The 121,896-nt window shown below is 43.4% G+C and overlaps 4 protein-coding genes across 4 annotated transcripts; 1 reads left to right on the forward strand and 3 right to left on the reverse strand.

Annotated features, from left to right (window-relative positions):
* Positions 1-66,505: 66,505 nt before the first annotated feature.
* LOC306747406 (actin-related protein 3-like) lies at positions 66,506-81,764 on the reverse strand. The gene is made up of 12 exons (XM_079230466.1): positions 81,628-81,764; positions 77,675-77,730; positions 77,276-77,400; positions 75,915-76,025; positions 75,453-75,548; positions 75,186-75,293; positions 74,147-74,290; positions 70,697-70,870; positions 70,464-70,556; positions 69,736-69,861; positions 68,712-68,795; positions 66,506-67,678 (listed from the first exon to the last, which is right to left on the reverse strand). Exons 1-12 carry the CDS (start codon positions 81,669-81,671, stop codon positions 67,583-67,585), a joined length of 1,257 nt encoding a protein of 418 aa, XP_079086592.1. The 5' UTR covers positions 81,672-81,764; the 3' UTR covers positions 66,506-67,582.
* A 4,835-nt stretch (positions 81,765-86,599) lies between these two features.
* On the forward strand, positions 86,600-91,588 carry ddx18 (DEAD (Asp-Glu-Ala-Asp) box polypeptide 18). The gene is made up of 14 exons (XM_079231217.1): positions 86,600-86,732; positions 87,161-87,304; positions 87,438-87,638; positions 88,234-88,369; positions 88,491-88,591; positions 89,008-89,207; positions 89,403-89,517; positions 89,781-89,920; positions 90,000-90,161; positions 90,248-90,400; positions 90,500-90,613; positions 90,732-90,788; positions 90,890-91,067; positions 91,205-91,588. Exons 1-14 carry the CDS (start codon positions 86,627-86,629, stop codon positions 91,348-91,350), a joined length of 1,953 nt encoding a protein of 650 aa, XP_079087343.1. The 5' UTR covers positions 86,600-86,626; the 3' UTR covers positions 91,351-91,588.
* Positions 91,589-92,148: 560 nt separating this feature from the next.
* On the reverse strand, positions 92,149-109,471 carry LOC306748270 (glycerol kinase-like; the record flags this gene model as incomplete). The annotated part of the gene is made up of 20 exons (XM_079231419.1): positions 92,149-92,427; positions 93,709-93,767; positions 93,870-93,956; positions 94,354-94,497; positions 95,782-95,902; positions 96,037-96,121; positions 96,704-96,800; positions 96,913-96,991; positions 97,076-97,156; positions 97,254-97,296; positions 98,007-98,074; positions 98,495-98,530; positions 99,695-99,761; positions 99,954-100,063; positions 100,396-100,533; positions 100,738-100,817; positions 103,419-103,496; positions 103,588-103,694; positions 106,079-106,152; positions 109,418-109,471. The coding sequence occupies 19 exons, from the start codon at positions 109,469-109,471 to the stop codon at positions 93,739-93,741; spliced, it is 1,578 nt and encodes a 525-aa protein (XP_079087545.1). The 3' UTR covers positions 92,149-92,427; positions 93,709-93,738.
* A 1,319-nt stretch (positions 109,472-110,790) lies between these two features.
* On the reverse strand, positions 110,791-121,680 carry LOC306747881 (high affinity cGMP-specific 3',5'-cyclic phosphodiesterase 9A; the record flags this gene model as incomplete). The annotated part of the gene is made up of 16 exons (XM_079230981.1): positions 110,791-110,832; positions 112,005-112,283; positions 114,232-114,354; positions 114,502-114,648; positions 114,780-114,884; positions 116,299-116,401; positions 116,478-116,545; positions 116,635-116,727; positions 117,331-117,453; positions 117,788-117,965; positions 119,088-119,147; positions 119,254-119,396; positions 119,938-120,040; positions 120,250-120,301; positions 120,389-120,550; positions 121,593-121,680. 16 exons carry the CDS (start codon positions 121,678-121,680, stop codon positions 110,791-110,793), a joined length of 1,869 nt encoding a protein of 622 aa, XP_079087107.1.
* Positions 121,681-121,896: the final 216 nt, after the last annotated feature.

Consider the following 121,896-nt stretch of genomic DNA (forward strand, 5'->3'; position numbering starts at 1 on the left):
GCAGCCCTGATGAGCTGTAACTCTGTTACGTTGTTCTTTCTGGCCACATGACATCTATTGCTTCTGTCCATCCGGGGAGAGGGATCCTCCTCTGTTGCTCTCCTGAAGGTTTCTTCATTTTATCAGTTTTTTGGGAGAGTTTTCTCCTCAAATGTGAGGTCCTGGGACAGGGGTGTCGTATGTGTACAGACTGTAAAGCCATCCGAGGCTATACAAAATAAACTGAACTGAATTGAATTGCCATGAGCACTCCTGCATTGCAGATATGATGTGTAAACATCTGACATGTAAAAAAAAAAAAGCTAAAATGCTCATATTTCAGCCAGTGAAGTCATATATATGCATTGTGCATTGGCATTCAAGTTTAGTAAGCCTGCATAATGAGTCGTATCAATAAAGCCAAATGCCATTTGTGGATGTAAATCACGATGCACGACCAAAAGTGGGGGATAAAGGAGAAAAGGATGAAAAATGCTATTTATGAACTCAGTGGTAATCAATGTGATTAATCATTAGCTTTAGTGGGAAATTGGACTTATCCAAACATGCCCGGAGGATTTGATTGAACAAACTAATTGTCTTTTTAGTGGAGCGAGTGAACTGCATGTTCATTGGATTACACACACAACACAGGGGGGATTTGATTTGCTTCAGTAAGATGACACCGGTTCCGAGGCCTCGGAGAAACATTCTCTTTGAAGCTGCGCTCTCGCAGAGGACGGGACGGAATCAATTCTGTTCAATTGGCTTTGAAGGGGAAATTGCTTCCTCATCTCGCGGAGTCCATCGCAGCTCAGCGGGACACAAAGACTTGTCCCTATTTACTCTATTGTTGTGAAACCAAAAGCCGACAATTTGCATTTCTTTTAAGCCGGCTCGCTGTCTTACGCTATCTTAATTACCTGGCTTTTTGTGTGCGTGTAGAGACTTCACACTTGGTGAAGACCCCTGACCATGTCCGGTTGTCTCTGTCCTGCATGTCCCAGGATGCTTCTCCTCAGAGCGGCCGTGACCCTGACAACCCCGATGAGGATGGCGCCCTGCAGGCAGTTGTCCACACCCCGACTTCATGGGTCATCCCTTCCCACCTTGCCTGTGCGACGTACTCCAAATGAGGTTTTGGTCTCCTCATCCTTTCATCGTCGGCACCAGCAGAGAAACTGGAGGACCGGTCCAAATCTGCATTGCGACCGTGCACATGTCTCAGACAACGATCTGCACTCGGTGTGGAACGGCTTTAGACCCCACTGGTAACCATTTCAGATAATTTACATCACTCAGTAAAACTGCAAAAGAATGCCATTCCACGTAATGTATCCTCTCTTCTCTCTGACAGCATCACTGCTGTCAGGGCGGCTCTCCAACATGCTGGATGGCTCACAATAACGCTCCCATGGCGCACAATATATATATATATATATATATATATATATATATATATATATATAAGCGTCAGAAAGGTTTAATAACAACAACACAAGGCCACTGTTTAAAGAACACGTTTATTAGAGCACTCACTCACTGCAGGACTCACATCCTTTAAAATCAGCTGGGGAGAGCTGCAAACAGCTGTTTGCAGTTTGCAGCTCTCAAGGGACACAGCCTCTTTCAGCCTATTTGTTCTCCATAGACTAAATACACTTTGAATACACATTTAATAAAAGAGCAACACAGTACTGGATATGAGTCACATGAACACACATGCAGCTCATCGCCTCGTAGCCAATGGACTGACCGAACAAAGGGATGAAGGACAAACATAGAGAAGTAAAAATGCTAAAATAATACAAAGTAAAAGCATCATTCCAAATGTCAAAAGTTGTATGCACAAGCTAAGCTAACTGCAGGCAGCTGCTTTTTGTAAGATAGAGGACTTTATGGGATGGCAAGCCTCCATTCAGAAGTGGTGTCTCGTTCAATAGGCTACAAATATGCACCTTCAACAGTCCATGATTTTCCTAATGACTTTTGATTTTTCACTTTTTTCAGAGGATTGTGTCAAAATGATACAATGCATCATTTCGCCCCAAAAAACAAAGTGTGGCGTTGTTTTTATCTGTATCCCCCAACCAATAACAGCTCAGGTGAGGGCGGGGTTTATAAAATGGCGGTGACTCTGTCGCTTTTCTCTGCTCTGCGTCATGGATGTGAAAAGAGCTGCAGGTTTCGACCCAGAGCGGGGAGACACACTCACAACGCCGAGGTGAGAACGGGTTTATTTGTGCTTTAGAACGTCTGGGGCTCAATCCCAATCTCCACCTCACGGACTCTCAGACTTAAAGTGCAGTCTGTGAGGGTTTAATTTAGTTTAAGTCACGAGTGTTTGAGGATTCTCTCGTAGACATTGCACTTCTGTAGCAAACCTTTGGGAATAATTACATTATGACATGAAAACATGCAATTGAAAAATGGCAATTTGAAAAAATGAAAAGGAAATAGCGATATCTAAAAATGTGCTGTTGTTATGAAAAAGAATAATGAAAATATGTTTCATAATAATGATTTTAAATAAATAAAACTAAAAATATTAATATTTCACACAGGTATTTGTTCTTTATTTCTATATTCTATATGTATATTTTACTTTTTTCTCATTAATGAAAATATTAATGAAATATTGAACACTTTGTGGTTCCCGAAGTTAAAGCCCAGTTATGAGCTAATGCACCAGATTCCATTAGTGAGGCGTTATGATTCAGTCAGTGTCATTCATGTGTTTTAATCACACCAATGTCTTTCAAGTGACTCTCGCCCACACAAGATTAATCGGTTCATGCAGTGAACTGAATTACTATTATTATGCTATATTACCATCGTTCTTCAGACTTGATGGCTTTCACTGCTACAGGTGACGATTAGTCCATAATAAACTAATGACAGATATGAGCTTCCATTCTTTCCAGTAGAACCTGGGTCTGTCTCCAATAATACTTCCAGGCCAACATCCCACGACCCGTTATCTAATGACTAATTCACCAACCCTTCAGCTCTGATGGATAATTTCATTAACATTTTAGATTTAAGGCATTTAGCTTGAAAATCCAATGCAACTTCCAAACAGCTGAGATTACAAAGACCTGAGGCTGTAGATGTGAGAATATCCACACATTACTGATACTAAGCAGAACTGATTTCAGTTATATTGGCAAGAAGGTTGATTCTGGACCTCAGCAATAGTTTCACCAAACAACCCTGACTCAAGGTCCACTTACTAGCTTTCAACTTCACTTCAGTCTTCATCGATGGATGCAGCTGTGATATGACTGAAAGATTTAGAAAAATCAAGAAAGTAGACCGAGTTTGGAGTTTTGATTGTTTACTAATTGTAATAAAAATACCATTTTGAATGGTATTTTTATACCATTACTGTTTACAATTGTATTTGTCATACTGTAGATGAATGAAATGTTAAAGGTTCTCTATAATCTAGCAGTAAAAAGCTAGTCTCTATAAGTAAAGATATAGTGGAGTAATGTCCACCTGAGGAGGCTAGAGCATGAAGTCCCTCTCCCTCTGTGTATGTTGTAATGCAGGGATTTTTCGTTCTTTTAGTGCATGCTAGTGCTTAGTTAACGTGCTTAGCTAACGTGCTTAGCGCCCGGCCACCGCTCGTAACGTGGCTACAGCTGATGACGGCGTCCAGACTGACGGAGTCATCGTGTTGCACCTCAGGTAAACACCGTTAGCCCTGTCAGCACTGTTGCTGTCGTTTGCACTGTTAGTCGCTAGCTGCTGGCTTGACGACTGTGGCTAAGTGGTTAGCATGCCTGTCTTTCAATCAGAGGGTTGGTGGTTCGCGCCCTGGCCCCGGCTCTGCTAGTCCATGTTGATGTGTCCTTGAGCAAGACACTTAACCCCTGATTGCTCCCCGCTGCTGTGTCTACGGTGTGTAGAGCAAAAATGTAAGTTGCTTTGGATAAAAGCGTCAGCTAAATGTATGTAGAGATGCTCTGACTTTTGAATGGAGCACCCGTAAGGACCTTTAGCACCTGAGGCCATAGGATAGAACTGTTGCAGAACGGGCCTGTCAAGCCTTTGATTTGCCTTTTGAGATGTAGAAACAGTAGCTAAGCAAACAATCGTTTCACTCAGAGGAAGCACATTTATCAAGCGTGTAATTGTTGCTTGTAACTTTTCGCAAATCCAGACACAACCTCTTACATCACCCCACATCGCCGCATCGCTCAACACCGACTGGGCCCCTTGCAGCTCGTTCATAGCCATGTCGTTTTTGACAGATAAATTGCATTTTCAGCTCATCCAGCAGGTCATCAACACTGTGACTCCAACAAGTGCATGGAGGCCCACTCCCCATTCCCCTAATTACAATAATACCCCACAGTACTGTCATTTCACAAAGCTCAGAATTTGCTACAACGGTCTGACAGTCTCTCCAAAACAAAATATTTGCACATGATGAATCCATGTGGTGTTGGGCCTCTGAGGGTTGATGGGAGAGATGAGCAATCAGGTGTGGCAATTAGACCGAGAGCCAACAGGACTCTCTTGACATTAACACAACCACAGAAACATACTTTCACATAATTAGTATGAGTGGATATGAAATGATAAAGGAAAGTGAAATGATTTTGATGAGATGCACAACTGCTGTAGGTCATGCAGACTGTAAAAAGTAAACATGATATGCATCTTCTGCGTGGAAAAGAATGGATTGGATTCAATGCACACAAACAAAACCAAAAGGGTTTGGTTTGAAAATAAGACACAAGCTGAGGTACAAAGCAGCAACAACAAGACAAGATGACAAACTTCACAATAAAAGATTAATGGAAAATAACTCAGTCATTATACAGCTATCTCCCTGTCAGCTTATAAACTGGGGTAGCGATGTTTGGGAAGAGGCAGGAATAATTACTGAAGGATTCCAGACGCCCATAAAGACAATCATGAAGCACAGCTGCACACACTCTCCCCGAGTGTCAGACGGGAGAACTAAAGCCTTTCAAATATACAGCAGAAGATGAAAGCCAAACAAACCACATACCTGTGTTGTTTTGGAGGCTTATGGATATTTTGTTTGTATTTGTCGCTAATCAGTCCCTCAGTCTGCAGCATTAGCTTAGCATCCCTCGAGTATTGGATCTGATATTCAGCAGTGCTGAAATGTGCTAAATTCCGACCAGTAAAACTCTGAGTGGTAGCAAGTGGCCCATACATAATAAAATACTATAATACTAAAGTATTCTGGCATTAACTAGGATTTCATATTTAGTAGAATGTGTGATAAGGCTGATATATGTATGACATAATGTACTTATACCGTGGATTATAATTGTGGTGGTTTTAAAGTATTGTGTTTCAAAGATGTTACATCCAAGATAGCAACCCTGCTGATGTCCCTCTCTCTCTGCTGTTCTTCTTTCTGACCTTTCCCGGGTCTCTTTTCTGCTCCCAGATTAACTTCCAGGTCTTCTTTTCTTCCGAGCACAAGCCGTCAGAGTGTGGTTGTGTCTGCTGCGGTTCATGTACAGGTTAGAACTGGACTCAAGCCCACGGTACACTGAGCACATGAAACCACTGTTACATTAAAGCCAGGGCTGGAAGGACTGAATCACTTTTACAAGCAAGTCTGTTTCGTGTAAATCTTTGAGTTGGGCATGTTTAAAAATCTGTAATTTAAAGTTTAAAATTGCATTCGTTACAAAGTAAAAAGAATCTGAGAACTGAGCCAGAATGGAACAAAAGAAAGAAGATGAGTCAGCAGCTGCAGCAGTGAAGACGCTTCTGCAGTCACGTTTACTCAGAGTACATTTAAAGGATCAATGTTTTATACATTAAATCCTAAAATGACCATGATGTTACCAGAGATTAAGAACTAAATACTTGCTTCTCCAACAACCATGCCACAAACCAGTATGTTCTCTTTTTGGAAAGAGAATTGGAACACCTGTTTTGGCTTTGGCCTGTCGGCTCTGCCTGTTTGGACAGCAGATATAAACAAACTGGCACAACTGCAGCCGTTAAAACAACCAAACCAACTGGATCGAAGCGATAACGTTTGACCCGCCCTAAAAGGTCCCAGCATCTTTCTACACAGGTACCTGACCAGAGTAGAAAATAAATATGGGTAAATATCGTAGATATTTGGACTTCACTAATTTTACTAATACCTAATTTATCACAGCTACTCGTAGGGATACTTTATTTGCCGCTTTTCAACCAACTCTGTCAGCGCCATGTGGGCAGATGAACGCCCCTCTCTGGTGTCGCTGTGAGCTGGAGCTACCCGATCATTTGCCAGTGATTAAGTCGGGTCAACAGGCGGACTTTAGCTGGCGGAAAGGCAGGGAGCTCCAGCCGCTCGGCTTACCAGGAAGTCGGCCACACTGCGGCAACACAGAGGAGATTCAAAATGCCACGGAACTGCAATTCCACAGTGTGTATTTTTGGTGCAATGATCTTTTGTTTTTTGGGCTAGCAACTTAGATTAAACATTGACAGAGTTATTATAACTTAAGGTTTATATAAGGTTTTTGTATCTTCCCTGCCATTCAAAACATCTTCCATAAAATTAGTAATTTGCAGGTCTCAAAATGTACAATTTTGTTTTCAGCTCAGAGCAGCGAGGTAATGAGGTAAAGATTCTGAGCTTGAGGTGTGGCAGATTGCTTATATGAGTCATATATAGCATCAACCATGATCATACTTTGTTATTTGAGAGCTGGTTGGATGTTTCACAACAAACCATGCACTTGTGTAACAATATTAAATGTAAAATAAACACAAAAATGTATTTGATAGATCTTCGGTTGTTTTGAAACCCACGATCTTTGGGTGAGGGTTAACACTGGAATGGACATTCGGCTTTTTTCCACAACCAGTGGACGTTAACGGCTAATATGCATTAATGATACTAACATTAATAAAGCTGCTATGTCAACGCCGTGCAGGTTTTAATAAATAATGCATTGACTTTGGCCAATTACAAAAGAGTATTCTCCATGGCCGGCAATATAAAGATACGTCTTTGGACACACTCATATCTACAACATATTTAATTAATAACTCACAACCTCTGGAGTATTTTCCATATCATGGTATATACTGTGCAACATCTTTAGTAGTTATTCTATGTTATGCATCTTAATTAACAACATCCCTCACGGAAACATTTATATATTTAAAATATTGAATATTTTCTTTCCTAAATAATTAACTATTGTGTGCAAGCGGGCAAAGTTCATGAGTCGTTGTCGGTCTGATTAATAGATGTTGTCATCTGTTTTGTAAAGTGTGCAAAGACTGTAACAATATAAATAGAACCTGCAGTTGATCAAAAGTAGTTCAGCGAGAATGAATCTTCACCTTTGATGAAGACAAGGATATAATCAACTTTTTGCTTCCGAACATAGATTCCCATCAGAACTTTGCTTTATTTAATTAATAAAGCAAAGTTCTTGTGAAGTGTTTAAAACAGAAGTCATCATGACGTGAAGTAAACAGCCAAGATCCCTAAAGTCGCTTATATGCACTCGGGTGCATTTAGTAATTTTTTTAAATATCATTTTTAAAGGGCAGTCAGATTAGGCTAATCTTTATGATCTCCATGAAAGGTATTTAATTATTCAGTGCCTTTGATGAACTGCCTGATGTCTCTAAGGGTGGCAGAAATGAAGCTTTAAAGGGGCACTTCATCAAAAATAAATGATCTTTTTTTAAGTGATTTTAGTGAGTATCTTTAATCTCTTACAGAGAAGTCGCAAGTCAGTAGTCATTGAAAAAAGAAAACATTGACTCAAATACAATATAATGTATTCCACTCAATAGGTACTGGTCCAATTAGGTATGTAAAAATATATCAAAATGTGATCTGAAAAATGCAGAGATCTGAGAGCAGAGTGTGTCCAGCGTCAGCTGTGGTGTTTGCTCATGCATGTGCTGCAATCACAGAGGCCGTAAATATCAGTGACTCCAGAAAGAATCACCTCGACTCAGACTCAGAGTTTGGTAAATGTTGGGATCTGATATCTGCACAGTTGAACTTTTCACTTTGATGAGCTCATAAATCCTCAATGTGATGGTTCAACACATAAAGGCTGATTATTTTCAAATATTTATCTCAAATTCAAAGAAGCTTTCCAAAATGGAATAGCTGGTATCCCGGTGTTTGTAGAGGGAAAACAAAATGTCCATTTTATTTTAAAGAAGAAGCCTGATTCATGGCAGGATGGTATCAGACATTCCTTTAGTTCCTAACGGTAAGTGAAGCTGCACGCATTCTGATGGCTGAACATAGTTTGTGATACAAAGCCTGCACAGTGGTAACAAGGCATGATGGATCCATGTTCTCATTCTGGTTACGCCAAATTCTGACTCAACCATCTGAATGTCTCAACAGAAATCGAGACTCATCAGACCAGGCAACATTTTTCCAGTCTTCAACTGTCCAATTTTGGTGAGCTATTGCAAATTGTAGCCTCTTTTTCCTATTTGTAGTGGAGATGAGTGGTACCCGGTGGGGTCTTCTGCTGTTGTAGCCCATCCGCCTCAAGGTTGTGCGCGTTGTGGCTTCACAAATGCTTTGCTGCACACCTCGGTTGTAACGAGTGGTTATTTCAGTCAACGTTGCTCTTCTATCAGCTTGAATCAGTCGGCCCATTCTCCTCTGACCTCTAGCATCAACAAGGCATTTTCGCCCACAGGACTGCCGCATACTGGATGTTTTTCCCTTTTCACACCATTCTTTGTAAACCCTAGAAATGGTTGTGCGTGAAAATCCCAGTAACTGAGCAGATTGTGAAATACTCAGACCGGCCCGTCTGGCACCAACAACCATGCCACGCTCAAAATTGCTTAAATCACCTTTCTTTCCCACTCTGACATTCAGTTTAGAGTTCAGGAGATTGTCTTGACCAGGACCACGCCCCGAAATGCATTGAAGCAACTGCCATGGGATTGGTTGATTAGATAATTGCATTAATGAGAAATTGAACAGATGTTCCTAATAATCCTTTAGGTGAGTGTATATATGTTATATATATATATATATATATATATATATATATATATATATATATATATATATATATATATATAAAATCACATCAGAGGAAACTTGGCCTTTTCCAAGCTCCAGTAGAAGGGAGAGAAGCTGAGGCTGATGCTGGTGATGCTCTTTGCCTTGCAGGGTCTTGTTCAGTGTGAGATGATAAGATCAACTAGAGACCAGGTCTGCCAACCATAGTGTGTCACTCAGCTCATGAAGAGGTCGTCCTTCTCTTTCAAAAACTGGTCAGTGGTGCAGTGGTTTTATTCCCTGAGGTCAGACGTAGGGAATAAACCCTGAGAGGTCAGGCTCAGGGAATAAAACCCTGAGAGGTCAGACGCAGGGAATAAAACCCTGAGAGGTCAGGCTCAGGGAATAAAACCCTGAGAGGTCAGGCTCAGGGAATAAAACCCTGAGAGGTCAGATGCAGGGAATAAACCCTGAGAGGTCAGGTTTAGGGAATAAAACGCTGCATTGCTGAGCTGCGCCGGAGCAGCAGCGCACCTCAGAGAGAGAGGAGGTCCGTGTTCAGCTCTGCTTTAAGTTACTGACAAGTCTTCTGTTCTGTGTTATGAAGTCTCGTCTGAGAGGTTTCAGTGTCGCTGTGAGCTGAGCGACCTCGTAGCTGTTATGAGGCATTTTCTCGTGTTTTGTTCGGACGGAAAAAATGCGATTGTTGAGGCTAGCTGCTGTTTGCTTGACTTTCTCTCCATTATATTTTTAGAATCTACCGCGGGCCAATAAAAAAGAGACCCCTGATCCAACGTACGTAGAGTCCAACATCCTCGTGAGGGCGTGATCAAGTACACAGCATCTCTTATGTTGGCCTTTACAGTTCAACTTCACAGGAACGGTGTGGTACTAAAATCCTCACTCTGACTCTTGGTGCGAGAGTACCTAGTGCCCAAAGTCCGGAGCAGAGAGTCAGAGTCCCCTCTTCTACCAGGACATTTAATAGCCTCAATTCCAAAGTATCTGAAGTGTTGGGCTTCAGTAAAGTGGACCGCTACTGGCCTTGATGCATCGTAATAACAAATAGTACTCAGGGGTTCAGTTTTAAGGGCTCTTGTTTTTCCAATGTATGCAGGACCACAGGAACATTTCAGCATATATATTGGGTTTCTCAAGATGTGATGCCCTGAATGTCAAACTTCTTCCCTAAATGTGAGGTGGGTTAAATGTATGGGTTTTATATGTAAAACTGCATTCTTGACAGTTCCTGCATCTGTATGAGGAAGTGTGAGCTGCTCTCAGCAGCATATTGCAAAGATCACACTCAATGTAGCGCTCTGCCTCCACTGCTGCACGGAGCGCTAGCACTTGTTTATTCAAACATATTCATATTTAGCATGACGCATGTCAAACTGCACCTGCTTTGATACTGCAGTCCAGCAATACAGTGTTCAGTAGATTAAATGGACGGTTCTTGAGATGATTTAAAGACACACAAACATAGAGAGATGCCTTGAGTCATGGTTGGATATGTGTTTCTTAATATGCATTTGAAAGTAACTTAACTTGTTGTTCGCTGTGGGTTTTATGTTTCAGTGCAATTACATGTCACTTTCATGTGAGCAGAGTGGGTATTTAAAGATGGCGTCACTGTGTAACGCTGAAGAAAAGCATTAGCTTGAAAGGTCACTTGTGGACGTGCCAATACATTACCCTCAAGGGAGCGACGGTGTGGGCCTGTTCACGGTTTCACTGCTGTCTTCTATTGGTCCAGAACCGCCTTTAACAGTGTACTGTATGAGCACCCCAGATATTTATTTTAGAGGCAATGCACTACTATTTATTATTGTATAAAGCTCAACTTATTTCATACAATAACGGTAAAATATGCATTTACTATTAGTTTCCTTGTATCATAAATCATGACAATAGACCTTTAAAGAGTATTGATCTCTTATTTAAATCTCTGCTGTTGCTGCCCTGAAGACACGTTTACAGCTTTTACCTGTCATCATTATTTTGTCTTAGAAGCAAAATAGAAAACATTATTGCAAAAATATCAAATTTAACTTAATAACTGCATCATAATGCCACTCAAAACCATTTCTGTGTTTCATTTTTGAAGCAACATAATGATAAATGCAGCACACACACACACACACACACACACACACACACACACACACACACACACACACACACACACCCTCACACACACACACACACACACACACACACACACACACACACACACACACGTCTTAGAGCACTGGAGTGTTTATTTCTTCAGGGATTCCTTCTGAGCCAGATCTAATCTGTGTAAAAGGATGGATTAGGTTATAGATTATTAATCTAAAGATGGATGGGGGTGATGGGCTGTTCGAGCCTCTGGGTGTTGGCTCTGCCACTGTGAATGCTGGGAACTGTATCTGCAGGGTGCTGCTTGGTTCACCCTGGTCTGCCATGGTAGGGACAACCAGGGAGCTTCACTCATGTCCCGGAGAGAGGAACATGTAACGTCTTTGCTGCGGCCTGCAGAGAGTTAAACACCAACTTCTAATTGTCCCAGAATGAAAGATGAGGCACCATGCGCTGATCTAGTTTTCCTCTTGTTAGTCTGCATCGCACAGAAAGAAACTTTATTGCCTCTTCAACTCTCTTCACCTTCGTAGCAACGGAGCCACTTGAAATGTGTTTTTCATGAGTAGTCCTCGCCTTTATTCTAAGCACTAAGCACTCATTGTGGCAGCTTTATTGTCTGCAGTCAAGGGAGGAAGAGAGCGGTTTAATTTACAGGCAACCCCAGGTTGAGTGAAGGCAGAGGGAACAATGAACCAGGACCTTGCACCTGTGCTGATGTTTGTTTCAGGCAAGGTCGTTATTTTCAGATGAAAAGGTAAAAGCACAGCGTACACAATGCATATGGGTTTTAATGTATTTTTAAGAAAATGGATTTTGTATCATAATTCTACATTCCTGAGTTATGTGCTACTCATATCATGACATTATAATTATATGGTTATATCTGTCTTCTGTGTCAGAAATGAGTTGTTACACAATGCTGATCCATACTAGAATCCTTTCAAATAGATTTTTAAAACGTGCGAGGCCATGGACAGAACAACAGATTTATTGTTTTTTTAATAGTATTTTAATCATCAAGAGGCAGGAGCATGACTGAACAGAGAGACCGACAAACATGAGGACGGACAGACAGAAGGACAGACCGACAAACATGAGGACGGACAGACTGAAGGACAGACCCACAAACATGATTCCTCCGGCCGGGGCTGCAGGTGCGGAGGCATAAAAGTCACGACTAAGAAGACAGTGTCAGTATTGCTTGAATGCAGCGGTTTGATGAAGGTCAGAAGCTTGATCTCAGTTCGTCAAAAGAGAAATGGATTACTTCATGAACATATAAATCTCAACATGTTCACATTAGACAGACATCTTTGGAGAGTTTTTGAACTGCATGTCCTTAACTTTTGAGGCTGAGATTACTGCCCGGCTTCAAAACAGCATCACTGAGTTTGTCTGACTGTAGGCGGATAAATAAAAAGTCACAGTCAGGTTTCCCGACAACAGGTGGCAAGCTTGTATTTATTTATTGTTTCACATATTCCCTCCTTGAGGGACGGGGGCATATTTGCATCTGCATCTGCTGTGATCACACATGTGTGTTAACAACCGCTTGAGGGTGTGTCCGGTGACAGCCTGTGGCACCCTGCTCACGTCCCCCACGTCGCTGGGCTGTTAATGCATTGTTCAGCAGTATTCAAGTAAAAAGGCTGCCTCCTATCATTTGGGCACTTTATGTGGAGGCCTCTGCATTATTAATCAAGCTGCAGTCCAAACCACTGGAAAGCTAGAGCGGGGATTAAAAGGTGGCTGCTGGCTGAGCATTCAGAGAGTCAATGGTCCACTTTCATCCTGATTGATTCGGTCTGTTCCAGTCACCAACTCAATCTGTGTGTTCTTTCTTTCAGACTGGGTACGTCATTTTGAGGATTCTATTTTGATTGTCCCTTACACCCTGGTCTGATTAAATAATGTGATAAGAAATAGAGACCGTGACAGCAGCATAACATAGAGTGCTGCTGTCACGGTCTCTAGGGGCGGTGGAGCAGAGACTCAGGAGACGAGGCGAGGCCAAAGGAAAGTTTGTATGAGGCAGGAGGTCAAACACTGGGGGTCAGTCTGGGAAGGCAAACACATCACACAGGGTTTGGCGAAGGAAAAGGAATGACCAATCAGGAAACACATGGAACTAACAGGATGTTACAGCTGCAGGGATGATGAATTTGTGTGGTACTTGTATAGAGCAAACGACATCATTCACCCATTCATACCCTGATGGGGGGAGCTACCATGAAGGTACCACCTGCCATCAGGATTAACTCATTCATAGCATTCATACATCAGGAGCAAAGGGGTTAAGTGTCTAAAGGTTAGAATCTCTTCAGCTTGTGTTAACCACAGACCTTATTTCAGGCACCTAACCAAAAAACATTTAAAAAAACATTGACTTCGACGAGGAACCAAAAGGGCAGACATAATGAACCCATTCCTGCTTTTAGGACTCGTTCCGGCACCTCTCTATTCATCCAAACTTCACTTTTTCTCCACAGTGTTACAAAGTGCATTATACAAGAAAATAACTGCAGACAAGGTAGACCCAATGAGCATAAGGTGAAAGGAAATGAGAAAAGATCAGATCAATAGAAATAAAATAGCATAAATAAAAGTATACATCAAACTTTTGCAAAAGCTTTCACAAATAGAAAAGTTCTCAGACGAGATTTAAAACGAGCGAGAGACTATTGGTTGCAAGGGCAGCAGGTCAATAATTCAGATGTATTTAGGAGCATTGCAGCTTCAGGCCTTAATTGTGAGCTAATAAAATCATAGAATCAATTTGAAAAACTAACAGGGAGCCAGTGTTGATTCAAGCACAGAGGTGACGTCTCTTTGTCACAGCAATGAGTGGAACAGCAGCGTGTCTGACTCATCCCTCAGTACACAGCGGTAAAACGATCAAGCTGGGAATGAAGAAAAATCATGTGCAACCTTTTGTGGGTCAGCGGTTGATAAAAATGATCTTGAGCTGGAACAAACATGACATCAGATTAAGAAAAATACTTGTGCAACATAAGTGTTGTCCTTGAGGGCAAGGACGTCTTTTAGGGTGTAAATCTATACGTACACCTTGAATAAGGAAAGCACTTAAATGTCTCTTACTGATAGCACTTTGTAGTTTAACTTTATTGAAGAAATTGTACTTTCTTGATTCTTGTTGTTCTGAGTTTGTACTCATGTGAATGCACTTATCGTAAGTCACTTTGGATAAAAGCGTCAGCTAAATGAAATGTAATGTAAAAGTGCCTTAGACTTAAGACCAGAGCCGTGCATGCGTCTCTACGTCACTCTGCAGTCTAAATATGGTCACTTTTGCAGGTCCAAAAAGCCAAGCTTGGGACATCCAAAATCCAAGATGGCGATGACCAAAATGCCGAACTCAAGCCTTCAAAACGTCAGTCTGCAAACCAATGAGTGACGTCACGATGTACAGTGTACGGGTAAAACTCAAGGACGAGAGAGTTTGATCCCAGGCGTCTCACACATGTATAAACTGGCCCTTTGTTTGGAGGGAAGCCGTTTTTAGATGTTTAATTTAGCTCGTGGTAGTTCCAGATGTGTGGCACACACACTGCTGCCAAGGGGAGAGAAACAGCTCTAACACGTTAAGCGTCTAGGCAACTTCTTCTTCTTTCTTTCGTTTTATGAGATCTGTTATGAGCAGTATTTGGACATCCAGATCCATGAATGTACACCTGACATCAGTCAATAATTTTTAATAAAAAAGCAGATATCATTTTTCAAAAGCTTTACCTCCAACACTGCGTCCTCTGAGACGATATCTGTCTTGTTTTGCACAGCATTTGATTTGAGTCAGCGGTCTCCTTAACTTTGATCTGATATTCTCATTGAACTTAAATGCGGCGTGTAAAAACTTTCACAGGTATCTTTCCATCTGTTGCTTTTTGACAGGTCCAAATCCCTGGGAACACTTCAGAGTGACCTGGTTACTGAAAACCTCTCCAGAAAAGGTTTTAGTGTGCACTATAAGAGCAATACTAAGTACATATTCAGGAAGTGTAATGTGTCAACTGACTAAGGCTAGATTTTGCAGTCAGAGAGTAAGACACGTCGACTCATTTTTGGTTTGAAATTCACACCGTTCACTTGGAAAAGGAAGAGAATGCAGCTGAAAGCTACTCGTGAAATCGCTGTCCCTCTTGTATCACCTCTGTGGACGCCTAATAAAAACGATTCATCATTCAGATGAATCCTCCCTGCAGTCCAGACACAGAGGCTCTTATTTCAGCTGTGGCCATCGACAGCGGTGGCCCCTCGCTCTACACAGATCTGCCATGATTTATTCAAGGTAGCCCGCCGCGAGCAGCGCGTATGCTGGCAGCTCTCACTGAGCCGGGCTGATAAATAGACCGTATCCAGAGTTCCATCTCGACACCAGGTGAGAACATCCACCTGCAATTCTCAATGGGAGACCCCAACGCCACAGAACAAGCAGTATTTTATGAAGAGGTCCTGAGGGTCTGGAACAGATATCCCTCCATCTTTTAACTTGAGCTACACAATGGAGGTCCTGGTCCAAAACTATGAAGTGGATCAGATTTAAATTATTGCAATGAATGAGATGAAAGTTTAACCAGATAATGTGAAATTGACGCTACATAATCCACGAGATGGAAGCTGTTTGTGGATGTTGGAGTTGTTGGGACTACAAATACACTCAGTCTACTTGTAGTCACAGAGTTGTTTTGCAGTGTGAAGCTTCTCTTACCTCATAAAATATCTTTACCAAGTGAAGCCAATGCACAAGTGTCTTACAGCGTGCATTCTCTCAACTGACAACCAGGGGATGACTCCTCTGGTTGTATAGAAGTCTATATAAATGACTCTACTTCTCTTGATTTATTCCCTTAGTAAACATTGTAAACATGAGTTTATGTCTCAATCTCTAGTTTCAAGTCTTCTTCAATACAGCATGATGTTCATTTAGTAAATTATGATCATTTAAAGTAAAACAGATCATAAAGCAGGGGACGCTTTAGGGCGGGGCTTACTGTGATTGACAGGTCGCTACCTCTCCACGCGACGTATACGGTGTCTCTACGTTGCTGGGTTGGCATTTAATGCTCTAAAAAAGAAGGTTAAAATAAGGGCGTCTCATAATGCCTTTCGGCCATTTAAAATGATGGGTATATTTCAAACTGCTCACGTTGGACCCCAACTGTAGTTAAAGGCCTAGTGTATGTGCTTTTGAAATGTATAATAATGGGAGTTTTCATGATGAAACGGTACGTTTCCGTGTCTAAACGCTGCCCGTGTCTTCCAATTGATGAATGTGTTTTCTCCGCTTGTGTTCTGTCTGTTTGCGTTTCCTTAAGCTGCCGCGCGTCCAGCCTTCAGGATCAATGTGTGGATTTCATAAGCTCTGCTATGATCAGAGCTCCAGTTCTTAGTCACCGCTCCCTGAACGCCACTGACACTCATGTTCTCCCCGAGGGTCTCCGACACGGCGCCTCGCTGCCGCGCTCCGTCACGGACGGCCACGTGGAACGAGTCCTTTAGCGTTCCTCGATTTAGATTCTGTCCTGAATGCCAAAAAATTAAATTTTGGATGAGAACAACTATTCCAGTAACTTGTAAGACCCTCAGACGAAGTGATGCATCCCCTGAAATGCATCACCCTTTTCCCATCATAGTATGATAATACCATGTGAGGTGGTGAGGTTTAATGAAAGCAGAGACACATTATCAGGAAAGCATGAAGCCATTACAGCGCTGCATTAAAGCCATACACATTTTAATAACACACATTGATCGTTATGAGGTCCACTTCATGACTGGTTTGCTCCAGGGTTGATCTCATGCCTAAACGTCAAACGCTGACGCTCAGCCTCTTCTCCTCCTCAAGGCCACAGCTAGTGTCAGCGTCTGTGGTGAGCTACGGCCTGCTGCACTTACTACAACCAGTTATTAATGTGTAAACTCCAACTCAGATCAATGCCGCATCATAAAAAACACAGGGGCGAGGAAATATAGGACACCTCGATAGCAGCGCCACGGCCGGGTCAATCTGTTTAAACGGGCTTGAACCCTGCATGTTTTGAGTTTAGGTTCAAATGTACGTCTGTGAAGATCAACATGCAGCAGTGCACACGTTCAGCTACATGACCTGAACACTTCAATCACAATGTTACACACAGAGGAGGAAGAAATACTCTGATCTCTACCCAAAGAAGAGTAGTAATACACTGGATGAAAAGGAACAATCCTGCATTCAAAATAATATTGCTCATGTAAAAGTAGAAAAAGTGGCATCATCAAAATGTAAAAGTAAAAGTACTCCATGAATAACTTCATTGATGCGTACATGTGTTTAGTTACTTTATGTTCTTTATTATGTTATATACTACAGGGTAGTTTATATTAATACACCATCATTCTCAGCAGTTGAAAAGTACTCTGTTTCTACTCATAGTTGATAAATAATCTGAAACGTAATAGTTTTGAGGTACACGCTTCATTTTTTCAGTGATTAAAAGATTTATTGTGTGTTGACCATATGGCATTAAATGGAGTGGCAGCATCATATCTAGCTCTATTAATAAATCCATGGGCGGCAACCAAACATTGCTTTATGTTTTGCTAATGTCCTCAAGGATGTCAAAAGTAATAACCAACATGGGGGGATTGTTTTATATGCTACATTTACTGTGTCTGTTTGTAATGATTAAATCTGTTTTCTTGGTAAAATGGCGATGAATATTAAGTCTGTCCGAGGGAAGGATGTGTTTTAATATCTGCTGCTACCTCAGCATCGCATGCTGATTCTGTAAGAAAAGAGGAGCTCAGGCTTTAAGTATCTAGGAGCCTGGAGCAGAATGCTTTCTCAGTCTGTTCATGGCTTCTTGGTTTTACTACACAGAAGCGTCCCTGCTCATATGAGTGAGCGGGTCAGTGAGACCATGAGGGCGTGTTGATGGACAGGCTGTGCATAAGGTCCAGCATATTTAGTGCTGTGACCATCTACCCATGAAGCATTGCTCCCTCTTCCCTGCTGCTTGTGCAAGATGCAGTTCAGCTGATATGAACACTTGTAAATCCATCCGCCTGCAAATGGATTAATGACAGGTGTCGGTGTTGGGTTGTGTGCATGTGGAGCTGTAGCTTCATTTAAAAAGGCAATTTATCCGTTTTATTTTATTTTCTGAAAATCAGTTACCAAGTTAATGAATTGACTTGAAGCTATAAATACTCTATGGAGGTGAAGTGCATTCAGTCTGTGTTGTCCAAACATTAAAAGAGTCCATTTGAAACCTTTAAGTCCCCATATCTAGTATGTATAAGCCTTATACACATGTAAAACATGCACACTGGTGTTAAATGTGTTTTTAAGTGAATCAGTCAGTGATAATCTATTTGTCAACAAAATGTTGTATTATTACAAAAAGTTGATTTCCTCTATTGTCATTTGTTTATCCTTTTAAGCCCCGCGGGACCTATATAGGTCCTTTTTTATACAATTTTAATTAAACTGTGTAAAACATTACAATAATCATGAACAAATATATTGGTGCTACACATAAAATTAAACAAGAGAACCTGGGCTACAATAGTTAGTCAGCCATTTCAACACAACTCAAACACCAACTAAAATAATTATTAAAATAAAATAGTTATAATTTTGTAACGAGTCAGCCCACTCTGCATGTTTCCGGAACTAGCAGCCCGCAGCTTGGTGCTATCAGAAAAAGACAAATAGCAAAAAGCAAGACAATTCCACACAGATTCCAAATCTATTCACCAAATCCATCTGCTGCAAAGCATCACTGAGATATGAACCAAAGAACACAGCAACATAAATCGCTGAGTCAGCAAATTTTGAAAAAAATTGAGAAAATAGTAAATATAAGAAAAAATGCAGTTCCCTCAGTAAATCCCCACTAATACAAGTTTATTGAACACCATAAGTCATATGAAAGTGAAATATAAGGTTTGCTACATGAAAAAATTTAAATGTCACAGATGCGCGAAATATGCGCAAATGTGCCGAAATGCAAATTTTGCATTCTCGCCTGAATTCTCTCTGTACTTTACCCAATCTGACTTTTTTCTGCTTCACTTTTTCAAGTGAAAACAGTGCAGAGAGACTGTTCACATATTGTGCTATGATTTGGAGAGCCTCAGGGCTTAATGAAGCATCAAGGATATTATACAATAAACATATCTGCTTATAACTGCATTATAGTGTGTTATTTACAAGGTGTTATATGTTTATATACTGCTTATAAATGATAAATACTTGTACTGTCAGTTCTCAAAGATCAAAGTATATTTTAGGGAATGTCAATGCTCGGTTTGGAAATCCTCTTCAAAAAATGTTAAATGTAAATTTAAAAAAATTGTTGAAATTGCCATTACATTAGAAAAAAGGAATCCTGTATCTGTGGCTGTCACAGGACTGTAAGAATCTGATGGCTCTCTGCCGGGGCGCTCATTGCTCGTCACCGGATTCTTCAACAGCTGTGAGAACCAACAATAGCCATCTTTGATGTCTATGTTCATAATGATAATCTTTGGGGGCGTGACTTTTGGAGGGAGGACGAAAGGGACCGGCAGTTAGTGTTAAAGACTTGGCGCATTCCTCAATAAATGTAGTCACTTTTGGAGCTCGTGCTGCTTGCTACTTTCATTTGAAACATTTTTTTTTACATTTTATTTTAAATCTCAAGATTTCCAACCCTAGCTTGAACTAATTTTCCAGATAATTCAAGCCTCTAATTATATCTGGCAAAGGTCAGAGCAGAAGTATGGAGCTGGCTGTTTTTATGGTACGAGTTATTGCTGCTTTGTGCTAAAACCCCGTTATGTATGTGTATGAGCATCTATAAAGCCAGTGGTATTGTGACGGACATGACTCATGAGCTCAATAAAGGACGGGGAAGTTGTATAGCTATTGACACTGAGTGGGGTGAAGATGACGGATACTTCTGCGTTGTCACATCAATAATTGTGATTCAATGAGAAGTGGCCGTGGAGCAGAATTCCTGCATTTAATTATGGTAAAGTTACGCCATAAAATGCACAAGAGTAATAATCAAGGAGCCACACTCGAGACATTCAAGGATTTAAAATCACAGCATCCATGAAAGCTCAAGAGAAACAGTGTTATAGATGCTGCTGCATATTTCACATACAGCATGCGTGGACATGTACTCCTTTGCCCAGGGCGAAGATTCCTCTACAGCATATCATTTCAGAATTACAGAAATTTATTTACAGAGTGCAGAAAGGTTCACTAAGTCTACAAGTATACCCTGAAAGCCACGTTACAGCGATGGAAAAGATGGCTCCTGTGATGAAATATCAGCCGTGTCAGACTCATTTCTATGTCCTCTTCTAAGCAAGGCTTCTTTCCACAATAAATATCTATACCAAGTGGATACAAGCGGGATTAAAAATGTGCATCCACCATTAATACATTAATATTCAGATGTATTACAGATTCCTCCTCGGTCCATTAGGGGCTCCTTCGTTTGAGGCAACTCAAAGTGTTGAATCATGTGCGCCATTGTTGGAGAATGTGTGTGTGTGTGTGTGTGTGTGTGTGTGTGTGTGTGTGTGTGTGTGTGTGTGTGTGTGTGTGTGTGTGTGTGTGTGTGTGTGTGTGTGTGTGGGGGAGGCAAGAAGCCCAAGAGAAAAATTGTGTTAAAGGGAGGCGAATGGGCGATCTGACAAATGGTAGAGGCCAACTATTTCTCCCCTTACACCCGGAGGCAAGTCTTACGTCAGTTAAGAGAGGGTATGGCCCTTCTCTCCCTGGGTCTCTCTCTCACTCTCACACACGCACACGCACACGCACACACACACACACACACACACACACACACACACACACACACACACACACTGTTCCTGTTTATCTCTCCTTGCTACAGTAGCCTGCCTCTCACACATACCCAGTATAAGTGTTATTATTAGGAGTGTGAGATTACACTGTGAAGGCAGCACTCCGGGGCCGATCTCTGGCATCAGCCTACTCACTTAGGTAAAATAGAACCGCTTTGGTGAAGCAGAAATCCCAGTTAGCACCTTTCTGTACAAGTGTGTGTGTGTGTGTGTGTGTGTGTGTGTGACCGAGGTGTGATTTATTTGTGTGTCGGCTTGTAATTTGTAGCTAGGGCATTTATATGTAGACCGCATACGCTCTTTAATCGTCCACTTTTGTATTATTTATATCTTTCTGTGGTCTGCTCATAAACCAGAGATGCAAATGTTTGTGTGGAAATACACTTGGTCCTGTGTATTCACCAGCTTCTGTCAGCGACTACTGAAGGCTGAAGCCATTGAGGAAGTGCAATGTCACTGACAGCAGCCAGATGCTACACAGCCTCCCTGGCTCCAGTTGTCTCCCATTCAAAAAGCTTCAGCTCAGTCATTGTCCAAGCCCTAAATGTAGGCCTGTAATGGGATGGAGGTCATTTCGGAAATGATTGGTTAATTAATAAGATTTACAAAGCTTTAATGTGAGCTACTATCGACAGCAGTGATTGACAGTTTGCTTGCCTGCCAATGCCCCCACTCTGACAGGGCCTCTGTTTGAAGAACAAGCAGCTCAGTCATTATCTTCCAGTTCTGCTATGTTTGTGGTTAAGGAGTTCACCACACGGATCACACCGAGACGCCACGCGACAGGTGTGGTCATTCAGAAAACGCCATGGAAAAGCAGGTCAGGCCATCGACTGTATATGACCAGTCATCGTGACTTCACCCGTGAGTTTGTGGACTGCCGTTTTGAAGCCTTGAGTTTGGCGATCTTGGAATACGGCCGTCGCCATGTTGTTGGAAGTTGTTGGAAGTGATGATTGGAAGTTACCACGGCTCTGGTAGCAGCAACTTACGTTCATTGGCAGCACAAAAACATAATCACGATGGCAAAATCGCCAAACTCAAGACTTCATAACGGCAGTCCACAAACCAATGGGTGATGTCACGATGACTACTTACCTTAATGTAAGTGATTGTTATTGTAGTTTGTCCCAATTACACATACAGCTAAACCCTTAATGTTATACTTTCACCGTTTGCCCTAATTCACACTCCTTCTCAAGAGTCATAACTCAACCTCTATCAGTCAAATCTGAGAACACATATTCAGATTCACTTCACGAAGATATCATTATTGCAGATGTCCATCATGAATAAACATCCATAAAGTCGCTTATAAATCTCATCATGAAACTATAGAACATGCCAGAGAACCATCATGTTTCCCTCTAGTCGTCCAGTGGTAGTTGTCTTTATCTATCCGCGGGAACACTGTAGACACATATGGGTTAAATACAATGCAGGGCTCACGTTGTTACTCACAGAATAACTCACTGAATCCACATCAACTAATGCCCTCAGCTATCTCTGTTGGTTGGACCATCAGGCTCTTATAGCTGTAAGCCAGAGTCCTGCTTACACATCCAGACACAGCAGCCTCCCATTGGAGTCATGTTTCGGTCCACATGATTAATGTAAGTATTTATATTTACTTACCTATTCATTTGAGACTGCATATTAATCAACATTAATTAAAATGTAAATGTGTCAACACTGACTCATTTTCATTTGCAGTCTATTAATATTACCCTGCACCTGCGGAGACAAGACTAATTACAGGGGATGCACTTAGATTTTCCATTTCCCAGATGTTATGAACCTTTAAAATACAACCTAGCTTGAAAAGGTTCAGTAAAAACAAACTATAGAAGAAGTGTCCGTAGTCATCGTGACGCCATCCACTGGTTTGTGGACGGACGTTATGAAGCCTTAAGTTCGGCAATTTGCCCGTCGGCATCTTGACTTTGGCTACCAATGAACGGAAGTTGCCACATTTGGAATGAATGGCATTCCAAATCAAACCTGTCAATCACAGTAGCCCCGCCCTAAAGCATACCCTGCTTTATGGTCTGTTTGACTCTAAATGGACCATCATTTACAAAATGAGAAAGAAGACTTGAAACTAGAGACTGAGACCATAAACTCATGTTTACAATGTTGGTTGAGGGAATAGATCAAGAGAAGTAGAGTCATTTTCTCATAGACTTCTATATAGCTAGATGTCTTATTGCAACCAAAGCAGTCGCCCCCTGATGGCCATTAGAGAGAATGCAAGTTTTAAGACACTTACGCATTGGCTTCACTCAGCCGAACCAAAGGTTTCGGGTCACGTTGAATTATTACCAAATATGGCAGGGTTGGTGATCTGCTTCAAAAACATTGCCGTCACTCATAAGCAGACCAGGTTTTCCCCAGAAAGTCTGCCAATTATCTACGAAGCCCACATTGTTTGCTGGACATCGCCTCGACAACCTCGGTGGAATGATGACATGCAGCTATACGTCTCATCACCGACCAAATTTGGGAGAGGGCCAGAGAAAACTACGGAGTCCGACATTGTTTTGGCGTAAGCACACACCGATTCCACATTAACTTTAGTGACCTCCGAGTGGCGAAGTCAGGAGTCAATACCACCGACGTGTATTACAATCTTACTGTATTTACGTTTATCGCTAGACAGCCTTTTTAAATAGGATTCAGCGTCGCCCGCTCTGGCCCCAGAATGCATGAGACTGGTCCCTGACTTTGCTTGTTTCTGACTATGGAGCTGCCAATAACCAGAGATGGTTTCTAAGTGATAGACTGATATGTGTAAATATTTTTTTTAAGTATTAAACTATAGCAAACTGTGTCTGTGGGTTTTTTATGTGTTTTAGATAACAATCTATAGTAGTAATAATACTAATAATGGTACAAAATGATTGAATGAAATTGCATTTTTAAGTCAGACATGTTGAACCCCAATGGTTGTACAGCAAATCCGTCTGAACACCTTGTTCTCATTAGTAGAATGAGATTTGTTGATGCAGTAAATTATTTCTGTTTGTGATCTTTAATTAATTTATAGTCATTGCCAAGAATCACGTTATCTACGAGGATGGAAGTGAACTTCTTCCGTATTTTCAGACATAAATTGGTCTGTTTAATAATCAAACTTAAGATGAGGGTGAGTCTCAGTATTGTAGCTTAGACAGAAATGTGCTGGCGCTGCAGCACACACCACATTATAGAATACATTATTGCTACATAAGATTCATGGATGTGGAAAGTACGAGGCCTCATTCATACTCAATGACCATGACATTTTCTATCAAGTCCCACTCTGAATCAAGGCAAAGTACCCAACTCTGCAACATAAAGCACACTCGCCTCTCCGTCTCTGAACAATGTGAGCCTGCCTCTTATAAAAAAATGCAATTTTCAGCTGAGTTCTGAACAGTGGACACTCCAGTCAAGGCCAGCTGATGTCATTTTTGACCGTTCATTGCCTTGCCACTCTGGTTAATTGAAAAATGCCACTGAATGCGAAGGCAAATGAGCGTTAACACACGTTAGAGTTCACCGCCACTAAGATAAACATTACTTGGACAACTGACATTCAAAGGAAGTCACAGGAAGTGACTGTGTGAGGGAAGAAGAAGCAAACCTATGGCACAGCTTTCCATCGTTGACCCTCTTACCAAGAGTGAGTTAATATAACTACAGTCCAGTAGAGCCTGAATAGGTTATTCTGAGTATGCACCAGGAAGCTAGCATTGTTTCTGCAGCTGAATTACTGCGCTACGTTAGCATGAGTCACCGCATATTACAATGCATCCAGAAATCCTGCAGACATTTTAAATGCTGTGGTCAACTGCAAATGGACAGTGTTGCTATATATTTTCATGTTCCAACTTTCATGCAGTTTATTTTAATTTAAGGAGAAGGGGAAAAGAGATCCACTGGTGTTGTAGACTCATAATGACAGAACCAAAACAAACGGCATTCCTGCATTCCGAGGCTCAGAAATGGACCCAAATGCAGATGTGCAGTGAAAAAATAATAATTTATTCTAAACATAACACAAAACAAGGCTTCAAAAAACACTATAATCTAACCGAAAGGAGGAACACAGAGGAACACACAGTACGATCAGACAAGGGAACAGAAGACACACAGGGTTTAAGTACACGGGGAAGGTGTGGGTGATTAGACACAGGAGGAAACAGTCAGCAGACAATCAACAGACAGGAAGTGCAGGGGAACAGGACACACGAGACAGGACTCCAGAATAAAACCGGAACACAGAAAAACCCAAACCGGGACAAAGTGATTACCGCCCTGATAATGTATTGAATCAGAAAGCATTCCAGGAATAAGCAGATACATTGTGAGAGGAAGGGCTACTTTGCTGAGTGTGAAGCATGAAGATGAATTACCAATCAGCCGAATGCATCCATATGTTAAACAAGCATGTCTTTGATCCTCCATGGGCTGTTTGCGGCAGTTAATAAAGTGTTTATTAAGTATGGTCCCAGGTGACTAGACATTTATCAGTGTGTTAATGCTTCTCCAGTAACAGACTTGTCGATGCAAAGCGGTGCAGAGATTTCTCCAGGGAGCCGCCTGATTGTAAAGCCACGGTGCTGCTGTCCCCACTGGATCAATAGTAGAAGTGTCCCTTCCTCTTCAGCTGCCTCTACTGCTGGTGTTACTTCTACTGCTAACGCTGCTCCTGCTGGTCTTCTACTTGGCTCGTGCTACAGAGAGCTGAAGTATGAGGTCACGTACCTCTGTGATAGCCACTGCTGCAAAAGCTTGTGTCTCCATTTAATCTCTCCCTGAAAAAGTTCTAATCTGTTTCTGCTGGTTTACTTTTTATTTGCTGAAAAATAATATTTCTCAAGCCAAACCCTCATGATATATATAAACACATTCATTTATCATCATAAAAATGTAGCGTGAATGCATTAATTTATAACATGTATTTGCTTCTCCTAACAAGGTTGGAAAGATGTTTTATTTAAAAAAATTACCGAATACATCCACATGTCAAGAGGTCACGTGATACGTTATCCCAAAAATGAAACTTAAAAATATGTTTCAACTCTGCCGTTGTTCTGGATTAAAATTAAAGCAGAATAGATCGCCAAAAAGCTCTGAACACCTGCCTCCATTTTAACATCCTGTCTTTGTGAAGCGGGGTTTAAGTTAAGCAGTAGACTGGACTAAAGGTTTAAGTTAAGCAGTAGACTGGACTAAAGGTTTAAGTTAAGCAGTAGACTGGACTAAAGGTTTAAGTTAAGCAGTAGACTGGACTAAAGGTTTAAGTTAAGCAGTAGACTGGACTAAAGGTTTAAGTTACAGAGTAGACTGGACTAAAGGTTTAAGTTAAGCAGTAGACTGGACTAAAGGTTTAAGTTAAGCAGTAGACTGGACTAAAGGTTTAAGTTAAGCAGTAGACTGGACTAAAGGTTTAAGTTACAGAGTAGACTGGACTAAAGGTTTAAGTTAAGCAGTAGACTGGACTAAAGGTTTAAGTTAAGCAGTAGACTGGACTAAAGGTTTAAGTTACAGAGTAGACTGGACTAAAGGTTTAAGTTAAGCAGTAGACTGGACTAAAGGTTTAAGTTACAGCGTAGACTGGACTAAAGGTTTAAGTTACAGAGTAGACTGGACTAAAGGTTTAAGTTACAGAGTAGACTGGACTAAAGGTTTAAGTTACAGAGTAGACTGGACTAAAGGTTTAAGTTACAGCGTAGACTGGACTAAAGGTTTAAGTTACATAGTAGACTGGACTAAAGGTTTAAGTTACGGAGTAGACTGGACTAAAGGTTTAAGTTACGGAGTAGACTGGACTAAAGGGTTAAGTTACAGAGTAGACTGGACTAAAGGTTTAAGTTACAGCGTAGACTGGACTAAAGGTTTAAGTTACAGAGTAGACTGGACTAAAGGTTTAAGTTACAGAGTAGACTGGACTAAAGGTTTAAGTTACGGAGTAGACTGGACTAAAGGTTTAAGTTAAGCAGTAGACTGGACTAAAGGTTTAGTTACAGAGTAGACTGGACTAAAGGTTTAAGTTAAGCAGTAGACTGGACTAAAGGTTTAAGTTACGGAGTAGACTGGACTAAAGGTTTAAGTTAAGCAGTAGACTGGACTAAAGGTTTAAGTTACAGAGTAGACTGGACTAAAGGTTTAAGTTACGGAGTAGACTGGACTAAAGGTTTAAGTTACAGAGTAGACTGGACTAAAGGTTTAAGTTACAGAGTAGACTGGACTAAAGGTTTAAGTTACAGAGTAGACTGGACTAAAGGTTTAAGTTACGGAGTAGACTGGACTAAAGGTTTAAGTTAAGCAGTAGACTGGACTAAAGGTTTAGTTACAGAGTAGACTGGACTAAAGGTTTAAGTTAAGCAGTAGACTGGACTAAAGGTTTAAGTTACGGAGTAGACTGGACTAAAGGTTTAAGTTAAGCAGTAGACTGGACTAAAGGTTTAAGTTAAGCAGTAGACTGGACTAAAGGTTTAAGTTAAGCAGTAGACTGGACTAAAGGTTTAAGTTAAGCAGTAGACTGGACTAAAGGTTTAAGTTACAGAGTAGACTGGACTAAAGGTTTAAGTTACAGAGTAGACTGGACTAAAGGTTTAAGTTACAGAGTAGACTGGACTAAAGGTTTAAGTTACGGAGTAGACTGGACTAAAGGTTTAAGTTAAGCAGTAGACTGGACTAAAGGTTTAAGTTACAGAGTAGACTGGACTAAAGGTTTAAGTTACAGAGTAGACTGGACTAAAGGTTTAAGTTAAGCAGTAGACTGGACTAAAGGTTTAAGTTACAGAGTAGACTGGACTAAAGGTTTAAGTTAAGCAGTAGACTGGACTAAAGGTTTAAGTTACAGAGTAGACTGGACTAAAGGTTTAAGTTACGGAGTAGACTGGACTAAAGGTTTAAGTTACGGAGTAGACTGGACATACAGAATCCACGTCGGGGGTCGGTGTCTCCCGTCACCCCGAGGTGGGACCGGCTCGTAGCAGAGAAACCAGCTCAGGGCTCCACTAATTCGGCGTAATGCTGAGTTGTATTTTTATGCACTTTATAATTGTCTTTATGCCGGTCGTATCATTTTATGACGCCATATTTATCGCCCACACCTGAAGGCCGGTCCGTGAAAATATTGTCTTTGACGAAACCGGTCCGTGTCGCAAAAAAGGTTGTGGATCGCTGCTCTAGCCGGTTTGACGCTGCCAGACGTCGGCTGTGCAGGGTGTTGGTTCTCATGGCCTCTGTGGGCATCACAACCCCAAAATGGTCTTAAGGTGCAGAAACAAGAATAGGAGACCTGGTGTTCATTGTCTGAAAGGAACATGTGCTGCAGAGCTTTCATTGTGTCGCTTAGCAAACGTTTCTCTCTTTTCATCTTCTCTTGAGTGACAGTTGGCTTTCTTCCTGTTGTCATACGGTTGACGTCGTCGCAAAGAAGAAGAAAGCCTTTCTTTGGTAATCCGTTGCTCGCCTTCCTTTTAAAGCTCATGAACCCTCCATCTGGTCTCTGGCCTTCTTCTTTGAAAAGCCCAGAGTCACCTGTGCAGCCCTGTGCTGCCTGTATTTCTTTATACGTTTTCCAATTGTTATTTTTGCAATCATGCATTTCTCCTGTTCCTTCTTGGTGTTTTTGAATTTATTTCATATGTCCTCAATTCTAATGCCGTGTTCACACCAAAACAGTTGCGAAAATTCGCAACGCTTTTTCGCTTCTATCGCGCCGCTGGTGTTTTTTAGTTTTTCGCAACCATCGCTGGGGAAAGGGGGCGGGGCTTCAGTCCCTTTTCGCCGCGAAAATCTCCTTCTTCATTTCCGTTACTCGACCATGGAAGGAGTAAAAAGTTTGTGTTGTAAAGCACCGGGTGACCGCAGACGGCAACTATAAGTTGGTCCTCCATTTTGCTGATGCAACATAGACGACCGGACGGCGGTGACGAGCGGAGCTTCTCAACGCTGATTGGCTTTCGCAACTCCGCGTCATGCGAATTATTCGCTGGAGTTGAAATATTTGAACGCCAGCGAAACAGCGAAAAAGCGGCGTTGCGACGCCGTTTCGCTTCTATCGCGACGCTCGGCGAAAAATTCGCTTTAACGCAGCTGTGCATTGACTTAACATGTAATCTGGACGCGCGAATATTTCGCAACTGTTTTGGTGTGAACACGGCATAACAATCTTCTCCTGATGGTGTTGTTAACTGTTTGATTGTGCAGCAGTCCATCCAGCTGGTACTCTCCTTGTATTCTTCTTTCTTATTGTCCTTCTCCAACAAGACCTTCATCCTGCAGCTCCTTCTCCCCCGCCTGACATTCCTCAAACGCAATTGCCTAAACCACAGTAAGCATATTGTCATAATTTACAATCAATCCAACAGATATTCTGATTCCGTATACAACCGCTCTAGAACAGGCGTGTCTACCTGTAATTGTAAAACCATCCCTTTCTTAAAATAAAACCATTTTCTGACCAAAACCTCTAGAGGAAAACTTCCTCCATGTCCTAAAAGATATTGGTTGTGGTGCTGTGCCATCCATCCAGAGAAACATATAGCTGAGTCCCTCCAGAGTCGTGTCACAGGCCAGAGCCCTCGTCACCGCTGCTCGGGTCACTTCTCGTGAGATTTCAGAACGAGACTTCTCCTTGAGGAAGACTCAATAACGAACAGACGGGATCAAGCGGAAGGTAAAAATAAAAGCTTTTTTGTTTCCTTTCCATGTTGTCAGACACTTAAAATAACAATCTGAGCCCACCAGTGGCAACAATAATCACTTTTAGTCTTCAAAGCTGCTTGTATTGAATACAGAGAGTTTGCTGTGTGCTTCCCCCTATTGGACTTTTCAAGGCATCACAAATCCATCTTTGCAGCAATGAGCTCGACGAGATCTCATTGGAAACCAGATGGATGGAAACCCATCTGATTGGAAAATAATACTGTGTTCAGTAAAAGTCAGATATCAGTGTTGGTCTGAATTCTATCCATCACATGATCAGGCACAGTCATGCTTTGAGCCAAATGGACTTGGATATCTCTTCTCTAGTCTTTTACCCTACATGCCATCATTCAGCCATTCAAACTCTGAAGACAGAAGGCTAGCATGCAAGGTGCCACCATTCACACCCTTTCATCACTTTAGTGTTGCGTGTTAGCAGGCTAACATGTTAAAGTCAACAGAAAGTACAGCTGAAGCTGATAAGCATGTCATTCACTTTTCTGTTTCAGTTTTGGTCATAAAGTAGTGAACGTATTCCAACTTTAAGCTGAAGAATAGTCATGGGATCCCCAACATTAGTGTAATTCCTCCTTAAAAGAATGAAGGACCTTTGAGATGTTTCACGTTTCATACTTACACACAATAACATGAGGAACAGGTTCCCTACCTTTTAAGCCCCATGGCAGTTTTTAGGTTTTCTGCTCGAAATAGCATACCCAAACTAAAAAGGGTGTATCTCTGCAACCACAAGGGCTATTTAAATGATTTTGGTGTTATAATTAAGGCAACCCTTGTGAGCTTTTGGTCAGATGTGTAAATATTAGTATATATGTTGCTGGCTAAGAGTAAATAAAGATTGAAAAATAGAAGTTTCAGGTCCGCCTATAGAAAAAAGGACTTTCAGGATGATTATCTCCTTGAAATGATGCTTCACTAAGCCCTGAGGCTCTCCAAATCATAGCACAATATGTGAACAGTCTCTCTGCAATGTTTTCACTTGAAAAAGTGAAGCAGAACAAAGTCAGAGAGGTAAAGTACAGAGAGAACTCAGGCGAGGTTTCCAAAATTTGCATTTCGGCACATTTGCGCATATTTTCGCGCATCTGTGACATTTGAATTTTTCATGTAGCAAACCTTATATTTCACTTGCATATGACTTATGATGTTCAATAAACTTGCATCAATGTGGATTTACTGGGGGAAATGCATTTTTTCAACAACAACAAAAATAAAGTTTCAAAATGTGCTGACTCCGCGATTTATGTTGCTGTGTTCTTTGGTTCGTATCTCGTGATGCTTTGCAGCAGAGGGATTTGGTGAATATATTTGGAATCTGTGTGGAATTGTCTTGCTTTTTGCTATTTGTCTTTTTCTGATGGCACCAAGCTACGGGCTGCTAGTTCCGGAAACATGCAGAGTGGGCTGACTCGTGACAAAATTATAACTATTTTATTTTAATAATTATTTTAGTTGGTGTTTGAGTTGTGTTGAAATGGCTAGCTAATTATTGTAGCCCAGGTTCTCTTGTTTAATTTGATGTGTAGCATCAATATATTTGTTCATGATTATTGTAATGTTTTACACAGTTTAACTAAAAAAAATTTAAAAAGCACCTATATAGGTCCATGCGGGGCTTAACTGTTTGACCAAACAGTTCTACATCATTTCTAAGTTCCACGTTTCTACAACAGCCTGGGGTCAATATGGAAATAGGACTCACTTATTGATTTGGAGAAGCCGAGCTCTCCAATTATTATTATAATAGGAACTCCAAACTTATCATGCAAAAGGCATATTTTCATTTAATGAATGCAAGTGGTAGAGAAAAAGGGACATATTTCAGGAGGAAAATGAATCCGTGATGCCACAACTAATGGATGTGTTTGCTGTTTATGTATTCCAACCATATTTCAGTTCCACGTTGAAAGGAGGAAAAGTGAAGGAGTGAACAAAATGCAATAATATGGCCTAAGATGTGATGTGATGAGAGGTAAGGAAAATAAACTACAATACGCTGTACACTCTAATGATCAATAGAAGTACCCTGAAGCTGCCATGTTTGTGGCTTTTTCTGCAAGTGTTGATTCTCAGAAAAAACATTCTGGGACTGCAAGAAATGTATGAGTGGAGAAATGTAATGTCCTTGACAGGTCAGCCTCCTCTAAAGCAAGTTAGTCCAGTTTATTAATAAATCCTTTTGATTTGACAACCAACAAGTCTCCAGCGGCCCCTCTTCATCAATCATTCATACTGTAATCCCTTCGTTATCGTTGTGACCTTCACCTCTGTTCTGTACATAGATACAGAGTCGTCTCCAGCCGACGAGCACAGTATTAACTCACTGAAGAATTTCAATACTCTCATCTGAATTTCGTCTTCGATATCAAATATTTTTAAAAAAGCTTCCGCTATCAGAGAAATAATGAATTGTGGTCTGCAGGGTCATCACTGAAAGCACCCATTACTGAGGAATCGGCTGCATTCATCTTCACAATATTACTTACCACATCAAAATACCTAGGATTGTCCATGAAGAATACCATAAAATGTGAAGTTCTTTGCAGAGATGAGTACTCCCACTCAATAAAGATGTTGCACGACTCGTCGGCTTCATCTGTGGCGTTTGGAGAAGTTATGCAGCACTTTGGGGAGTCAGGAAACAAGACAGTGAAGTACTACAGCATGAAGGCTCATGCTGACAGATCATCCCTTGGAACTGAGCAGATGTGGAACATCCATTGGAACGCTGTAAAAACAAACCATGTGACTGACACACTGGGTTTACAGTAGAGTCTGTGTGGAACAGACCAGTGACGAGCACACGTGGGCTTCCATAGGGAGCAACATCTGCACTTTACCATCTGCGAGTTCACATCCCATCCCACGATCCCTGGAGGAGGTTATTACCCGAGTGCCGAGGCATAGGTCTCATCATCATCATCACCCTCCCTTCATCTATACCGCGGGCTCTCAACCACGCCGGAGATATTTAATTCATAAAGTAGGCCATATCGCTGCTGCAAATGGAAGCGCTATCTCAACCCCACCCCCTCTCCCCCGCGCCCAACCCATATTGAAATGTATGCAAATTCATAATAAATCTCAGAAAGCGCCATCAGTGCCGCTGACAGTCTCTCCGCGTTGGTAAGTCCCCGGGGATCCCGCGCTCGGTAACTCTGAAGGGGTTCAGGAATCCCTCAGGGCTGCTTGGCGATTGTGACTCACAGGAAGAGCCACAGTGACCGGGCTGAGGACGGAGGGAGGTGCTGGTGATCAGGAAGTGCTGCTTCACGTGAGGTCATTTTAGCCTCAGTGAGAAAGAGACACCCAGGTTTTACCATGGTCTGTTTTGGTCAAATAATGAGTGACTTGGGGATGCATAGAGGAATGCTAAGCATCCGCTTACAGGACTCCACACCGCATTGTAACCACAACAGTTGCATCACCATTGTTTTCTACAACAAAGATGCAATCTTACTGGAGAAATCAGAAATCAATACTAATTAAAATTGCTTTGCCCTCTTTGTCAGGCTTTGGAGACAACTGTAAACACTTCATAATGGAGCAATCATTCCGATTATTGATCATCAAAATATGTCAGTTCTTTCTTGATAGTTGATCTTAAATCATCAAAGCATGCAAAATAAAAGTTGACTCACGTGTTGCTTCTCCTAGATTCCACAGCTCACACAAGCTGCTTAGCTCCTGGATGTTTCACCAGTTCTCACCTGTGAAGCTAAACATGTTTGACCTCTAGATGAGCAAAATGTATCAAACCACTGAAAGCAATTATTGTGTTTAATATGCAAACATATCCTTAATTTTATGGATATGGATTTGTTTTTAGTCGATACCAATCACCCATAACTACCCACAACTCATGGCTAATACTGATAACATTGTTGTATTAAGAAAGGCTGAGATTTAGTGAGTAAAAATGAATGCTTTAATATTTCTTAGCAGGCTCCTAGCCACATTTTCCTCATAGGTTCATTTACTAATAAAAATAAAACCCATTAAGGGCTTAAGTATTCTGACAGTTATATTTGTTTACCTCAGATGTTGTATTTAATTCAACTTAAATACCACCACCTTGATAAAAACAACATTGTAAATTATAGAACGAACCTGTACTTCTCCCCTTTGTCAAACATGCAGGATGCCAGACAGACCTGACGATGGACGATCTTGAGAAGATGGAATATTTTCTGAATCAAGCATCAGTGGAGCTGAGTGAACTCATGACTAAAGCCTTGGACACACGATTGAGCCCAGAGGCTTTTCAGAACAATGAAGACAGGTTCTAGACAGGTTCGCCCGATTTCTTAGTTTTTTAACAGTTCATTTTGGTTTTACTTTGGTTGACGCCAAATCTTTAACTCTAAGATTTGGCTTTCGGGTCCAATATTTCCTGTTCCACCGTTTCTCAAATTTTTTACTTGGCGTACTTCATCAAAGACTGGAGTTTGTAACAGCGTACTCATACAAATACAATGCCAATGTCACTCAGGCAAGTTTGCAGTGATAGGCCTGTTTTGAACGTGTCATTGAAAGGCCTTCTAATTAGCTAAAGCACAAACCTGGCCTAATTATGAACGACGAAACACAGTTAAGGTGTTGCTCCTCAAGGACACGTCACCTACATGTCTCGTGCTTGGGAGGAAGAGTTAGTGACGAGCAGCTTAGTGAAGAGCAGCTTAGTGAAGAGCAGCTTAGTGAAGAGCGTGACCTTCAGAAGAATTGGTTTCCTGGAGCCATTGTTATGGCAGACCGTGGTTTTAAGGTAGGACATTATCGTGCTTCACTGAAGATGGCCGCTTTCACAAAAGGGAAGAGCCAGCTATTTACATTTGATGTTGAGCAAACAAGAAAACTTGCTAATGTGCATATTCATGTGAAAAGGGTCACATGATTGGGAAGGAGAAAGTACCACATGCTGCAGAGTGGGACCACGCCCATTGAACACATGGCAGTAATTAGGGGATCCACTGGCGTTGATTGTAAGACCTTTGCTTTGCTTTATCTGCCTCTGTTATCCCACCGGAGTAAACACGTATTCTCAGCTCGAGGACAGACAACTTCCAAAAGACAAAAGGCAACGGTTGATTCACGGTCTTTAATTGTGTAAAAGCTGTGAATCAACCAGTGGGCTCCAGTCCCTTTTGTCCTCTGCAGGTTGGCTGTCCTCGAGCTGAGGAGCGCCTGATTCAGCTGCATTATGTTGGGAGATGTGAAAAGAACCTTGTTTCATTCTATACTTTGACTCTGTGTTCAGAAGTGTAACCACCGAGGCACAAATGTATGTTTGTGTATTGTTTTAACTACATAATCTTCATAAATAAACATACAATAGACATAAACATGTCCGTTGGGTCCATCCATCCATCCATTTTCAACCGCTAATCCGGGGTCGGGTCGCGGTGGCAGCAGGTTCAGCAGGCCGACCCAGGCTTCCCTCTCACCTGCAACACTTTCCAGCTCATTCTGGGGGACCCCGAGGCGTTCCAAGGCCAGCCGGGAGATATAATCCCTCCAGCGTGTCCTTGGTCTTCCCCGTGGCCTCCTACCAGTTGGACGTGCCTGGAAAACCTCTAATGGGAGGCGTCCAGGAGGCATCCTGACTAGATGCCCAAACCACCTCAGCTGACTCCTTTCGACACGGAGAAGTAGCCACTCGACTCCAACCTCCCTCCTGATGTCCGAGCTCCTTACCCTAGCTCTAAGGCTGAGCCCGGCCACCCTACGGAGGAAGCTCATTTCGGCCGCTTGTATCCGAGACCTCGTTCTTTCGGTCACGACCCAGAGTTCGTGACCATAGGTGAGGGTTGGAACGTAGACCGACCAGTAAATGGAGAGCTTTGCCTTCTGGCTCAGCTCCTCTTCACCAGGACGGACCGGTACAGCGCCTGTTTTACAGCTGCAGCCGCACCGATCCGCCTGTCCATCTCCCGCTCCACCTTACCCTCACTTGTGAACAAGACCCCGAGATACTTGAACTCCTTCGCTTGGGGTAGGCAGTTTGTCCCCACCTGGAGGGAGTAATCCACCGGTTTCCGGCAGAGCACCATGGCCTCAGATTTGGAGGCGCTAACTCTCATCCCTGCCGCTTCACACTCGGCTGCAAAACGCCCCAGTGAATACTGGAGGTCACGGTCCGAGGAGGCAAACAGGACCACATCATCCGCGAACAGCAGAGAGGCAATCCCGAGATTCCCAAACCGGATCCTCTCCGCCCCCTAGCTGCGCCTAGATATCCTGTCCATGAAAGTCACGAACAGGACCGGTGATAAAGGGCAGCCCTGGCGGAGGCCAACACTCACCGGGAACGTGTCTGACTTATTACCGAGGATACGAACACAGCTCCTACTGCAGGCGTACAGAGACCGGATGGCCCGTGCCAACGGCCCGGCACCCCATACACCCGCAGCACCCCCCACAAAGACCCCTGAGGGACCCGGTCGAAAGCCTTCTCCAGGTCTACAAAGCACATGTAGACTGGTTGGCCGAACTCCCAGGACCCCTCCAGTAGTCTTGCGAGGGTAAAGAGCTGGTCCACTGTTCCACGGCCGGGACGGAATCCGCACTGTTCGTCTTGAATCTGAAGTTCGACAATCGGTCGGAGCCTCCTTTCCATGTCCGTTGGGTGTTTGTTCATATTCATGTGAAAATGTATGTAAGCCCCATGAAAACTCTCTTCTTGCTCCACATTTTTGAACATATGCACACTTGATATTCATGTAAACACCTTTTGGAGGTGATATACAGTAGTTAAACAAGTTATGGTTAAAAGGACTTGCAATTTTCTTGTGGAAAATGAAGCACACCGCTGTCTACAGCCCTACTTCATGAGGCCATACGTTGGTATTGGATGCATCAAATGAAGCCGAAATAAATTCAACGATTGAGACACGATTTGGTCATCACTTTGTAAGTTGCTGTCCCAACACTTCAGGAAAAACAGTGTCTGAAGACATCCTGAACTTTGGGAATGACGTTGTCCCCGTGTTCCATATCAGGCAAAATTATTTTCATAAAGATGTCATTTTTGTTCCACACTACGGAGTCACACTAGTGAGTGGGCATCCTGTCCAGTTCCACACGTCCCTGTCATTGATGAGACAGAAGTCAATATGAATGCTAAATGAGTAGCACATGTACATGTATATTTGTTGGCGAAAAAGAATGACATCTTTACAGAGAATATTTATTTTTCGCCTTGTTAATCGAACAATGTTGCCAAGCACAATAATGCAACTATTGCCAGTTAGCACAACACAAACAACTGACAGACTGCTTTATGAACCTGCATAGCTCATGGGAGCATTGTGTTTCATTTACCTTTTACGTATTCTGATTGTGGATCTCAGTTAACTTGCCGAGGTCCAGCAATGCCAGTCTGATCTGCTTCTCTGGACTTTAACCTTTCCTCTCGTAGACGCTACGTTTTTTTTAACTTCTCACCTTTGTGTACAACTATTTTCAAGATTAAAAAGTAGCCGTGGTGTTGTTTTTGTTATCGGTTGGAACACAAAGCACAGGCATTATTGCTGCAGTATTGAACCGGCCACCAGTTGCCTGCCCTCCATCTGGAAAGCGTGCCGATGAGTTACGTCATGTGCAAAGAACCTATAGTAGACACAGAATCATGTGTTTAAATATACTGTATATTCAATTCCATCACCATTGCAACAAATCCTGGTGCCGAAGGTGTTGGACTGGACTGATTCCATGTGAATGCAGCAGTAGACACCCACAAAGCCCTGAGGCAAGACGACACTTATCAGCCTCTAGTGTCCTGTGGTTGGTGCTGCACACCCCTCTGTTCACATAATGTGTGGCTGATTGACATTGTTCAGCCTCAGCACCAAGCTTGAGCATTGTTGTGTTTACCAGCAATCTAATTCCCATTCCCTCTAACGCAGCTCACATTACAAATGCAGTTGATATAGCCTGGGGAAAAAAAGCATCACCCTGCATTAGCTGCTTTCTGAAGACATTTTGTGACAAATGTAATTTGCACTTATGTCTCTACTTAGCATCCCCTTTAAACTGAGGAAGCCTCTCATCACTCTGCTCTGCCACAGACACAGATGGGCACCGTAGGGGAGATTTCCAACGGCGAGGCAGCGAGCTCGACAGACCAGGTGTGACACGAGCGCCACAACCTCTCTGCCTTCAGGCCGCGTCTCCGATTAAAACCACCTCTTGTTGTGGGTGAGACGCCGACGCCGCTTAGCCTTGAAAAATTAGTGCCATCAGCGTCTCAGCATCCGGATTAATGAGAACCCGCGGTGCTGAGCCAGGCGGAGGCTGCTCATTTGTTTGGGTACCCATCTCCATTAAACAGCAATAAGGGGAATTCATGGACTCCATCAGAGCGTGGGGGTGCGCAGGAGAAGCCCGCGTGGAGGGATCCGTAGCACGACTAAGCTCATCACGCTCAGTGATCTCAGATGAAATTAAAAAGCCGTGGACGGCTGCAGGAAGAAGAAAAAACTCTCTCGCGCTCTCTTTTTTCTTTCTTTGTTCCTCCCTCCTCTTTTCCCACTTTACTTGCTGCTCTCATCTTGCGAGCATTGTTTGGAGGCACTGCTTCTTGGCACCGCTCCTGTCTTGTGTCGGCGCCAACAAGCCGAGTAATAAAGGATAACGTCTCTCGCTGCACTGTGCATAAGATATGGAAAAGTTACAATGTGCCATACGGAGCCGGGTTGTAATTATAATCATAAACAAAGCAAACAACTGTTACTGCGTTTTATGTTCAGCGCCGTTCGCCGTCTTCCGCTTGAAGTGCCGTTGCGGAGGAAGAAACCACTAACCAGGCCTTCTGTTCCAAACGGCGTTGTCAGCACTGTAAGCCGCACAGGGAGGAGGGGCGTTGGTGCTGGACTGGACGGAGCACATCGCAGCACTAGTGTTCAAAACGTTTCCTCGATCTGTTTCACGTCGACGCTGGAAAAGAGAAAGAGAAAGAGAAAGCCCCGCGGCCCCTCGATACCCCTGCAAATGTATTTAGATGTATCGATTCGAACGTCTGAACAGCCTCTTGAGTGAATTTTTGGTTGTTCATGGTCCAGCGGATATAATAGAGTTGAAGGGAGAGAAGGTGCACCAGCACACAAAAAAAACATTTAAAAACAATTAGCATGTATCATTAGGCAGGATGAGAGGAAAACACCTGAACGAGCAGCAGGGAGAGGAGAGGGATGGAGAGACGTCGGATAATCATCAGGGCCAAGGACGTTGGAGTCAAGGAGGAGTCCAGGTCCCCTGCTGATCTGCTGATCTCTGTAATGCAGCGACACCAATCATCCCTGCTCTTCATATCATAATGGTTGTAAATTATATCATGATCCACTGTCATTACTGAGATACTCTAATCGCTACCACTTCATTACCGTCCTGGGTGGTATTAAAGAAAATGACATTTGATGAGGCATATTACAGCCCTTTCACAGTCGAAAATAAAACGGTGTAATTTGAAAATATTAAAATAATTGCATTGCACCATTGTCCTTCAAAAACGCCGTCATCCCAAACACACCTGGCTGCGACCAGCTTAGAGCTGCAGCAAGTATCTGTCACCTGCAAGCTAAAGGCACGAGGAGTTCAGTGCCAAGAGGTAATTAGTTCTCAGTAAACTGCACATCACTCATGTTTCCCAAGCCAGGTCCACGCAGGACCATCTTCAGGTGGTCACCGAGGACGCCGCCAGATGAAGGAGGTTCCAAAACCAATGATGGCTCACACTGCACTGAACACCTGATGCTGGGAAGAGTACCGAGCCATGCTGGAGATTATTTTCTGACTCTGATGCTCATTTGCTCACACTGCTACAACCCAATCATATATAAATAACATGGTTTACTGTGTTTTTATGCAACTGTCATAATACCGGATAAACCGCACCAAGACGGGAATCCTAACCAGGACCGGCTGGGCCCTGAACTCCAGTCATGAGTCAAAGATCACACATTGAAATGAGAATGAACGTGACGGTGACCCGAGGCGATCCACAGGATCTGAATCAGGAACAATAAATCCATTTGGATTCATAGTATTCTGGTATTCTGTCCAAAGGGCCCCTCTGTGTGCTCCGTTAAAACACGGGTTGCACAGCATTTTGGACACAAAACCTATAAAAACAGGGGTCAGAGGTTTTATTCCATGACAGCGAGCAGCAGTGAACGGTGAGGACCAGACGACCCCTTCGTGAGCTTTTCAGTGATGTCTTGCAGGTGAACAACGATTTCTATCTCAGAACTCATCGTCTGTCGGCCACGACGAGCCTCTGGGTCAGGGGGCTAAATTACTGTTGCTCTGGCGTCGCCAGCAAGACTTCCTCCTCTGTGCACTGCTCGCTGTTTACAGTCCGGTTAGAAACTTGAGATAATAAGATTGGATTGTGGATTGTTTCACAAGCTCATTTTAAACCAATTCAAAGCTAAAACACAGATTGCATTTCTGCCTCTTTTGTTTTTTCCTAGCGGTTTACCCAAAGCCTGCTCACCACAAAATGGAAACCAGGACGCAGAATCTGTGAGAGTGTTGTGTTGTTAATGCTGAGGTGAGTGTTTGAATAGAGTCCTGCCACAGAGCCCTCCCTCTATAGAAATGTAAAATACACGATAGGCAGGCCTACATTTTCTCCACGCACAGCCATTCCATTATTCACTCAAACATACATATATTGCTTTATAAAAATATATTGCATGTCAGTACAAAAAAACAAGAGAATTAGATGATGAGACACAGCTGATCAGTCAGCATCTACAGAGACATCTATAATCAGTTCATGTTCCACAGCATATCTCAAACATGACTAAAACATAACAGTCTAGTGTGTGAATGCAGAGATAGGAGTAAACAGACATGATAGTGGAATATAGTGACATTTTAAATAATAAAGTGTCATCATACGAAATGGTGGCGTTGGTCAGACTGAGATGCTGTACAGCAGGTAATACCAATGAAATATAGATAAAAGAGAAAAATATTACTCTTATGACAAAACCAGAAAATGCCATAATCAAGACTCATTAAATGATTATTGTGAATACATTTCTCCCTCATAATTACTACTGTACAGGAGAACCTGTCCGTGACAGGCATTTAAATGAGTCAGTCCTGTGTTGTGCTCACTGACATGGCTGAGTCTCTCATAATTAAAATGAAGCTCACTATCCATGTGGGTTCTCATAATTACCACAGAGCACTGGATCACTTTTACTGTTCACTATCTGTCTAATTGGATACAGAACTTTAACTTTCTACTTACAATATGCTCTGTTCGGATTTTCATCGCAAAACAAACCTTTGGAAATTATGTTAATATCTAGAGAAATAAATGTTGTAATCAGTGAGCAGCACTTAACAGTATCTCTGAAACATAGACATTAGAATCAGGAAAGTAGAAACATGAAAAGAGTTTCAGATTAAGCACAGCAGTGTGTTCCTGGTTCAAAGAGAATCACATCGTATAAACTGTATGTGTGACATACACATAGGGTTATTATGAATTATTGTATAGTTTTGAATGAAGTGCTTCACTTTGCAAACTATATGAGGCGTTATTGTGTGTGTGGTTGTGTTCTTGTGTGGAGTGTCTTGACAAAATGAGCCTTGGTGCTTAAGCAATTGTAAACAATCATTCAGGCTTCTTTGAAAGATTGTTCCAGTCCAGTACATCTACTCACATTTCAATGAATATATATATATATATACATATTTAATTAATTTATTTTATTTTGCCATTGCAGGTTTTTACAATAATCACATTTCAATGATTGCTAAAAATAAATTTTCATATATATATATATATATTGCCATTGCAGGTTTTTACAATAACAAAACAATGGAAAGCAGCATTACAGTACAATAAGCAGTATACTGTACTGAAAACTGAAAAAAAAAATATTACACTAAAATTGCATAGCAGCAGTAAATAATAGACACTATTGTCAGGATGGAGGATGGTTTATGAACCCAGCCTTTTGTTCGACTCATCTACATCACAAGCAATGTCCTTTGTTAGTTGGCCTCTTCCTCTTCCTCCTCCTCCTCCTCCTCCTCACAAAAGAGGTGAGCTTACCTGAGCTTCATTTGTTTGGTTTTTTACTTATTGTTGTTCAATAAATGTTCAATTTCCATGTGTGTGGGTGTTGCCTATTCATGTTTTGAATTTTATTTTCATTGTTTTCCCAATGATTGCAAAAGATTTCATTCTGGAACGTAGAAAGTAATGTGTGTAGCAGAGTTGCAAAGGGAAAAATACTGCTCCAGTGATGCTACACTGGTGACAGAATCGACTGTGATTTTGATGGGAATATCCTTTCTACGTTTCAACCTCCAGCTCTCTCCTGAGAGAAGCCAATGCGGAAGGTTCTTGCATTTTTTTCAAATGGCCATCAGAAGTGTAAAGCATCCCCAGCTTTATGGTCTAGTCTAATGTTACTAAATGAACATCATGCTGTATTGAAGAAGACTTGAAACTAGAGATTGAGACATAAACTCATGTTTACAATGTTTACTGGCATCTACCACCACCATAAGGAATCTCAGAGTTATTTTTGACCAGAACCTGTCCTTTGGCTCTCACGTGAAACAGATCTGAAGGACTGCCTTTTTTCACCTACGGAACATCTCAAAGATCCGGTACATCCTGTCTCAACGCGATGCAGAAACATTGATTCACGCATATGTTACCTCAAGACTGGATTACTGTAACTCCGTATTATCAGGCTGCTCCGGTAAATCCCTTGGATCTCTCCAACTGATCCAGAATGCTGCAGCTCGTGTACTAACGAGGACGCGGAAGAGAGATCACATTACTCCTGTTCTAGCTGCTCTCCACTGGCTTCCTGTAAGATCGAGAATCATATTTAAAATCCTTCTCCTTACCTACACACCACATGACATCTATTGCTTCTGTCCATCCGGGAAGAGGGATCCTCCTCTGTTGCTCTCCCTCAGGTTTCTTCCCCTTTTTTCCCTGTGAAAGGGTTTTTACTATCTTTATTGGGGGAGTTTTCCTGATCCGATGTGATGTCCCAGGGTAGGGATGTCATGTGTACAGATTGTAAAGCCCTCCGAGGCAAACTTGTATTTGTGATGTTGGGCTAAATAAAATAAACTGAACTGAATTGAATACTGAGGGAATCAATCAAGAGAGAAGTAGAGTCATTTATATAGACTTCTATACAACCAGAGGAGTCGCCCCCTGGTGGTCAGGAGAGAGAATGCAGCTTTAACACATGAAGCATATACTTCTATACAACCAGACGAGTAGTAGAGAGAATGCAGGTTTAAAGCACCTCAATATTGGCTTCTTTGTTCAGAATCGGAGGTTTAGCAATAAAATAATTGATGTTAAATGTTCATTTCGAGATGCGAGAAGGGGAAGTGAGTGCACATAGAGTGCCATTGAATAGAAGATTACCTATTTTGGAAATAGTATAACGGACACACACACACACATGCACACACATGCACACACATGCACACGCGCTATGATTAATTATGATTCTTTAATGAGAAGTTAACCGGGACACACACCACTGGAGTGTCAAATTAAACTTATAATGAACAGCCATTTCTTGTGGATTTATGAAATTCTGAACCTTGATAAGGTCAATTCTGATACACTACACTAAATTGGCATTTTCACCTGTCAAGTCATTACACCCGAGCTCATTCCTCCAAAGCCCGCCAGAGACACGAGTCCACAGAACCCCATTAGACCTCACGCTTATCGAAAGCAGGAAATAATCTATCGTTTATAATTAACCCCGAACGGAATGGTATACGGTTATTTTGTAGGGCGACCGGCAGTCAGGAAATAATGATGCCAAATATATGCAAACAAACACGGTGGTAGGTATTCAGTCCATGGTTTCACACACACACACAGATAAAGCACACGGAGACACACACACCTTACTATTAGCAGGAAAGCACCAGGGGAGCTGGAGGTAATAGCATTGAGGCAATAACCGTGTTTGCTAATGTAATCAGCATTCTTTATGGTGTTTTCAGCATGTGTGGGGTCTTGAGAACAAAATCATTTTCTCTTCAGGGTCTTTGGGTAAAAACGGTTGCTAAATGGAATTCTGTAAAGTGTGTGTGGTGTGTAGCGTGTTATCAGATCAACGGGTCAGCGTCTGCTGCTGTAAATATGCAGTATGGGTGTTGCATTAGTGCTTCATAAGGTGTCCCGAGGGAAAGGTTAGCATCAGCCCTTGTCAAAAAAACAGGACGCGGTCCTGTGAGTTTATTTTTGTTCAGCACACCAGACACACAAAGTCACACTCCGGCCTTCACTGACACGCTGAGCTTCAGCTCAAACGACTGCACTAATGTTCGCATTCATTACACTTTGGTGCAGGCGGGAATATTGCCTTACAAATAATCAGTGTTGTGTTAAATGAAGTACAGAGTTTTTTCCGAGCCGATAGCCCTTAATATGGTAAATTAAATATGTTACATATATCCAAAATGACTTCAGCGGTGCTCACATGCGTTAATATTAACTGCTGGAAAATCGCGTGGAGTCGGGGATCTTTGAGAGGAAAACGTCCATCAGTATGGTCCAAAACTGCATAGTCATGAGTTCATTCAGTTGTACACTGTACAAATAGAAATAAAGCAGGCTGGTCTCATCCTACGAAAAATAATGCAGCATAGTTTGTATAGATCCCACGAAAGGTTTTCTTATGTTATCATGAATCATGAATGAAGACGTATAAAGATAGTTTAGTTGTTGATGAAGACATGTACTGATACCTTAAATGTGTCATTAGGAGGACTCATCAGGAACACCCAATCACAAGTCGCCTTATTTTTCCCCACATGAAACAGATTAATTGTTGCAATTTCCTTCTGTTGATTTTCTGCCGCACGTTGTGATTGACCTAAATCCATGCTCTTGATCTCAAAGGCTGCCGTGTGGTCGTTGTCCGCTCTTGGTCTGCTGCACAGATTCTCTTTATCAGCTTAAGGTTAATGTTTTGAACGGGCTTGAGGTATTAATTGTCCTTTTGTCAAATGGTCTAAATCAGCGGTCCACAACCTTTTTTGCGCCGCGTCCGGATTCATGTAAGACAATATTTTCACGGATCGGCCTTCAGGGTGTGGCCGATAAATATCACGTCATAAAATGATACGACCGGCATAAGGCCGTTATAAAACCATTATAAAGTGCATAACTATGCTCACCATTACGCCAAATTAGTGGGAGCCCTGAGCTTGTTTCTCTGCTACGAGCCGGTCCCATCTCGGGGTGATGGGAGACAACGACACCAGACGTGTGTTCTTTACGTCCAGTCTACTCCGTAACTTATAACCCGCTTCCCAAAAGCAGGATGCTGGAAAGGGAGGCAGGTTTTCAGAGCTTTTTGGCGATCTCAGGGTAACGTATCACGTAACATCTTGATGTATCCGGTCATTTTTCAAAATAAAACATCTTTCCGACCGTGATTTTTTGCCATTCATTCTTTCTGTGCGGCTCGGTAACCAAGGGACCCACGGACCGGTACCCATTTTTATTTTTACATTTCTGATGTCAGTAGTTACTGTTTGGTCCTCGGCTGTGGCTTTGCTTGTCCAGCCAGCCTGGCCCTCATATCCGCAGACTGGACCTATCTAGTACCTTTAATATTGAGGGGGGATACAAGAAGCCCTCCCAGTTTGGAATGATCCTCGTTTTTGTTGAAATCTAATTGGCCTGGCTGGAAAATGAAAGTGTCTTCAGCAAATTCAGAAACTACAAAAATTCACTTCAACACTTTAATAACGTAGCTGATAACTGCGGCAGGCCTTTGAAAGATCAAATCATTTCCAGAGTTGAAGACATCTCATCGTATGCTAAACTGCTCAGTATCTTGGTGTTTCATGATCCTTTGAAGCTCACGGATCCATTACACAAACCGGCGTTTCCTGGATTCTGTTCCCTCCTCAGTACCTGAAACAACACAAGCCTCGCTTTTTCTCACTTAGTTCTGACAGCCTGGTGCTGAAGCAACAGCTGCTGAAGCAGCGTGTGAGCAGCTCAACAGCAGCAGCTTCAGTCCTCCGTCACTGTCGCTCTTGATGTGGTAATCCACAGTATTGCTGTGCAATCACAAGTGTCTTGCCGCTGCCTTGCAGCCCGATACAAGATCGATGAAACTCAGTGCGTAAGTTGGAAGAAAATAGCCTAAAAAGATGCTTTGGCTTGCAGTAGTCGGCTTAAAATCTGAGCCTATACGTGAATGGTGTAACCAGCCATGTTGATTCAAATTGAAGCACATCTGCAATGCACATGATGGATGACTGAAAAACAGAAAAAGAAAAAGTGTCCAGTCCACTGGACACAGCATGTCCTGGCAGCACTGTGGCTCCGTCACGTCATCATAGAAGTGTCCTCTGTCTCTCATCACATTTCATTTAGCTGATGCTTTTATCCAAAAACGACTTACAATAAGTGCATTCAGCCATAAGTACAAACTCAGAACAACAAGAATCAAGAAAGTACAATTTCTTCAATGAAGTTAAACTACTAAGTAATATCAGTAAGAGACATTTAAATGCTACTAAAGTGCTACTTTCTTTATTCAAGGTGTAGTCGGAAAATATGTGTTTTTAGTTAGCTGTGGAAGATGTAGAGACTTCCTGCTGTCCTGATGTCAGTGGGGAGATCAGAAGAGTTTTGGGGGGTTATAAAAAGAGGATTCAATTCTGGATTGGTGGAACAGGCGTTTGGCTGCAGGGATAGAGGCAGAGAAAGAGGAGAGAAGGGAGCGATAGGCGAGTAGGTCGTCGGCGTGTTTGGATTTATGCCATTTCCTTTCCGATGCTCATCGTGGCTCTCTGGGCACGCACCGAGTCAGACAGCCACGGAGAGGAGAGGAGAGGAGTTGTGGACCTTTCGTGTCGTAAGAGGACAGAGAGAATCAAGAGAGGAAGACAGAGTAGAGCGGATCATGTCTGTGGCAGAGGTAGGATGCATGAGTGAGAAAGAGTCAGTTGAAGGAAGGGCTGACAGAACAGACGAGGCCAGAGAGGAGGGAGAGAGGAGGGAGAGGGAGAGAGGGAGAGAGGGAGAGAGGGAGAGAGGAGGGAAAGAGGGAGGGAGAGATGGAGAGAGGGAGAGAGGAGGGAGAGGGAGAGAGGAGGAAGAGGGAGAGAGGAGGGAGAGAGGAGGGAAGAGAGGGAGAGATGGAGAGAGGAGGGACAGAGGGAGAGAGGAGGGAGAGAGGAGGGAAGAGAGGGAGAGAGGGAGAGAGGAGGGAAGATAGGGAGAGATGGAGAGAGGAGGGACAGAGGGAGAGAGGAGGGAGAGAGGAGGGAGAGAGGAGGGAAGAGAGGGAGAGAGGGAGAGAGGAGGGAAGATAGGGAGAGATGGAGAGAGGAGGGACAGAGGGAGAGAGGAGGGAGAGAGGAGGGAAGAGAGGGAGAGAGGGAGAGAGGAGGGAAGAGAGGGAGAGATGGAGAGAGGAGGGACAGAGGGAGAGAGGAGGGAGAGAGGAGGGAAGAGAGGGAGAGAGGAGGGAAGATAGGGAGAGATGGAGAGAGGAGGGACAGAGGGAGAGAGGAGGGAGAGAGGAGGGAAGAGAGGGAGAGAGGGAGAGAGGAGGGACAGAGGGAGAGAGGAGGGAGAGAGGAGGGAAGAGAGGGAGAGAGGGAGAGAGGAGGGAAGATAGGGAGAGGGAGAGAGGAGGGAGAGAAGAGGGAGAGGGAGAGAGGAGGGAAGAGGGAGAGAGGAGGGAGAGAGGAGGGAAGAGAGGGAGAGATGGAGAGAGGAGGGAGAGAGGAGGGAAGAGAGGGAGAGAGGAGGGAAGATAGGGAGAGGGAGAGAGGAGGGAGAGAAGAGGGAGAGGGAGAGAGGAGGGAAGAGGGAGAGAGGAGGGAGAGAGGAGGGAAGAGAGGGAGAGATGGAGAGAGGAGGGAGAGAGGAGGGAAGAGAGGGAGAGAGGAGGGAAGATAGGGAGAGATGGAGAGAGGAGGGAGAGAGGAGGGAGAGAGGAGGAAAGAGAGGGAGAGAGGAGGGAAGAGAGGGAGAGAGGAGGAAAGAGAGGGAGAGAGGAGGGAAGAGAGGGAGAGAGGGAGAGAGGAGGGACAGAGGGAGAGAGGAGGGAGAGAGGAGGGAAGAGAGGGAGAGAGGGAGAGAGGAGGGACAGAGGGAGAGAGGAGGGAGAGAGGAGGGAAGAGAGGGAGAGAGGGAGAGAGGAGGGAAGATAGGGAGAGGGAGAGAGGAGGGAGAGAAGAGGGAGAGGGAGAGAGGAGGGAAGAGGGAGAGAGGAGGGAGAGAGGAGGGAAGAGAGGGAGAGATGGAGAGAGGAGGGAGAGAGGAGGGAAGAGAGGGAGAGAGGAGGGAAGATAGGGAGAGGGAGAGAGGAGGGAGAGAAGAGGGAGAGGGAGAGAGGAGGGAAGAGGGAGAGAGGAGGGAGAGAGGAGGGAAGAGAGGGAGAGATGGAGAGAGGAGGGAGAGAGGAGGGAAGAGAGGGAGAGAGGAGGGAAGATAGGGAGAGATGGAGAGAGGAGGGAGAGAGGAGGGAGAGAGGAGGAAAGAGAGGGAGAGAGGAGGGAAGAGAGGGAGAGAGGAGGAAAGAGAGGGAGAGAGGAGGGAAGAGAGGGAGAGAGGGAGAGAGGAGGGAAGAGAGGAAGTGAATGTTGCGACGGACAGGTGCAGAATCTGTTGATGCGCGTTCGTCTGGCACAACGTACGTGAGCCAGACGAACGAGCCGTTAGCTTGGCTAGCGAGCTAACACGAGCGCGCCTTTAGCTTGGCTAGCGAGCTAGCCGGGTGTCGTATCTTTATCCACACACACAGGTAGCCTCGTCTTTCCTGATGGCTTTTCCAGCAACTCTTTATCAGCCGGAAAGAGCGAAACAACGAGCACGACCCGTTGTTGGAGCCACTTTTGGGTGTGTCGACCGTCTGATTGCTATTTCCTTCCCTATTTCCTATTTTTCTTTCTTGACATGCAAGTTTATGTAATTTAGGGCACGATTCAACCGGGACTTTGCCTCAATATTAATGACACACGTTTGCTGGAAAGAGGACTCTTTCAACCTCCTGCTGAGTTTATATTCCAGATGTATTCAACTTGTGAATTGAACGTGGATGTAAAGGTGCTTTTCATGGGGAGTCACACCCGAGCAGCTGGGACCACTGCTTTACAGAACATGACTATAGGCTTTAATGTAATATTATTTATCAAATAAATCAAGGCGAGTTCCCTGAGTTTAGAGACACATGCTACTACATTCAATATACTCAGCAAAGGCTCTCTTGCTTTTCGCTCTTATTGAGAATCAAGTGATTGCATTCAGACACAGAATGGATTGATTCTAGTAAAGCTGCTTTTGGCAGCTGGAGCAGAATCGACGGAGACGCGCTCGACTATTGTTAGAAGTGGTTGGCAAGACAGTCTCAGTTATTGTGGAGAATTCTTTTCTTTCCTAAAAATAAAGAAAGGAAGGAGGATTTTTTTAAGTGGGTTATTATTTTACCTTGCAAACACAGAAGTTTGAAAAGGGGCCCTGCATGACACGGCCCCTTGATGTGTGCAGGAGATGTGACACATGTGATATATGATCTATTATAACCTCTATCATATGACCCATCCACTGTCTGCTTATCTTTGCTGTCCACACTGTCTAGTAGTGAGCGCCCCATAGTTCAGTTATTAAAAGATAAAAGACGAGGGATGTTATTTTGACTTCCAGACATGTGTGACTCTACTATTATATATACTCTTTCACCCTTTGTGATACAGAATTAATTGTATTTTGTGAAATGTCTTTGCCAAGTGACTGTAGACCGCAGACACTCTTCAAAGAACCTCAACATCACACATTAGTTCTATTCCATCAGCTCCTCAATCTCAAAAGTGGCCTTTAAAATCAGGGCCTTGTCTCTGGCAGCACAGAGATCATTAGAAGAAGCACTGCATATTCTATCTTCACAAGCGTGTGTGTGTGTGTGTGTGTGTGTGTGTGTGTGTGTGTGTGTGTGTGTGTGTGTGTGTGTGTGTGCGTGTGCTCTCTTTAAGTTTTCACGGTTGAACTTCAAAAGGATTGCAACAGTCAGGCCTCTAAGATTCTGGCTTGATTTCAGAGTAATGCAAAGCTCGAGAGCGAATCAAGACTTTCTTTAACTGGACGAAACTGGTTCTTCTTCTCTTCTGACTATGCAGACGAAAAGCTTTTTTGGTCTTATCATTAACTAATTTACTAACAAGTTGTCATGTTTCTGTATTTACACAGTATGTATTTATGTGTGGTGCAGAATTGGTAAATGCATTTCTCAATTTACTTGTTTTTATTAATATGTACAGCTTTTTGTAAATGTGACATTTGTGTTCAACGTGTTGTAGATCTTCTCTTAAGCGTGAACATTGCTGATTCAGTGATGTAAGATAATAAAAGCTAACATTAGCTCGAGTCAGAAGGGTTTCTTTTGTTTGGTATGGTACGTGCGGTTATAATGTAGTCAATGATATTGTTATCTATCATTACTATTGTAAATAGTATCAATGTAATATGAATAATAACGATACATTTTATTTGGATGGTGCTTTCAAATTTACTCAAAGACACTTTATGAGGTAAAAACTAACATTGAAAGTATCATTATAACAGTAAAAAACTAAAACAATCATAACATAACAAGCATCACATGTTAAAAGCAGATTTCTGGGTGAATAATGTTAATAATTAAATATATAAATAATTAAATAAATGAAGGTATAATCAAAGCACTAATATGGTTTATCATGGAGAGCACATGAGATACTTGTCTCTATACCTTGCAATAATTATTGTACAGTTCTGCAAAAACCCTCAATAACATGCAATGTTACTTAAAAAAAGACAATGGACATAAATCAGAATGTGCAGAATCACCAATACAGACACAACTTCTCGGTGCTGTGCTGTGTGTCGTGGTTGGGTGATCTTTACTGAGTTTGTTACCCTGAATCTTTAATCTACCATCAAAGGACCTGCAGTTATACATCAAAGCACATCGATGACGCCTATACTGAATGAGTGAGGATGACATGTTCAGCATAAAGGCTGTGAATGGCCTTTCAAGGCCCAGAGGTGTTAAGAGTCTGAAAGAGTGCTCTAACCCTGGAGCCCACACTGTAACTAACTGCACTGCCTGAATAAATAGGATTGAATATTTTGTAAAAACAACAAAGAAGCAGAGAAAATCTGACAGGAGGGTCAACGTGTGTTTCAAGGATATGTTCATGATGTCAAACTGATTCAGCAGTGAAAACAGGTTAAACACATAAAGATAGAAGCTGCAGATCAGCTGGTGATGGAGACAGAAGAAGAAAAAGAGCTCTATGAGTTCACTTCCCTTTGTACGCATTACTTTGGCCCTTAACTTTAAATCAGCATGAGAGTGGATGCAGGAGATGACTGATCTAAGAGACTCCCAGTGGAATGGTAGGACACTGAATGCTTTATAGTGTGTGAGGAGACTTTTTGCAGGACTTATATTGGTCAGTGGAAATATGGAGTTAATTTCACTGCTTAGAAAAATCTTTGTTTTAGCGAGCCGGCTTCCAATTGGACTGCTGGCCCTTTGCTGCTTTTCGTCCCTTCTCTCTTAATTCAGTTACATTTATTTTGTATAGCCTAAAATCACTAATTTGCCTCAGAGGGCTTTACAATCTGTACAACATGCTCTGTCCCAGGACTTCTCCTCATGTCCTCTCTATCTTTAGCTGTCCTCTAATAAATAATACAATAAATCTGGAATATCATCCTTGTGGCCTCTATCAACCAGTCAAGATGCCGTTTAGCTTGAAAGGCGTGGCAACAGTAACTAACCAGCTTGGCCATCAGTCAGTCCCATCTTATTACAAAAAGTGAATTATGTTATGCTCTGTGCTCTCTCCACTTCTCTCCGGCTCCAGTTACTCCAGGGAATTCTATCTATGGACTTGTGTGAAAGTCTACGTTTTAGCGTTTGAAACAAGCTTCTTTTCTCATGAGAGCCGGTATCAGCGCTGCTGCTCACGGGACACATCATTACATAACTGATCAAATAAAACTCCATGCCCATAACTGTTGCTGTGTTTTACCTCGGGTGTTTGGGTTTCTCCTTGCTTGTGTACGTTTAGTCACAGTGCTGGGAGCATTAAATCTAGAAGTGCACAAATATTTAAAATTAGTCCAATTATGGCACATCCATTTAGGCTGTCTATGAGCGGAGTGGGGAAATAATGCGATGCCAACTATTTTTGTGTAAACCTACCTGATATAATCATCTAATAAATATGTTGTGTCATCATCATTTTCACCCCTGTTGGCCCATCTGTAATAAGTTATAGTTATATTGCACCCATGATATTTCTATCGCTCCCATTTGATTTTTCCGTAAGCTCCCAACAGCCAAGATGATACTGAGAAATGAGGAAAAGCTTCATTTTTACAGCAATAACCGTTTCACACAGGCAATAATAGTCCCACTGCAAGCTTGCCATATTTGCATATGTACTTTTATTGACTCCCACTGTCTTTATTTGCTTCATTTTTTTATTTTACCACAGCAATAGGATTGATCAACCATTTCTTTGCTATTAAGCAATTTTGCATATCTGTTTTTTACTTTCCCCCTGAGAGTTTTGAGTCTTCTTTCACTGAGAATGCTTTCCCATGGAAATGTGATCCACAGTTACATAAACCGGAATCTTAAGGCTGTGTAATTTAAAAAAGTGTCAAAGTTTCATCATCAACATATTGTTCACTTCCCATATTAAATTTGCCTCGATGCATTTAAATGAAAATCTGAATCCAATTTTACCTGATTAGATTCAAGGTGATTACTTCTGCATGTCGTGAATAATTGCATCGCTCTCGCCCTCACAGGACCTGTTCATGAGCATGCAGGCAGGTAAATGCCCATGACAATAAATTATCTGGAAAGGAAACAAGACGCTATGAGACCAAGTAAACACTGCAGCCGGCCATAACCTGCCGGCTTCAGAGGGAACACTCAGGATGATCACAAGCTGCAGGACATGTTGGTTGGTGTGTGTCTGTGAGAACTCCGTGCCAGAGAGAGGGTACAACACTTCTAAAGCTGTTATCATTGTTAGAAAAAGTCAAACGTCTCTCTGAATGAACTTGTACTATTATATTTATAACAGCATTTTTGTATTTTGGTTACAGGAAACGTGTCCCTTGCTGTGTTTCCCAGATCCATAAATGATGGGCTGGCAGGTCGCTGAACAGTATAACCGGACACCGGTCCGTTTTTCTAATTTAATGTGTGTGCTACGGATGGATAGTAACGACAAAGTATTAGTAGAGAGAGCTGAAAACATTCTGAGCGCTACTCATGCATGAGGCAACATTTGAGAGCACACAGGCATTGTGCGATCAATTCAAAAGAAACAAAACCAGAACATTTCCCAACAAATTGAATGTGATTTGAGTCATTTTTATGTTGCTGCATTTTGATAAAGATAACGTGGACATCGATATACTGTATACTGCTACTTATCTCTATCTGGTGGTTAAAAAGTCTTAGATTTTATTTTGAAAATAGAGCAAAGGATCAAATCAACCTTTTTTTGGACCACGGTCCGGTTTCGTGTAAGACAATAAATATTTCCACGGACCGGCCTTCACGGTGTGGGAGATAAATATGAGGTAATAAAATATGAGGTAATAAAATCTGACGCGATAAAATGATACTACCGGCATAAAGACCATTATAAAGTGCATAAAAATACAACTCACCATTACGACGACTTAGTAGGAGCCCCGAGCTTGTTTCTCTGCTACGAGCCGGTCCCACCTCAGGGTGACGGGAGACATGTGTCAAGAGGTTACGTCGGAGGTTACGCACAGAACCTTCATGGACTGTAATACACCGTACAGTACGTATTACATGTGTTCTCTAAGGTAATAAATAAAAACAAAATCCTGCTCTCTAATCTTATTAGTATTATTATTAGTATCTGGTCATTTTTCAAAATAAAAACCTCTTTCCGACTGCCTCGTGGTTGGGGACCGCTGGTCTAACAGGATGACCTTCACTTCCAGGTCAAATTGAACAGGTGGCGCTTTGTTCAGTTTGAGTTTCCACTTTGGGGATTCAGACTCCCAAATATGAGCAACTTTGATCCTAAACAATTAGAAACATGTTGTTTTGTTCTCTCTCAAATCTCTTATTGACAATATGCGTCCACGATGCGCCAGAGAGGCTTAGCTAAAGCTTGGGTTATTTATGTAACCAATTCATAAAATAGATACGGGGCTGAATGACATTTGTGTGAATCTGGATTTCCACATCAAACAATGCCCTCCATTACAATTATAACTTACACATTGTGTGGTATTATACCTTACAGATTGATAGATTAATATGAAGCCATTTGAGAACTGCCTTTGTTGAAGTCAATGTGTAAGATGAGAAAGTCACATTGCAGAGTCGGGTAAAAGCCACTGGCTTAAAGTCTTTCTCTGGAAAGAGGTTCCACGCATGGAAATGTGGGTAAAATCTGATTACCTCACAGTGTTGTGTGTCTCCTCCAGCCTATCTTATCCCCCCTCTCTCTGAATAAACAGCCCAAATCTTTGGCTAGAAGCCACAATTGATTGTCCCTTCTTTCTCAAACCGCTGTGTCTTCCAGCTCTGCCCCCTGTGACGAGATTCAATCCACCCCCGTCGCCCATAACTCATTCACATTTCGCTGACAGACCATGAGAAAATTGGATGATGAGATGAAGACTCTGTCTTTTTTGTTTTAAAACTGCTAAATGACCAGCAGTTTAAACAAGATTACTGAGGTCACTCAGGATCAATTACTATGAAACGGCAGCTGTTGGGAAATCATTTCTCCACTTACGGGTATTGGAAGAAACAATCAGAGGTGCCCTTCTAATGAATTTAGTAAATATATTTCTAGTTCTACACAATTTGGGTATAATCAGAGAAAGAGACAGCTTCTGTATGCTTTGAGTTAACGAATCTATTCGAATAGTAGTTTGTTCTCTGGTGTCTCCAAGGTAAAAACCCTAATATGTAATATTAGACAGGTGGAAAGAACAAGTCCTCACACGATCTATCAAGGATTTTCAAATAAGTCGAGGCACAGATAACTGGCAGGAGGATGTATGAAGCTCAGGCCCTGTGTGGATGTGTCTCATGTATACTTCATAGGTGGTGTTGCTTTTGGAGAAGTGAAAGGTTTTAATAAACCTGGCAGCATTATACGTTAGATCTTATTTGTTCAGTGTAGAAAAGTAGGAGTGCAATCATACTTTTGTCATCCTCAGATTACCTGGCCGGTGGACATATTGTCGCAAAATCAATTTGTCATCTTCTCGAGATATATTGAATGAATGAATATATACTTTATTAATCCTCAAGGGGAAATTTGGTGTCGAGTAGCAGCCATTTACACAGAAAATAAGATAAGATATAAAAACAACAGGGATGAAAGATATATACAATAATAATACTATTAAAAATAAAGATAAAAATGTAAATAAAAATAGCTGGATGAAAGAAAAAAGAACAGAGTATTAATTTAGGAATTAAATTAACTTAAACAGTAGAAGTGCAAGAGTGCAAGTATTCCCCTTTGCATTATTTTTGTATTTGTTTCTGTGAAGGAAATTTGATTTAAAGTGGTAGTAATTGATTTATTTGGTCACTTGTGGCCAATTGAACAATTGTTGTAAACTTAACTTTAGCATGTTATCGCCACATAAAGTTGTTATAGCTAACTTCATATAGCTGCCTATTTACGCATCCAGCCGACACAGCTGCATTAGCACTGATTAAAAGCTACTGGCCAAAATCACTTTTATCTCTGTTTTGGTCCTCACCTCTATAACACATTCAAAAGTATATGTATAGCATAGTCAGTTCCTTGGAATTCTGGCATTGAAATGACATCACTTCTCTCAAAAAGCAATCCTTCAAACTGGGAGCAATCTCTTTTTATGTGAACACGACTCGGCCTTTGTTCGATGTTCTCAGGTGGAGGAAAGTTGAGATGAGACCCGAATGGGAAGAGGGCAGTCCAGCCTGACCTGTTTGGATGGAACAAGGCGGGAGAATTGTTCAATTTCCCATGACTTTCAAGATATGGGTTACTGGCGGTAACACGTTTAACACTTACATCAATCACACTCTTCATGTTCCATTAATGACATTCCTGCGTGTGTGCCTGCTGTCAACCAAGCAGAGCATGATGTGTGTCAGCATGTGTGCAAGTTCCTCCACATTGGCTTTCTCTGATTAAATTCCACTGTGTGTGCATAATACACATTTGCTGTTTCTATCATCAAGCCGTTGCTTCCATCCAGAATAGCATCAGCACACAGCAAGTGTACGATATCTACCCACAGTGGTCCAGTGGATGCGTGCTGTCCAACCAAGTTTCTATGAACTTTCTCTAATTGCTTCAGCAATCAGATAAAAAGCGTCCAGCTCTCAAGTTATATGATTGTGACAAAGACAGAGAGATAATGCTGTTTCTCAAACACACTCTGAAGCTTAAATTACTCTTTTTGTACTGAGATAAGCAAAAAGCTTGACAGTCCTGTAGAAATCCAAATATTGACGTGTTTTAGACCAGCATTTTACACTTAGAATGAGTCAAATTGTTCTCTTGGAATAGAAAAGTTCTGTATGAAAACTCAATGAGCCTAAAAGTGAAAATGCAACATGTACACATAGCTATGGCTGTACAGCCCAGTCTCCCACAAATTACATTTATGTCCCACTAAATGACTTTGACGAATACGATTTTGGGGAAACATAATTGCTGCAAGGATTCTTTTCAATCAGGAATGGTGGTGAATTGACCAATCGCTTCAGCCCTGAACACAGCTGCGCAGCTTTCCTTCCTCACCCAAGCACACATCAACCACTCACAATCCCTCGGGCAGCCTCCTCAGAGAAGATTGCTCATCAGGCCGGCTGTCTTGCTCTCGTCTCTCTGGTCACAATGCAAGCCTTTGAACCGTTGACACTTGTTTCACAACCCCGCACCAGCCTGTGAGGCGCACCGGGCTTTAGAGTCCTGCTGCCCTGCCAGCATCACTGCAGCTGGCCTCACACCTTATTAGCTGTAAGCAGCGTCCTCAAAGGAATCCCCAGGGTCACGGGCAGGGTTATTTATCACACCTGTCACCTGGGTCAAAGGCTTCTGTTGTTGTTGCAACGACTTTGATCTGCCAGATGCAACAATAGAGCAGCAACATGCGTCTGCCAGGCCGAGCCAGGTTTCACTAGACTGTACTTCTAGAGCCCCTTTAGTTCTAGATATACGTGAGATCAAATCAGTCAATGCATCGCCAGAGAAAACATTACTGCAAAGGTGATTCTCCAGAGAGAAAAACCCTCTGTACAGTATATGGTATGTGTTGTTCATGTGTCACCGAGGCTTTTGAGATAGTTAGCCTTAACATTTTTAATTTGGCCAATGATCAATGAGCCCTGTGGACAGATGATTGGGCCTAATTGGAGCAGTGTGAGCTTATCTGATGTGACTTTAAAACATTGCATATCAAAGTGCTGACTGCCCGACCTCTTCATTTCTGAAAAATGATGCTTATTAACACTCAACCTGTTATGACCCACTTTTGGAGCAGTATGGTATTTCAGACAAACGTTTTTTTATGTTTTTTTTCCAAAACTATTTGAAAAGAAGAAATTGGATACTATATATTTGTGACAGTATGTCGGTTTCATCACTGACAGCAGTTGCCGCATTAGGCTTCAACACGTTTTTGCAATGCTGGAATAAACGATGCTGGAATAAGCACACACAGGTTTGGGGTTGGGCACACACACGCTGGAGTTGTACACAACAACACCCTGATGAACCTTGTTGAACCATACGGTCTGGCTAGGGTTGAATACAGGCTACACCTACATGAACTGCTGCATGCTGCACACTGAACAGATCATTTTCTCTTTTAGCTGAGGTAAAAATAGGCAACACGCAGAATAGTCAACTCTTTACACTCATTCCTGTCAACTCGGGCGAGTGGGCGGATTCAAAGCTCTGGACCCAGGCAACTAATCTCTCTGAGTGGTGTTTCCCCGGTCCAGGTCTTACCATACTGGTCCAAAAGAGTGTTGTTTTCTTCATGTGGGTTAAGATGTATAAGGTTTTATCAGCACGAAAGCATGACACGAAAGAAGTTAAATTTATAAGTATAAAATTCAGATGTGAAAATCTTCCGGTGATCTTCCGCATTACACCCAAAGTGCCACAGTAGGAAAAGATGGAAAGTACAAAGAAACGGGCGAACGCATGGCTTGTTTTGGTCTTTTTATGTGACAATAAAATAAAACATTGAATAACACCAGCTCTGCCTAGTAATGTTACATTACACATTATATTAGAGTCAGATGATGCTTATTTCTGTGACAAATAATCCTATTTGGCAGGGTACTGTCAAGATGTCATATCCCATAATGTCCTGTGTTTGAGAAACACAGCTTCAGCTTTTGGAATTGCTCACTAAGGTCAGCTGGACCATCTGCTCATATGTCCTAAATGTGTCCATTTGCCAGCTGAGCGGACGCTCTACCTCCTGGAGACATTCAGAAAGCACCTCCGCCCAATCTACCACCGCTAGCCAGACATTTTAACGTCCTTATGCTAATGCCTCTCACTGCCAAGGGTATTACCTTGCCGATTGCACACAGGTTGTGGAGAACAATTAAGCGTTAGGAGTAATAGTGCAAACCATGAAGAGCTACAGTATCATTAGATCCAGATTCACCATTACGTTTACATTCACAGTATTACTCTCTTTTTAATGCTCTTTGGGGTTGTTCGCACCGCAGCAGTCACATTAGGGGTCACATTAAGATTAATTATGCCAACTTGAATCTGTGCTTATCTTGTTTTTCTATGGCGCCCCGCATCAGCATTATCTGCGACTTTCACAAGGAGATAATCTTGACAGAGATGAAAGAGGCAACCATGTAGAGAAAATGACAGACTCCCTCTAAGCTATCTCTTTTCTTCCTGTCTCCTGATTGCTCTCAAAAGGAGAGGATCCATCCCTCCTTCAAACTCCTATCACCCTCCACATCTCTGCCTGTCTCCTTGATACGTCCTCCTGGACTCTATCTTATCCACTTCTATACAACCCTCAGACTTCCGCCGCTTTTATCTCCACTCTTCTACCCTGACTCTATCTTTCCTGACTCATCCAAGTTCAACCCCCAAATGATAAAAAAAAGAGAAAGAAAGAAAATCCAACAACCTTGATGTCCTTCCACTCTTCGGTTGACCGTGCCCTTTGTAGTTACTGAAGGGAAATCGACGTGAAGTAAGATCAGACAAAAGCCTTTCTGGTGTGACAACATTCATTTTGACAGATACCATTCCTGCAACGCCCTTGAAATCTAAATAAGGACACTCTGCTGTCTGTAGTTAATGTAAAGTCAATGTGTAATTATGATTCCCGCATTCACAACTAACAGTAAAATATATTACACCAATGGGTCAAAGCCAAAGAGTGCAAAGGATTTGCCACAAGCATTGCGCTTTAAAGCAAATCTATCAAGGCTCCAAAATAAAATCTCATTATTTATGCCGTGTTTCAGAATAAAAGAATGGATGGCAATTTAACTATTAATGAAAAACGTTGGATTGATGGATATATGAAGGCTTGTCAACCCAAGAGAGAGAGAGAGAGAGAGAGAGAGAGAGAGAGAGAGAGAGAGAGAGAGAGAGAGAGAGAGAGAGAGAGAGAATATCTATTCTATTCTCATATTCACAAATCTATCTCAAGGATAGATTATTTTTTGATAAGCAGGGATCTGGTGAAGAGTGGAAATTAGCACTGATGATCACGCAGTGCAGCAAGTACAGCCAGACAGAGTAAAGAAAAACAGCCGGAGGTTCAACATATCATGTTTCAGGAAATAACTGTTTAATCGAAGAGGAACTTGACAAGTCCTTCTTGTTGAACAGTGGTTCCACAGATAACGTTGGGAAGCCTAGGCTCACATAAGGGGGAAATGTTGGCTTATTCCAATAAGAAGAAAGAGAATAAATACAAACAATAAGTGATCTTGAATCTCAGCTTCGTCTCAGCAGACAAATATTAGATTTTAAGGAAGATGATTAAGGAAGATGGATGGCAGGAGATGGATGCTGGGCTACATGGGCTGCAAGAAGCAAGTTCATACTATCACACAATTGTAAAAGGGCATTATTGTACACCCCTGAAGCTGTTAAAAATGGTCTTAATGCAGGAAACGGGACAAATAAATGGGCACATTTCTCCATGCTCTGTGAGACTGTTCCAATGTACTGCCTTGTTAGAAGGCGGTACTGAAGAAGCTAGAAGGGTGGTTTGAACGGCTTTCACCAGAATCCCCACAATTAAGTCCTCTAGTAATGACGGTCTTCTGCAGCAGCACTGAGGGATCTCTGTACAAAAGGGGCTGCTGAGAGATCGTCTCGAGGGAAAGAAAGTGGAATCAACTGCATCTTGGCAGCCAATTACTAAAAGGGGTCCATTCATGATACTTTCTCATTCCTTCATTTAAATACTTCATATACAATGTTATCATGCTAGATGATAAACAGAAGGCTTCCAACAGAACCTGCGATCGCCACTTCCAGCTGTCGGCGATCCATCCAGCACCCTTTTCTACCAGCTTTAAAATGTAGCACACAAAAGACACAGATGATGAACACAATGAAGGCGCTGATACATTCTGCCTGTTCATTAATAGGATATTTGTATAAAAAAATATATATACATCATTTTGACTAACAGCCAGCGCCATGGAACAGCATCTGGACAAACAGACTTCCTCCAGAATCTGGGCCTGTAAAGTTAAGCATTATCCAATAACAAGATAACAAGTAAGCATAGCATGTGTCGTAGCAGAGGCCAAGAATGTTGGTTCTGATTTATGGAATTTAATGTTGAAAATGTACTGGGGAAAAAAAAATCAGCTTACACTTGATTTAGTGGTGAGCATCATTAGATTCACTGCACATATTGAGGAATTGGCTCACAAGCAAGATACTGAAGCTTTGTCGCTGTTCCTTTTTCTTCCAAATGAATTGACCTTTCCAGTTACACTCGCACCTTGGCTGCCTTTGTTTTACACCAAACTAATTGGGTTTTTTAATATGAAATACAAAAACAGTATGCTATTCATTGCCACACATGCATCGTATAAAAAGTAACAAACATAAAACACATCCGTTGCAAGATATATGGCACATCTTCCGTGTTTCTGCAGACACATCAGCTAAAAGAAAAGAGCAGTAACAACCAGCTGTCTGTAGCTTGATGTACGCCTCGATATTACAGCGGCCAACATCCACAAAGCGCGGCAGCCTTCATCCTGTGATTGGCGCTCACTCAAGTGAGCCAACATCTGATTCCTAGTCTGTTATTGAAGATAAAAATGTAATACTTTCTCCTATGGTGCACAATGACCAGCAATCACCGCATTAAATGTGTCATTAGCCCCCTAATGAATGTGGACATTGGCTGTGTGGAGTGAAAGCGATGGCAATTTAGCTTCCAAAAGGAAATGCCCCGTCCAATTGATCGGACCACTCCGACATATAAGTATTTAACCTCCTCTTTGGACGGTGCCTGCACATCATTTTGCACACGGCCCCGGTGGTCCGGGGGCATTAATTCCTCCCCTCCTGAGACCTTTCACCCACATGAAAGTGTATGAAGACGCTCAGTGGAGGCCTTGGCAGTCACTGAGCCGTGTGAGCATCTCGCTGCTTAGCATGTGGCTTAAAGACCCACATGACCTGTGTGCAGAGGTACAGAAGTCATGAGGGAAGAGAGATGCAGAGAGAGTGACACCTGTTGAACAAAATAAGAACTTCACGCATGGAGTTTTCTGAGAATAGAAATATAAGGGATATTAAAATGTAGAAAACATCACAACTATGTTATGGTGTGATGTGGTAATATATAAACTAGAGTGGAACTTATTTAATCCTCCTGAACATGGAACAATCACCTTTTAAAAGAGACGATTCAAAAGAAAAGTTTAACCTGGAACGTTTCATTAAAATGTACAAACCTGTCACGTTAAAGGAAGGTGTGAAACGCTTGGTTCATCCTTGGCTGCTGAAAACAATGTCACACAAAAACAATTGCCAGCTTTTTTTTCGTTCTTTCTCAAATGGACTTCCTGACCCTGTTTAAATGCAGCTTTCTATTTGGTGTGGTGCCGTACTGTTTGACTTTCAGTCAGAGGCGATTACCTGCAGTCCCCCTCCATTTAGATGAGGCTGTCGCCTACAAGGTAATTTATCATTCATACCTCAGAGATCAAAATATTGAAAACAAGACTTTGTTTAGCTGTGGTTAGCATACTGAACGTTAATATCGCAGCGAACAACGATCATTCATGTAAAGATACAGTGGAGTCATGTCTTTCTGAGCAGAGCATGTGTGTGTTGTCCTCTTTGCACCGGTTGAACATTATTTCCATATGGGGATGATGAATATTTTATTCTCAGTCCATGGGTATTAATCTGCCGCCATAACAGGCTCCATTAATCTGGCAAGACTTTCCACACAAATTTGGAACCTGGCCAATTTGCTCCCATTTAGACAGCAGCTTCTATGTGTATATATATATATATATATATATATATATATATATATATATATATATATATATATATATATATATAGATAGATATAGATAGATATATAGATATAGATATAGAGAGAGAGATCTGTAGGGTTGTTTTACTCTTATATCACAAGTTCAAACTGATAGAAAAGATATCTGCTCTTTGTTTGTCAGGCTGGAGGACCTTCATCAGAGCAATACAGGGGTCAGCAGGTGAACAAACAAACCACATTCCAATCAGTGGATGGCACCTGTGCACATCCTGGTGATGCAGGCTCCGCCTCCAAGGGGTGCTGTAAGGGGTACTGAGAGAGCCAATCCCTGAACCCTCAGGGACTTACTGACGTCACCTGGTAAATGGTCGATTGAGAGAGACGGCTTGAAAATGTTATGCCAACGTAAAAAGATGTACAATTGTTTTTACTCCCTGGTTTGTACGTCTTTCTTGCTTCCACTAGTAACCCGAGTTTGATGTCAGATTTCTATGAATTGTGGGTAATTCCCTTGGGAAAAGTCTGCATCCAATGCTGACTTATGTAAATTCTTCATAAAGGGCTCAACATGTCTGCCAGAGAATCCTCAAACACTCGATGATTTGACCGTTGGACAGAACTAAACCCTCACAGACTTTACAGGAGCGCGCCTCAAAGTCCGTGAGTCTGGAGACTGCATTTGGGCCAGAGGCTTACAAATGGAGACAACTACTAGCATGACACCAAAAGGGGGTGGAGCACATTGTATATAGACAAAAAAAACACACAATCACAGAGCACCCTATAATAATATCCTATAATAAATGTGATCAGTCTTGAGCCCAGATCTATAAGAGAAAAACATCTCAAAGCAAGTATAGAACAGGAATAGAACAAGGGGCTATGGATGGCCGTCATACACCATAGATCTCATATTCTACATTAAATATCTTGGATTACAGCATAACATCCAGATCAAAATCCTTGTTGAGGCCCATCGGCTGAAGTGTATCTAAAGTGTGGATCCTGTGGATCCGTCTGACAGCGGTTGCTCTTGAGTATTGCAACACTTTGCAATACATTCTCTCCTCCTTGTTTTTCTCTGGGCTTCTTCCACATACTATCTCACCGGCACAACTTCACATTTAAAATTCTACATGTACCACGAGGACATGGAGTCTCGTAAACAACAAGTTTGACAGTGGTTGTGCAAGAGTTTTCTCAAAACACTAAGTTGGCAATGATATGTGGCAGGAACTTATTTGGAGTTCACCATTGAAGGTTTTTTTCTTCCTCTTTATGTGTTCTCTTACGGATCACACTTCCATTAACGTTATCCCACAGAGCCAGGAAATAGTAACTACCGAGTCAAAACTGAGCTTGATGACCCTCTTGACATCTGTGTTGCCATATATAAACATTATGTAGACATGATGATAGAATGTACTATGAAGCATTATGAAGTGTGGCTAAAACCACAGATGAACTGCACTACCGATAACTGCAGAGCTCTGGCGGGGACTCTTTCACCCTTACTGTCTTTAATGCTACAGACAAACTAGCTAGCGTTAGGCAAGAGGCTCAAGTTAGAGCAAGATACATTTTCTCGCTATAATTTTGCACATCCAGGTTTTTTCTGTAACTTCTGTGTTCAGGAGTAACGTGAGGTGAGTGCAGAACAATCATGAGCCACAGAGAAACGGGAATGAGCTTCCCTTCCAAATTCCATGCTACATTTAGCTACAACGTAGCTAAGTGTAGAAGGGCGAAGTGCCTGCCTCTTCCTTCTTCTATTTCGGTCTATTCAAAGATCATTTTGCAAGTCAGGAAAGTTTCAGTGTGTCTTAGTTTTGTTGTAAAATATAATTATGTTGTGTGTTTGTTCCTGAGCTAAAGAGCATGTCAGCTTCTCCTCTTGTTGTATCTCCAGGTCTCAGCCCATCCTGATTAGGGTGACCGCATCCATAACACCAAAAAGGAGGACACTATGCGGTATTTTGTGAGGCTGTGAATAATTGCGTAGGAGCGGTGCAGTTTGATTTTATTAAGTGTGAAGAAAGGGGATGTGAGCCCTTTTTTTACTGTAATTAATCTCATTGGAGCATACCCTGCTTTATCAATTAATTCATATATATCTTATATATACAGCATATATATTATATATTATTATGTAATTATTAATTGTAATTAACAATGAATGAATATGCATTTTTTATGTATTTGATATATATACTTATGTATTGATATAGATACACACATAATTGCAAACAATTCGGTCAAAAGTAAAAAGACACCGCTGTAGTTCAAAGTAAAAGTTCAATCTTAAGTTATGAATCTTAACCTTTCCCTCAGTCAAACTGATGTAACGTTACTGTGAATAAATAATAAATAATAAAGATTGCTCGTTAGATCCTCAAAACTGAATAACTCATGTTTAATCACTACGGAGACATCGGAGCCAGCGGATCATTTCAAAAAGTCCAGCCGGGATCAGTCTGCTCTCGGCGGGCAGCACAGCGCTGACGGCCCGGTGCCGACGGGACTCACCGGTCTGTGAGCAGGACCTCAACTCGTCGGCGTATCTTTTTAAGTCGGCTGATTCTTGAATAACCGACCACAGATTTGATGCTTAAACAACTAAATTCTCGCCTGAAAACATCCTAAAAGTATATGTTGTGACTCAACAACAGTAGTATTCAGAGAATGTCAACTTTCAGTTATGTGTTTTCTCATCAAGTACAGAGAAGAACTCGTATTGCAAAACGGCCGCTGTAGACATCTTAACGCTGATTGGCCGAGACTCGACACGTCACATCAAAGATGTAATATTTGCAAAGACCACAACCTCAGCTTTTCTCCGCGTCTCAGTCCAATCTCAGAAACGCTGGCCGGCCAGTTCACATATTTTGATTTAAAAACGGCAAAAAAAAATTTCGCCGAAAAGGTGACAAGTTTGCAGGTATGCAAAAAGGAAGACAAATACGCGTCCGGCTTGATGCTGCGCCGGACGCCGGACGCCGGACAGGGCCTTGGAAATCCGGACTGTCCGGCCTAAATCCAGACTTCTGGTCATCCTAATGTCTGCCTTTGATCATATTAGTCCTAGTGTTGCACCACGACACTAATGGGACCACTGCCGACAGTTTAGGGCAGAATTAAAAAATAAAAATAACACTGTGGCACAAACACAATGTTCAGTAATTTCCGATAAACAACGCTGTTAGCACCTTGAAGAGCTGCGTGGCTGTAGGACACCAAGCTTCGTCCTCTTGGTTGGTTTGGAAATGTCAAGACAAAACTCTGCCTCGGAATTTAAATTCACTTATTGTGGATTTTGGAGAGCGCTTGTATTTTATGAACCTATTTTCAGAGGACAGGTTAATGTCCTTTTCCATTCGGGCAATTCTGTGATCACTGTTGTTCAGATGGGAAGCTACATGTCGTTATTTTTAGTGTTTGTGTTCATTTCCCCTCAAGGTTGACCAGAACATGGGCTGAATTGCCTTCACAGATTTGTCCCTCTTTTAATGGTTCAGATAAACAAAACAAAAAGAAAGGTCTGCAAACCTCCGAGTGACTCGGCTGAACCAGATCTGAGAGAAGAAGTGTTCCTGAACTGGGACTAAACCAGGCTGAATTGCCTTCACAGATTTGCCCCTCTTTTAATGGTTCAGATAAACAAAAACCGTCCCGGGACTAAACCAGGTGACACCTGAGTGGGAGATTACATCCCTGTGCTTGTGCATGAGTTTCAGAGAGAAAAGCTTGAAACTCCCAGAGATTAAACACTCATGATGGGATGAATAGCATTCTCCCCGGTGCTGTGGCTGATGGCCCGTGTGGTGATAGCGACATCTAGCAGTCACAATAGGAACTGCATGTTAATATCTTCTGTACGCCAAACGTAATGTGATTGTTAAAACTGGAAGGGCACTCTTCCACTGGTGAGTAATAAAGAGTGTAATGGCTGCTCCTGGTTCGGCTACAGTCCTCCACCCCGGGTCGTGTAAATAGGGCTAGTAGTTTTTTCCGTCAACCAGCTGACAAACAAACTGGACCAAACTCATAACCTGCTTTTTTTTTCCTGAAGTGAATTAAATGCGTGACCGTCCACATTGTTAACTGTTCAGACTTCCCTCATATTGTATATATCCCCAACAGAATGATGAAACTGTGACATCCATCAGTGAATGCATTCCTAATAACAAGCATCATCAGATCAGAGATTAAGGACCAAGACTCCAGTACTTAGAAACAAATTAGAGCCTTTATTTGAATGTTGCAAGGCATTAAATACACAAATCCCATTCTTTTAATAATTTGGTATTTAATTATATATATAAAAAAAAAAAAAAAAAAACTTCTAGTCTAACAATACTGGTCTGACAGTCGTTCTCATTCAGTTCCATCTTAATAACCTCAGTAAGTCCTCTCTCGTTTCTTTCCCTGCATCAGAGGTGGCATCCTGACATTAAATGTACTGTACGGAGAATTAAAGGGGAGACGCCAATGACACACATGGGGAATACTAGGAGAACACCTACTCACACTAAAGAAAATACTGCGTATCAAAGCTGCATCGTGGGTTAAAACAGTCTCTTGATGATACTGGCATCTATTCTTTTTTTCTTTATTTTTTTTACCCCTGATTTCCCAAGTTTAACATATAAAAACTTTTTGTATGAAATATAAACAAGCTCTTACCGTGATACACAGATGTGTGCATATGAAGCTGGAGAATAATATGCGGAAAATAAAGGAAACAATAATATGTTCTAAACTTGTCAATGATCTCAAGAGTCATCGGATCTCGTCTGGACTCGTGTTTTATAAACATAAATAATATGCTCTGGTGTCAGGAATTCGTGTTTTTCTCACCAACACCATCTTCTTTAATCGTCATCGTCGCTCACTGCATGTTGCGCAACAGACCCAGATATGTTCTTAAAACTGTTTTGGCTTACAAACCATTTTCCCCTCATTTTGACAAAATATTTTAACAAATCTTAATAAAAACTAATTTGAAAAAGGAACATTCACAATACATTTCCAGCCCGTCTGCGTTCGGTCTGGTCTCTTTTGTTTTTCCTTTCTATATTCTTGATCGCCTTCCCGTCCCACACATCCATAGCTGACCAAGTATTGAAAAAGCACAGAAGTACCACCGTCCCCAACCTCCTGAGCCCGTCCTCTACACCTCCTCCTGAGCCCGTCCTCTACACCTCCTCCTGAGCCCGTCCTCTACACCTCCTCCTGAGCCCGTCCTCTACACCTCCACAGCCTCTCCCCTCCTCCCTCCCGCCGCGACCCTTTCGAGGTCCAGGTTAAGACATGACTCCAAACACAGGGTTGTGGCGGCAGATGCTCGGCCCGATCTCTTCGTAGTCTTTCTTGGTGTGGCAGACCTGGTAGAACTCCGGCTGTGGAAACACCGACGGAAAATTAAGGTGAAAACACACAAAACACATCATTAAAAAAAGTTGCATATATTTGCATATCTATTTCCTGCAGGTGGTGGTGTTTTCTTTGTTTTAACAAACTGCTGCTGCCAGGAAGAGGCGCTCATCTTCTCAGAGTGACCTTCCAGCAGATAGAGAAGCTCTCAAGTCAAACTGAAATGTAACTTCATGTTTCTTTCCTCCTTCACGACCACCATGTTGTGAAGGGTCCAGAAATGCTCTGAATTTATATTATAGCACTGTTATAACACCTAGATAATGGCACGATCCTGTCGCTTTGTGTTGTGCATTTCAGTGTTTGTTGAAATAGGGTTTGGCCACTGTTGCCATGGAGAACACAGAGGCAGATAGCGTTTCATTTTCTTCACTTCATAATCTTTAGCGCTTGCATGCTGTTAGTGGTACACGGAAAATTATTTTAAGCTGTGTGACCAAATAATGGACTTTACTAAAACAACTGTCTAATACAGAGCTGCAAATAACAATGATTGTTCATTTGTACTAAAATGTCACGAATGACCACACCAGGCTCTTAAATATTTACTGCCAATGTACATTCTTGGTGGAATAGTGTTCAAATGAAACCATTCGCAGGATGATGAACCAGAAGAACTACACAGAATACTATTTGATATCTAGAGCATAAAGTCTCCCTTAACAGAAACACGAGAACAAGAATCTCCAACAGGGACCGATTAGCCTCTTGTGAATCACCCGTCAGAAACCTTTGCTCAGTCATATTTCATGCTGGTAAAATGATCCGCTTCGCTCACACAAATAGCTCATCAAGGCGGGAGAAGAGAAGAAATGGCACCGCCACCCACAGCATTCATTTCCACACAGTGAAAACTTATTGCACAGCAAATAAGGACGGAGTAAAAGCAGCGCATGATGGCCGCCATCACACCAGATGGCGGCCATCATGTCCGTGCATCTGAAAGCAGATATAATCCTCCTGTCGTGAGTAGTGCTGGTGCATGTTTGAAATACTCACAGTGGATGCCAGCATTGATCCACCGAACCACACGGCATATCTCTGCATGTGATGAGTGATGACTTGGACATCGATTGGTTTGGGCTGCGGAGGCGAGACACAGAAGAGCTGGGGTCAGTGATCAGAGGCTTCTGAAGGCATTAGGGAAGTGTGCATGTGTCACAGACATCATCAGTGTTCTATACAGCAGAGCACAATCTGTCTGCACGATACATAATTCACAATTACAACAAGAATGTAGTTCAAGGACTCATTCTGCAACACAACAGATGCAGCTGGAGCCATGTCGTCATTGTAATTGAGAACTGGTTCTCATTTAATTTATCTGGTTAAATAATAATTCTATGGGCAAATCAATTCAACATCAGGGAACACTGTCCATCATTGCAAATCTCTACTGGAACCACTTGGACATTCTGAAATGACTCCTCGTCATAAAATGACACACACACACACACACACACACACACACACACACACACACACACACACACACACACACACACACACACACACACACACACACACACACACACACACACACACACACAGTGTGTTTCCGCCCATGTCTCGGAGGTTTATCTGTTCTTTGGTGTAGACTAAACCTGCTGGCATTACAGCGTGTTTCTCTGCTGGACTGGGATTAGCTACAGTCACCAGCTGCTTCTTCATGCCGGAGGAGGACTCACAGATGCCAGTCAACTCCGCTTCAGGCTGGCTGACATTCTCACTGAGATGAGTCACAGGTAACGCCTTCACAGCTTGACCAAGTAAGGAGGAGGCGGGAGAGACTAACTTCTTCCCTGAAGGTGAAACAATTCAACTGCATTCCATTTGAAGAACCCCCTGGGTTTGTACTTAATACATTTGCAATTGAAATAAACTAATCTACATTCAATACACATCTGCGCCAACAATAATTGTAAGGACAGACTTTTTTTTCTTCCCTCAGGTTCACTCCTCACGCAGTAATTGTGTTGTGTCGGGTCGTATCGATCTCTGTGGCGTAGCAATCAAGCCTCACCTTGAGCTTGCCTCCACTCAGCTCCTCGCTCATCTTCAGCCGGGCGTCAACCGATCTCTTCAGGTCTCTCTGCAGACGGCGCCCGAAGTCCCTGAACATGGTGGAGCCTCCCGACAGGACGACGTTCTGTGGGAGAGAGGGCGGAGGGGATGACGGCGCTGTGGGATAAGGAGCACAGCCTGCAGCCGGCTGGCGGACAGCCGGTCTAAGCCGCTGAGGAACAGTGACGTGGGAACCGTCACTAGCCTCTACTCAGCCAGGAAGAAAGTACGACATATCATTGGTATGAGTCAAGACTTGGACACAAAGCCCCGAACCATCATTTGAATACAAGCTAAAATGATTAAGTAAAGCTCCTTTCCCACTGGACAGAAAACCCACTAACATCTGGCTTTTTACTTCAGTGGGAAAGGTTACAAACAGCATTCAATTGTTGGACGAACGGCTTGAACATCTTCGCATTTACTAAAACTGTGTCCAGTGAAGTCGAAGGTCAAACACATGGGTGAAAAGAAAAAGAAAAGAAAGGCCATTGCAACTGCACACCATACTCTGGATGGAGAAGAAGTCCATTGCCTATTATTAGCAGGGGTTCCCTTGTTTAAAAAAAAAATCCCTGGATATGAAAAAGTTACAAATCTTACAGACCTCTGAATCAGGTCACTGATGGGTCTGACTGTCACGTAAGAAATGATGTCATCACTTCAGGGGAAGTCAAAGCAGCGTACCTTGTAGAGAGGACGTCTGACGTCAATGGGGCAGTTCTGAATGACCTCGTCCACCACCTCAGAGATGGGCTGGGTGAAGTCGGGGTTGGCGAACTGGGACGATGAGAAAACAATGAAGACGTGTTATGCTGTGCAGCACCTGAGACTGTGTGTGTGCGCGTGTGCGTGTGTGTGTGTGTGTGTGTATAAACTGCTGCAGTGTAACACACACATTGTGATGGTTCTGCACTGACCTCTGGGTGGAAGAAGATCTCGGGCCCCAGGAAGCGCTCGTAGCCCACGTCGATGGTGAACTCCTTCTTGCTGACGGAGTTGATGCCGGTGTACTGCTTGATCCACTTGGAGCTGTCCGTGTCGTACTTGTTGAACTCTTTGACTAGATCTGGGCACACGTAGCTGAACCGCTCCTGGTGAGGTAAAGTTGTATCATCAGCATCGCAACAACACAAATAAAGTTAAATTGGTGCTAATAATTCTCTTTAATTATCGCCGACTGTGTTCTAGTAAAGCTGGTTAAAAAGATAGAGGTGGCATTATCTCCTCCATTCTAATCCTTGTTTTCTTCTCCGTGTATAAACGGGTTTCCAAGCAACATCAGAGAGATGCGCGGGGGGTTGACACAAGTTGTTTATTTATGTTTCTTCTTCTTAAACTGCAGCCAGTAATGAGTGGAAAAAGGAAAGAGGACGCTCGGATTGGATAATGAGCAACCAGCTGCACTGATCTGAGTCCTGGTGTTTAAGAAAGAGATGGATGGAAGAAACTAATGAAGAGCACCAACGTTAGTCAGTTGGATGTGTGTTTACAGGTCCAGTGTGGGGATTCGGTGGCGGCTGGTCGAGGAGGCGGATCGATGGCTTTGGATAAAAAAACCTGCAAAGAGTGCTCTGCACCGACATAAACACATCTGGTAGCATCTGCTATATTTTGAGGATCTGGCAGGTGTTCTATATGTATATATTTCCTCTGTGCTTTCAACCAGAGCTACCAGTTGATGGATCTGGACACAGATCTCCCACTACTTGCAGAGCCATATTAGTGGTCTGTGTGAGCGCCAGTGCAGCCACCAGCTGCTGGAATGCGTGTCGTTTTAGTTCCATAGAGCAAACAGACGGCTATCAAAGTTAGCATGAGGTCGGAAAAAAAGTTGCATGCAGATTCACCTCTTTGCAGCAAGTTGCTTTATTTCTAAATAGTGAAAATGTTCATCTATAAGCTATGGCGTACACATCTTTAATTGTTTTTAAAACATCTACATCATCACTTTGAATCATCCAGCTAAATCATACGATGTATTCTACTGCCATTTGTTGAAGGTATAAACTTTGCAGTGTAATTGATTTTGCATGTGTAATAGTGACTATAAATGAGCAGAACACAACAGTACACAGTGTTGGAGATGCCATTGGTTTGATTAGCAGGGAAAGTGGTCTATATTGAGAGCCAGACAGCAGTGGAGTGAACGTTTCCAGACATCATTGTCAATATGCACGACTTGCATTCCCCTCGATACTAATGCTAATTATTTGAATTGACATTACTTCTTGTTTGTCTGTCTCGGGGTAATGAATGATGCTCTTTGACACCGAGGACAACGTCTTGGATAGCAAGCTATTTAATAAACATGGAGGAATTGAGGTGAATCAATAAAATGTGGTGACTGAGGGAAAGAGCAACAATAAGAGAAGGCAAACAGAATTAACATCAAGTCATATCTATCCGTGATCCGTGCCAATGGCGAACAAACTCATCTAGAGCCGTGGTAGAAGTCAGTTTGTGAAACAGGGTTCATTATCAGAAAGTAAACAAACAAACTGAACAAGAAAAGCGTGCAGGTTTGAAGGACAGCAGCTGCATTAACAGGCAGACCGATGGTGCCACCTGGTGTCCTCAAGCAGAAAAACAAGGACATTCCAAATGCCCATCTCTTTTTTCAAAACAAAAAGTACAGAAATCCATAGTTCCTGACTATCTCTACGGTGTAAACAAGACTAAAAGACCAAAACAATCATGTCAGCTGCATATCTTATGGACCTCGGCAGTCAAACAGCCTCATCTGTAATCTCACTGCAGTCCTCAGCCTCCAGACAAACACGCCTTCACAGAAAGCTATGGAAGCCTGGTGCTGCAATGTGATGGAAGATAAAGATCCTGGAAGTCATTATAGAAAACGCTCTCAAACTTGGTATCACGAAAATGACCTTGTAATCTCAAAGATAATGAGAAACCGTCTCAAAATATTGACTTATAATCTCAAAATGTTGAGAAACTTTCTCAAGAGTATGACCAAGTCATTATTTTAAGTATGCGTGTCGTTACTACGAGACACTAAGTCGTTACTACGAGACACTAAGTCGTTACTACGAGACACTAAGTCGTTACTACGAGACACTAAGTCATTTTTATGAGACACTAAGTCATTATGAGACACTAAGTCATTATTATGAGATACTAAGTCATTACTATGAGACACTAAGTCATTATTATGAGATACTAAGTCATTACTATGAGACACTAAGTCATTATTATGAGATACTAAGTCATTACTATGAGACACTAAGTCATTATTATGAGATACTAAGTCATTTTTATGAGACACTAAGTCATTATGAGACACTAAGTCGTTACTACGAGACACTAAGTCATTACTACGAGACACTAAGTCATTATGAGACACTAAGTCGTTACTACGAGACACTAAGTCGTTACTACGAGACACTAAGTCATTACTACGAGACACTAAGTCATTTTTATGAGACACTAAGTCATTACTATGAGACACTAAGTCATTATTATGAGATACTAAGTCATTACTATGAGACACTAAGTCATTATTATGAGATACTAAGTCATTACTATGAGACACTAAGTCATTATTATGAGATACTAAGTCAGTACTATGAGACACTAAGTCATTATTATGAGACACTAAGTCATTACTATGAGACACTAAGTCATTTTTATGAGACACTAAGTCATTACTATGAGACACTAAGTCATTATTATGAGATACTAAGTCATTACTATGAGACACTAAGTCATTATTATGAGATACTAAGTCATTACTATGAGACACTAAGTCATTACTATGAGATACCAAGTCATTACTATGAGACACTAAGTCATTTTTATGAGACACTAAGTCCTTATTATGAGATACTAAGTCCTTATTATGAGATACTAAGTCATTATTTTAAGGTTTGCCACTGTAATTACTTTCTTTCATCTTTTTTACTTTTTCAAAATCTAACAGCTTTAAACATAAAGGTAATGAGTCTCCTATGCCATCCAATTATATCCAATACATGGATATATATAAATAAAGAAGTATGAATGTTATGTGAAGCAGAATGTCTAGCTGGTACCATCAGCTATAAGAACAGGAGGATTTAGGGAGGATTGCTGACGACGTTCATTTCATGTTTTATTGTTCATTAAATTATGATTTCAGGAATAAGCTTCTTTCTCCCACTTATTCCTCTGTTACCAGTATTGCATATTGTTTTATTCTCCACTTTGGGTATGAAACATATCCTGTCAGATAGTAACCAATGCTCTGTTGTACCTAATGATGTTCCTCTCATATGAGATCAGTATGATATTACAGGTCTGTGCGTCCGGTCCAGAGGCTCCAGACAACAGAGCAGCCATGGGATGATGAAGAAGTGTAGCTGAGGACCAACCTTGACCGCCTTGGCCGTCTCCAGCGACTGCTCCGGTGGGATGCCCACCTCCCGCTCCCTCAGCAGCTGCTGGGTGAAGTAGGTGATGTCTCGCCCGGCGATGGGGATGTGCTTTATACAGCTGCCGATTACATAGCCTTCAGCCTGAGAGAGAGACAGGGGAGTAAATAAAGACAGAGGCGAGGGAACGGAAGCCATCCGCCCTGCGTGTCCCCGTAGTGTTGTGTTTGGCTGGCTTTTTAAGCATGTTCAGCAGTGGCTGCAGACATGCTGACTCAGTCACCCAGACTCTGAATGTATTCCGCAAGCACATTTCCTAAAACAGTTATTCCTTCCAGCCGCTGAAACACTTTGGCCTACTTTTCAACATCAACACTATCCTGTTACTGGGCAAGTCCATGGGTGGAAAATGTCTCAGTGTCGTCCACATAGTGCATGAAACCTCCAGATACACTGCTGCCCCTCAGCCTGCTGGTTAACAGTGAGTTGTCGGGGGTTTCTAAAAGTAAAACATTACGGGAATGATCACAAAATTAGAAAAACGCTCTTCTGAACTGGACCTTATTTTTATATAGCGTTTGCAATTATAATTTTTTTTAAATCAAATCGTCAATGGGAGTATCACAAGCATGCTCGGTTGTACTTGTCGCAGTGTGTGCGCTGTGCGCTGTGCGTGGCGGCTTAAAACAAACTTCACTCAAACGCGACAGAAACAAAATAAAACTCACCATCTTTGAATAATGATGGAATACTTCCCAGTGATTGTAGAGTGGTATTTTTGGTTGAAATGTCAATCAACATTCTGAACAGAGCGAAATAAATGACCACGACTCCCTCAGAGATCCACACAGTAAGGCCACCTCAGGAATGTACAAAAGACCCATTTAGCCTTTGTGACTTTTGTTTTTACATAAGATGAATAACTTCTATGAAGATTAAATGGTTGTGGGGACATACGAGCCATACGTCTGGCCATACATGAGAGAGCGATGGAGCCGTGTCTTTTGGAGAGAGAGTGTGTGTCGATCCTGACACTCACCACAGGGATGACGTGGGTGACGCCGTCTCCACTGTCGATGACGGTGCCCGTCAGCGTCCTCTCGCCCACCTGTCTGGACGTCCAGGAGGCTGCTAGAGCAAGCACAGCCTGGCACATACACACACACACACACACACACACAGTCAGTTTGTACACATCCCTGTGTGCTACTACACTCCACCGTCATGGTCATATAAGGAAGCAGAACAAGTGCATTAGCTGAACAGAATGATAAATCAGAAGAGAGAAGTGTGTCTCATAGCTCACCTGCACAGCGATGTACAGCCCCGGCACATTGAAGGACTCAAACATGATCTCGGCTGTGTACTCTCGGTTTTCTGGTGTGTTCAGGGGAGGCTCTGTCTGCAGACGGAGAAGAAAGCACACACACACACACACACACACACACACACACACACACACACACACACACACACACACACACACACAACAGTTATTCTGTTACAAAGGGTGTTTTAAAAGCGGGGTTTGATTCACCATTACAAGTGTAATATAGAACTATAAAAGCCTGGATGCAACCAGCATACTGGAGTAGCATTAAGTTGAGATAAAGTTGTATTTGTCATGTGATGGCAAGAAGCTAACGCGAACACAAAAAAGTGCAATTTTGGCTGCAAAGAACGGTTATTTGTGTCAACAGTTTGTCGTTTACAGGCCACAGCCCACATCTGACAAATGTCCATGGAGCACACGCCTTAAGCCTCTTACCAGGAGGAAGTAGTGGTCCTCAGGCTCCGCCCTCAGGTACTTGAAGATGATCTGCTCCATGAAGCGCTCCATCAGGTCCCAGTCCTCCACAATCCCATGACGGATGGGCCACTGTTGGTAGAAGAGTCCAGCTAATTAGGACACTGTGTTGAGACACGATGGCAGCCGCCATAACAAAAGGAAGCCCAAATATAAAGATGCAACGCACACACATTGCAGCACACAAACAGTAAAATGTGGGCGCTTCAATGGCAAACTGTGCTTCGAAGAAAAAGTTAGATTGTCCAGCACTACATAATGTATGTATTGTGGATAACACCGCTTGTCTCTGATTTCTCTAGCCAGCTGTGTTTCACTGCTCAGTTGACCTGTGAAGTCAAATCTCTGCGCTGCACTCTGACATGTAGGTTTGGTTCACTTATCCTGAATGTGAGCAGCTACTCTGATTGGAAGACTTTAACTCTGCATTTCTGGTGACATAACAGCACTTTCATAATGAAACAGGTCCGACAACACAGGACAGTGTCTTCTGTCATCAAAAGGCCAACAAAATGTTCTTCACCATGTCAAATTAGACGTAGTCCAGATGTGATCTCTGTTCCTTTGTATGATGAAGGCGAATAGTGCAAATGTGTGCACATATGAATACTTTATTTTGTCGTTGCAAACTGAAAAACCAGCTCAGAATTGGAATGTGGTCCAGAAGTGGGCCACCGTGCCGGTGAAGTGCATGCTGGGTCCCTGGGACACGGAACGGGAGCAGCGCCATCGCTGATGATTTTTGCTGCTACGATGAGTCTACTGTGAGAGGCCGGCTGCCTGCACGACTTCTGAACAAATGTGTGTGGATGCTGTGCGTTTCACATGATGCACGTGGGGTTCTCAGAAAACTAGATCAAATCAGACGGTTTCTGCAAAGTCATAGAAAATGTACTAAATTTGGTCAAATAAAGCATCATCTTGATCTGATCTGTTATTTTATACAGTTGTGTATGCAGCAGCTCCAACTCACTCGGCTGGGCCTACAAATGTCATTTCACACATACATGCTGATCAACATCCTGCCAGAGGCCCCATTGTCGGAGAAACACAGGTCGTCATTAGTCATTCCACACTCAAAGTATAGCGCAGACGTTTAAAGGAGTTTACAGAGTGGGTTCCCACGCTGTGTTTGACCCGGTGAAAGACTCTGGTTCGGGGAAAAGGAGAACATTTCCACAAAATGGCGGGAAAGTCTCTCTTTTAAACTGCTATTTACGAATCACTAAAAGCATCGCAGGGACGATGAATACATGGGTCTCTGAAGAAACTGTAAAACGTTGAACGTTTGCTTTCTTGTGGGCGTGCTGAGCTGTGTGTACCTTAGTGGAATATGAGGGCTTGTCTACTGCTTCATCTCCGATGTAGAAATCCAAGTCATCCACCCCCTTCATCATCCTCCGCTGGGCCTGGTCCCCGACCTTGGCCGACTCTTTGATGGCGATACCTGACAGGAAAAATGGAGAATTCAACAGAGAGGACAGGCGCTCTTACAGAGGTGTGTACATTTGATTGATATGCAAGTTAAAATGCTCTAGAATGATCAAACACTTCAAATCAGCGGTGAACGTAAAAGAGATTTTCAACCATGACAGGTGTTACAGGGACAACCCTCAGCAAACAGGAAGAGAAGGCCAACGTGTTCCTCTTTTAAAACGTGCATCACGGTCATAGTTAGTGTCAGAGTGTGAGGGCAACTCAACGCTCGGTGAAATACTCACATGATGGAACGATGAACTGCGGCTCCGTGTTCCCTGCATACCCCAGTTTGGTGTAACTGCAGGAGGAAAGCATCACGTTTCATTAGAGAGGCTGCATGTTCCGGACAAACCAAACCACCTTCTAACACTGCTGCCACCACATTTGTATGCGTGAAAGTTTACTACACTAAAAGACTATTTTTGGCCCCCCGTCTCCTCGTCCTGTGCTATCGTTTTGATCAATGCCATCACTGTCCTTTGGCGGGTTGGTGGGTGGCCAAAAACAGCAGAGGCCCTGGAGTTTGCTAATGGGAAGCCATTAAAAGAGCCATTCATGTAGTATCGGGAAACTGAACACTATTCATATTTGTTCAGAGAGAAATGGGGGGGGGGTTAGTTAACTTCTGCGCAAACTGACTATCCTTAATATAAACTGGCTGTGACCTCAACACTGCTACTGTCGTTGCCTACTTCTCTTTGAGATAAAAAAAAAGAAGCAAAGTCTTGAGCAAAGAGGGAAGTTGCATGAATAAAATAATGATGAAAGATGTTTCTAAAAACCATTAGTAAGTCAATGTGTATGCTCATTCAGTTCAGACACCTTCTGCCTTTGCATCAAAGACTCTAGACTTCACAGCCTTTTATGTCTCCAATCTTTGCAACTGGTTGTTTTTTGGTGGGGCACATGTGAACCAGATGTAGTCCTGACTGGGTGAGGCCCAGACAGGACTCCCATACTTCCTGCACACGGGGCCCAAGGGACTGATAGAGGACACTGGAGAGTCCTGACGCCCGCCAAAGCTCTGTGGGCATGAAAGGCCACATCCTGGTCATAATAGGGGCTCCTTGGAATTCAACTTTCAAAAAAGGGCCACATCAGCAGTCTTTAGAAGAAATCACCTGGGAATGTTATGAGCAAACGCTGGTCTCAAATAGGCTCTAATGGGACTTAACTATGTCTTTGGTTTGTTCCCCCACATAAGTACCAACATTGAACAAGTTTATGAAATCTGTTAATTTCCTGTCCTGGACACAGACTCTTGTTCCTGGGTGAAACCCTTCTTATTGCACAGGAAGTGGTGCATCTCGTATATATTAGCAACAACACACATGTGTGTAGAATAACTGCAGACAGGAAGTAGAAATATGAGATTAAGACCCAGCACTCACAATGAGCGTCTTTAATGGTGCGCTACCACTTACGAGCTAAACACCAAACAAAGAAACGCCCTACCTGCCAACTGAAGAATTTCCAAAAGAATACGTGCTGACCCACATGACCGCTAATGAACATACCCCCATAGCACATAAGTGGTGCTAAATTAACAAGACATTATGCAACAATCATGCCATTTTAATGTCAAACGTTTGAATGATACAGGAGCCTTGATACTACCTCAGAACAAAACCCTCCTTCGACATGAACCGACACTACCTAACAGGTGATAGTGGGCAACATGAGTTTTTTCAGGAGCTGAAAAGTGTGTGAATAAAGTTATATAATCTTATCTGGCAACTTTATCTATCTGAAAAACCAACAGCGCTGCCAATGTTGATTTTCCAAGGTAGAGCCAGGAGACCCAACACAATGGGAGCATGCAAGAGATTGAGTTCAAATACAGTAGAACACTGTCAGCTCCGCTGTGTGCAGTATTTCTAGAGTTAAAAGGCACAATGTATTTCAGTCTCTCATTCTCTGAGCTCTAAGTTCATACTGACAATATGGAGAAGCTTCTCTAGTCACTAGTGACTTACTGGATCTTCTCATGGCTCTGGGCTTGACAGAGGCCTGTGTACAGGGGTTTGGTCACGCCCACTACTTTGCTCTTTGACAAAAAGCCTGTACCACTTTGACATACTGTTTGGACCAGCCTCTTAAGTCACTTTGTCACTTTAATCCCAGTAAAGAAAAAGGCAGTCGACACAACAACAGCCTCATGAGAGTAGCAGCAACCTGGGGCTGACGCCAGCCGAATGCAGCAGCAGCAGCGTTCTGATCGCCTTCATACCACAGAGCGGTCCCAGCTTGTCTCCCTCGACCTGCCCCGACAGGCTCACGGTGCACCGCGTGTCTGACGGGGGACATCATCGCACAGCCCAGCTGGAGCGGAGCACTTTGTTACCTTTAGCTCAGTGAAGCAGCTACTTGTTGGCATCTGTCCTCTATCACTTCACCTTAAAATGTCATTCAGAACAATGCTGAATGAGGCTCATTAATGCCTGTAGCCTCATATTGGGAACTTTCAAGTGTTTGCTGAGGAACTACTCCACCCGAACCTTTTGACTGCACTGAGCTGCAACACCTGCAATGTCGGTGTCTATGGAGGCCTTGAGACAAACTAAAGACTACCTAACCGACACCGAGTCTTGATGTGACTGTGGCTATTTCACCGCGTGGCCAAGTCGTCTCCTCTAATAATAGCAGCCAGGCTGCTGAGAAGATCAATCTGTAATAGGAAGGGGAGTGGTCACTGGTTTGGGCATCATGAGCATGACTCAGAGACAGCTGTTGAACTCCCTCAGCATTTCTAGAACATCTGCCCACAGCTGGCACACTTTGGCTAAGCTGCAGAGCCATAGCATGGCAACGTGTCCCTTTAAAAACAACTCATCACGAGGCAAGCTCAACCCAAACTGACTAAAAGAGCATGTGTTATTTAATTTTAAAAAAAAAGGTAAATTGTGTACTAGTCATTGATATTGGAACATATGCGTTATGACTATAAGCTTTGGCCAGTGAGTGGAGGCCATCTGCTCGATGAGTAGAAACTAGCAGAGGCCAAGCAAGATCCTCAGCTGCACTTTCTTATGCTGTCCCAGTGCAGATGGGAGGCAGCACACTGGTTCACAGCCTGGAGGAGGAGGCGTGGGTGAGTGGAGAGGTATGCAACGTGAAGTGTGGAGAGTTCAAGCCTCTACATGCAAAGCCACGCAGAACCACTGCTGGACCCCCAAAACTGACTGAAGGCTGGTATTTGGACACATCTGCATGTCACCAGTAGTCACAAGACATGTATCCTCCTCACTGAGAGAATGTAGGTGCATGTGGATACCATAACAAAAACGATTAAGAATCAAGAATATACTTCACATACATTTAAACCGTCATCAAAAAAGGGGCGAATACAATCAGAAGTGTGGAGCTGCACACGGATCACTAGGAGCTGCAGGAGAACCGAGGAGAACATCTAGTCCCGGATTATTATGTTCATCCTTAAAGCAACATCTGCTGCTAAAGCGGATTCTTATTATTAGGTCAGTGCAGTTGAGACAATGCGTTCAGGAAAACAGTCGCTAGCCTGGCAAAGAAGAGAAATTAGAGAAGTTAATCAAAACAGCATGCTCGGATGCCCAGAAACCACCATATATGGACTAAACGGCGTGAATGAGGAAGTGTAGGCTGAATAGGAAGTAGTATCGCGCTGCTCAATACCAAGCAAAAACATTTCTGCCATTGCACTGGCTAAAGGCACGTATCTTCCAGCGACACGTCCTGTGGTAACATGTTGCAAATTAAACAGAGATATAGACTACATCGGTTATAATGCAGAGCAAGGCCCGCCAGCTCCAAATGAATGAACCCATCTGGGAGGGAAGCCTCCCTCGGTCGTCATTTAACGTTTCACGAGCTGGCAGCTCAATCTCTTCGCCGGGGAGAAAACACAGCCGAGTGATGAATCTCAGCTAGTGATGAGAGGAGGAAACCAACATGCAAACTAAAACAGCGGCAGCACGTCAGAGCAGCCCGAGCGACCTGACTGGGTTTGTCTCGGAACGCAACCGCGAGAGTCACTACCAGTTCACCGCTCGCTGTTCGGTAGCATGTTAGCTCGCTGGCTAGCTGCCTGCATACACTCCGATACAGACGGACACACACCCAGTCGCCGCCGCTGACACTGACAGTCCCCTGGCCGCGCTCAGCCTCTCCGTGACACCCGTTGGTGACACCCGTTGGTTCGGTTTGAGCAGCTTACCCTGTGCCGCAGTCGACAACACACGCCGGTAACCGTCCAGCCATCTCTCCCCGGGTCTCTGTCGTCTAAAAACGGTGAAAATGTGATGGATAGCTGTGTCGGCTGGAGGATATAGTGAGCCGTCCACAGGCGGAACCCTGAGCCCGCACAGTGCCGTTTCCACTTCCGCACTTGGCTTCTGGCAGGCAGGGAGCGAGGCAAGATGGCGGAGGTCGGTGTTACGGGTTAATAAGCGACCGTGTTAACTGGCGACTTTTCATCCGAACGCGTCCGTTGTTGTCGTAGTTACAGACAGCTGTCTGAAAATATGAAGAAAACACGTCGCTGCTCTCGTGAATGCCGCATTATTTTATTTGCATATGATATATTAGTATGTATATGAGAGGGTTTGACACTGTATTAAAAAACAAATAAAGCGGCAACGGACGCGTTCGGCTGAAAAGTCACCAGTTAGCACGGTCTCCTGTTAAACCGTAACACCGGGTAGCTAGAGCGACGCAGGCAGGGCTGTGCAGCTGTCAATCACCGAGAGAGGACGGCGTCCGTGTTTTATTACGACCCTCTCTGATTCGTTTGCTTCCATGTTTAATGTGCACATTAAGAAGTGTGTATGCGGCCTTTATTTAAGTTTCCACAGTGTTCGTGTTCATGAGTGTTCCATATTATGTTTTGTGGTTTATTTATTATTAAGAAGTCCTCCTCCTTTTCTAACATGGAAACGTGTATGTGTACGTGTTGTTTTCAAACTTCAATAAAGATCGAAGAGAAAATGAAATAATAATAATTTATGATATTTCAAGGATACATATTCACTTTAAATGGACATTAAAACTGATATTATCATTATTATTGTAGTATTAATCATTACAATGTAAGCCTTCTCTCGCTCTCTCATCACTGACTGTGGAAACGTGGATTGTGTGTCTCTTCCTCCAGACTCTGGGACCCTGGAGGAAGAGAGGAGAGACACACAATCCACGATGCTGTATAGTTTCCACAGTCAGTGATGGTTTGGGGTGCCATGTCATCTGCTGGTGTTGGTCCACTGTGTTTTCTGAGGTCCAAGGTCAACGCAGCCGTATACCAGGACGTTTTAGAGCACCTTTGGAGATGCAGATTTCATTTTCCAACAGGACTTGGCACCTGCACACAGTGCCAAAGCAACCAGTACCTGGTTTAAGGACCATGGTATCCTGTTCTTAATTGTCCAGCAAACTCGCCTGACCTCAACCCCATAGAAAATCTATGGGGTTGAGGTCAGGCGAGTTTGTATTGTGAAGCGGATGATGCGAAATGCCAGACCCAACAATGCAGAAGAGCTGAAGGCCACTATCAGAGCAACCTGGGCTCTCATAACACCTGAGCAGTGCCACAGACTGATGGACTCCATGCCACGCCGCATTGCTGCAGTAAATCAGGCAAAAGGAGCCTCAACAATTGAGGTGCTCATACGTTTCATGTTCAGACTTTTTCAGTTGGCCAAGATTTCTAAAAATCCTTTCTTTGTATTGATCTTAAGTAATATCCTAATTTTCTAACATACTGAATTTGGGATTTCCCTTAGTTGTCAGTTATAATCATCAAAATTAAAGAAATAAACATTTGAAATATATCAGTCTGTGTGTAATGAATGAATATAATAGACAAATTTCGCTTTTTGAATGGAATTAGTGAAATAAATCAACTTTTTGATGATATTCTAATTATATGACCAGCACCTGTATGTGTATATTATGACGACACATTTCCGCGGTCAGATCCGGGGGCCAAGCTGTGGACCGAGTTCGCGACGTCGGTCGGGAAGCCAGGTGAGCGGGACCAGGGTGCAACACGATGAGAGTTACAGGAGAGCGCAGTAGTGTGCATACAACCTGATCCAACATGCACAGCTGGAGTATGAAGTGCACCCGGCTGCACTTTATTCAAGTTTGTCTTTATGTAATGGAAGCTGGCTGACATGATGTTTAAAGACCCCATGATGCTCTTTTTATATTTATATATTTATATTGGTCTCAAATATGTGTTGACGTGCACTCTGGCACGATTCTGTGTCTGTAGCTTTAAATATGCAAATGAGCTGCCGCTCAGTCACGCCCCCTCGCATTTGAGCTCTTCCTTTACTGACTAAATTATAGTTTATGCCCCTCTTCACAAATGTCTGGTGGTTTTGATCAGCTCTTTTTTACACAGGTTTCAGATAGATGAAGCAGGAGAAAAAGAGAGGGGGAGTTCCTTTCTGACACTTTGTTTTTTTATTTTTTATTCTAACGGTTGCGCACGCAAAAGTGCAATATGGCGCACTCTTATTTTGTTATTTTATTGTAATTTTGTGTGTTAGGAGGACCCAGCAAAACAAGCTTTTCATTGTACATAGTAACTATGTTATCTGTGCATATGACAATAAAAATATATTGAATCTTTGGGGATCTGTAGACACACTGGGGTCACATAGTTAAGTAACAAAGACAAGAAAAGGTGAATTTTGCATAATTGGGGACCTTCAACATTTATCTTAATTTTGGGGTAAAGTCTACTTCCTTGACTGCAGCTTCTAACCCAGGCAGCAACCAGCCACGTGTCTTTAAACGTGATGTTCATTTAGTAAATAATGGTCCATTTAGAGTCAAAGAAACCATGGAGCAGAGTATTCTTTACCACTACCAGAGTCTCTACGTCACTCCTCCACCATGTGGGTTTACCCGACAGTGTTCTAGTTTATCCTTACTTCTTCCTACTAATTTTACTACTGTTACTATTACTATTCAGCACATTTCCTCCTTGCAGTGTCTGACGTTGAGAGAAGATCCAGATCTCTCCGGACTCAGTACGAGAGGATGCTGTGGCATCCAGAGAACCTCAGCACCGCCCAGCAGACGATGCTGCGGGAGAAACTGGACATCTTGAGGCCTTATATAGTTCGCAGGCGAGGCGATTCCTACCTGGTAAATTGAAACTAATGCGGAAACTAATCTGCTTTCCCTGCAGATCTTGATTGCACACGTTTCTTTTATGTACGTGCTTGCACTTTTTTTGCAGGAGGACAAGTTTGATGACCGGCATGAGGAGGAGCTGGAGACCGAAGGAAGTATGGACCAGGAGATGGGAGGCTCGTTTGGGAGCCCACTGGACGAGGATGTGACTGTGCACGATCCGGCTGAAGAGCCCCACCTGTCCTGAAGAGACCCATGCCTGCCGGGGCTCTTCCAGGCCCCGGCAGGCATCCTCATGGACGCACCACTCGTGGAGGCAGATGCTTTTGAAGAGAAAGAACAAGGGCTGTGAGGTCGGAAGGGGGACGCAGAGATGGGAGGAGATGAGGCACCTGAGGAGGATGTCCAGTCTTGCAGTCTGTCCAGCAAGTCCGAGCAGCGGAGGAGAAGAGTGGAAACGACTGCCTGGTTTTCATCCAGGCTGCTGAGAACAAGAGAGAGACAGAGCAACACACGGTTCAGGTCAAGGAGGACATGTACTATATCTTCTGATTAGTCATCTCAATCAGTAAGTGTAGGTTAGAAAGCTTCTTGAGAATTGGAACACTTAAATGCCTTACAGAAGACTTGATATGTGTGACGTGTCAGCACTTAGTAGCACTTTGTAGAGGATACCAACGATTATCCATAGTGATGCCACATCCAAAATCAAAGCCGAGAGACTTTTCTGGTTTTTCAAAACACAAGATGTAGTTTCTAGTGAATGTACAGCTCAGCTTTATAATTAAAGAATTCAAATTATTTTTGTATTGTATTTTTTCAATGTGCTGTTTCACAAGTCTCATACAAGTATTATTTTCTTTCTTTCTTCTTCTTACTATAATGCCATGTTTTCAAAAATGAATACATGCTTTAGTGTAGTTAGTAGCAATCTGATATAACCTGCCGTCTTACTTTGAAAATGTAGACTACTGTAGTTTGAAAACAGCACATGCTTTTAGTGTAGACATGAAAACACACAATATAGCACAATAACAGCTGTCAGTTACAGTGGAAGGCATCTGCTAAATAAAATCTAAAACACAAAAGTAATATGAGGACACCGAAACAGGTTGTTTTATTCGAGCAACAGGTCTCAACATTATTTTCCATTTAGATATATTCGTTATGCGTGTCAGTGCTGTGATAACCTGTAGGTCATGACCTCCACTCCAATTGTTCATCGATTGCCAGTTAAAGGTCTCAACTTCCTGTTCCAGTCAATGTTAAATGTATGCATACTTTCCAAGATATTGACGCATCCTGGATTTATTTGTGGAAATTATTAATCTACAGTTAAATAGTTTGATGACAAAATTGCCATGTAGTCATCAAACAATTGAACGATCATCATATTACAAGACAGGCTTATGTTATGTTTATATATACATTATGTTGTCAGTTAACAGGCATCACTACAGGCACCCTGTGAGCTGCGAATGACCCCATAAAACAAACATTACTGGAAAGGTTCATGTTTGAGCAATGCATTGTTTTACTAATGTTTTGGGTCTGTAGAGGTGCATTCTATGGAAACACAATAGCTAAACCTAACACCTTCACCAGAAATATGTTGATACGAGCCATACAGTGCTAATTACAGTATAAAAAACATATATATTAGTATGGAGCTGTACTTTTAAAATACACTACTGACAGCGACCATTACATCTAGTATGACATCGAAAAGAAGCTTAAAACTCTACCATTAGTCAGTGTCACACTATGTTTTATATATTTTTATCAAATACAGTTAACGTTAAACCCCATGTTTCATTTAGTTAAATGTGTTATAACATTTTTGAAGGCTAGCTGAGCAGACTCAGGTTGCAGCTACATGCTAAACAAGCGTTTTAGTTGCAAAATATAGCTTAAAACTGCCATCGTTTCTGTATTTTAATAATCCTCGCCGTTGATAAATGCCTGTTCGACGAGCGAGGTCCTTAATCTTTTCACTCAGGCACGCAGACGGGAGCTCTGAAGGGTCCTCAGCGCCACTCTCGTACACACGTGTGCAGTGCGCTGTTGCCATGGCGGACCTACAGATGAAGCTGCTCCGCAAGAAAATTCAGAAAAGAACAGATAAGAACAAGGAGCGCAAACTGCTCCAGACGCAGGCAGATGAGGAGGAGGCCGGTAAGTGAGGAGGATGGACGGAGGGTTCGCGTGTTGTTGTTGTTGTTGTTTCCTGTGTTTCTGAAGCCGGGACGACCTCTCATGCTAAGCTAGCTCCGTTAGCATGGTTTTCATTAGACACTCTCGTCAAACGTAGAAACGTAAAATAACGTTAGCTGACGTTAATTTGTGACATTACATACTCGTGTGTTTTTGTCACCGTAATGTGTCGCATATTATTATCCATAAGCGTCGCTACAATGTGGTTAGCTAGCGTTAGCATGGTAACTAAAGTTGTGCTACACGGATGTTAACGTTACCCAGTAACGGAAGTAACCCGAAGGCCTACCAGTACCAACTCTAAACTGACTTCTTCCTAACAGTTTCCTTCACGTGACTGATCGGCTGAGTAACGTTGAGTGTGTGTGTTGTCGCGATGTGTTTGACAGTAAACGCAAACGGACTGGAGGAGAAGTCTAAGAAGAAGCAGAAACGGGTCGTGGTTCCGCTGGAAGAGGCCCCGGCAGAGGAAACCCCTCTGAAGAAGAAGACGAAGAAGAAACGGAAGCTGGCTGATGCTGCAGAGTCACCAGGTAACAGCTGGAGGAATGTACCTTCCTGATATTGATGAACTGCATCGTGTGTGTGTGTGTGTGTGTGTGTGTGTGTGTGTGTGTGTGTGTGTGTCTGTGTGTGATGACTAACATGTGGTACTCCTCATCCCAGTTGAGAAGAAGACCAAAACATTGGAGGAAGAGGAGGAAGATACAACAGAAGATGGAGAAAAGGAAAGCCATAAACCAGAGGAAGCTGCAGATGACAAAAAGGAGGGAGATGAGGAGGAGGACGAAGACGGAGATGATGATGATGATGATGATGATGATGATGATGATGAAGAACAGCCGGCGTTACCATCTGGTTTAACAGGTACTGAAGGACTGTAGACCGGACCGGGTCCTCAGTGGTTATATGTCCATTAGCTGCGTCCAGAATCTAATACGGGCCTGCAGCAGCTGGACCGGCTCTGTGGTGTGAAAGCACATCATTAATATGTACTTAACATTTGTCAGTTATGTATACACATAACCTACATTATTAACCAGGTTCTTCATGTGTATATAACTGTATTTAGTTAACCAGGTACTGTGGTACTCTGTGGGCTTCAGGGATCGGCTGCATCGAACTGTAAAGCTCTTTACTGTTCAACACACACACACACACACACACACGTTCTCCGGTAGTGACAATCAGAAATTCAGAGCGTTGCCTTTATGTGTTGCCCGCTCAGCGTTCCCATCCTGAAACGGGTGTCAACTAAGGCATACAGAAACTGTTGTGGTTGTCTGTGGGAGGAGCCTCCAGTGGCCCTCCTGACCAGAAGAACCGCTAGGACACCTGGATTTGTTTTAGTTTCTCACTACCGATCCTCCCGTTTTCTTTCCCTTTTGTCGTGGCCTTCTTCTTGAAATGGAGTCTGCCTTTGGGAGAGCGTTTCACTCATGTAGTGTCTCTGGTATTTCAGGAGCATTTGAAGACACGTCCTTCTCCTCTCTTGCTGAGCTGGTGAGTGACAGCACGCTGAAAGCCGTGAAGGAGATGGGCTTTGAACACATGACCGAGATCCAGCACAAAAGCATACGGCCCCTGCTGGAGGGAAGGTAAGCAGCTGATGTTTCATGTCTTTTGGCCTTCAGAGGTCGGCTCATTTCAGAGAAAAAACAAACATATTACCGTTAGACCAGAACTTAAACGGTGTTTGTCTGCTTTGCTTCTCTTTAGGGATGTTCTGGCTGCGGCCAAGACAGGCAGTGGTAAAACCTTGGCCTTCCTCATCCCGTCTATAGAGCTCATCTATAAACTCAAGTTCATGCCCAGAAACGGTAAGACTCCTGTTAACTTTAGAGAAACCAGCAACAGAAAAACTCCAACTGTGTTGCTAATGAAAGTAGCTTGCATCACTAGCTTCTAAAGTGACTGAATCTAGTAAGAACTTATGAGGATGAACGTAAGCATCGAGCGTAGCTATTGTTACCACTCGCAGCTGTTTAGGTATCAGCTCATGATGTGTAATGACAGGCCAAATCAAATGTTTGGCTTATTATTCCTGCAGCGGCCACAGTTGGCGGACCGTCGTTTCTCTTTATCAGCATTTCATTTATTGATTGCTGTGGGATGTAAAAATAATTTTACATAACGCAAAGCTTTCTAGAACGCATCCCTTCCTGTTGCTTTGAACGCTGCCACGCAAGAAGGAAACGACTTTCACCTCCACTAACCCTCTCCCCCTTCCTCTCAGGCACCGGCGTGGTGGTCCTTTCACCCACACGCGAGTTGGCCATGCAGACGTACGGCGTGCTGAAAGAGCTGATGGCGCACCACGTGCACACCTTCGGTCTGACCATGGGAGGCAGCAACCGCTCGGCGGAGGCCCAGAGACTGGCCAACGGGGTCAACATCCTGGTGGCCACGCCCGGCCGTCTGCTGGACCACCTCCAGGTGAGCAGGGTCCCGGGGAGAACCGGGACACAAACAGAGTACCGTATCAAAGTGGCCGTTGTCTACACAGACTATTAGTAGTCACCGATCTTCATAGAAACCGGGTCATTAAATAGGAGATTGTTGTTGTGTTGATCTGTTCCTCCTATACATGTCGTTGCTTTGATTATAAAACTTATCTTTTTGTGTCTTCAGAATACGTCTGGGTTCATGTACAAGAACCTACAGTGTCTGATTATCGACGAGGCCGACCGAATCTTGGAGGTGGGCTTCGAGGAGGAGCTGAAGCAGATCATCAAGCTGCTGCCAAGTACGTATTGTTGCAGATGGGACGGTGTAGTTAAAGGAGTACTTTGGCATATTAGGACTGCACTTTCATCAAGTTGGGTGGATTTGGAATATTTAAAACCGGTCAAAATCCATACAGCATAGAGATATACTGTGAGTCCATAAAAATAACTCCACCAGGCTTTCACAGGCTGCTTGTACTCTTCAAGATCTCTTTAAACAATGTCCACCCTGATGACCTGCTCCCTCTGAGTCCCTCTTTAACGTCTCTGCCTCGTTCTCCAGAGAAGAGACAGACCATGCTGTTCTCGGCCACTCAGACCCGTAAGGTGGAGGACCTGGCTCGCATCTCCCTGAAGAAAGAGCCGCTCTACGTGGGCGTGGACGACAACAAGGACAACGCCACCGTCGACGGCCTGGAGCAGGTACTGTCCCCCCCCGCCCATGTAGCGGTGAGGCCGCGCTCCTCTGCCGCGTTGTAACCAGACCCGTCTGGTGTTTCAGGGTTACGTGGTGTGTCCGTCGGAGAAGCGCTTCCTGCTGCTCTTCACCTTCCTGAAGAAGAACCGCAAGAAGAAGATCATGGTCTTCTTCGCCTCCTGTATGTCTGTGAAGTACCACTACGAGCTCCTCAACTACATCGACCTGCCCGTCATGGCCATCCATGTAAGACGCGTCGCCGACCCCCTGGCATCAGAGTCGTGTTCAGACGCCTCGGCCTCACCCGTCTCTCCTCATTCTGTTTCCTCCAGGGCAAACAGAAGCAGACCAAGCGCACCACCACCTTCTTCCAGTTCTGCAACGCCGACACGGGCATCCTGCTGTGTACTGACGTGGCAGCCCGAGGCCTGGACATCCCCGAGGTGGACTGGATCGTCCAGTACGATCCCCCAGATGACCCCAAGGTACTGGAGCTACAACTACATTTAACACCATAATTAAAACAATAGTTTGGTCATAGTTTTAGACTAGGACTCCTTTTAAGCTGGGTTCTGTGTCCGCAGGAGTACATCCACAGGGTGGGCAGGACGGCCAGAGGCATCAACGGCCGAGGCCACGCGCTCCTCATCCTCCGGCCAGAGGAGCTCGGCTTCCTGCGCTTCCTGAAGCAGGCCAAGGTAACCAGCGGAAACCCTCGTGGTCATTTAGCTCCTTCAGCTTTGTCCCAGCAGGTGGACATGTGCCAGGTCTTCATCCGGGACACGCCTCTTTACTCTGCTCCTTCTCTTTGTTCAGGTTCCACTGAGTGAGTTTGACTTTTCTTGGAGTAAAATCTCTGATATCCAGTCCCAGGTAAGACATGTACTTCTTAATAGCAGCTTCTACATGTCTGTAGTTTTCTAAAGATATAAAAGTGTTGTAGTCTAACAATACATCCACCTCTTGTTCCTAAGATGGAGAAGCTGATTGAGAAGAACTACTATCTCCACAAGTCGGCCCAAGAGGCCTACAAGTCGTATGTGAGGGCGTACGACTCCCACTCGCTCAAACAGATCTACAACGTCAACACCCTCAACCTCCCCATGGTGGCGCTGTCGTTCGGCTTCAAAGTGCCTCCTTACGTCGACCTGAGTATCCTTTGCTGCTGTTTGTTTGTTTGTTTGTTTTTGTTTGTTGTTGTCTTTATTTGTAATTGTTTCCTCGTGTCAAGTAGGTATGATTTGTGTATTAAAATAAAAGTAGTTCTCCTTAACTCTGCTGTTCTCCAGGTGTTCACGCTAGTAGAGGTGGGAAGATGGGGAAGAGAACCGGGGGAACAGGATTTGGATACCAGAAGTCCAATTTCGGGCAGAAATCCCGAGTCTTTAAGCACGTGAACAAAGGAAAGGGGGAGCGGAGGCAGTTCTCCCGCTGAACCCCTTCACGGGAACGCTCCCTGGACTGATCCCTCTCCTGTCTATCTGAAGACCTGCCCTTTTATCTGAACTTCCTGCTTTGAACAGAGGGCGGGGCTCCCGTCTAACATGTAGAGTATTTTGTAAATGTACACATCGTGGATGTAGGCCGCTGCATTCCTCCTGTGCTCCGCTGTGGACTCACTTTTCCAACATGACTTCATGTTACCTGTCTGGAATATTAAATGTCGACTTTCATTACGTTTGCTTCATTCATGCTACGTGGACACTTTGTGATTCTACATCACATTGTTACAGCACGTACACACTGCTGAAGTAAATCAGTCCTCACATGGATACAGTAACCACATGTTCCCTTTAAATGATGGAAAATCTCAATTGTTAAATTTGAAGAAAAACAACGCAGTCTTGAGGCGTCTCATCAGTGGATGTGTGTGATGGCTCAGATCTAAAGAGTTTCATCAGAGCGTGTCGTGTTGCTTTGACTTATTTTAATGGTTGTACGTCTCAGCACTGAGGTGCGTAATGATCTTTAGATCTGGTTAACATCACTTCCCAGTCCTCTCCAGACACGAGGGCTTTCTAAAGTGTTGGGAGGCAGAAACATGAGAAACCCCAAAACAAGTTCTAGCTCATTGTGAAAAATTACATTTTATTTATTTTCATCTCACTAGAACTAACAAGATTTAAGTTATGCAGTCTTTTTTTTTTTTTCTTTACAAAAACTGAATTAGTCTCATACCAAAGTTAAGAAAGAGGTACAACTCTCTGTACAAAACTATTAAAATACACTGCAGACTCTGCTTTAGTTCCAGTGATGAGGTGCAGCAGTAGTACAATACAGCCGAGTCTCACTGAACTTTACTGATCAAGTGGAAGAAGGCAAATCCAGTTTCTCTGTAAGAAAATGTGCTCAAGTGGTTCCAGAGCTGCTCGATTAGCTTTTCTGTGTCTGGTCCCAGCCGTCGGGTTCAACTACTGACAGGCTGCCCGTCGAGTCCTTCATGCACCGAGTCCCTTGCTCCGCAGCAGGTCTCCCTATTCCCATGACTGTAGAAGCGGTTACGCCTGGTGATCTGGGAGGAGAGAGAAGACCACTCAGAACTCTGCAGATGTTTTTGTCCGGTTGAGTACGAGGTCGGAGTCAAAGCGGTGAGTTTGGGTTAATGGTTTGAACCGAACACGCTGCTCTCTCACTGAGCGTCAACTAATTCCTCTTGATTAATGCAATTCATTCATGCAGGGGAGAGATCATCATCTCAACACCCTGTACCTGCAGAGAGGCGCCTCAGCTCAGACCAACAAGTGCTGTTCAAAAGGTTCATGATAGAACGAGTCAGTGGATTCAGGTTGTTTAAGTCCTGTGGTCATGTGACTTATTGGTGTTAGAGAATTGTAATGGATTCAGACTAAACCACAGTCCAACCTTAAACTGCAGCTACACTGTTCCAGAGCCACGGCCAGCTTAGTCAGCGGTAAACCATTTACATGCAGAAACATGACACCCAGGCCACAGAGATACAAGAGCTGCACCCATAGTGGATTCATTTGACTAAAGTGTTTCAAATGTATCTTTCATTTACTCACTTGTTCAATTATTTTTATTTAACAGAGTTCTTTAAAAGACAATTATTTACCACCCAGCAGCTGAGATGGACCACTACGATGGATTATTGGGGTCATTGTGGGTTACAAAGAGAAATTAGGGAGTCAAAGGAAATGAGTAATACTCGGAAAGAAAAATATTATTTACAAATTTATGAGAAGAAAACTTTTGTTATTTCCCCCTGAATAGACCCAATTCACAGCAGAAGTATTTCCTTATTTCTTAGTATATTGATGAGGTCATCCAGTGCAGGAGTAAAGCAGCAGCATCAGTGTCTGGTGGGAGGAGTGAAGCTTCCACAAATATACAACTTATTATCTCAAAGAATATTAAACTTGTTTTCTCATGAATATACAACTTTCATTTGGGAATTTCTGGACTCTAAATTGCCCGTAGGCGTGAATGGTTGTCTGTCTATGTGTGCCCTGAGATACACTGGCGACTTGTCCAGGTGAACCCTGCCTTCGCCCAATGACAGCTGGGATCGGATAATGGAGGGAATTTCTGATATTTGTTTCTTAAAATATTACCCCCTCTTTTTAAAAATCTACAATGGCCCTTCTACGCTGTGGTAGGATGACTCTTCCGTCCTGTTTTAACGCTTGGTGTCCAGTGACGGTTGATAAAGACACGTGTACTGCGTATGAACATGAACATGCGTATGAATGTGCACATGCTGTTAGTGGAGCCCAGTGGATCCCCGTCACAGCATGACCACGTTAGCATGTTAACACTGTCACACACGGCAGACCTTAGGGGCGGTTCTGGTGGGCGGAGCCCCTCAGGGGCCGCTCATCATCTTCCCTACACCTGTCAGTGAGATTCAGGAAAGATTATGTTGAAAAACAATTCCTGTATGTCACAGATTTATACAACTTACAGTCATACTTTTCATAAATAGACAAATATTACCGTTGGCATTGCAGCAAGGCTCTGTGGTCTCCCAGTTCATGGATCTCTGGACGGCCTTCTTCCAACGAGCAAAGCGGAACTCACTCTCTGTGAGGACAGACAGACAGAGAGAGAGAGAGACAGACAGAGAGAGAGACAGACAGAGAGAGAGAGAGAAAGAGAGAGAGAGAGAGAGACAGACAGACAGACAGACAGACAGAGAGAGAGAGACAGAGAGAGAGAGAGAGAGAGACAGACAGAGAGACAGACAGACAGACAGAGAGACAGAGAGACGGACAGACAGACGGGTTAGCGGGGGATACAGTGCCCCTTCTTCCCAGCACTTTTCCCCAGCAGATTTCTCAAAGACCCAGTGTCATGCATGTATCCTCCACTAGATGGCAGCAGAGGAGGCGTTACAGTGTCAGCGCTCAGAGTCTCATGCTGAGTATGAGCCGCTTCAAGAGGCTCAGAGGGCGTCACACATCCCGTGTGCTTCTTTCACCTTCAGAGTTGATCTGCGGCTGGAAGGTCTCAGACGTGACGTGCAGTAGGTGACTGGGGCTCAGGCTCCACACGCCCACGCCCTCTGCTGCCCCCGCTGCCATGGCTGCACCCAGAGCCGTGGTCTCTGACATGGTAGGTAGCACTGGACACAAACACACACACTAGGTGCAGTAAAAACGTTAAACTGTGAGTTTAAAGCCACTGGAATGCAAACATGTTGTGTAATGTGACGGATAATCAGGGAGTTCATGTATTTTTACTTGGCAGGTCACACAGTCTTCCACCGAGGAATTGAAATCATCAGACAAGATTGTAAAAGTGTTGGAAGAACAAGATGCATCCAGAAGGACTGCACGTTGTGGTGTGAGCTCAGTCCCTACTGGAGTTCATGGTACACATGGAGATGTCCATGAGGACCCAGTATGTACATAGCAGTACATTTTATCTACTGTAAATCAAGGTCGACGTCTGTCCTCCTGACCTTTGGCCCATTTAAAAAGAAACAACACGGACACAGGTTTAAAGTCCAGGTTTAGTCAATGCTTACTCAATCTGACAATAACAGATTTGAGTAGGAGAGACGACTTCACTGGAGCTGCAATTTTGCAACAATGTTTCACTTCAAAGGGCTCCACCCATGTAGCTTTGCACATTGCAGACAGCTAAGAAAAGGAGCAGCAACTTCTAAGACTTCTTCATGAACTCTATAGTGAGGATGAGGAGACTGTTCTCACTCAAGTGAACTCAGCAGCTCATCTTCTCTGCATCACATGACTGCATTGAACCGGTCAGAGCTAAGTTACAGTGTTACAGATGTAAATCAACATTCTCTAGCACTCAATTTCATATTTCCAGATGGATTTTAGGCAATTTAAATGATTGATTATCTTTACTGTTCCTTTACGTCACTCGACGTAACTTGTAGTTAGCCTCCCAGTCTACCGTTGGACAGTCTGAAGAGCCCCAATGCATTGTGGGGCAGTTGAGTCTGTCTGGTAAGCTCGCTTCTCATACTCACACAGAAGTTCTTGCTAACCCAGTAACCATCAGAATGTTCCAAAATCCACACATCACATAAGGAGTGGGAAGAGTATGTTAGCATGTGATCTCAAGCACAAGCCTCTCTCTTTGTCATCCACACCTCGTCCTCCTTGTCAAACCCTGGCGCCTACATTACCCACGATGCAAGTCGACCGTCTCCAGGTCAGAGACTCAGGTGTGCTAGTAGCGACTAATGTCCCCGAGCCGCCGGCCTGTGACACACAGCGGGCTGCAGAGGTCTGGGGTCGTCTTCAAACCCGACCGAGGCCGGACTCACACATGCAGAAGACCCAACACCGGGGGAGACTCACACACGTTTGGAGTCACATCTCCAAAATAACGGGCATGTGTTGCATGTGTAAGCTCGAGTGTAGAGGCCTCCTACCTACGGGGATGCAGAGGATGTCGGCCTGCAGCTGCATCAGTAACCTGTTGGAGGTCATGCCTCCATCCACCTGCAGCTCCGTCAGAGGGACGCCGCTGTCCTGGTTCATCGCATCAAGGATCTGACACACACACACACACACACACACACACACACACACACACACACAGTATTTATACCACTATCACAGGACAGTATGCCTTTGTTGTGACGAACAACAAGAAGAAGTCAACAAGCGGTGAAGGAGCTGCTCACCTCTCTGGTCTGAAAGCAGACGGCCTCCAGGGCAGCGAAGGCCAAGTGGTTCCTGTTGGTGAACTGAGTGAGTCCACAGATGATGCTGGAAGGCAGACGGAGGTAACAGTGTTGTTATTAGGGCACTTTGAAGCCATTCATTTTCATGCTTTCACGTTGCTGACGAAATCATTCAAGAAATCTAACGTTCTACAATCAAACAAACTACTATGGCCCTGAAACCCTGAGAGGGAAGTGAGAAAAATAAAGTCAGATCTAAATTGCTTTCTCACCTTTGTTCATCGTTCAAGAAATCGTTTTTGTGAAACAGGTGAAAATAAACAAGTTTCCCATCCCTGACAATAGGTGTGGAAAATGTTTTTAGCAGGTGCATAAAAATATCAAGTGTTTGTTGTTGTAAGACTCATTCTGGCCACAAGAGGCATCTCAACTCATGTTCTTACTAAAGGTGGCAAAATCTAGCCAAAAGACACACTAACCCATTTTTAACAATGCTTCAATATATTTGACACCACTATGTTGTGTTCAGAGTGAAGGGAGAAATTAAACTGCCTGTAAGAAAACAACAAAAACTGAAATGTTATTGCCTGCCAGAGCTCTTCTCCTCTTTTTGTGTCAAACTACAGCTGCTGGTTCAGATGTGTGTTTGAACAGCTGACTGGCTCACCCTCTGGCACTGGGCTCCCAGTACGGGGCATAGAGGCCGGAGAAGGCCGGCACGAAGTAGCAGCCGTGAGACGAGCCGGCTGCAGCTGCTAGCTTCTCTGAGAGAGAACAGGAGGACCAGTTATTAGTCAAACTCAAATATGTCTTTTCTACGTGATATAATCAAAAAGCGTTACGATTTCACGTAAGATCAGATCAGATGCTACGCACCGATCTCTGAGGAAGACTGCACGATGCCCAGGTTGTCCTTCAGCCAGCGCACCACGGCTCCGGCGATGGCCACGGAACCCTGGAGACAGAAAAACACGGGAGCGCGTCACAGAGTATTCACAGCGGAGGACACGGCTGCACCGAGGAGGGAGCGCTCACACACCTCCAGGGCGTAGCAGGCCGGCTCGTCCTTCCCCAGCTTGTAGGCGACCGTGGTCAGCAGGCCGTGGTCTGACACCAGAGGCTAGTGGGGTCACAAGGAAGCACGGTGAGGGAGGTAGCGCCCGAGCAGAGGGTCCTTCTAAATGTCAGACCAGAGTCACATGTTGCTCTCATCCTACCTTGGTCCCTGTGTTTCTGAGCAGGAAGCAGCCGGTGCCGTACCTTTACATAACAAGGTGGGAAAAAGAGTAAGTCAGGTGAACTGGGAAAGAAACATCACTTATTTATAAGTGACTGTGTCTGAATGATGGAGATACTCACAAGTCTGTGTCTTTGCATAATCAGTTTGAAGCGGATTAAAGAAGTGTGTCTCACTGTATTCTATTTCTTTTATGTTGTTATATGAAAAGAGAAAACACTAAATATCCTGACTTGATCCCATGATATATTATTCTGGTTTAGGCTGTTTACATACACACTAGACCTTAAAACTTGTAGTTATCTTTATTCCACAAAATTGGCCTTTCTATAACATGTTTCATGTTAGATTTGTAAACTTGGGCAGACATAAGCTCTCAGGTCAATTCTAACTTGACTTTTTAGTTTTTAGGGTTTTCTTTTCAAATAAACATAGTTTACAAGAGTTTATTTTAGGTTCTGGGTCCTCTCTTCATGATACTCCATTTCAACAGTCTTCGTACAAACTGGTGAGTCACTTCAGTTCACCTTGATTTCATTATAAAAAGTATTGTATATGCCAATAGTTACGTCATGACATGCATGAAGAATAGCTCAAGCTAAGCTGCTTCCCCCTGAAACAGTTGTTTCCCAGGCTCCAGACTGCCTTTAACGTTACGTCATGCTGGCACCTCCTTTCAACCACGATGGACACAGAGAACCAAGAGGTCAAAGAAGAAAGGCTGAGGGCTCACGTGTTTTTGGCCTGACCTTCCTGGAGGCACATCTGACCCACCAGAGCAGCCGACTGGTCGCCGAGACACTGATGGAGCAAGGCTGTGTTAGAGGGCATGTGTGAATTTACACACACACACACACACACACACACACACACACGTTTGATAAGAATGCCTTAAATTAGGTTGACCAAGATATTAACTAAAGGGACATTTCACATTAAATCACAGCAGCAACTATAAACAAAACATACCACAAAACATATGAGAATACGATTCAAATATATAAACATGCGGCCATACTACATAATAAGAGACACTACAGTAAATAGTAAATGACGTAGTGTGCTGTGAGCATCAAACCAATGCTCAGATGGGCCAAAGCCCAGTTTGTTGACGGGCTCATACTGGAGGAAGGCCTTTGGAGCTTCACCACCACACTGAACACACACACACACACACACACACACTGTTCTGAACACACAACGCCACACGCTCAGACTCACCCCAGAGATTGGAACTCCTGCAAAAAAGCTGGATTTCTGCGTGGAAAACAGACACAGAAACACACAATGACTGCAGGGTCATGAGGACTGTAACTGAGCTACAAAACACTGTTTGCATTGACAACATGTGAATCAAGCGAGAAGTGGCGACAGGACATTGTAGGGAACATGTGAAACAGGAAAATACCTCGATGGCACAGCCATCTACATGAATAACGTCTCCTTCCTATAATAACGGCCTCCTCGTGACGCCAGCCACCTCTGGTAAACTCACCTCCATCCTCAGTTGAACAGATCATGTGATTCTACCCCTGTAGTATAACGACCATGTCAAGAGAGTGACTTTAGGCCGTTTTATTGTTTTCTGAAAAACCTGAAAATGACGTAGTCCTAATTTTAGGAAGGTGACGATAATGAAATGCTCACTACTAAAGAATAAAGGAATAACACGGCTACAGTAATCCCAACCAGACTTTTATGATTCAGTACGTTATCAGTGCTCATCATTTCCAGTTCATTGCAATAAACTCCTTTTATGAGCTACACAATAAGGAACATCACAATCAGGACTGAGCTTCTTTTATTAAACTATCGTGTGAAGCAAGAGTCCTCACAGACAAATTACCTGTTCCCTTCCTTGTGAGGGCATCTCTTCTAGTACTGCTTTAAAGGTTCAGAGGAAAACAATAAGTAACTATGTTCTGAGGAAAAATAAAAATCAGACCCATAAAATGGAGGAAACAAACAGAGCTGCCACGTTGCTGACCTCTGACCTGCGGGGCAAGGTGCAGGTTTATCACAACGCAAACAGACCAGAGGGACAAAGCTACAGGGATCTTATCAGGTCATTAATCACAATAAAAGACTCCTGGATCCAGAATCACCTCGCAGTGATCTGCGCTCAGTCAAATCACATCATCCGTGACAAAACATACAAAGGGCAGAAATCTGTCCCTTCTTCACAAGTGAAGCCTTACACAAGCAAGCTGTGCAGAGGCCTTATGACCTCTGTAGTACAAACAGGGTGTTGTGTGTGTACACGCTGCCTCCTCTGATACCAGCCCATCAATGCTAATGATCTACACCATTCTTCAGGGATCATGATGTCAAATCAAATCATATTCTGAGGGGCAGAATGCATGCTGGGCCGGTGGAACACACGTCCTCACTGAAACACTGAGAACTTCAAAGTGAGCTCACCATCCAGCCGTATATCTCAGAGGAGCTTCTGACTTCGGGGAGGATTTCCATCGGGACGTCAAAGTACCTAGAAGCAGCACAACATGTCACGTTGGTGCCGGGTCATCGTGAACAGACGGGTGTGCGCTGTGTGTGTGGACAGTGATGTGAATTGACATGGGGTCACCTGAAAGTGTGTAAAGTCACACTGTGATACATTCAGTATTTGTCAGTAGAAGTCAGAGTGTGTCCCAGGCTTGTTGACTTGGTGTTTGTTTACCTGCAGAGCTCAGGATCCCAGTCCAAGCTGTGAATGTTGAAGAGCATGGTGCGACTGGCGTTTGACACGTCCGTGCAGTGGACGCCCCCGTTCTTGCCCCCCGTCAGGCACTGAGGGGAGAAAACACTGCGTCAAAAAAGGGGGTGTGGCTTCAGAGAAAGTGGAAACGTATTCATTCATTCTCTAGATCGTGATCTGAAAACAGCCTCCGTTGCAACATTTTCCAGACTGTGAATAAACATCAACAAGTGCAGCTAACAAACTAAGTCTAACTAACTAAAGTCTGAAATTCATGATTTATACTTTTAGTGAGGTGTCACAATTAATCAAAAATTGTAATCAAATTCGCAGTATGTCCAAATGCAGTTTTCAAAGTGCAGGTGGAGCAACACTAGTAAAGGTGTGCTATGCTGGGAGTCATTTTTTACATGCAAGCCCCTACCCAGATGATCCAGGAGTCCACCGTGCCGAACATGGCCCTCCCGCTCTGCACTGCCTGTTGCACCTCCTCCACGTTGTCCAGCAGCCAGCGCAGCTTCACTGCACTGAAGTAGGTGCTGATGGGGAGGCCCGTCTTGTGCTGCAGACACAGAGGAGGAGGAGGAGGAGGAGGAGAGACAGATGTGAGCTCTTGTTGGTGTTAAGAGCGTCGCCCTCTGGGTTAGAAGAAGATGAAGATACACAAATCAGAGAGAAGACCACTCCCACTGCTGAGCTCTCTTCTGAGGAGAAGCACTAGACCGTCTGCACCTGCTTCCTGATCTCATCCATGTGCGTCTCTCACCTTGAGGTGGTTCTTGTTTTGACCCGGAGCTTTGTTGATGAGCCTCTCCACTGTGGACTGTGTGCGCAGGTCCAGCCAAACTACAGACCAAGCAGAGGAGGATTACACTTAAGACACGTCCGCCTTCTGCCATCCTCAACATTTCAGCAAAATGGTTTCCAAACGTTTTGTGCTTATAAACCCATACAACATAGATGCCACCTCTCATCAGAAGTTGAGCGTCTAATACACAATAAATGCATCTCCTCAAAATATTTCAGCGGAATCATTTTTAAAAAGGTAGATTTCACGAAGGTGCAAAGATGAAAGAAGATAAACCTGTTTGTGTTCATTTCTATCTCCTTTTTTATCACAACTTGTCATTTTCAGACTTTATCTGATCACCGTATCTGAATGACTGCACTAGACACAAGAGCCATGAGGACAGGAACACACCAACACACTCGTCTTGGAGTCACCTGAGGTGTGTGTGTCTGGTGGAGTTAAAGACTCCACAAATGATGAACAAAGCAAGAAATCATTTACTGCCTGGCGACATACAGGAAACGTTCTCAGACAGACGCGAGTTATAATCTAAGGAGAACATTTTATTACAGAAATACATTGAAAAGCATGTGCATATGTGTTTAGATGAAGAAATGAAGCAAAGTACAAGCATAAATCAAGTTAAGGAAAAGCATTAAAGATGAAAACAAATACAATAATACAATACTATTAAAACATGAAGTTGCAGAAAGGTCGTTTATTCATCGTTTATTTCTGCTGACTCATTTTCTCTTTATTTATTTAGTTTGTTTAGAATTCACTGCATGTGATTACTGTTCTTCTTATTGGTTATTCCTGTTTGTTTCCATATTATTTAATCATATGAAGTTATCAGATAATAATTTTACTTGAATCTCAATACTAAATCTGTGCTACTATAGTAATCACTTCCGTTCTTCAAGGCCTGGATGAAAAGAACCCATCATGAGCTCGTCATCTGCAGCTGCCATCAGAATACCTCCACAGATGTATTTATCACTCACATGAACATGAGGTCTGACACTACGCAGGGTTGTAACCAGAGAAGCTGCAGCCAAGGGAATCTTTACACAAATAGACTGGTTGAATTGAGGGATGGTGTTCAAATTGGGTTTATGCGTGTCTATACAACTAAAGGAGAGCTACGCCCGTTTTCTCATTTCATACATTATTATTCCTACCGTTTTACGCCGAGTTCACACTGGAATCGAGAAGGTGGGAAAGTTAAACTCAGCCATCATAGATCAGAGACCATTTAAGTATCACATTTATTATATATCCAAAACCCATAGACGATGAGTAGTGAAAGATGTTCTCGTGACACAGAGCACAGAGGTTTGCTCAGAGTTTATGATGCATTTTCTGTTTCACACCTGAAAGCACTACTATAAAAGAAGCTAATTTGGGTATAAAAAAGAAAAACATTCCTGAAAAGTTTTGAAAAATGTTTATCTTAAAATAAAGTACTAATTTTACAAAAATAAATGTAACTTAATTGTCTTTGCCCTGTAGCTTTAAATTCAGTTAATTCAGGTGTTTAGTGATGTCAACAAAAAAAGCCACAATATTATATTATTCTCTTATAGAATGTGTGTGAGGGACTTTATCTGTTATTGAAACCACTTGTTTCACCTCTATTCTCTCTGTTGACATTATTAATGGACAGTGAATGAATATGTTAGGATGCTGATTATATTGGGCTTAGATTCTGTTCCTTCATTTCGGATGTGAGTCGATACGTTTGCTCAAACGAGTTGTGCTTTGTCTCGTAGCAAAGCTTCACATTGCGCTTTGAATAATCGTCTGAACACGTGAGACATACTAGTTTTTAACTGCCTTTGGGAAGAATGAACATAGAAGACTCTGGTTAAAGACTCTGGATAAAGACTCTGGATAAAGACTCTGGTTAAAGACTCTGGTTAAAGACTCTGGTTAAAGACTCTGGTTAAAGACTCTGGTTAAAGACTCTGGATAAAGACACTGGATAAAGACTCTGGATAAAGACTCTGGTTAAAGACTCTGGTTAAAGACTCTGGATAAAGACTCTGGATAAAGACTCTGTTTAAAGACTCTGGATAAAGACTCTGGATAAAGACTCTGGATAAAGACTCTGGATAAAGTCTCTGGATAAAGACTCTGGATAAAGACTCTGGATAAAGACTCTGGATAAAGACTTCTCTCTTTTTGGAGAACGCCATGTAAAGTACCTTCTCTCACTGTTCAGCCTCTCGTCCAGTCTCTCACTCAAGCCCCGATGCTTATCCGAATATGCACATGTGATTGGCCGAGTAGCATCACTTGATGTGATTTACATGCGTGTGATTGGTCGGTGTGTTTCCTGGGCCGCTGAACAAGTGCCGTAAAGGCTGGAAAAGCTGCGCCGGTTAAAATATAAGCGCTCTGTCAACTTTGAATAATTCTCAATCATCGATGGGTCGTAGGTCCAGGGTCCAGATACAACGGCGTCCGGGTCCGCCTGTTAGTGACCCGTGATCTAGGCGGTGTTCCCCTTTAAATTCTTTAAACTTTAAATTAAGTTTGAACATGTGAAGTAACTTTGCTATTCATCTTCATTGTAAAAATGGAATCATACAGAATTGATATTGTAAGCTTATTTGTCAGCGGTACTTGTTCTCTCAGATGTAGAATGCACCCACTAATGGCGTTGTAGAGTGGCTCCCCGGTCTCTTTGTCCCAAACCAGGGTCGTCTCTCTCTGATTGGTGACCCCCACCGCTGAGAAAACAGAAACATGGATGTGAATGAAACCCTGTTAGGTGTGGTTGGCTCTTTGTTTCTGTCACCCTCAGTTAGGCCTCGTCCTCACCTTTGATGTTGGCGACGTCGATGTTGAGCTGACAGAGTTTCTCACAGGTCCTCTCCATGCACTCGTACACTGACCGCATTATCTCTTTGGGGTCCGCCTCCACCCAGCTGATGGAAACACAAATACAGCCATGGAAACACACCGACACTCGTCTGTTTTGTAGGTTATACACTGATGCAACAAAACCATCAACGTGCAGAGTAGTTGTGTGTTGCCACCCGTTACCTGCTACCTATTACAAGGCTGTACTGGGTAAATGGGGTCGGGGCAATGGGGTGAAATGTCTTCTGCGTTCACCGTACAAAGAAGTGACCGTCGACTGGCGGCCCACGGGCCACATGCAGCCCGCGGACTACATGCAGCCACATGCAGCCCGCGGACTACATGCAGCCATATGCGGCCCGCGGGCCACATGCAGCCACATGCAGCCACCGGGCCACATGCAGCCCACATGCAGCCCACATGCAGCCCACATGCAGCCACATGCAGCCACATGCAGCCACATGCAGCCACATGCAGCCACCGGGCCACATGCAGCCACATGCAGCCACATGCAGCCCACATGCAGCCCACATGCAGCCCACATGCAGCCACATGCAGCCACATGCAGCCCACATGCAGCCACATGCAGCCCACATGCAGCCCACATGCAGCCCACATGCAGCCCACATGCAGCCCACATGCAGCCACATGCAGCCACATGCAGCCCACATGCAGCCACATGCAGCCCACATGCAGCCACATGCAGCCACATGCAGCCCGTGGGCCACATGCAGCCCACATGCAGCCACATGCAGCCCACAGGCCACATGCAGCCCACATGCAGCCACATGCAGCCCACGGGCCGCATGCAGCCCACATGCAGCCACATGCTGCCCACGGGCCACATGCAGCCCACATGCAGCCACATGCAGCCACATGCAGCCCGCGGGCCACATGCAGCCCGCGGGCCACATGCAGCCCGCGGGCCACATGCAGCCACATGCAGCCACATGCGGCCCGCGGGCCACATGCAGCCCACATGCAGCCACATGCAGCCCACATGCAGCCCACAGGCCACATGCAGCCACATGCAGCCCACGGGCCACATGCAGCCACATGCAGCCCGCATGCAGCCACATGCGGCCCGCGGGCCACATGCAGCCCACAGGCCACATGCAGCCACATGCAGCCCACGGGCCACATGCAGCCACATGCAGCCCACGGGTCGCATGCAGCCCGCCAAAGCCTCCCATCGGGCCCTCTGACTATTAATGTCCTCAAAAGGTGAGGAAGATAGAAATGTGTTCAGGTTCTTCAATATCAAATACTTGACTTTCCCTTCCCAAACTTAATGGTAATCATTGCAGTTCTTAAGAAATGTGATGCAGTTTGTGTCGTATGTATATGTAGTTGCATGCCCTGAGTACTGGTGAGGTCTACCGTTACAGGTTGAGCGTTATGAATAGCTAGGTGCCCATCAGTCCATTCTTCATTAAAGCTGTGGTTTTCCATGTCAACTCTCTGCTTGACTTTACCTGACCAACCATTCAACAGCCTTTTCTTCTTGCAGGCGTTTTCCACCAATAAGGACACCACATAGTTGAACCAAAACCAATCAGGACTCAATTCTGCAATAATGTTTCCTAAATACTTTTCAACCATCGGCCCTCAATGAACTGCCTCCCTGGTGGAGAACCGAGAGCATTTGAACTGACTGATTTGATCTGACTATCATGTCTTAAAGGAGTCTATTCACACTGACACAGGCTGATAAAATAACATTAAAATATGAAACAGTGTATTCTTTGAATGTAAAAGTACGGCCTGTACAAGGGTCCTGGACCTTGGAGAAATGGAGTTGCTGACCCCTGATATAGAGGAAGTGGTTATGATGGTTTTCTGTGAATCATCGTAAGTAAACAGCTGCTCCTCTGGCTGATGTAACCTTTAACACGACCTGAACTGATCACTGGCTTCAGGACATGTGGCATTAAGGCAACAGTAAGCAGGATTTACACTTAGCCATTGTTTATGTTAGAAAAACATAGAGCATAAGGTAGAATTTGCTAAATTGTAAGGTTCCTAATCTAATTTATCATGTATACATCTACCATAATGTTCCTGACCTGGCCTAAAGCAGGCTTCACTAAATACATGGCCTTTAGGACTTTGTTCATCCACCAGATGTAATTGACAGTGACCATTCAGATGAAACAATAAGAGCTGGACCTTAGACTCATTATGATGAGACATCAAATAGAGGAAGAGATTAGTCTCAAAAGCTCTTCCACTGAACCTCAGTCACCTGAGAACATTGATAGCAAACATCTGTCTACAACTCGACTGTTTCTAGCTTCTCAAATGTGAGGATTTGATGCTTTTTCTTTGTCATGTGTAATACACTGAATGTCTATGGGGTCAGACAGAGTAAGACAGGTGACTATGTCCCCTTGGTCTGCGGGAAGTTATAACGCTTCACTGCTAGATAGCTGCGATTAAAAGCACTCACCCCTCCTTGGGGAAACTCTGGTTGATCTCCACTTGGTGGTGACTCATCACCTCCGCTGTTTTTGCATTGAATACCTGTGGAGATATTTAATTAATGAGGGAGCAAGAATACAAAATAAAAATAAATGATACAGAGGAAGTGCCCGAGAGAAAAGGCAAGACAACGCAGGAATGGAAATATGGTGAGGAAGTTTTATTTCTGATGACCTACAAGACAGAGAGGAGAGCAGATGATGATGATGATGATGATGATGATGATTATTAGCTGAATTAAAGCAGCGTCTGGCGTGAACGTCACTCCACTAAAGAATTCAACACAGCAATGTAACACACAAGGAAAAAGCGGGACGCACTATGCCACCTTAAACTCTTTCCACTTCCTGATCCTCACACAGCTGCAAAGACTGGACACACACACACACACACACACACACACACACACACACACACACACACACACACGACACTGAAAGGAAAGACGCACCATTCTGTTGAAGTCATGCAGTTGGACAGCGGTCAGGAAAATCCTCCCGCCGTCATTAAAGGACCCGTTGTATGACGGGGAAGTAGCACCCTAATCTCACTCTTTTTAAATATTTTATGTCAATGTTTCATTCATCCTCTTCCAGATAATTGTATCTGTCAACATGCAATGGACATGTCTGTACAGTCTATGGGAGTGAAATAAATAAATAGCAGAAAATAACCAAGACACAAAAAATCTGACATTCGCTGAATTCATATGCCGACATGTTAAATTTAGCCAGAACACAAGTCCTGCATCCTCGTAGCCGAAGTGTTATCACTCCAAAGGCTCCATGAGATCTTTGCCAGGCTTTGCGTGCCATAAAGTTTGTGGTGCGACCATGCGAGTCAACATATGCATATTGGGAAATTAACGTAGGTGTAGCGTCCCTTTTTAAATATACTGACACAGATACTCTAGAGACCTCATTCTGAACGCTTTCAGACAAAACATCGGTCTATTCGGGCAGAGAGGCAGATTATACCCAGAGCTCAGCATAAGACTGAAACTATTACAACTATTTATCCGAAGCCAACTGTTTCTTTATGGTCTCAGGTCGGACGTGGACACGTGGAAAGGGACAAATTAAAACTAAAGATCACAGTTCAGTGACATCAAGCCTCACAAACAGCTACACTTTGGAGTCATTGAAATGAACAATCTGCACCCACTGTAACAGATAACTTGATTTCTAATTGTGTGTTGTCATGGTATTAGCATTGATTAACATGTCTGCAATAAGATGATTGACCATCTAATGCACAGAAATATAGACGAAGAGGTAACATGGTTGGATCCTGATTTGTATGTGAAGACGTAAAATACAGGCATGCAAATAATAAAGGGTTGCCTGATGCAACCTCGTCTTCATGACGCTACCAAACATGGACTGAATGAAGCCAGGGAGGTTATTATTTGCTTTTACTGCAGAACCAGCGTGGAGCGTGCAGGAACAGAGAAGAGGTTGCTTATCGCCATACGGAGAACCTTCTGGGTTCAAGATTAACTTCTGGTTTAAGTGACATGGTCTGTGCCACCAGGTCAGCTCTCAGCCTGTGACCTCACCGAGGGTTCAAGGCCGTTTGGAAAGAGCTGGTAACTCATTAAGAAAGCAGTTGTTATAATGGAACAGGCCTGCTGGGGACATCCGCACCTTTTGACCACATAACTTTCAGATATATTGCCCGCATAAGGAAAAATGGTTGGGTTACAAATGTAAAGTAGGAATTTGTGACTCTAAATATGTGTTTCCATTCCTGGTAAATCTTTAACAGGATCCGAGATCATACTTGTCGTAAAAGCAGCCGGTGATTTGACTTTAGTATCAGACGTGATCATATGAAATGCTTATATTCTTATGGAAGATGTTCAGGTTACTCGGGGTGAGAACAACACCATGCAGCTGTAGTTGTGTCTGTGAAATGTCCGGTTGTCTGCATGTTATCAGTATATTTTCATCAGAGAAGTCGTTGGACGGCCCAGTCTGGTGAGGAAAGGATTCTCCTGACAGGTCTGAGCCAGTTAGATGTCGATGAGAAACCTGTGCATGAACAGACCGAGCTTCCGGTTGAGAGTTAGAGTTCTTTGACTGTCACCCGGCGTGTTGACCAAACCGCTCCCTGCTATTGTAGCTGCAGCGCTTATTACTTTGCTTGTGATCAGATAATAAACTACCAGAACGAGAGAAGTTGCTCGGCTGAATTATTCCGGAGGCTTCATCAGGCATCCAATTCATACACGCTAACAGACGCCGGCCACACAGACTCCCTGTTATCTCAGTCACATGTCAGCTATATGGTTACCAGGTCTACTCAGGCATCAAACACCCTGTCCAGCTATCCCTTGACCAGCACGTTGAACCTCCATCTCTCCACAGCTCCAAACTGCTGGATTCTGTGCCAAGTCTGACTCTTCCAGCTGACCTACTTGAGGAAGCCCAATTCTGCTCACAATGGATCCCTAAACAGGATCATTTAACTAAACCGTGGAAACAAAGCGACTAGTGGAGACATCTGGTGAGTTGTTGACAACTTTTCACTGCGATATTCAGAACTAGGAATGGGATGATTTTAAGGAGGCGAGTGTCTTTGCTGGTTAAGTATAAACTAAACACAACAGAGGACACACACACACACACACACACACACACCCCTCAGAATACAGTCGTCTCACATTAGCACATCCTCATTACAATGCATAGCAATCTACTCAACACATTGGTTGGTTTGTAAACATCCCAGAGGTCACAGACAGTTACTGATCCCGGTCACCAGCTCTGCAGCCAGGTCTCACCAACAGGGACTGCTGGCTGTAGTATATATGGATGAGGAATGAATGTTTATAATGTTATATAATGTTTGCTTTTAGTCTATGTGGATGAGGAATGAATGATGCAGAGGTACACATTTAAAAAGAGTATCAGTGTTGCTACTTGATTCCTCTGAGAAAGTGACTATTGCTGATAAAGTGTTGCTGGCAATTAGTTGCTTCTTGATCATAATAGCATGTGATCACATAACAACTCTATCAAACCATGTGATGCATCATGTATGAGGTTTACTATGAGCAACACAACATCATACATCACAAGCAGGTCCACCGTTATTTCTTTAAATAACGGTGGACCTGTTGGATAAGTAAAGTCTTAGTTCAGACCCAAACTCCTCCTTTGCACCTGCAGCAGGTTCTTCTTCAGTGGAGGCTTGGTTCACGTCACGAGGTCAAACCCCGGAGGAACGTAACACACAGGAGTTGCATCAATAAAGAGCAGTGTGTTTGAAATGTACTAGACATGACACCTATGACGTCACTCACCAGAAACCTCGTCGAGCTCGTGCCCTGGTCAATTGCAGCAACCAGCGGGTCCATCATTGTACTGATTTGTTCTCCTCGTGACCCTGAAATGCAGTAAACCCAGCGGAGGTGAACACTACAGCTGCGGGCTTCGGGACACGAGTGATCCGGACACCGGCTCGGACCCTCTCGTGCGCCGGGAGGACTCGCCGGGGCTCCGGGGATTGGCTGCTCGTCAGAAGGCGTCGGCCATGCGCTGTCCAATCAGGTGCGGGGGCACGCGCGCGCGCTGCCTCGTGAAAGTGCGTCCTTTGTTATTGTTTTGATCCAGAGACCTCTAGCGGCTTGATATGACCAGAGCAAGGCTTTAATGAAACACCTGCTGGGTATGCAGTGTGCAGTCCTCACGAGCCTTACAGAGGACAGGGTCTTTATTAGGTTAAATACATTCCAATAGTAGATTATGAAGGACTATTCTCCCTTCTGTGTGTTTCCATATTGCACCTGAAAAAGAACAAGAACTGCAGTCATTTGGTAGTCAACATAATAACTGGGCATCTCTCTTTTCCAGCTCCACCTGACAGCAAAGTGTTAAAGTTTGAACTTCCATGAAACCATCGAACAGGAGAAATAACAGTAAAGTTAACCTCGGATAACATGTAATAATGCTCAAAGTATTCCGATCATAGCACTGAACAGTGTTTGTCTCCAAATAAACGGACAAGAAAACAAAGTTTGGGAATATTAATTTAATAATTTTTGGCAAAACATTTCACAGATGATGTTTCTTAAAACACATTCCTCTATTTGCTGCGTATCTAAACGAGATAATGTTTAAAATCATTCAGCAATTTCCACTATAACAATGCTTGAAATGATTGGAATCATACATACATTACAATTATAGCACAGATCAGTAGAGAAATATGAATGGGTATTGTGTAATTATTAGTGTTGTACTTGTCATGATGACAGGTGAGTCTTGCTGTCCTCCACCACGTTGTATAGACTCTGCCCTCTTACCTGGTCCTAGCAGCAGTCTGCCTTAGGCATGCCTGTTACCTGCTTTCCCACGAAACCCCAAAAATATGTGACATTTCAACATCACTTAACTTACCAGACTTCCGTGGGTGGAGATGAGAGCTCCAGATGAAATGTGCCCATTGCAGAATGTAGGAAACCCTTATTCCAGTGAATTGACAGTATCTGCAGTAGTCATGGTTGTAGTAACCACGCCTTGCAATCATTTCAGAGTAGGAGTCTGAATACTGTGAAGTAATAATGTGAAATATTACAGTAACATCTTGTGAAATCCTGGAAACTACTTGATGTAATTCCCGGTCCCGTCTGTAGACTGGATTTATAACAGGAGCCATGGTGTGTTTTGTCGAGCTTTAGTTCTTTTGGACGTTCAGAGTCTGGACCAGCAGATGGCGCTGAAGACAGAAAACACATCAGCATCACTTCTGTTGCTGCATGGGAAAATCTCTGAAATCCCTGAAGATAAGATAAGAAAACCCTTTATTAGTCCGGCAGCGGGGACATGTACGGCTTTACAGCAGCAGAAGATAAAGAGCAAACAAGAGACAACAAGAAACAAGATCACAACAAGTATTATAAATGAGCAAAGAAGCGATAAAAAACAGTAAAGACTCCAATAGCTGAAATATTACATATACAGGCGTCGAATAGTAAACTTCTTTCTGCTTACAATGAATGACCTTCCATCAACATACGACCAAGATAAAATGTGGAAATAAGTGAGATATTTAATTATTAACTCACAGGCTTTCTCACCACTTGCATAGTTATCAGTGAACAAAGTGTGTCTTTTATCAGGAGGCAGGAACGCCGAGGTCTGTCCTGGACTTGATCTTAGCCAAGTTCAAACAGGACCCCTTGTAACCTGATACCTCCTCAGGTTTCTCTATATGTTGGATAAAACATGTGGCAGTTCAACACGTAACAAGAGTCCAGCTAGTATCAGTATGACCGTGAAACTTGAATTCACTCAAAGCAAGTTTGGCTCCGTCACACCCGGCACCTCAAGACTTGTTCTCTCTTTTTCTATCTTGTTCAGTTCTCTGCAACTTTCCAAATGAGGCTCAACAGGTGGGAGACTGGGAGGAGTCATGGCAGCAGGCCTGAGTCTTGAGTCTGGACCAGCTCTAATAAAGCATCATGTCAAATATGTCACAGAGCAGGGAGACAAGAGAGCTGGCTGCTAAGAAAAGCATTTTATTTTCCATAAACGTAAATTAAACAACGCAAAGAATATGCATCAGTGCTCAGCCATGAAGTGCCTGCATGGGTGTGTGTGTGTGTGTGTGTGTGTGTGTGTGTGTGTCAGCATACAGTGGAATATGAACCAAAAGAACCTGTCACGCCGGCGGCAGAAAGGATCTTTTCTTCCCGAGACAAGGCAGAATCTGGGGAAGAATGGTCTGTTTGAGGGGAAGAAAAAACACTGTGGTGTTTTACGGTCTTTATATATTTATATTCGTAGAGCCTGAAGTGCCCGCATTTCTTGCATGTGGAGCAGGAACGGCAGATGAGAGGTTGAAACCCAGGGCCTGAGGCGTAGACCAGAAGGAGGGCCGAGGGTTACGCTCTGAGAACCTCCTCTCGCCTTGTCCTCCGTGCTGTTGGGCAGCTCGTACTGGTGAGCTGGAAGTAGAAGGTCAGCTGCTACACACACGCGGCTGGCCAAGTCGGGCCCTGGACCACCATTGTCCTGCCTGTCCTCCCTCTTGCTGTGCCACTGCACCAGGCTGGTGTTCACGTCCGCCACCAGGCTGCTGCATAACGGTCCTGTTGGCCGATTCTCCCGTCGTCCCCCAGGACGGGACACCGACTGGACACTGGGCCAGTGCCCTTCTACTTGGGACTACGGTGGATGTCACACAGCTACAAAGATGTCTCAGTGGTGAGTGCTTTGCCTCTTCAAACCCTGGAGTGAACTCTTTTAGGAGACCATACCTGAGCCTCCCTGAGTGCAGCCTGCTCTAGTGTCTATCAGCCAACATGACCCGCTGCCACAGGACAGCAGTGCTGTAGAGTAGAAGCTCTTCTCTTCATGGTAAACCTCTGATGTTTGGCCCTCCAGTACGCGTATAAAGATTTAGAAGTCTGTGATTTATTTGACTTTTTTTTATCCATTTGTTCTTTTCCCTACCTGCACGCTCTTTGTTTTGTTTTCTACTAACTTCCAACACTGTTGCAACATTTGCTCAACCTTTAGCTCCACCTAATGTGATGCCCCCTTCTTACTGCTGCGCATTGGGAAAAGGCCTTTGACAATTACCTATAACTCAATGTGGTCAATGCCCATGGTCTTTGGCCGGATGGTAAACAACACATGCGCTCCTCTTGAGTGTGTCCACCATGTGTTACATAATGTGATGCTATGTGAGATACATTTAATGGGGATTATGTCAACTGTTTGCATCTGTGTTCTTGGCTGGTTGAATTCTTAATGTTATGGCTTTGCTTTCCTTGTTGCATCTGATGCATTATTGTCCACATTGTGTATGTTCACCTCATGACAGCATCACAAACATCGCCCTCATTAAAGTGCAGGGAACAAAGATATTCTGAATTGTCAGTCGCCCATTTGTTTGAGAAATCAGCTATATTGTAAACGGGCAGTGTGGACAAGTTGGTCTGGTTGTGCTCTGCTAACTGTGTTGTACCTTGTTAGATTGTTTATCTACAACACAGTACACTGCTGTACTTGGCGTAGTGGCCTTTGACCACCGACTGTTTTTTCCATCCAATACGAGTTTGAATCCTGTAAATATAATTTATTTATATCAATTGTCTTTCCCTTCCTGTTTCAACACAACAACAAGCAACGTTTCAAACTCGAGTGGACTCTTTTCCTCAAAAGACAACGTCTAATCCAGTATGTTGTGACCTCAGATGGTATATGAGAAGGTTTGTGTATTTTTCAGAAGACGTACAAGTCGTACTTCAGCTGAGGATCGAGGGGGAAGGCTGAACAATACGTCTCACTTCTAAAAGAACATTTGAGTGGTTGTTAAAGTTTTCTTTGAACTTCTCCCTTAAACCTCTTCTCAAAACTAACTAAAAGAGGATGTATTTAGAGCCTTAATTTGGGACCTTTGTTGCATGCGCCCCTTCAACACCATGTTTTACACAGGCCTCTGTTGAATAAAGGGGAAGATGACTAAAAGAAACATGCAATGGGGTTAACATTCAAGTAAATGTCTTGCTTTCTGAATCTTAAAGGTATTATATGTAAGTAATATACATCACATTGGCGGTTGCCGTTTGTTAATTCAGCATTACTAATGATTGAGAGTGATTATTGTCAGTCTGTTTTTAAAGAAGCTGTTGCACGTTTAATACCACACACACGCTTTGCGGCCCTGGGTGCAGCTGGTGTCATCCCATGTCAAGATGGTCTCTGCTCTGTTTTATTATCTACGGATGCAAGGCAACCAAACCAGCTAACAGTAGATTCAGTTTATTCCAAAACCAACAGTGGAGATTTTATATTACATTTTATTTCTTTAAAAAAAAAAAAAAAGCAATTTCCTCTGCAAGAGTAAAGAAATGCAATGCTTAAGATGTTTGACCTGAGATGCAACATGTGTTTATTATATATACACACAAAAGGAAAATGTGTGGCACTGTACCTTTAACAATACAAAATATGTTACTGTTGATAATTAGTATTTAGCTCATTGAGTAAAGATTTGCTTCCTCGTCGCATTCCATTTAATACTGAATCCACCAAAACAGCATACAGTACTTGTACTTAGTCCAGTAAATAGTCAGGCGTCCTCCGTGTGGCCGTCAGCTGAGCCCACAGTCGCCTCCTTGCTCTTGGCTGCATTCTCACTCTGAGCCCGGATCTGTTTCTCCCTCTCCAGCGCTTTCTCCATCTCCGTGTAGTAATCCAGAGCCTTCCGTACCGGGTCGATGATGTGTTGCTGCAGAATGAGTGAGGCATTGATGAGCAAACCAGAGGCGGTGAGGCACTTCTCATTCAGTAAGCGACTCCATGGGTTAGTGACTGGTCAGAATCAAACAGGTTAGTATTTGTGCTGGATATTAGTGAAACGTTTCAAAAGAATTACCTCCAAGCAGGGGAAGAGGTTGGCCAGCTCGATGAAGAGAGGCAAAAGGACAAATCTGATGAAGCCTGTTTGAGATGAAGGCTTGGTGACTTTGTCCCGGTCCATGAAGGGGGTGATGGGAAGACCCTCTAACTTCTCCTTATCACTCTGCGGGCAGATACATGTAGCAGGGCTGGCTTCTGTTACTCTGACTGCACTTCACTTTGTCGCCTCTGAATCTGTGAACAATCCTTATGCGGACGTTGCCTCAGTCTTTCCAGACGAGGCCACTCGGTTACCTGGTTGTAGAATTCCTGCAGCAGACAGTCCAGCCAGGGCTCAGCCACCTCCATGGGCCGCGCCTCATTGGATATGTCGCTCACTTTGATCAGAACCATCATCAGCTGCACAGGAAGCAATCAGATGTACAATGAGGTACCGTCAGGCCTGGACTGAAAGGAGAACCCAGATGCAGGGGATATCCGTATAGGTGCACTTTATTGTTTCCTTGGATCCTCTTCGACGAGTGAAAAAACATTAGGCTGTGAAAACAACTTTCTCACTAAAACTTCAAACATAAAACGCTCCCGAAGGAGGGAAGAAAAACAGGAAAAAAATCAACTTACGCACAAAAACTTTCGGGAAAAATCTAACTAGGATTGTGGACACGCGCTCTGGTGCATGGACAAGGAAAAACACTTTGGCACAGGACAGAGGGAAGACGCAGACTATAAGCACATGAGGGTAATGGGGAACAGGTGGAACCACTCAGGGATCAGGGGAGACAATCAGACCGGTGACACATGAGGAAGTGACCTGAAACGAGAGGAGAGTCAGGCTTCAAAATAAAACATGAAGTTACGAGACAAAAACCCCAGACAAGACAACCCTCACCGTGTGACAGGTACAATGAGATACAATGAGGTACAATGAGATACAATGAGGTACAATGAGATACAATGAGGTACAATGAGATGTACAATGAGGTACAATGAGATGTACAATGAGGTACAAGGAGATGTACACAGGAACAATGAGAGAAACACAGAGGTAAAGAGCTCAACCTCTATCAGTATGAGGAAAGCAAGTGTTATAGTTTGTAATTTATACAACCTAACGTTGACAAAAATGTGTGGCCATTAATACATGCTTTTACATCCAGCAGGCTCAACTTTTGCAATGCTTTCCTGCATCTGTCTGATCTTTTAGTTTTTACCAAAACATGTACTAAATAACTATATTAAAATAACAGACATGTGTGTGTATATGATATGTATAATGTACATGTATAAGTACTCTATATCCAAGTGAATTCATGTTCTAAAAATCTATTGACTATTATATTTGTCATTCTCTTATTTTATTGTTTTCTACTTTTATTATCTACATGTTTTGTCTGCATCAGCCTCAAATAGTTTGACTTCCTATTTGTCTGTCTTATATCATCCTTTTGAATTGCGCTAGCCTGTATGAAAGGTGCCATACGACGGGATCTTGATATGATTTGATAACAGGGGCGTGCGTCTATACCACTTCAATAAAAGACATTCATTATGTTTCCATGTAAACAGCGATGGATTAGTGATCCTTTAGAACTTCTGCTTCAAAGAACAAGGAATCAAATCACAGCAAATAGAGATGAAACAATTCCAGACATGGCTTTGAAGAAACAGTTGCACCACAGGATACAACTCCTACTTTTAATAGTAGTACAAATGGAAAGTCGTTCTCCAGTACCATAAGATCCATGTTCCATATCCAGGCGAGCATGAAGTCACATGAGCTATAAATATGGAATCCTATTGGCTCTCCTCTTACCACATCTCTGTGGTCCTTGTTGGTGAAGTCAAACGCCGGCAGGATGGACTTGAACTTGTTGAGGATCTCATTGTGCCGCGTCATGTCAGTGGCCAGAATGCATCTGCAAAGACGACAGAGAGGAAAGCCGTTGTGCTGCGGTACCATGAGGAAACGTGCACTCAGAGAGAGGCTCTCACTTGATGATCCCTTCTCGTATCCGCTTGTATTGATCCATGGACAGGTTTCTGAAGATGTTGCTCTCTGTCTGCAAGACAGAAACCCAGGGTTCTTAGTGCAGCGTGGACAGGCTCCACGGTGACAGCTCCACACTCACAATGTGTGCCTCATGCTTACCTTCTCCAGGATCTCAAAGGCCACGGCGCAGTGGTGGTTCTCCAGTGGAGAGATGTCGTTGTAGCGGAGAGCGAGTTCAGTCCGAGCGTTTATCTGAAAGGTGGGCAGACTAGTGTTTAGACTTTGTGATCCCCTTGAAAGAGAGCTGTGGTGAAGCCGTTCTGCATGCAGCGCTGCTGCAGCCACACGGGACCAACGTGGATCAAACCTTCAATGTTGTGTTTGTGCAACTTAAGAATTCAGGGTTTTGAAATTCAAATGAGGCGAATAAGACGATATGATACGGTCCTGGAAAATAGGGTTGGACCGCAAAACACACTGTGAACACTGAGGGCATATAGTATATCATGTGTACAGTAAAAAATCCCCCAAACTACTAGAGAGCACTGCCTCATTTTGCTGTGAACGAGCCCTCTCCGTTCTGCAGTAACTCATTCAGTTTGCTCTCGTACAGAAAACTGAGAATAAAACGCACCGGCCTCAGAGATATGCGGGTATCCATTTCTATTGGATGGCGAACAAATGGGGGAAAAACAACAATACTTGGTGTGCAAAGCTCTCAACAGGTGGCTCAAAACCCACAGTCTTCGCTCTGTGAAAAAAAGGCATTCTGAAGTCCAGCTGAAGTCAATATGAGGATTCAGCAGACTGAGTTATAGAAACCAAAATGACTGAGTTGTATGAGAGCCTTCATACCTGGTAGGCGTTGTTGTATCCCGTGTGGTCGAGGTCGTGGCAGACGGCAGAGGTCAGCATGATCAGCAGGTCCACGCTGTCCATCTTGCTCTTCAGGTCCGTCAGCCAGATCAAACCATACATCTGCTCAGAGACACCGCAGCTCAGAGCGTAGACAAAGAAGGCTGCCATCTCTTAAAGATGAAAAGGTTTCTGCATTTCTGGATTATCATTTTTCTTTTTGTCCAGTTGGGGGAAACGGAATAAGCCATAAAACCACAATGACATATTATCACTTTATGAAGTTGTTGTGAACAAACAACACGATGATTTTAAGTCCAATATTCACTCTCTTTCATGAACATATTGATTAGTACAGTTTGAAAACAAGGCGGGTTTATCAAAGTTTCTACTGCAGCTTTAGAAGGACTCCTTTATATATCAGCTATCTTCTACACACACACGCACACACACTCACCATCTGGGTGACACAGAAGCAGTGCTTGAAGTTGTGGAAGGGGATGTTGTTGTATCTTCGGTAGACCTCAAACAGGAACTGTTGCAGCACTTCAGGCTCGATGTTGAAGGCAGCGATGAAATCTAAATCAGTGTACATGACCTGCAGGAGCACCATGATCTCTGCATCCTCCCACTGCCTGCACACACACACACACACACACACACACACACACACACACACACACACACACACACACACACACACACACACACACACACACACACACAAGGCATCTCACTTAAACACATCACATGTACAGTTAAAGAAATAAATAAGTGTATAAATAAAGCAAAAAAATACATTTTGAAAACACTTGCAATAAAGCATGAATCTATATGTGCAGTATATAACGCTAAACATAAGTGGTCATTTGATAGACGAGGCTGGAAATGTTCTATATACTGTACATATACAATCAAGTATTATGCATACAAAGCCTGAACTTTTTATTTTGTTGTCCAAAAATGATAAGACGCATCCATAAGACACACTATTGCACTGATCAGAAATAGTCACCGCACACTAAATGTGTATGAATCCAACGCTGAAAATAGTCCCAGAAAATGCACTATTTACTTCTGTTTGGTTAGTGTTGTTTAAAAGTAACCGGCTGGTTTAGGAAATTGCTGAGCCTTTATAAAATTGTAAATATATATTTTGGAATCTTTTTTTTTTAAAGATATTGATCTGGCCTGGTGCTGAGCGGACGGGGTGGGGACCTAAACATATGGGATTTGTTGTCATCCTTCATAATGCCTCTCTGCCCACATAGCAGGGAGCAACACAAACATATATTCTATGAGGATTTCAAAGGAATCCTCTAATTCATTCTGATGAAGCTTCAGTCCTCATTCTGCGGCCGCATGGCCGTCCACCGCCGCCATTGTAGCTTTGCTTTAAAAGCTTTTGGACAAATGAAGCGACGAGCAAGCCTCGCTGAATGCAGCACGCGCTTCCTCCCCATGAAGCCCACTTCAAACATGGTTCATGATTAAGCCTCTCACAAAGACCTTTTGATTTGTGAGCCCTGTGCCGGCCCATTCATATTGAGATGAGTGTCCATCAGAGGAGGGGGTGACGTCTCCCGGCCTCAGAAGTGCATCAGAGGTGCTTGGCGGGGCACGGACTGCATTAGTCTGCCTCGCTGTGTGTGAGGAAGCAGGTGCACTGGTGGTGTGTTCCTGGTCACAGGGACGCTCAGCACACCGTGGTGATGAACACGATAGCGGTAAACATCTCCACATGTGTCCATGCTTACCAGTTGTCAAAGGTCGGGGTCTTTAAGTACTGCCTCACCTCCTCTGACACCTCCAGGGAGCTGCAGGGGCGACAACATGAGCATGAATGGTTACCAGCTGTTTGAACATATAATATATTATATTATGGGCAGCATAGCTTTCAGTGAATGTTGCACGTGAACATGCCTCATTTGTAGAAACTTTTCCCGCACATGCTCGCACTCCTTCCTGGTTTTATGCAGGGTTCTCTTGTGGTAGAAGGGGGAGGGCTTGTGCGTTCCCTCGGACAGGTCTTTGAACAACCCCAGCCAGCTCAGGTGCTCCACACTCTGAAAGGGACGGGGGGTAAACCCAGTCAGCAGGCACCTCGTTCATCACATTACAAACAGATTGACCCTTCAGGGATGACAGGTTATCTGAAAACATCTGCCTGCTAATGCTGGAAACCAGGATGATGAGTAGAGTCTGTGTCTCAGAGAAAACTGAACCAAAGAGGATGAACAAAGAATCAAGGAGAGAATCAAGGAGTCAGGTGATCATTCAAATGTAAACTTCTCCCTTGATTGATTCCCTCAGACTTCATGTCTCAATCTCTAGTTTCAAGTCTTCTTCAATACAGCATGATGTTCTTTCAGTAAATGATGGTCATTTAGAGTCAAACAGACCATAAAGCAGGGGACGCTTTAGGGCGGGGCTACAAGGTGATTGACAGGTTGCGACCAGACATTGAGTTGTTCATGTTTCCGTCCGAAAGCTTTCACCCTTTCACAAGTTAATTGTAACATTTTCAACAATCAGTGTTCGGTCGTTTTAAACTCCATCCTTTCGCGTCACTTATCGTTGCAAAAAAACAAGCTGGCCACTGAGTACCTCTAGTTTCTCCTGGAAGGACTCCACCTGCTTCTTCATCTCATACACCACTGCAGGAGTCTCTCCAGCCTCGATCAGGAGTTTCTTCTCCAGGCCCTGCAGTCTGAGATCACACAGCACCAGAGCTGTTAGGGCTCCACACATCTGTAACTTTGGTCTGTTCAAAGTCTCAAAGCACCTGAACGCCACATCGGTGACTATTCACAAGACTGTTTTCACTGCCTTGTTCACCTTTCACCTTTAATGTGAATCACATTTATACTCAGGAATATCTCTAAGTGAGTCCTGGTTCTCTTATTCCCCCTTGCCTACCTTTTCTCCATGGAGGACAGGTCAAATCCGAGGGCACCAGCGAGCTCCGCACCTGAAACCACAACAAAAGAGGGAGTCCGTCAACCATTTTTGAAAGGAGCCCAGCGCTGTGACTCCCACGGGGCAAAGTGAAAGATACCTAGCGGCTCACTGTTGCAGTCGGCGGCCACCACCTCCAGCTTGTAGCAGCAGCCTGGGCTGTTGGGCTCCAGACCCGGGGAGATGTTGATGATGTTGCCTTTGGGGTTGTACAGCTTCAGGATGTCATGGGGTCCGGCCTCGGCTGCAGAGCGGAACAGATCTGAAAGGGAACGGCTCACGTTCAGTTCACGAAGCTAGTAAGTGGTCCTTGAGTTATCATTTATTTGTCAAGCTTTTAGGTACCTCTTTTTAATAAGGAACCCTTCATAAATGATTAATTAGTTGTAATTAAATCCTTTATTAGTTTTTTTTTCAAGATAATAGTTCTGCCCTCATTATAGAGAGGAGAGAGAGATGCAGCAGAGGACCACAGGACCCATAATACCATTATTATCATCTAACCACTAATAACAACAACTTTTGAGTTGCCAGGTTGTGCAAAAAAAACTTTGCCTAATAAGACATATGAGCATTTACCCTCTGGGACATGGCTGCAGAGGTTCTGGACCAAAATCCATTTTTAACAACTGATTATAACCAAATTCATACATTTCATTTCATTTTTTTTCATTTAAATTTGGCCCAAAGCCACAATTTCTTTCTTGATAATGTCCTATAAATGACCTCTAAGTGTCTGTAAATGATTTATTGACATAATAAAACTGAAAAGCCCTGTATGGAGTGTGTCGTGTCCACAGGCATGCAGACATACAGTTAGATTAACAACAATCCAATCAACACGAGTTAAAAACAATCAGCAAACAACCGCCTCACGGACATTATCTGTGAGATCTGCAGGTTCCCTTTTCCCTCCTCACACACATGCAGAGTGTGAAGCCGTGTGTGAGGAGCTGTCAGAGGCAGCTGTATGGCTGTCGGCCGCTCAGACCCTCCTCAACGCTCACACAAGCTCACCGGCTCCATGCACTTATCAAGATAGTTTTCTAGTCTGGTTAACAACAAACTATTTAAAAAAAGCTGAAGGAATACATGTCTGTCAATTAATGCAACTCAAATGTAGAACCAATAATAACGTTTCAGATATTCATATTACATATGTGTAAAAACAAAAGTATCATGTAACAGATGGCGATATTCAATTCTAAACACTATAATTGGACATGTGGACACTCAGACATACATTAAAATGCCTTTCTACTACAAACAAGTGAACTTTGAGTCGTCACATCATGTCCTCCTACCTTTGACATCATGGGCAGGGCAATCCACCGGGAACTCGGCCTGCTCTGGTCTCCCATTCACAGTGAAGTAGAGGATTTTTGTTGCCATGTCATGAATGTAGAGCCACCGATGTTGCACTGCTGATCTGGATCTAAAGTCTGTCTGCCTCATTGTTTCACTCCTCCCCCTTGTTTTATTCCCTCCAGCTCCTCCTGTGCTCCTCCTTCTCCTTTCCTTCTTTTGTACTGGAGCGTTTCTCCAAACCACACAGTACAAGGACGCTTCAAAGCAACCTACAGAGCCCTCCTTGTGTGTGTGTGTTTA

The sequence above is a fragment of the Taurulus bubalis genome (genome assembly GCF_910589615.1).
Source record: "Taurulus bubalis genome assembly, chromosome: 15".
Taxonomy (NCBI): Eukaryota; Metazoa; Chordata; class Actinopteri; order Perciformes; family Cottidae; genus Taurulus; species Taurulus bubalis.

Bases quoted from the DNA above. Each gene is read 5' to 3' on its own strand.
- ddx18 (XM_079231217.1), top strand. From the start codon at position 86,627: ATGGCGGACCTACAGATGAAGCTGCTCCGCAAGAAAATTCAGAAAAGA. The intron at 89,208-89,402 runs GTGAGCAGGGTC...TTGTGTCTTCAG, and splicing joins GTCTGCTGGACCACCTCCAG to AATACGTCTGGGTTCATGTA. The intron at 91,068-91,204 runs GTATCCTTTGCT...GCTGTTCTCCAG, and splicing joins GCCTCCTTACGTCGACCTGA to GTGTTCACGCTAGTAGAGGT.
- LOC306747406 (XM_079230466.1), bottom strand. From the start codon at position 81,671: ATGGCTGGACGGTTACCGGCGTGTGTTGTCGACTGCGGCACAGG. The intron at 75,294-75,452 runs GTGAGCTATGAG...TGTATGTGCCAG, and splicing joins GGCTGTACATCGCTGTGCAG to GCTGTGCTTGCTCTAGCAGC. The intron at 70,871-74,146 runs GTTGGTCCTCAG...TTACCTCACCAG, and splicing joins AGACGGCCAAGGCGGTCAAG to GAGCGGTTCAGCTACGTGTG.